At 35.7% G+C, this 144,179-nt stretch overlaps 2 protein-coding genes and 1 pseudogene across 13 annotated transcripts; 1 reads left to right on the forward strand and 2 right to left on the reverse strand.

Annotated features, from left to right (window-relative positions):
- Positions 1 to 9,699: 9,699 nt before the first annotated feature.
- Positions 9,700 to 33,945, reverse strand: LOC111148317 (gypsy retrotransposon integrase 1). Of its 2 annotated transcripts, XM_022504818.1 has the most exons (8): positions 33,886 to 33,945; positions 24,236 to 24,381; positions 22,195 to 22,388; positions 20,177 to 20,482; positions 15,000 to 15,191; positions 14,725 to 14,901; positions 13,767 to 14,052; positions 9,712 to 10,396 (listed from the first exon to the last, which is right to left on the reverse strand). In XM_022504818.1, the coding sequence occupies exons 2-8, from the start codon at positions 24,372 to 24,374 to the stop codon at positions 10,122 to 10,124; spliced, it is 1,569 nt and encodes a 522-aa protein (XP_022360526.1). In that variant the 5' UTR covers positions 24,375 to 24,381; positions 33,886 to 33,945; the 3' UTR covers positions 9,712 to 10,121. The 2 variants fall into 2 exon arrangements, with proteins under 2 accessions (XP_022360525.1, XP_022360526.1); XM_022504817.1 differs by lacking the exon at positions 33,886 to 33,945 and having other exon boundaries at positions 9,700 to 10,396; positions 24,236 to 24,475.
- A 116-nt stretch (positions 33,946 to 34,061) lies between these two features.
- Positions 34,062 to 112,476, forward strand: LOC111148222 (diphosphoinositol pentakisphosphate kinase 2). Of its 11 annotated transcripts, XM_022504683.1 has the most exons (33): positions 34,481 to 34,925; positions 39,087 to 39,448; positions 44,763 to 44,958; positions 47,679 to 47,769; positions 49,005 to 49,090; positions 50,774 to 50,928; positions 52,188 to 52,289; positions 53,461 to 53,622; positions 55,142 to 55,263; positions 57,465 to 57,566; positions 58,704 to 58,790; positions 59,510 to 59,585; positions 59,667 to 59,776; positions 60,478 to 60,563; positions 62,912 to 63,037; positions 63,180 to 63,301; positions 63,572 to 63,754; positions 71,960 to 72,101; positions 72,872 to 73,095; positions 79,353 to 79,480; positions 80,221 to 80,332; positions 85,252 to 85,317; positions 85,816 to 85,923; positions 86,016 to 86,132; positions 88,838 to 89,005; positions 91,552 to 91,725; positions 93,026 to 93,098; positions 94,661 to 94,780; positions 95,669 to 95,731; positions 97,564 to 97,623; positions 99,232 to 99,372; positions 103,326 to 103,451; positions 110,754 to 112,476. In XM_022504683.1, exons 2-33 carry the CDS (start codon positions 39,335 to 39,337, stop codon positions 110,864 to 110,866), a joined length of 3,855 nt encoding a protein of 1,284 aa, XP_022360391.1. In that variant the 5' UTR covers positions 34,481 to 34,925; positions 39,087 to 39,334; the 3' UTR covers positions 110,867 to 112,476. The 11 variants fall into 11 exon arrangements, with proteins under 11 accessions (XP_022360397.1, XP_022360399.1, XP_022360391.1 ...); XM_022504685.1 differs by lacking the exons at positions 85,252 to 85,317; positions 97,564 to 97,623 and having other exon boundaries at positions 34,483 to 34,925; positions 63,183 to 63,301; positions 80,221 to 80,335; XM_022504684.1 differs by lacking the exons at positions 85,252 to 85,317; positions 97,564 to 97,623 and having other exon boundaries at positions 34,546 to 34,925; positions 80,221 to 80,335.
- Positions 106,870 to 107,294, reverse strand: LOC111148223 (annotated as a pseudogene).
- Positions 112,477 to 144,179: the final 31,703 nt, after the last annotated feature.

Consider the following 144,179-nt stretch of genomic DNA (forward strand, 5'->3'; position numbering starts at 1 on the left):
TGGAATGCTCTTCCACTAGGTATACACATGGCTCCTTTTCTCATTCTATTCAGAATTTGTCATCTTCTCCTGTTAAGTTGATTTTTCTGCTCCCTATTATGTTTCTGATTTCATCCATGCTTTCTTTTTATGTAGCTTTAACCTACTCATTTTCATTGCATTTAGCATTCTACTGTACAAATATGTCACAATTTATCAATTCTATTGATGGAAATCTATGATGTTTCCCATGTTTTGTTATTATGAAAAAAATCCTCTTATAAACATTCTTGAACATAGCTCCTGGTGCAAAATTGCTGCATTATAGGCTTGCTGCATCTTCAGCTTTGCTTTGCTACATAAAGCTAAACTATTTTTCCAAAATAGTTGTATCAGTTGATACACTCACCAACTATGTATAACTGTATTATCTGCTCTACATCCTTGCTGATATTTTTAATTATTCCCAATATGGTAGTTTTTAAATTGTCTTTAATAATGGTTTTGATCTGCATTTTTTTCTGGCTATTAATGAGGTTGAGCATCTTTTAGTATGTTGATTGACTGTATCAGGATTCCAACAGGGAACAAATGACAAGTTAGATAATCAAAGGAACTAAGTACAAAGATGTACACGGAGTGTAGGAGAACCCAATCTGTCCCCAATAGTGTTGTTTCCACCCTAAACCCAAAAGGACAAGAAGAGGAAAATGTTACTGAAAACCTAGAATAGTCTTACAAAGCAGGAAACTTTGGTTAAAAGAAATAGCTAGAGTGAGGAAGGGATCAAGGAGAATATCTCAACTTCATTCTCCTCCCTCCTTCTGGTCTATTGTCAGGAAGCTCCATTGGCTAAATCCAACTGGAAGTCAAAGGGAATGGGAACTCTGCCAATGCCAGGATCCTGGACAGAGCACAGGAGAAGAATGTAAAGTTGGTATGTAGGGGCAAACAAAAGATATTTGTAGGTGCTATTCATGTTCACTTTTCTCTCCTATGAAGTACTTGTTCAAGACTTTTGCATTGGGTTATCTTTTTCATATTGATTTATATGGACAATAATTTCTATTGCAAATGACTAGTTTTTCTCATAATCCTTAGGAATTTTCTTTTTTCTTGCCCTAATATATTGGCTAGAGCACCTAATACAATAGCAGTGACACCTATCTTGTTCATGATCTTAAGGAGAATACTTTCAATGTTTTCCTCATTAAGTATAAAGCTTACTATAGGATTTTTTCTTAATAACATATACTGTATCAGGATAGGGAAATGCTCTTTTGAGTTTGCCAAGAGTTTCCTGTTGCTCTTGTTGTTTTAAATTTCAAATGGATGTTAATATTCAGCAAATTTTTTTTCCTGCATCTACGAGATCCAGGGTCTAAAAACTAGTGTCCTCAAAAGCCAAATCCTTCCCACATTTTTAAAAAATAAAGCTTTATTGGAAAACAGCCACACATACTTCTTTAGTACACATGGCTGCTTTCACACTACAGGCAAAAATGTGTAGTTCTATGGCCAGCAAAGCTAAAAATATTTACTATCTAGTTAGCCTTTGGCACAGGTTTGACAACTAGATGATTATACAAGTTTCCTTTCTACTTCTGATCTTTTTGTTTAGCTGGCTATTCTCAGAGTGAACACCCCAAATCCACTCCTTGTTATTTACTGCTCTATTGCCCACAAGGCTTATTTTTACTGCTTACATCCTGAAGCTTCTTTGCCACTCACTTTTCCTGGAGGCTGACAAATGAAAGGAAATAGGGAGCCCTCGTTGGTCACAGTACTGACCAGAGGTTCTGGCAGTAGACACATTCTTCTATGGCTACAAATACTAATGGTTAAACCCTCTTCCATAACTCCATCTCTCACTAAGCATTTCCTCTTCTTGCCCTTTCATTCCTAGAGGTTTCTGGCTCCTACTGGTCATCAAAGGGATGTCCAACTATCCCTTACCGGTTCCATTAATCCTTCTTTAAACTGTTCCTTAAATTTCCTTCAGTTATAACTATTTTTTGTGTTTCATCTCTTTCTTGCCGTGTCCCTTAGAAATGTAGCCATTAATTATACAAATGCTTTTCTAACACTAAATCAACCTTTAATTTTTGGGATCTACTATTCAACTGCTCATAATGCGTATTGTTATAGGTCACTGTATTCAGCTTGTTTTTTATTCTTTTACGTCTTTGTATTTGTATTTATTTTTATTTTTAAAATTTTATTTTATTTAATCAATTAATTAACATGTAGTATATTATTAATTTCAGAGGTAGAGTTCAGTGTTTTATCAGTTGCCATATTTGTATTTATGGGAGAATCACTTGTTATTTTCCTTTTTCATTCTGTCCTTTTCAGATTTTATTATTACAATTATGCCACCCTCATGTCAAGACTGAAGGAGTATTCTGTTTCTAGACTGAATAGTTTGTGTAAGATGTAATACTATGTGTTCTTTAAATTTTGTTATGTTTGGTAAAATCATCTGGCTTATTATTTCTTTTTGAATCACTTTGTCAGTTAAATTTTTTTTAGAATTTCCATTTTAATGTTTCAAGTTTATTGAAACAAAGTTGTAATATCTTCTTTCAAATATATGTCTCATATCAGGTCCTGACCCGTTTAACCTCACAGTATTGTTTATTCATAAATTCCCTAGGTTTATATTTTCATAGTAGAATTGCTAAATTTTGCCTCAGTTCATGTCATTATATGTTCATTTTCTATTCCATTAATTTCCATTACTCTCATGATTTCAATCATTCCATTTTCTTTAGGCTTATTCACTTGTTCTGTTTAGATCACATTAAATTACATTAACTCATTACTTTATAACCCTTTTTTTTTCCAATATAAGCACATAAGTCATAAATTTTCCTCTAAGGACAATTTGAGCTGCATTCTACAAATTTTAAACAGCTTAACTGAGATATAATTCACACAGCATATAATTTACCCAGTTAAAGTGAATACCATAACAGTTTTTGGCATATTATATTACTCACTTTATGGTAAATTATAGTAAAATATATATAATATATAAGGTGCCATTTTAACCACTTGAAATTTACCATTCATTGACATTAATTGCGTTCACAGTGCTGTGCAACCATCACCACTGTCTATTTCCAGCATGTTTTCATCACTTCAAACAGTAACTTTGTAATCAATAACCATTAACTCTCTTTCCCACTCCCCTTGGCCCTAGTAACTACTAATCTACTGTCTCTATAAATTTGCCTATTCTTAAATTTCTTCAAGTGAAATCATACTATATTTGTCCTTTTTGTTTGGCTTATTTCATTTAGAATAATGCCTTCAACAGTCAATGACATAGCATTATTCAGAACTTCATTCCTTTTGATGGTTAAATAATATTCCATTGTATGTATATACTGCATTTTGTTTATCCATTCACTTGCTGATGGACACTTGTGCTGTTTCCACCTTTTGGCCATTGTGAATAATGCTGCAATAAACATTGGTGTTCAAATATCTCTTCCAGTCCCAGCTTTTAGTTCCTTTGTGTACACACCCAGGAGTGAAATTACTGGTATGTACGTAATTTTATCTCTTTGAAGAACAGCCAAACTCTTTCCCTTATTGACTGAACCATTTTACAGTCCTATCAGCAATGTACAAGGGTTCTAATTTGTCTACATTCTCATCAATACTTGCTACTTTCCATTAAAAAATAAGTGCAGCCGTTCTAGATGTGTAGTGGTATCTCATTGTGGTTTTGATTTGCTTTTCCCCAAGTACTAGAGATACTGAGCATATTTTCCTGTGTTTTCTGGCCATTTGTAGATCTTCTTTGGAGAAATGTGTAATTGAGTCCTCTGCACATTTTTTTTTAAGGTTTTATTTATTTGACAGAGAGAGAGAGTGCACAAACGGGGAGTGACAGGCAGAGGGAGAGGGAGAGGGAGAAGGAGGCTCCCTGCTGATCAGAGAGCCCAGTGTGTGGGCTTAATGCAGGGCTAGATCCCGGGATGCTGGGATCATGACCTGAGAGTTTTTATTCTTTTTAATTTTTTTTTTAAATTATGAGTTTTTAATATATATTTTTTCTGCACTTTAGGTTTTATTTTGTTTTGTTTTGTTACATTACATAAATAGAAGCCGTTACCTCTTCAAACTGTATTAATTACCTCAGGTAATATTAGTGATTATTAAACATAGTTGGGTATGGCTTAACAGAGGTCTGACTCTAAGTATTATCCTGAAAGCCTAGGCAGATTTGCCACTGATTTACTTCTAGCTATGACCAAGTCACATAAACCATCACTACTATCATTTTATCACTGTTTACCACATAAAATTGATAAAATGAAAAAAAAAATATATATATATATTTGTAAGGATGAAATTCTAAATAAATAGAACAAAACCCAGAACAAAACACTGCTCAGAAGCTCAGAGACTATAGATTTTATATTATGATGCAATAGAAAAATGTGGTATTGGAGAAAGAAAACCATTCCATCACATCTTTTTCTCTCCATCACTATATGAAAGTGGTACAGGGGAAGGATTAAAGTCAGACCTCCTTTCCTTTAGTTTCTCCTGATTCTCCACTTCAATTCCTGAGACTTTCAGAACAGACGCTTCATTGGGATAGAGGGGAGAAGAAGGAAGTTGTCATTGGCTATCTGGTCTCCTCCAGCTGCCCACCAGCCCAAGGAACTGGCTCTCCTGTGTGCTCCTCACAGGACCTTCAAAGTCTGAACAGTGAGGTGGTCAGATACGGCAAATCCCCTGGGCCCAGTGCCACTTAACTTCTAAACAAGTTGTGGGTGGGTGCACAAAGGAAGTAGCATTAATGGGCATAAGGAAGAAAGGCGGTGAGGAGAACATTGAAGGATTGATTAGAGGAAGCAAAAGAGTCATTTTGCCTGGGCCTCACACTCAGGGCAAGCTACCAGTTTAGGTACTTTTTAATTTGATGGCACTGAATTGATCTTTGCCTGCTTAACATTAATTGTTAACACTGCACAAGGCTAGCATTTCCCACTGAATAATAAATGCACTTGTAGAAAATAAAAGTTTGAAATAAGTTTGCTTTCTAAATGCTTAATTTCTTTTTTTAATTACTACTTATACTGGTTAGAAACTCCCACTGGAAGTGGCCCAGCCCTTTTTAGGCATGTGAACAAAACACTGTTAAAACTTTCTATATAGTCAAATATAAGCAGAGGAGAATAATTACTTCTTTTTCAAGGCTTAACGTAGGGATCCAAACAAAACGTCTGTGCAAAAGGCTACCAATGAGATTTTAAGATTGAATGTAAGTAATGTATTCATTAAGAACTGTAGGTACTGGGGCGCCTGGGTGGCTCAGTGGATTAGGCCACTGCCTTCGGCTCGGGCCATGGTCTCAGGGTCCTGGAATCGAGGCCCGCATCGGGCTCCCTGCTCGGCAGGGAGCCTGCTTCCCTCTCTCTCTCTCTCTGCCTGCCTCTCTGCCTGCTTGTGATCTCTCTCTGTCAAAGAAATAAAATAAATAAAATCTTAAAAAAAAACAACTGTAGGTACTACTTTACTATCCAATTGGAACGTAAGCTCTAGGAGTGTAGGGATTTTTGTTTCCCAATATAACCTCAGTGCCAGAACAGTACTTGGAGCAGAGCAAGCATTTGATATATATCTTTTTTGAGTGTATGAATGAATCCCATAGCTAAATATGTAATAAGTTTTCTTTTATAAATCTCAGTGAGTTACTTTTTTTAGACAGTCACATAAGAAAATTTTACACTGTAAATATTAATAATGATATTTAAAAATAACTTTTCAAGCCAAGATATTATTCTCATTTAAAATATATTTCTCTTTTATTGTAGCTCAGGATCTCCATTTTCTACTATATCATGTTTTTAAGTTTTCCTAAAAATACCACAAGGTGGCATACCAAACCTCGTAGAGACATTTCTGGAATTCTGTCAAGATTTTATTATAGACTCACAGAAAAACCACCCTGAAATCCAGGCAAGAGGGATTTGCTTGAGGGCTAGGATCTGTTCCACTCTAGCATATGTCTCTCCCTACAGGGTGAGAAGACCACAGAGCCCAGGGACATGCCCCTCCTCACTTGGAGAACCTCTTCCAAGGCCTTCCTGGTCCATCCCAGAAGGGCAGGTGAAGCTGGAGAGCACATACCAAAGGTCAGGACTACTCAAGCAGTGCATCTGCAGGAGCTAGGGTGGGTTGTCCTTGGGAGAAGATGGCACTGGGACAGAGGGCTCTCTGAGTCCATCTCTCCCTGTTTTGCCACGCATTAGTGCAGGGCTTGAAGAGTCCAAGAATTCTGGGAACCGTAAGAAGGCATGTTTGTCAAGGTAGGAACTGTTTGTTAGTGTGATTTGTAACTTCTGAATATTTAGGTAAATGGTATGTGGACCTCCATTTTCACTGACAGGGCCCTGCAAACATTAGAGACAAGACTGTGTGTATACATAATTTGTTGATTGTTGTGTGTGTATATTTGCTTACTTATAATCTGTACTTGGAATTCCTACCTTAGAATCCCAAGATTTCAATAACAAAATCAGTAGCTTATTTGGATAGCTTGTATTGGCTATCAGGATTTAAAAATTATTCATCAAAATGGCCTACAATAGAATTTGTAAACAAAGGTAAGTACGGCAGCTATGATAGTTCTCTATCACTATTTCGGTTTTTCTCCTTCCAGGAATATAGGAGGACTGTATGTAACCTATCCTTTGATGTTAGGTGTGGCTATGTGGCATTTATTTTAAATTCTGGTTTAGACTCTTTTTTTTTTTTTTTTTTTTTGGTTTAGACTCTTTATAATTTTATTGAGATGTAACTCTCATAAAATTCACCCTTTTATAGTGTACAATTCAGTAGATTTTAGTATTTTCAGTTATGCAACTAACATCACTAACTTTAATCCTTTTGTACCATTGCCACCTGTACCTGTTAGCAGAGTATGACCAGATTTGACCACTGCAATTTGAGTAGGAAGGTTGTATATAACGTGACAGCGAGTCTTTTCCAGAGCTAGTGCTGGGTTCGCCACCTTGTCCCCTTGCCATGGTGGCTGGTGTATTCCACAGGTGAGGCTCTATCAGCCTGCATTTTGGAGAATACAAATGGAACCAAACCATTAAGAATGTGGCTAAGAGGGACGCCTGGGTGGCTCAGTTGGTTGAGCTGTTGCCTTCGGCTCGGGTCGTGGTCCCGGGATTCTGGGATTGAGTCCCACATCGGGACTTTTTAGTATCCTTGCTCAGTGGGGAGCCTGCTTCTCTCTCTTCCTTTGCCTGCCACTCTGCCTGCTTGTGTGCTCTCTGACAAATAAATAAATAAAATCTTAAAAAAAAAAAAAAAAGAATGTGGCTAAGAAATAAAAGTTTCATTATGTTTAGTCACTAAGAGTCTATCATGATCCATGCACACAGGATAAAGATCTGTTTCATCAGAAACTACTTGAAGCAGAATTTTTTAACAGTGCTTAGAAATTGTAATTATAAAGTGACTCATTACTAATCACCCCCTTATGAGACAGAGGCTGATTTTGAATGAGATGACTATTGAAGGAAAGTTACTTCATTTGAGCTAAGGACACTTAACCAATTATATTTACCACAGAGGGTCCAATATGACTCCATCATGAACTTTGATCCGTTGGTGGGAACATGACGGGTATCACTATTTGGGACAACTATGCTTTAAGGTTTCTTTCTAGAATCCTACCTGGAATTTACTTGGTCTATGGTATAAGATAAAGCTCCAGATTGGTATTTTTTTTCCTCCAATTGTTTACCCTCTAGCCTATATTAAACATAATCTTTCTTCTTAAATGAGTAATTGCAGTATCTCAGGTCTCCATTTTCGGTATCCTATCACTATTCAGTATGGTTGATACATAAAATGTGAGATATTCTATAGATCTTAGCTATGTTCTATTCATTAATAATACTACCAGCATAGCTTAGGTTCCCATTACTCATCATCACTGCAAAATCGTTATCAATGACGAATGCCCATTCTTTTCTTCTCTCTTCCTCTAACGCACTAGCTGCCAGATTAAACTTCCTAAAATCATGACACTTCCCTACACAAAAACCTTCAACAGAGTCTCCTGGCTGGCTCAGTTGGAGGAGCATTCGACTCTCTTCATTTGGTGTACTGAGTTTAATTTAAGCTTTGTGTTGTGTGTAGAGCTTACATTAAACAAAACAAAACAAGAAGTAAAAAACCAACCCAAAATCCAAATACAAACCTTAAAAAATCCTCAGAAAATTAATAAAAAAAAAAGGGGGTGCCTGGGTGGCTCAGTGGGTTAAGGCCTCTGCCTTCAGCTTGGGTCATGATCCCAGAGTCCTGGGATCGAACCCCGCATCGGGCTCTCTGCTCAGCGGGGAGCCCGCTTCCTCCTCTCTCTCTGCCTGACTCTCTGCCTACTTGTGATCTCTGTCAAATTAATAAATAAAATCTTTAAAAAAAAAAAAAGGCAGCTAGGTATTGTATTACTTTGCTAGGGCTGCCAAAACAAAGTACCACAAACTTGGTTGCTTATAATAAAGGTTATTTATTGCCTCACCAGTTCTGGAAGCTACAAATCTGAGATAAAGATGTTGACAGGGATGATTCCTTCTGAGGGCTGTAGGAAGAATCTGTTCTATGCCTCTTCCTTAGTTCTGGGTGAGTTAATGGTAATCTTTGGCAATCCTTGGCTTATAGAAGAGTCACTCACATCCCCGCCTTCTTCTTCAGATGGCGCTATCCTTGAGTCTATGCCTAAACTTCTTCCTTTTATAAGGACATCAGTCATATTAGATTAAGACCTCATTCTACTGCAATATGACCTCATCTTAACTAATGTTTACATCTGCAATAACTCTATTTCCAAATGAAGTTACATTCTGAAGTACTAGAGTACAGGACTTCAACACAGGAATTTGGAGGTACACAACTCAATCCTTAACAGTATTCGAAGCCCTCCACTAGCTTTCCTAGTTCCCTTTTCAGCTTTATTTTCCCATAACTTAGTATGTCACCTTATACCTGAGGCACTGCAGACAACAAAAAGCTTTCTGTGAATCACTACAATACTTGTTCTGTCTCTGTTCATTTTTCTTCCTCTAATTCTTTGGACCTTCTCATCACATCCTGTGCATTCTTCAAGGTCAAACTCAAATGATCCTTCTAATCCTTCTAAGCATAAACCTAAGTTTTCTATCTAGAAATAACTTCTCCCTTTTTTGACTCCCCAGGTGTATTATTTGTACTTCTCTAATGGAATTTAGCATGTAATTTGTAACTTGTGTTATACATGGCTTATATTGGCCTATAATCCTTACCAGACTGTAAGCCTCTTATGAAGATAAGACACACATCTAACTCATCCTTTAATTTTCTCACAGTATTCTTCAAAGTGCTTTCTAACAAATACTTGTTGAATAAAGTTATAAATATCATAGAGCTTATAGTTTGAAACCTCTGATACTATTTTATCATTAGTATTTACTTAAAACTGGCAGAAAAAATTTTATTAATGGGTACTTTTGACTTTAATATGTTTTATGGAAATGCACAAATGTTTTCAAACCAATATATAGATTCAGATGCAAATTCTGAGCCTAAAAGGTGAAATTATCAATATCCTGTAAGAGCCCATTAAACAACTCTAAATTCTTTCCTACAATATTATTTTTGAAAGTTCCAATGACACAGAAACAAACTTCACTTAATTCACTGTTACAGTTGAATAAATATTTATTAAGCCCATTCTAGGTAGTTCAAACTTATTTTTTAAAGGGGAGAAATAATCCAAAAAAAATTTTAAGCTGAAAACATGGTACCAATACCAGAGAAAGATCTGACAGTCTTGAACTGGAATTTAGTTTCCTTCGTAAGAAGCAATCATACTTTGCTTATTCTATTCTCATAAGAAAAAGTGGGTTTCATATATTATATGCCTCCTTTGCCTTTATATATATGTACTAACACTTAAACATGACACAAGTTTAGATAAATTAACAGTTATAAAATAAACCTTCAGGATTTAGTCATTCAGAGAATGGCAAGACACTTCTTTACAACTTTTTTTAAGTGGAAAAGATAAAGATTCAAGGAGTTATACTTTTTAAACAAGCACTTTACGTGAATTTTGGTATTTACTAACTTAAATACTCAAGGACTTGGTTTGAAGAGTCCAACAGACTGAAAGTCTGCTTTTCAAGAGTACAATGATCTTCTATCAATGGAGAGATTTTGGCATTTCTAAACTCTAACAGTTCACGATCTTTGTTTGATGTGAGTAATTCATTATCAACTACGCCAATAGTTGCATCTTCTACCAGAATATTTGCTTGGTATGCTCCAACTGGAATTTCAGGCAATCCAATGTAGTCATGATCTGCCACGACTGAACCTTGTAAGAGATAAAGACTGTCTAAAAGAAGAAACATCGTAAGTTCACCTTTTAGAATTACAAGTAAACATCATTTAAAAATTAAACAGTGTTAAATGAGGACGAAATCCCAAGTAATAAAAATTAACTATAAGATTAACTTCTGGTGGGTTCTCCTATCTGCTAAATAAATATACAGGTCAAAGGGTGAATAAAATCAGACATACATTTGACATTTCATATATATAGAATTCGGGAAAGAGCAAAGATTTTAAAAGAGCTAACTTTTCCCGTTCTCTTGATCTGTCTTTGGCAGGTATGTGTGATGTGGTAGAAGTGGCTGAAGATTACAAGCAAAGTTATAAAACTCTGCTTTTGATGATAGGCTTTACATACTTTTGCAAGGCACCTCTGAGTCAATTAATTTGAGAGATTTTCCAAGTTTTACCCCACCAACTCTTATTCATGCAAAAGTAGTAATTAGATTGAAAAAGATGGTAAGATATACATACTACGATGAAAACAAAAGCATGGATAAATAAAGAACTAAGATTTGTTTTGTTTCATGAATGCAGACCATAAATGTGGGAGAGAGAATAATGGGCCCCTAAAGATGTTAATGTACTAAAACTCCCTGGAATCTGTAAATGCATTACCTTACATGATAAAGGAGAATTAGAGAAGTGATGGAATTAAGGTTGATAACCAGCTGACCCGAAAGTAGGGAGATTATCCTGCATTATCCAGGTGGGCCCAAGGACAAGGGTCCTTAACTGTGGAACGGGGAAGGAGAGAGAAGTCTGCAGTAACTGATGTGGGGAGGACTCAACCTGTTATTGCTGGCTTTGAAGACAGAGGCAAGAGACCACAAGCCAAGCAGTGTGGGCAGCCCCTAAAAGGTGGAAAAGGCAAAGAAATAGATTCTTTTTGGGGCCTCCAGGAAAGAACACAGCCCCAGCAATGCCTGATTCTAGCTCCTGATTTTTTGGAATTCTAAGCTATAGAACTGTAGGATGTATTTTAAACCATTAAATTTATGATATTTTGCTACGGTATCAATAGGAAACTTATGAAATATGAAAACCATCTCAGAAACTGTGAAGGGCAATCAGCAGATGGAAATCTATCAAAACTCCTTCCCAAAACAAAACAATAAAACTACTCAAAATCTATATTGGGTAGAATAATGAGTCAGTAATATTTTCCTTTTCAGAGGGGAACATTATGATTACAAAGATAGAATGGTATGTCCTAAAACTTACTAAAATAATTAGTCTTGAAAAAGTACCTGGCATTGGACTGGACAAAATGACATATGCCTGCTTGAAATAGCAGAGAGAAATACTGTAGACCTAGTACTGAATGTGCTCCCTCTACATTCTGTTCTAGATAAGAATGGATAAGTAGTTGGCAACAGAAGCTTATCTGCTTTGGAGAGTGAGTCTTTAACACAGCTACAAGATATCCCAGCTGGTAGTAGCAATGACAAGTACAGACAGACAAATTCATAGTTCTTTTGGCTATACCACTTCCAAATTTATGTCAAATGAAAGAGTAGGATTTAAGACATTCAAAGGCATCTAGTTTGCTTTACATTCAGTTCAAAGACTCTTTCAAATCAGCTTTTGAGGTAAAGATTTTCAGGACAATATGTGATACTGAAGAAAAAGATGGCAGAAATCACATTTATTTTGAATTTCTACAAAGAAAAGAAACACAAAATAAGGAACAAATAGTAATCAAGAACCAGATTCCAGGATGGCCAGATCACACTTCCTTTGGTTAACAAGAAAAAACAATTTTACCCATCTCAGTTTCTTATATGTACACTAGTACTAATATTGTAATTTCCTTTATACTACTGGAAGAAATATCTGCGCAGAATTCAAGCATGAGGGAAAATTAGACGGCCTCTGTTTAGAAACCGTTCTACTCAATTGGATTCTGAAATATGCAGCAGTAGCAAAATGTTTGGCCTCCTTTCTGAGAAAGTCTTTGGCAAGAGCAAACTGCAAAACATTGAAGCAGATCCTGATATAGCAACATTTAAAATGTAAATTTTGTATTAAGTAAGGAAGGCTAACACATTAGAAGGCAGTGAGTCCTGAATGCTGAGGTTAGGGAGAAAATCTTGCTAGAAAGGAAAGGATAACATGTATCTATATAATCTTTTTTTTTTTTTTTTCCCTACTTAACTTACATAAGGCAGAAATCATAAAGGGCAGCTCAGTACTGAGAAGAAGAACAAGGAATGAAAGTGCTGATAGTCCAACAAAGAGAACACAGGTGCTGTGAGCTTTCAGAATTACAGCAGTCCAAGGTAAGTTTATTAATATAGCAAACAGGCTGTCACAAGGAGAAGGAAAGGTACTAAGAGTTTTTAACTTGCAAGTTTTGATACTGATCAGAAGCAAAGTTGAGCTATTTACTGAGCAACCCCCTTGGGGGGGGCTTTATCCTAAAACAATAAGATAAGCTTAAATACTGTTATTTTTCTTATAATATTCACTTACGCCTATTAAATAACTCAGTTGTTTAATAATGTACTAAATTCACCTTCCATTAATTGTTACTCATATTTAAGGGATATCAATGCTTTATTTTTCTTTATAGGAAAAATTAGCTGGCTGAGGTACCAATTCACTTCCTCTCAGTTAACTGCCCCAGAGAAACTCTAGGGAGTGGTTACAATAGGACAAAATAAAACAGTCTCCATCAAATGGGATTTAATCTGAAAGCCATAGCAAAATGTAATTTGTCTCTTAATCTCTGAAAGAAAGGGTTAACAAAATCAGGATATCCTTCTGACTGTTCAAAACCACATCTGGGGTCAAGTTCAACCTTGTTCAGGCTATCACCTCTTCTTAAAGCACCTTACTTACAGCATTTTGATTACACCCAACCTTACAGCCTCCCCTGCATCTATCATGACCTGACTATGGCATAACTTATAAAAATTAATCACTTTTTTTAAAGTTCCTTAGTATATTTATCTCAAAACAGGATTCTGGATAGTATGTTTGGTTTTGGCATCATTTATCTTAGTTGATATTTTCTCATGTTAAACCAAGACACAAAGTGACAAAACATTGTGAAAGTGAAAATTGAGAAGACGTAATTCTTCCTTCTGTGAAACAGGTCTAGTATCTCCTACGTGAACCATGGGTAAATGTGTGAAAAGTACACTAGAAATCAGAATAAGATCTCTTACAAGCCTGACAGTTTCAGAAGAGTTATTCTAATAAAAGAGAATACCTGAGATCTAAAACTATACCACATCTTATAAAAATGAGAAGGGAAAAGAAAACCTAACTGAGAGAAGGGGTTTGGGCTGGGTTGGGGGTGGATTCTTATATTAACTTCCGTCCTCATTCACAGGAAGTAAAAATGTAAAGAATTGACAGATGCTTACCTTGTTCACTGGACTCTCTTACATAGGGCTTAAGATGGGACATTTTGATAGGTCTTTTAAGTCTAGTCCCAGTGTTGTCTCTCAGAACAGCACATCCACTTTCTGTAATATAGTCTATGACACAAGGACCAACCCATTCAGACTGGAACCGACCATCCTTCCACCAATTTTTCCTTTGTCTTAAAACTTCATGACCCACTTTCAAATGAAATGGATTTAATTGCTTTGGTTTCTTTTTAACAATGATCTTGCTTTTATTTAGTTCATCAGGATTGCTGTTCTCCAACTACAAGAGCAAAATAAAACAGAAGACAAAGGGATGAAAGAGCTGTAGTTTCTTGAAGGTAAATGTAGATAACAAGATGGTCACTGCTAATACAAAGCAGACATGAATCCCATTTATTTTATTTTATTTTTTAAAGATTTTGTTTATTTATTTGACAAAGAGAGACAAGTGAGAGAAGGAACACAAGCAAGGGGAGTGGGGGAGGGAGAAGCAGGTTCCCCACTGAACAGGGAGCCAATGCAGGGCTCGATCCCAGTTCCCTGGGATCATGACCTGAGCCGAAGGCAGATGTTTAATGACTGAGCCACCCAGATGCCCCACCATTTAATTCATAAAGTCATATTTCAAAACCAGTATCATTACCCCAACTTTACAAAGAAGTTAAACAGATAGGTTAAGTAATCTGCCCAAATCAAACAACTGGAAAGCAACAAGACCGGAATATGAATTCAGCTCTACTGGATTCCAAAGAACAAAGTTTTCCCATTACTGCCTCTCAAAATTTTATTGCTAATAAGCATACTGCGTAATCAAGACAAAAGCAGAATATAACAGAAAACAAAATCTGGCTTAATATATCATATGTATACCATATGTGTGTGTGCATGCTGAAATTTTTTAAATTACTTCATGAATTTTTAGACTATAGAGTTTTCTATTAAATAGAATCACCTGTCTTGCTGAAGTTGTCTTATTCTCCATTATTTTATCAGCTTCTTTAATTGCACCTAGAATTTTGGCAAACATACTCGTATCATCACCATCCACTTCATGAAGAGCATCTGAAGTCTCAGGCATATAAGGATTGCGATTAAACATTTGAAAATATGGTGTATTTTTAGGAGGCTCCTATTTTAAGGAAAACGGACAAGGATTTGTAATAAAATATTTAAGTAGCCAAACAACAGTCATAACTCAAAAGTACAGAATCATAAAAAGACACATACCAAGTGAGTTACATTGAACGCAAATGAAATGGCTGATAGGTGATCATCCCAGTTGTTTGGGTGGTCAGCACAGTGTTTAGAAAGAAATGCTTTGATTGTGCTAGGTGTACTTTCAGTTGGATTAATGGTTTGGGAGGTATGAGAAATTACAATTTGCTTTGTGCCGAACAATCCACACAATTCAACATTGATCTGAAAAATATACAAAACAAAGTTGACTTTAAAATTCGTATTTTACTTTTCCCTTGACTGAATGGTTTCAAAAGAATCTGAATCTTGCCATTTTCACTGAACCATACCCACTCTAAATAAAAACATACATACTGTATTTAAAATAGCAGTTACCATTTAGTGAGTCCTTACCATCTACTGGTAAATACACTAGATGCTTTACATGACTGTCATTATACCTTACAACAATCATGAGTTCTCATTAACCCCCTTTTAAATATAAGAAGTTTTGGGAGGCTAAGTGCCTTGCCAAACATACATGTACAGCAAGGAAATGGAAGTACAGAATTTAACACTAACTCTGAGTTCATATAACATTTTAATTCAGCAGACAATTTTTCAAACAAACACGATCACAAATCTAGTTAATAGTTACGTGACTTTGGCAAGTAACTAAACTTCTGTGTACTCAGTTTCCTCATCTGTAAAATGAGGAAAATGCTACCCAGGACCCTTTTGAGAATTATATGAGTACATGTTTGTAAAGTACCTAAAACAGTTATTGCCAAGTATTAAGCACTTTATAACTTGTAATGTTACTATTATTGTTGTGGATTTATTATCTGCAGAGCCAAAAAAAAGTCAAAATGAGTTTAGAAAACTTCTAACAATAAGCAGTAAAATAAGAGTAAAATAATCTATTTTTCCTACCTTATGCCTCAGAATATTTTTTCTTATTATTTTTAATTGGGTAAACTTTTGGTTAATAAACTTGTCTTTTAAAAGATTGTACTCTTGTTGCCTAATTGTAAGAAGACAAGTAGTACCACAGTAACAAAAGAGGTAAAGCTAGTAAAAAAAGCACCAAAACCAAAATCACATTTCCCATGCTTCCTTGTAAGGAAGGAATAGTCATGTGATATAGTTTTGGTAAAAAAGATGTAAGTGGGAAGTTACTGGGCTTTTAAAAGTTGTTGGGTAGACTCAGCTGCTACTAGGTATTTTTGTCTATTGTCCTCTCCATTCTTTCTGTCTGAAATACAGATTTTTGTGGCATGGCCTCTGGCAGCCATATTGTGAACCTAAGACTGAGAGTCACATCTCAAAGATGGTAGAAGAGAAAACTAGAAGTATGGGTTCCCAAAGACATTCAGGTTACCCTTCCAACCCTGGACCATCTGGCCTTCTTTTACTTTTTGGAGTTTATATATTAGGCACAAGAGGAGTTCTCTCACTTGCAGGTAATACATTTCCTAGCTGGTATTTGTACTAATTTAGGCTACCTCCTTTTAATCTTTTTTTTTTTTTTAAGATTCATTTATTTATTTGAGAGAAAGCATGAGTTGGTGGGGGGGAGGAGGAAGCGGAGGAAGAGGGAGAGAATCCCAAGTGGACTCCACATTCTGAGTGCAGAACCTGATACTGGACTAATCCCATGACCATGAGATCAAGACCTGAATGAAACCAAGAGTGGGATGCTTAACTGACTGTGCCACCCAGGCACTCCTCCTTTTAATCTTTTAATTCAAGAGTAGTTAAAAAGATATCCTAGGGGAAAAAAAAAAAATCCTAGAGGGGCGCCTGGCTGGCTCAGTAGATAGAACATGCAACTCTTGATCTTTCGGTTATAAGTTCAAGCCCCACATTGGGTGTAGAGATTACTCAAAAATAAAATCTTTAAAAACAAAAAAGAGAGAGGGAGAGAAATCTCAGAGAATTGGTGTCATTTGGGTCAGCCTCAATCTGAGGTCATAATCAATAGTTTTAAATGACTGAGCTCTGGAAGAGGGTCAAACCACTTCTTAGTTTCAAGAGGCTGTTGCCTAGGAATGATCCAGTGAATTCATTTGTGGGATGCCAGCCTGATATCCTAACCCCAGAGCCTTTTTTCTCCCATCAAACCAGACATTCTATTAGTTGTTACAATTTTGGTTTCCCATAGACATATTTTTAAAATCAAAGAAGTAGATTTTCCTTTGGAAAGTGTATTTTCTTTCCTTCAGAGATTTATAAAAAGTTCATGCACTTTATTGAAACATCTGTATTTTCATCCAATTGTGTGTGTAATACACACACACTGTATGCATCCACAGTGTAATATTCTAATCTTATTTCAACACTTTAGCAGTGTTTGGTATGTGTTTGCTGACAAAAGAAACCATTTCATTTTATCACCATTATGCTAATATTTAAGCCATTTAAGCTAATATTCAAGCCAAAAAGAACATATTTTCTCAATCTTCAGTGATTTTTAGTTTTTTGCTATTAAACTTTACAAAAGAGGCTTATAAACATTTATTGCTACCTTTGTTAAAATTTCCAAAGACCTGGATTATCACATGACTTTAAACATAACCAGAAAAAGTGGTGACTCATAATAGCTTCATACGGTCATTATTTTTATCTCTGAGCACTTTATGCACTAAGGGTGAAGCTTTTCATTAGATATGGTGGAAGCAAATCAGTATTTCAAATCAGTTTCTTGATATTTTGAACTTAGGTGAGGTGACCCATTTCCTATCATATTTGTTTTCACCTCATTAATATGTCTATAAAAGAACTAGTATCAGAAGTTAAGTAGAAGTGTCAGCTCTATCATTTGCTTACGGCTGACAGGTGACTACAGTGTTGTATTATCTTGTTTTCACTGTAAGAAACTTAAGCCACCTGGCTATTCTATGAGGAGTAGTTTGGTGGAAACTAGATGATATTCAGAAACGCAACTACTACTGAAAACCAAGAATGAGCAAGGAAACTAATGAAGACCTCTTACATGTTGTGGATTCTTATTCTTTTCTCAAGATAACTTCATATATCATGTGTGATATACAATCATCTGCCTTCTTTTTTTTGTTTTTAAAGATTTTATTTATTTAATATAGAGATACACAGTGAGAGAAGGAACACAAGCAGGAGGACTGGAAGAGGGAGAAGCAGACTTCCCGCCGAACAGGGAGCCCGATGCCAGGCTCAATCCCAGGACCCTGGGATCATGACCTGAGCCGAAGTCAGATGCTTAACGACAGAGCCACCCAGGAGCCCCCAATCATCTGCCTTCTTACATGTTGTGGATTCTTACTCTTTTCTCAAGATAACTTTATATAACATGTGTGATGAACAACCACCTGCCTTGTTGATCTGGGATGCTCTTAATCATCTATACATACCATTAGCAAAACTTCTTTTCTTTCTTATTTATTAGGTAAAAAAGAAATATAAGCAGAACTTCTAACATTGTTTATCCTATAAACTGGATTGTTTTATATGCCTTATTTTGACCATTGCTCTGTCAGTCAAGGCAGGCAAGATTATCTGATAGTCAACAGAACACATTCAAGTCTCAGCTTTAATGCAACAATTTTACTGCTTGCTCTTATGAACCTGGCTATATATCAGAATGTCTCTTCATGGCAGTTATTCTTGACTATATGCCTTAGCAGTCCTAGATGAGAGAGATCCCACCACCCTATAATGTAATAACTGGAATGTTCAGTCAATTCCCTAGAGAAAAAGTAAGTATTATTACTATTTTTGTTTTTTAGGTAAGTTAAAATGGTCTTAATTTTTAATATTCATTCCTATTTAATTTGAACACTTTTCCACATTTGTTATTCATTTATTTTTTTTACAGATTTGTCTGAGAGAGAGAGAAGGAACGTGCACACTTGCGGATGCTTGGGAGCTGAAGGGAGCAATAAAAAGAGGGACAAGCAGACTCCATGCTGACTGCAGAGCCAATATGGGGCTCAAACCCAGGACCCTGAGATCATGACCTGAGCAAAATTAAGAGCCAAACACTTAACCAACTGGACCACCCAGGGCTAGGAACGGGATTTGGGGTGGGTTTCCACCATTCCCTAATTGATACAGGTGGCTCACAGCACTTAAACTATACAAACAAGGTGGTTTATGCTGAACACCATTTTTCCTTTAGAATCTAGAATTTTGGTACAAGCCAGGCAGTGGGCACCTTCGTGACTAGCTACCAAAAAAAAAAATCCTAGGCACTGAGGGGCACCTATGTGGCTGTTGGTTAAGCATCTGCCTTTGGCTCAGGTCATAATCTCGGGGTCCTGGGATTGAGCCCCACATTGGGTTCTCTGCTCAGTGAGGAGTCTGCTTCTCCATCTTACTCTCCCTCTCTCTCTTTCTCTCTCAAATAATAATTAAAAAAAAAAAAAAAGATTAACCTTCAAAAAAAAAGTCCTAGGCACTGTGTCTCTAATGAGCTTCCCTGGTAGCACATGTTACATGTGCTTGCTTTAATTCCTTGTTGACAGAATTAAATATGTCTGGCTGTAATTTTTGTTTATATCAGTACTCTGTTTAATTATGAAAATTTTAAAATATGCCTTAAGTGTCATAGTCACTATTCCTTTTTTAGAATTTTCATATATATTCTTGCCTGCATATTCTTTCAAGTTAACTTTAATCTGTAAAAAGGTGAGGGCAAGCAATAAGTTCCCTCCTTATTAGTGCTGATTAGAAATTAATTATATAAATTACTGTGATTTGGGAAAAATCAATACCTTTCAATATTGAATATTCTCATTCATAAACATGATATATTGTCAACTCTCCCTCTATATGTCAATCATATAATTTTTTTTAACGATTTTATTTTTAAGTAATCTCTACACCTGATGTGGGTCTTGAACTTGCAACCCTTGAGATCAGGAGTCATATGCTCTATCCACTGAGCCAGCCAGGGACCCCCAATCATGGAATTTTTAAGTTAGAAGTAAACAAGGATTATTTGGTCCAGTTTCCTCATTTTAGCTTTAGGAAACCTAAAGACAGATTTATAATTACTTACTTGCACAATCAATACAAAAATCCTGGTCTCTTAAATGCCAGTCCAGCTACCTTTGTGCTATGCAATATTAAACTTCAATTATCTGTACCAATTTATATAAACTTCCTAAGAACCCTATAATGCACAGGTGTGCGTGGCACTGAACGTTTAGTAAAATATGCTCTTAGACCTAACTAATTATTTGTCTTACCTCATGAATGAACTCTTCTCTTTGGTCCATTATTATTTTCTGAGGTGGTCCATATAAGAAAAATATATTGATAATAGCTTTAGAAATTTCTGATGCTGAAACATCACAGAGAGGCAAAATCACAACCCATTTTGTGAACAAATCTGTCATGATTATAGTATAAACATGACTTCTGTTGCTTGCATGAAATGGGCCCATCAGATCAACAGTAACTATACTCCATGGATTTTCCACCTTCAGAAGGTGCTGTTTCGGTGCTAGAATAACTGTATTTTTTGCCACTTGGCAATGCTGACAAGCATATACCTATAAAACAGGCACACAATAAGAAATACAGATGTTTATATAGTCAACATAATAAAAGCAGTCTTATAAGTATGAAGTTTTTATTAAAATGGCTAATAGTTACTCTCTGTTTTGAAGGAGAAACCGTTAGACTATTCTCAGAATAGAATAAAACCTTCTGTTCAGAATGATAAGCAAGTAATTACTTGCTATTACAATCCAGTGACTACTTTAAGGGGTCTTATTAACATGGAACATCACTCTAGTTTACATTCAACAAATATTTTTTATGTAAATAAATCTTAAAACAAATTTCTTATATCAAATTTGTTATATTTTTAAGTCAGTATCTGAATATACAATAATTTCTATAAGCAAGAGATTTTTGATCTATTCCAATGGTATTTACTAAAACATAATTTTATTCAAAAAATACTTAGAGATGCCAGAAATTCCTCAAGATCCCAGGAAAATAGAAAGAACAAAAACAAAGCCCATGCTGCCATGGAGCTTTTAATGTGAGTGGGATGAGAACTGATTAACATATGGATGGTGCCAATGCTCAGCATATTTCTAGAATTCCATTTTGGAAACCACTTTCAGAACAACTTGTGAACAAAATTTTATAAACTCTCTTTGCATAGTTACTTTTAATCAGAAGTTTTATTGTCCAAATTATATACTAGCTTTCATCATAAATAACCTCTATTTCTAAAAACCATATCCATTCTCAAATGATAAAGATCTGACAAAGATCAAAGAAATGTGTGGCAGGTTCTAAAAGCAAATATAAATACCGAGGTCTACCTGCATAGACAACAAACTGATATTACAAACAATATTTAAACGTTGCTTTAATTCTTTACACCTGAAGTGACAATCTTCTGATGTACTATTATAATTATTAAAAGGATCTCACACAGACACCAAGTCATATAGAGTACACTAGAAGGAGTAGGGATCAGATGACCTACCAGTAAAAACACCAGAATTCCTAGATGAATATACTTTAAGAAGCTGAAAGGTTGTAATAAGTTATAAAGTTACAAAACTCAGACTAATGTCATCATTTTTACAACTTGATTTCGACTTTAGTTGGTTTTGGGTCTCTGCCATATTTGACATTTTCTACATCAAGATGAGATATGCACAAAAGATGAGAGCACACACTGGACCTGACTTACGAACAGATTCTCCTCTTGAGAAGAGATTAAATGATGGCCATCAAAGAGGTAATCATTTAGTCAAAGGAATTTCACCCCCATTTGAATTCTGCCAATATAAAAGAGTTCAATGATGAAAATCTGGTTCTAAATAATCTATTTTAATATGCTATTTTTCAAAATTTTAAATACTGTTTTAGTTCAAATTATGCTTTAGTGATTCTAAAGGAGAATTTGAAAACCTGATTTCTTTTTTTTTTTTTGAGGGGGGGTATGGAGGGGAAGAGGGAGAGAGAGAATCTTAAGCAGGTTTCATGCCCAGTGCAGAGCCTGAAGTGGGGCTGTCTCACAACCCTGAGATCATGACCTCAGGTGAAATCAAGAGCCAGGCACCCTGAAGGAGAATTTTGATGGGAAATAAAATTCCTTTTAAATGTTTTTGTACAAACACTACCCATAGAAAAAGTACTTAACAAGAGGTAATCTCCAGAGTAAATCTGAAGCAATAATGAATTCTGGATATCTACTACAAAGATATTATTTAAAATATTCTTAATATATAAGCCATACCCACTGTTTGACATCATTGGTCACAGAAGTCCAATAATAATTGGATTCCACTAGAGTAAGGGTTCTGGATATACCATGATGAGCTCCAGTGTCATTTTCATGGCATTCTCTTAGGACTTTCTTTTTTTCTTCTTCTGAAACAATTACCAAACGGTTTTGTTTTCTGTCTTTTCCAACATAAAACAGCTTTTTTTCTGGAATAAATAATAACAAAAAGATACTATTGCAATTTTTAGAGATCAATATACTTTAAGATAATCTAATCATGGCCTTATCATCAAACCATTACGGTTTTTAAAAATCTTTTTCGCTCTAAGATAGAATACTTATTTGTAATGAATGCATACATACAACCTGAAAAGTTCTCAGCTGTTATGTTTGCTTGTTATGTAGGAGGATCACTAGTTGCTATACTTTTGTAGCTATCCATACCAGTGGAGCTAGTTTGTTCACCAACACATGTGATAACAACAGGAGTATGAAATTATCTTTTTATGGGAGTACTCAAACTGGAAAAATACTTGCAGGCACCCCTTAAAAATGGCATGAATTAGCAGATGAATTATGTATAGACTAGCAACTTCTGGAACAGAATTTTCCAAAATAGTATTTCAACATAACTTACATTTTTGTAAGCAATCACGCTGTTAAGTTTTTCTAGATTTGAACAGGAGGTGGGATGTGCAAAGCAGGAAAGCAAGAGAACCTTTATCCTTAAGATAGTTCTCTGCTCTCCTCTGGAGGGTGCCTGGGAAGAATCCATAGCTGGAAAGCAATTGAGGTGGGGAAAGAATCACTCTCTCTCTCCAGTGTGGATGAGGTAGTTATTTATACTCCAAAATACAGCACTAAGTTACTAGTGTTTAATTAAGCAAATGCTGAGTGAAACATTCCTTCCTTGAATTAGAAGGTAAGCAACCTAAGGGCAGGAACCTTATCTACCTTATTCATCCCTGTATTATCCCTAAGGCCTAAAATGTGATTGACACACAGTAGGAACTTGGTAAACATTTGCTGCATAAATGTTTAAATAAATAAATGAATGAATGAATCATAACTTTACTAAGAGCTAAGAGGTGTACTTATGAAGTATAAAGGAGTTATAGGACCGGGTATACACAGAGATATGAGGAAGTATTTATATATTATTTTAAAGTCCCCTGATTTTGTACCTAGAGGAAAAACTTCCATTAGTTAATAGCACCAACATTCATTTAGTCCTCTGGCAACCTAACTTCTGGCTTATTTCATTGCAAACGTCTCTTCCCTTTGAAGGAAGAGGAGAAAGAAGGAAAAATTACCATAATCTTTCAACATAAATTTTCTACTGCATTTCAAATATTTAATCCATTCAGGGGGATTAGGTATCCAAAAATGAATGTGATCCTGAAAATATCTGATGGCAGAGGGGCCACAGAAATAAATACAGTAAAAAGTCAATATTTTCATATCAGCATCAAATAAGCTCTTCATCGACAGTGACATAAGTGCTAGAAAATGCCATTAAAGTAGGAATTACCTGAGGACAAAAGCATGAGATGTTAATTTAAGTGAGTGTTTTAATTTTTTTTGCCATGGTTATCATTTTCTATGATTTAAAATGTCCTTTTCATGCTTACTGGTATTCAGTTAGCTTCACTGGAATTTTTATTTTGCTTTTGACTGAGTGTCATCATCAATTGCGCTGGTAATTGCTGAGCAACAACCAGTTACTGCATATAAAATTCTCTGAATTCCACAAAGTACACATGGAAAATCATCTATATTAACTCTACACTTAAGATTTGGGGCATACATGTTACCTTTGTTTCTTTTCTTTTTCTTTCTTTCTTTCTTTTTTAGAGACAGAGAGAAAGAGAGTGTGTATGAGCGGGGGTGAGGTGACAGGGAGGGGTAGAGGGAGAGAGAATCTTAAAGAGGCTCCACACCCAGCACAGAGCCCCACATCGGGCTCCACCTCAGGACCCTGAGATCATGACCTGAGTCAAAATCAAGAGTCGGATGCTTAACCAACTCAGCCATCCAGGTGCTCCAGTGTTACCTTTGAAGATAAATTTTTTTGCTGCTCTTCTTATGCCACTTCTTTCACTTGGTAGTGTAGTTGGATGATATTCACCAGTTCGTTTATAATATGCAATCTGTTTAAGATGAAGGTCACCATTTTTTCCACTACGGACCATGATGAACCTAGGTAAAGGTATTTAAAGATATAATTTGAATGGTAAGTTCATTCAGTTGCTATTTTGGTTCACGCTTCTGTCACATTTCTGCTTACATATGAATTGAACATTCCCGGAATATTATCTGTGATAGAGATAAATATAGCACAGAAAAGGAACTGTGTGGTGTATACGAACTAAAATATGCAAAAGCTATTTTTGAGATACATCATAACACATTATCTTATCTCCTTCCATGTGAAAAGAAATGCTGAAAATTTTCCACATACTGGGAAAAAACAAAATAAATGATTACACTTCAAAAAGTTTTGCTTCAAGTCTCTCACTACCATCAATCGAAATCTTACTTACATAGAATGGTTCTGTTGTATGACATTTAAATACATGATAGGTTATAAAGGGGAGAAATGTTTTTTTTTTCCTTCTAAATATATTCATGGTCATTAAAAAAAAAAAAAGTCCACTCAAGTAATTTATGAAAACGATCTATTTTGAAAATGTTTAAATGATAAACGACAGAGAAGATATTTAGTTATGCCAGATCTCAGATCTTCTGAACTACATATAAGCTGCTTTTTCTTGAACAGAACTGATTTTTGGTCCTGTACATACTTTATCTATGTTATAAAGAAAACTCTGGCTGTACCGGCAAAAACAAAACAAAATAAAATTTGTCTATTTTAGACCATAAATTATATGGGAAACCATTAAGTTAAAAAAAAAAAAAGCCCCTTTCATATTTTTAGGTGAAAGAAACTATTCTATGCAGATTATTCTGTTTGCCACCACTCCCACCCTTCCAGATCAATCTTTTGGCCTCTCTTTCCCTGCTACTGTGCCCTAAGAGACTGACCCTTGGAAACTACACTTACAGTTTTCTGATTAGGCTTGCTCAGTGGGAGGTGCCACGAGGCAGATCAGAATGCAGAAGTGGTCAGGATATTTATTTATTGGTTTAGGCTGCAACCCTCTGCAACTACTGCTCCTGTAGAGTAGCCCATCTTCCATGTTTCTAATTCTCACTGCAAGTCTATAAAACCATTTCTTCTTTTCGCTAACGCAGGAGCACTAGTCCATCATTATACCCTGCTGTTACTAATCTCAGGGTACCAAGTGGATTTCTTCGACCCTGTTCTTTGGTCTTTAAATAGAAGCTTCATTAAATTTTCTTCAAATTTCCAGGAGAATGTATCTTCTGTTTCTTTTTTTTTTCCCCAGATTTTATTTATTTGAGAGAGAGAGAGAGAGTGAGAGAGAGCATGAGCAGGGCGGGTAGGGATGGAGAAGGAGAAGCAGGCTCCCTGCCTAGCAGGGAGCCCAACATATGGTTGGATCCCAGGAGCCTGGGATCATGACCTAAGGCAGACACTTAAGGACTGAGCCACCCAGGTGCCCCATCCCCCATCTTCTGTTTCCTACTAGGACTATAACACAAAAGCTTAAAATTTTTAATTCTGAAAACAATATTGATATTTTCTGATTACTAGAAGATCTAGTGATGAGTCTACAAGAGTATTACTGCAGAAAGAATGTTAGAATAAAAAAGAAGAGACTGTGCCCAGGAACCTATGGCTTTAACAGTCTATTAAGTCTCTTCTCCTATGATATAGCACTTTCTACATTCAATAACCATCTTTCTGATGTTTTCATAACTTCCACTGAGGATATCAGTACATTTATAATATCTCTTAGTCTTGGGTTAGCATAAAGTGTAAGCTATTTTATGGTCTATATAAAAATTTCTTCAACAGGACACAAAAAAACACTATTCTTAGTTAGGAGAAAAAAATTATAACAAATTGTACTTCACTGAAATCACAACCCATTCAAGAGACATCTTTAAGGAAAGGAAAAGGCAGACTGGCAGAAGATATCTTTAATATGTATATCTAACAAGGGACTCATACTCAGCATATATAAACAACTACAAATCAAAAAGAAATGGATAAAAACCCAACTCAAAAAATGAAAGTAAAATCTTGTACAGCACTTTAAAAAAGAAGATATCCAAATGGTTAATAAGCAAGTGAAAATGTGCTCAACATCATTACTCCAAAATATCAAAAGGGGTAAAATTAAAAACACAGACAATGCCACCTAATAAGAACAGGTAACAAATGAAACACTTATACATGATGGGAGTGCAAAATGCTACAGCTACCTTGGAAAATTGAATCTTCTAACTTGTGTACAGTAAGGACTTGACAAATCTACTTTTGGATTTATACCCCAGTGAAATGAATACATGACTATCAAAAGATGTGTAAGAAAATGTTCATAGACTTTTTGTAGTCATAATAACCCCTATTTGGAAATAGTAAAGGCATGGAGAGATTTTACTATGTATATACTTAGCCCTTGTCCTGTGGCTCTGTTTTCAAGTTCCATCATGCTCTAAATCTTAGTTCTTTTCAAACTCTCTTCGGTGAAGTACCCATCCCCCCTGACCCCTACCACCAACTCCATCTGTCAAAGAAGACCTCTTGATGCCTTTACTTTAATGTCATCCTCACTACAGTTTTTCCCCTGCCGAATGATTCTGTGGCAAACTTCCACTCTTCATCAATTTTCATTTTAGGGAAACTGGTCAATCAAGTAGGGAATACAGACTATGCTGATCTACCTATCCATTTGCCTGCCTGTCACTCTAGCTCTGTATTAAACCTCCTCAACTCTTAAACCAACAAGCAAAAATCATTTATCCTATTTTCAACTCCAGGGTACACTGACACAAGCTCTTCCATGTCCAAGGGAGAGAAAGAACTGCCCTGTCTCATTTTATTTCTTAAAGATTTTATCTTTAAGTAATCTCTACATCCAACATGGGACTCAAACCCACAACTCTCAGATCAAAAGCCACATGCTCTGCTCACAGATTCAGCTAGGCATCCCTGCCATTTCTCATTTTAGATTAAATCTAAAATGATTTAGGGTCTATATTCTATAAAATATATGACCAACCCCAAATTATGGTTTTCTATGAGTGGCTTTTGGAATCAACAATATTCTAAATCATCTAAGAGAGAACCTTGAAACATCCCATCCTAGCCAGCTGCTGAGCATGGTATCTGGAAGAAGACATGATTTATACAAATAAGATAAAATCCTTTAGTGCCTTCCTTTCAGAGATCAGTAAAGGTTGCAAAACCTGAAGGACCTTACAAAGAAAAGGGAAGAAGCATTTTCAGGCCTATTAAAAAGCCTCCAGGAGCAAAACCAAACTCACACACCTTATGAGAAAATACAGGTCCCATAACACAGAGGGATATGGGTAATTGTAACTGGTAGAAAAAAAAAACTGGCTATTGGACAACATGAATGTCTCCATAAATTACAGTGATGTCCATTATTTTCCCCTTATACTGAAAAACTTCTACCTTTTAAGTTTCCCCAACTGTCCCCTACAATTCTCCAGGGTGTCTTAGTCCACTTGGGTTGCTCTAACAATATACCATAGACTGGGTGTCTTATTAACAACAAACATTTATTTCTCACAGTTCTAGAGGCTGAAAAGTCTAAGCACAAGCTGGCAGATTCAGTGTCTGGTAAAAGCTTGCTTCTTGCTTCATAGATTACCTCTTTGCTTTGTCTTCACATAACCAAAGGTGCTGGGGAGCTCTCTGACATCACTTTTAAAAGAGCACTAATCCCAGGGTGTCTGGGTGGCTCTGTCGGTTAAGTGCCAACTCTTGATCTCAGCTAAGGTCTTGATCTCAGGGCTATGAGTTCAAGCCTTGCACTGGGCTCCACACTGGGCATGGAGACTACTTAAAACAACAACAGCAGCAGCAGCAAAAATGAAGGGCACTAATTCCATTCTTGAGGGCTCCATCCTCATGTCCTAATCACGTTTCAAAGGCATTATCTCCTAATACCATCACACTGGTGGTTAGGATTTCAACATACAGATTTGCAGGAGCGGGGGTATGGGGGAGAGAACACACAAACATCCAGAAAATCTTTTCTCTAATTACTCAATATAAGATAAAGCCCTCAGTACATTCAAGCATCTGTGCTATTGGATACTCCTGGCTGTCCTATCTAAAATACATGAACAAAGATTCATGTTCAGAAAGTCTATTCACTAAAATTAACCTTTCCACTTTCAAACCCTTAACTTTTGAAGAACTGAAAATACATCAAAATAGAAGAATTTTTGCTCCTCTGAGCAAGCGCATAGTACAAAAGTTCAAGGAATAGAAGAAATCAATAAACAAAATTTTGAAAACTGAGTTCTCTGAGGTTTTTGGCTTTGTTGTTTGTTTGTCTGTTGTCAACATTAAGGTAGAGTGGACTCTTCTAATGGTGGAAGACATAAAAATCAGAAAATTTCCACATATTTTTGTATTTCAAAAGTGTGTTATATAAGGGTTGGCTGTCTTAGTAAAGAAAAGAACACTTAAAGGGGTGATTATTTGTTTGACAGTTACCTTGAAACTTGAAAACTATTCATTGTCCTAAGCGTATTTTTATCTTCCAAATGAATTATTAGATAGAGTAGACACTATTAAAGACTGCCGTTGGCCATCTCCACTGCTTACTGACAGTCTGAACTATTTAGCCAAGCCTCTACAACCTGGCACAAAACAAGCTCACAGTGTCTCCTCTCGTCTTCTTTACATACCTTTGCCCACATCCCAACCACTCTCTGTACCTTGGCTTATGTCACCATTTTCCCCGTGAATGGTTTATCCTTCCAATTTTATCTGAATAAATCTTTTTTTTTTTAAAGATTTTATTTATTAGAGAGAGAGAAAAAAGCAGACTTCCCACTGAGCAGGAAGCCCAGCTTGGGCGTGATCCCAAGACTCAACTATCATGACCTGAGTCCAGGGCAGATGCTTAACCAACTGAGCCACATAGGTGCCCCTACCTGATTAAGTCTTAACCATTTTTCAAAATAAATCTCTAGCACCTCGCTGAAGCAAGCCTTTCATGATGTCTGAATCTGAAGCGATCTCAACCTCTCCTGACCTTTGTACCACTATAGAACTTCCTATGTTTTACTCACTACTGCAGTTGTCAGGCCTTTCATCCATGTAACTTTTTATTTGTTCATTCATTTACCAAGTCCTTAAATCCTTATATGAACTAGGTTATGGGAATACAAAGATAAATAATAAAAAACCAAAAACCTTTTGTTCTTTTATTTTTTTTTAAGATTTATTTACTTATTTATTTCAGAGAGAGAGAGAGCGAGAGGAGAGAGAAGTTGAGCAGGAGCAGGGGGAAGGGGCAGAGGGAGAGAATCTCAAGCAGAAACCACCTCAGCACGAAGCTCATTGCAGGGGTTTGATCTCATGACTCTGAGATCATGACCTGAGCTGAAATCAAGAGTCAGATGCTTAATTAACTGCACTACCCATGTGCCCCAAAAAACGTTTGTTCTTTTAAAGGCAATGTTAAGAAAGTGAAAAGAAGAGTAACAGCTGGGAGAAAATATTTGCAGTATACAAATATAATAAAAAACTTGTATTCAGAACTTATAAATAACTCTTATTTCTTTCAAATTTTCATTTAAATTCTAGTTAGTTAACATATATGGTAAATTTGGTTTCAGGTGTAGAATTTAGTAGTTCATCACTATATATAACACCCAGTGCTCATCACAAGTGCCCTCCTTAATACCCATCACTCACCCTCCTCCCTCCATCAACCCTCAGTTTGTTCTCTATAGTTAAGAGTCTCTTACGGTTTGCTTCTCTCTCTTTTTTTTCTTTCCCTATGTTCATCTGTTTTGTTTCTTAGATTCCACATATAAGTGAAATATGGTATTTGTCTTTTTCTGACTTATTTTGCCTTGTATAAATCTCTAGCTCCATCCTCATCATTGCAAAGAATTTGTAAAGAATCCTTAAATCTCAATAAGGTACAAACAATCCAACTTAGAAAATGGGCAAAAGATTTGAACAGACCTTTCATCAAAGAAAATATGACTTGCGAATAAACACACGAAAATATGCTCAACACAATTAGACATTTAAAAAAACAAATAAAGTTAAAATACTGCTATACATCTATCAAAATGGCCAAAAAAGAAAAGAAAAGAAAAAAGAAAACTAACAATACTAAGTACTACCAAGGATACAGAACATCACTGGTGAGAATACAAAAATGGTACAAACATGCTGGCAAACAGTTTTAACTCAAGAGAAATTAAAGTATATGTCCATACAAATGTGTATGGGACTGTTTCTAGAAGCTTTATTCCTAACAGCTGAAATCTGAAGACAAACCAAATGTTCAGCAACTGGTGAGTGGATAAATAAATCATGGTAGATCCATATGGTGAAATACTACTCAGCACTGATAATGAACGAACTAAAAAGATACTTAATAGGGATAAATCTAAAAACCATGTTTTTATGCTAAATGAAAAAAGTCAGACACAAAAGGCTACATACTATATGCTATTATTTAAATGACATCTGAAAAAACTACAGGGGCAAGGAATAATTTTTTTTAATTAAAGGAGAATTTTTGGGCGCCTGGGTGGCTCAGTGGGTTAAGCCTCTGCCTTTGGCTCAGGTCATGATCTCAGGGTCTTGGGATTGAGGCCCACATCAGGCTCTCTGCTCAGTGGGGAGCCTGCTTCCCCCTCTCTCTCTGCCTGCCTCTCTGCCTACTTGTGACCTCTCTCTCTCTGTCAAATAAATAAAAAAAATATTTTTTTAAAAAAGAATTTTTTAATGAACTACAAAGGCAATTTTTAAGAATTGCAAACATTTATACAATGCTTTACTGTGATGATCCTCACAACATCCTATGAAGTAGGCACTAGCTGTATATCCACTTTATAGATAAGAAAATAGAGTTTCAGAGAGATTATCCAATTTGCTCAAAGCAACACAGTGAGTGGGGGCACTGACATCTGACCCTTGTTTTCTGTTGTTTCAAATTTTGTTGGCTTTTTTCCCCCTGCTATGCGAATAACTTCATTACTGTCAATCTCAGATTTCATAATACTTGGTTCAGGCCTCTTCTAGTGAAGTTGTAAAATTATTTTGTAATTAATAATTCAGATTACATATGAAAAGTGACAAAAGTCTTATTAATTTTTTTTTTTAAAGATTTTATTTATTTATTTGTCAGAGAGAGAGGAGCGAGAGTGAGCACAGGCAGACAGAGTGGCAGGCAGAGGCAGAGGGAGAAGCAGGCTCCCTGCCAAGCAAGGAGCCCGATGTGGGACTCGATCCCAGGCTACCGGGATCATGACCCGAGCTGAAGGCAGCTGCTTAACCAACTGAGCCACCCAGGCGTCCCAAGTCTTATTAATTTTTAATGTTTATATCATTTCACATAGTTTGGGACACAGTGGACATTCACGTATTTGTGAATGAGCAAAGAATTATTTGCCATTCCTCATAGGAAAGATAGCAGTGAATTAAAAAAAAAAGAGCACATGTTCCAAACGTAATTGTTATTTCACTTAGGAAAACACTACTTCTCTTACATATATATGGCAACATAAGTAGGGTGTGTCTACGAAGTCATGGCTTTTAGGAGTCAAAATTTGTGGTGTATGAGCTACCTAAGCTTCAGTAATCACATATGAAAAAAGAAAATAATACTTATTCCTCCTTTTTCATAAATACCAGATCAGTGAGATTAAGGATTTGCAAAGTCCCTTGCAAATGGTAATTCAATATATAATTATTGTTAAAATATTTATCATTCATCTCAAACTGTTCAAAGTAATAGAAAACTCTTTTCTCAAAACCTTTATCTACAAGGAAAAAGATTTAAAATCTCGTTTTCACTAATGGTGATTAATGTTTAACGGTAATGTTTACGGGTTTTGTTTTTTTTTTTTTTTTTTTTTTTGACAGAGATCACAAGTAGGCAGAGAGGCAGGCAGAGAGAGAGGAGGAAGCAGGCTCCCCGCTGAGCAGAGAGCCGGAAGCGGGGCTGATCCCAGGACCCTGGGATCGTGACCCGAGCCGAAGGCAGAGGCTTTAACCCACTGAGCCACCCAGGTGCCCCTAAAGTTTATGTTTTAATGTTAACAAGGAAAGCCAGAAGACTGAAGAGTTGCAAACTTTGTAATAATTATAGTCTAATGTGGTTCACAAGCTTAAATACATAAGAAAAATCAGTTCATAAAAATGAAAATCATCTAAATAGGTTAAAATTTGCTGCTAATATTTGGCATTTATATACAGAAATAATACAGGCTTTAAGCTGTAAGAGTAGAACAAACATAAATCAAGTAGTTTCCTATATCCAAATATTAAACAGAAGTATCATTTACAAGGGAGAATTAAGTGGTTTAAGTTATAAAAATAAGTATTAAGCCTTCTTTAAATAGTCCTTATTTTTAAGAATTTGTGTTAAATAAGTACTTGTGTATTAAAATATGTAGGGATGACAAAAGGAGGTGAAGGTCGCTGATGACAAGTTCTAATTTTGCAAGAAGAACTGTCAGGGTCAAATTTGGTTGAGCTTTAACGCTAGGTCCCTAGGACAACGTCAAATAAAATCAATAAGTAGTTGCGTAAATATTTGTTACTTAATTCCTTTAATTTTATCTTGCGTATGCAAAAAGTAAGGCAGTTAAGTATCACTTTAAATAAGAATTGGACAAAACCCATCAAGGGCAACAACTTAAGTCTCCAAAGAGTTGTCACATGCATGTGTTCCAGCTTAAAAACTTAAATTTTGCAATATTTCAACATATTCAATATATTAACTTGTGATCAGAATTTTTACTTCTGATTTAGTCTAATCTTTGAGAAAAAGAGGAACACAATTTTTTGGTAATGTCTAAGAATGGGAAAACTAATGACACCAGAACACTTCTAATCTGCTTCACTTCAACCTACAAATTCGTTTAACCAAAATGCCTTCACTTCCAGAAGCAAACACATAAAGTCACGTGTGATACATGAATTTACATTTTGAACACAATTTCTCTACTCTGGCCCAGAAACGCTCATTTGAGGAAAACCCACACTGAGGTAGTGTTCTTTTCCTTACTACCGGACAAGATTCTCCCCCGAACTCGCGATTTTCCCCGCCAAAGGTAATTTTAATTTGGGAGCAAGAGGGCAATATTCCAGATCAAACGACAACGATGGTAAAGTCAAGTGGGGAGAATTCTTCCGAGTCCGCCAACTGCGGCGGTCAACCTGCTCGCGGTCTCGGACGCTACTTTAACTATCGGAGAGCATTTCCAGCGAGTTTGAATGGCTCGTTAATCAATTCTGAAGGGCAAGGTCCAGCTAAGCTTAACCTGATCAGCCAAACGATCTGAAGCAAAACTCGGTCCCACAGACGAAGCACCACCCCCACGCCCGACTACAGAACTCGCCCCTTTTCAATTCAGCTGGCGCGGGACACCGCAACGCCCAAGCAAGGCCCTCTCTCCCCAAGAGCGCCTGCGCAATCCCCGCGGTCAATTAAACCCGTCCTTAAACTAGTCGATGCAAATGGTTTCGAAATTACTCTCAGGTGATGCCTCACTTTAAAAAAACCACTACCTCTAACAAAGCATACCGGAACGACCACTCACCGAAAGTGGTCCTAAACACAAACGACAGGATTTAAGCTTCCTCTCGCGACTTATCTGGTGCTGCCGGAAACGGAACTACCGTGCCTTTAAGAGGGGTGTGCTTATGGGGGCCGGGCAGGCCGTTTGGCACTTGCCGGAAAGCGTTCCGCCCGGTGAGGTTTCTGTGTGAGACCCGAGGCGGGCGGGGAGAGGCGTGACCGAGATAAGGGAGGTGGTGTAGTGCTTTGCAGTACCTCTGTGTGGCCCTTCAGCTCCTACTGTAGAGAGGAGACCTGCGTCCAAGCTAACAGGTGGAGTCTTTTGCCATCCACTTGCCTTCTTCTGTCTCTGGGATTAAAGGGGAAGCCGAAAGCTGGGAAGGGCGCGGCTATCTTCTGCAGCTTGCGTGGCTGCTGCTGCGGTAGCAGGTGAGGACTCAGCCCCGAGGAGAACCGAGGTGCCGAGCTCGGTCACCCGAGGCCGCTGCTGGGCAGTTAGTTGCTTTGTCTTCTGCGCTTTGTGGAGCTTAGACACGCGCTCTTCCCAGGGGCGTGTGCCAGAGCGAAAGGCGGCGTGGGCGCGGAGGCGTGACACTCCAGCCCCGAGGGTCTTTTCGCGTCTTATTTTCTTCTCCTCCTCCGTTGCCTCCCTTCTGTATTCCTTGGGCTTGAGAGACCCGACATTTCAGAAGAAACCGAAGGAAACTGCCGAGCGTCCGTGGCTGGTACTCCAGGCTGTGGGCTCGCTCCTCCAAAGCAGGCAGCCTCGAGTCTGGGGACTGATGTGGGTAGCGACGGCTATTTTTATTTTCCTTCCTCAGTCTTGACCCCTCTTCTCCTCGCCGCCTGCACCCCCCACCCCGACTTGAGAAGAACAGAAAGGCCCTTGCGTTGCAGCTTTTCCAGAGTAAAAACGGAGACGGCAGGTCACTGCCTCACCTAATCAGTTCGAGTGTGCTGCACCTCGCGCGCTTCGAGGGAGAAGGACCGAGGGTGGGGACCACAGGATCGCATGGACTAGGTTCTGGACGACTTCTGGGAGTTGGCGACCTTTGGATTCCTGTGGGTGATACTTGTTTTGCTTCAGTGTGCTGGAAGCCTTAGATGGGGAAGTATAGGAGGAAGCTTGGCTGGCTTTAGTACCCAGCATCCTTGTCCTAGCCTGGGATAGGGTTTTGTTTTGCTATTGAAAAGGCTTCAGTGAAAAATACGGTTTTTATTTCAGGCAGTTGCCAGTAACTGAATTCTTTTTTCTTTTTTTAAGATTTTATTTGACAGAGATCACAAGTAGGCAGAAAGACAGGCAGAGAGAGAGGGGGAAGCAGGCTCCCTGCTGAGCAGAGAGCTAGTCGCAGGGGACGCAGGGCTGGATCCCAGGACCCTGGGATCATGACCTGAGCCGAAGGCAGAGGCTTTTAACCCAGTGAGCCACCCAGGCGCCCCAGTAACTGAATTCTTAATTGTGCCAAGTGCTTTACGTATTTTCTCATATACTTCTCTCAACAATTCCATGAGTTATATTAGAGTATTATTATCACTTTACTGGTATAAGTTCTGAGGCTTAGAGAGGCCACTTAACTTGTCCTAACTAAAACCACTTTTGTTACCAGTAAACATTTAAACTTATTATTAAATGTGTATTAGAAACCACATTTATTAGATTCCAAAATCTGTATTCTTAATTATACTACTTTTTTTTTTTTTTGAAGATTTTATTTATTTTCTGACAGAGATCACAAGTAGGCAGAGAAGCAGGCAGAGAGAGAGGAGGAAGCAGGCTCCCTGTGGAGCAGAGAGCCCCATGCAAAGAGCCCCACGCGGGGGCTCGATCCCAGGACCCTGGGACCAGGATCCAAGCTGAAGGCAGAGGCTGCAACCCACTGAGCCACCCAGGCACCCCATATACTACTGTTGTCTTACCATTATGCTTCTTTGCTTCCAGTTTCTTCACTAATATTTTCAGTGGTTGAAAGTATTCATTAAAAAAAAAGTATTCATAAAAAAGAATTCAATATGCCTATTTATGTGTCTGATGAAATGATCTCTGTCCTCATGCAGCTTCCATATTGTGAGGCAGAAATAAATAGTTTAGAAACCAAAAGACTAACTGCAGCATGTGTTTTTTGAAAGCAGACGACTAAGCTAATGTGCAGAACCTTCAGAGTTGCATGGTCAGATCTTGCTATTTTAGGTTTTAAACTTGTATGACTTTTGTGGTGGTTGTGGTGAGGTTATTACACTTAACAGTTGGTGGGACGTTTATTGATCACCCACATAAGTGCTCTGCACCAGTTAAGTACTAGGAATATACAAGAATAAGGTCCTTGTTCTCTAAAAGCACCGGCACAGCTACATATACATAGTATTAAGAACTATTAATTTCCTAAGTGGAAATGATAATTGGTTATTAGGAGGATGTCCTTATTTTTAGGAGATGCATACTGAAGGATATAGAAATGAAGTAAATTGATGTCTATAACTTTCAAATGATAGAGCAAGTATATGTGTATATAAATTGAAAGTAAATATGGTGAAATGTTAGCAATTGTTGGAGTCTAGCGGTAAGTATATGAATGTATGTGTGTAGTGAACCATTCTCTCAACTTTTCTGAATATTTCAGATCTTTCACCATAAAAATTTGTGGAGGAAAAACGTTAACTCTAATGCAAACAGGTAATTGGAGAGATACCTCTCAAATGCTGTGGATCGTGGAGGATGGGAAAGATGCTGACGTGTATTTAGGGGTTGGCAGAAGCAGGACAGTTGTCAGAAAAGCATTTGTTGAAGACTTTGCAGTTGTTTATTCAAGGAGGAATTGGAACTTTCAAGGGCAATAGTGAATTATAAGTAGAAGGAGAGACAGGCTCAGCAAAAAGATAGTGTATGAATGTTTGAAGAAGGAAAAAAAAATCAATGTGAGGGTTTTGTGAAACTTGGCATGGGCTTTCTTGTATACACTTCTAAATGATGCTTGGCTGCTTTGGCCAGCATGCAGAAGCCTATTTAATAACCTATTATGTAGCTGCAGTAATAGCGCCTTGGAACTGGAGCTACCATTTACAACAGTGCTTGCATTGGAAACTGCTTTTAGGGTTTCAGGAAAATCAGGCTTTTCAAGAAAGGTGGGTTTATGAATACTAGGGAGGACTGATGCTTGATCAGTGGTATCATTTTAAAAATTAAGCAGCTTTGACCGAGGTATATCTGTGAAGGAGAGGAGTGTTTTTTCCAGGCAGTAGTGTTCGTGATAGTCTCAAGCAGTGTGGTAAGACTGGAAAACATGTCATGAAGTCTCCAGTGTCGGCTGCAGCAGCAAAAAGGAGTTTCTGTGGCTTCATTACGTGGGTGCTAAGTAGGTACCTTCTAAACTGAATTGTTTGTATTTGTTCTGAGCCAGTAAAGATAGGTAAGGAATCTAGGTCTTTTTTTTTTCTTTTAGATTTTATTTATTTATTTGACAGACAGAGATCACAAGTAGGCAGAGAGGAAGGCAGGCAGAGAGAGAGGAGGAAGCAGGCTCCCTGCTGAGCAGAGAGCCCGATGCGGGATCCTGGGATTCCAGGACCCTGGGATCATGACCTGAGCCGAAGGCAGAGGCTTTAACCCACTGAGCCACCCAGGTGCCCCAATCTAGGTTTTAATTATAAGAGCCAGCAAGATAAATAAATAGCTAACATTTACTAAATGCTTACCTTGTGCTAATTGCCATTGTATCTTCATTTTCATTTAATTTGCATAATAATTAATGAGATTTACCCTGTTTTACAGATGGTGGCTGGAGTTTCAGTAACTTAGTTAAGGACACAGATCTAAGGACAACTTAATTAAGTTAACAACTTAACTAAGTTAAGGACAGTTATCAGCAAAAGCTATCTAACCCAGTTTTGTCAAAGTCTAGAGCAGTGCGTCCCAATGTGTGATTTCCAGGCCAGCAGCATGAGCATCACGTTGGAATTTTTAGAGTATTGGGTCCTACTTTGAGACTTTTTTTTAGTTTAATATTTTAACAAGCCCTCTGGTGATTCTGATATGTGAAGTTTGAGAACCACTTCTTTGAGTGTGGATACTTAATAGCATGGTAGTTTCCAATATAAAAATCAGAGTTGAGCAGTATTTGGTATTCATGAGCAAGTATTTTACTTTAATTTTTTAATCACCAGCTGTTTCAAATTTTGTAACCCTGTGCAATTTTAATTTAAAGTTGCATAAAGTGAAGCCTGGCTAGGTACACTACGGTTTTAATATTTAATAGGGAGTCACCAATTAAACTAGAATTAGATCTTTAGGAAAAAGGGTTTTGGGTTTAGGCTTTGTGGTTCTAATATATAATCCAACTTCTAAGAATATTTGATCAAATAATTTACTATATTACCAATAAGCAAATGAATTATTTGATATGTGGTTTCATCTTGGTAGGTTATTAGTTTTAATATGACCAAGGAACAGTAATACAAACAGCTTTGGTAAAGATGTTTTGAGATATCACTGTTATATGAGAGTTCTTAAACTGATGTTCATGAGCATCAGTTTATATAGAAAAGCTTGGATGTCAGTCACATAAAATTTTTTGCAGAATTTATTACACATGTACATGTTTTTCTGAGGAGAAGATCTGTAGGTTTTTTTAGGCTAGCCAAGGAATTTCTGACTTTTAAAAGTTTAAGAACTGCTGTTATAATGAAATCTTGTTTTTATTCTAATTTTATTTTGTTGATATATTTTTTTTGAGACTAGAATGCGAAACGGTTTTTATTCCCTGAACTTTCTAGTTAGTCTTTTAAAATTGGTTTAATCAAATTTCAGATTGATTTATAGATGTCAGTGGGTTTTAAACCCATATTACACTTTATGGTTTTTTTTTTTCCATTCTATTCAGGTATTCTTAAGTGCATTGCAGAAGTATTTAGCTTTTAATGGAATTTTGTTATAATTTGAATAATTTTCTCATTTGTTAGATATTTTTGGACATGAAGAATTTAGTGTGTATTTTTGTTATTGTTACTTTGTTATTTTGTTACTGTCCTTTTATTTTGAATCAGTTTGTCAAATTGCTAAAATGTAGGTTATTGAAGATTAGAGCTTAATTTTTTATATTTTATGGAAGCAAATGTCATTTCATTTGAAGGTATGCATGAAGTTACTGATTAGGATTTTACAAGTGTCATTTACATGAATATTTTTGAAGTACAGTCTCCAAAATTAATTTTTTTATTGCATTTTAGGTAGAAAGATTACTGCATCAACTCACTGAAGTAATAACCTCACTCTTTGTCTTTTAAACTTCATCAACAATGAAGCAATGATATCTGAGAACAGAAGAACATTTGCCAACTAACTGTCATCACAATTTCAAGTGATTGTATAAGCAGAAACAAGCTGTGACAGAGCTCTGTCAGCTAGTTTAGATAGAATGGTTTATTTAGAAGCAGTTTTAGTATAGTGCTTTATATCTGTATCAAATGAAATAAAAATGAGTGAGGCCCCCAGATTCTTTGTTGGGCCTGAAGATACAGAAATAAACTCAGGAAATTACCGACATTTCTTCCACCATACAGATGAAGATGAGGAGGAAGAAGATGAGTCTGTAAGTTGTTTTTTTGGTGAGAGAAGACCAGTACAATATAGGCTTCTTACTAATCACTGTCAGGGTGAATTAATCGTATCTAAATCGTGAAGACATTTTTGCACATAGAAATTTGTTGGAAATCTTCTGCACTGAAAAAGCATATTATATTTCACTAGTAACATTATTGAATCTATGGTACGGCAAGAAATCCATTAGGGGTCAGACTTCTAAGTTGTTTAATGATGCTAATTTTAGTGTCTTTCACGATATGTTCACTGATATGCCTAGCATAACACAGGATTCAGTTGAAAACGTGGCAAGGAGAGAATAATCAGGGCCATAAACCAAAAGGGTTTCTTGTATACAGAAGTACCTAAAAAGTACATGAAGATAAAGAAATAAGTTGAAGGAGATAATTTTAAAGGTACTAAAGAAGGACTTAGCCAGCTTCTTTAAATTTGTCATGTTGTCAATAAAAGTGGTGGTTGACCCAAAGATAGCCTTATATATTAACTCTTCAGAAGTCTGTAACTGTGTGACTAGATGGAGAGGCTACCTCGAGTATCCGGAGAGGTATATAGGAACATGAGTCTTGTTTTCTTTTTGATCTGATCTACCAGGATGTATAGCTGTACTGAATCTTTGGGAATAACACACATTTATTATGTTCATTTTACTATAGTTACGTTAGCTCAACATTTTTCTTTTTTTTTTTTGCCATTTTATTTTATTTTTTACTAACATATAATGTGTTGTCTGTTTCAGGGGTACAGGTCTGTGATTCATCAGTCTTACACAATTCACAGTGCTCACCATAGCACAATGGAATACTATAGAGCCATAAAAAATGAAATTTGCCATTTGCAATGACATGGATGAAACTACAGGGGATTATGCTAAGCAAAATAAGTCAGTCAGAGAAAGACAATTTTCATATGATCTCATTGATATGAGGAATTCGAGAAGCAAGACAGAGGATCATAGGGGAAGGGAGGGAAAAATGAAATAAGTTGAAACCAGAGAGGGAGACAAATCATAAGAGACTCTTAATCTCAGGAAACAAACTGAGGGCTGTTGGAGGGGAGGGGAGTGGGAGGGATGAGGGGATAGGGTAGTTGGGTGGTGTGCTATGGTGAGAGCTCAACATTTTTCTTACTTGTTTTCCCTTTAGAAGTAGATTGCTTCACCGTGAAAACTGATTTAAGATACAACCTTACGTTTGTTTTTTCTTATATTTCCAGTTGAAAAGATAATTTTTTAAAAGATTTATTTATTTATTTGAGAGACACAGAGAGAGAGTGGGGAGGGACAGAAGGAGAGTGAGAGAGTGTCCCAAGCCGACTCCATGCTGAGCGCAGAGACCGAAACAGGGCTTGATCTCAGGACTCTGACCGAAACCAGGAGTATGTCTCTTAACCAACTGCACCATGCAGGCGCCCTTATAATTTTGTTTTCAAATCAAAACCCGTTATACTTTGTAAGAGTAGAAGAAAACCCAAAAAACAAAAATAGCTATTGGATGACTCTTTGCATCCATTTTCATCAACCATTTTCACAGTGTTGTAACACGTCTGAAATGCCAATGAGACTGTCATTCACTTAAAACCTATTCCACCCCCACCTTACCCCAGAAAAAAATGATTTTCAGGCTTCTCTTACCAGCAAAATATTTTGTCATCTAAAGTGTTATGCAGAAATCCAATGAATAAAAGATATTTTTTTCTGTCTGCCTTAAGCTAGAAAGTACTATTGACTCAGCCTCTGCTAGCCTACCCCTTTTCGCCTGAGTTCTTCTGAGTTCATCTGTGAACATCACTGACAGATCAAGTCCATTTCTTACAAATATTGTCTGTCCCTTATATCTAGAACTGTACTAGTCTCTCCTCCCTTCTACCTTTTATGTTTAAACAATATCAATTTTTTTTCACATATTAGTCAATGTTGTACTATGCCTCTTCGCTCTTGTATGTATTTCTTCATCTCTGTGAAATGCCCCCCCCCACTTTTTTTTTTTAGATTTTATTTATTTATTTGACAGAGAGAAAGATCACAGGCAGAGAGAGAGGGGGAAGCAGGCTCCCCACCGAGCAGAGAGCCCCATGCGGGGCCCGATCTCAGGACCCTGAGATCATGACCCGAGCCAAAGGCAGAGGCTCAACCAACTGAGCCACCCAGCTGCCCCTGAAATGCCGTTTTCTGAGGGGTACCTTATGAATTGTTTTTCATTCTTCAAAACCTTGCTCATATTCCCTATACATCCTTCCCCTTCTCCTTGTAGATTTGAATACTTCTTCCTCAGTACTTTTTTTTTTTTTTTAAGATTTTATTTACTTGAGAGAGAGAGAGCACACACAAGCAGGGGGAGGGGTGGAGGGAGAGGGAGAAGCAGACTTCTTGCTGAGCCTGACATGGCGCTCTATTCTAGGACCCTCTGGGATCATGACCTGAGCCAAAGGCAGTCGCTTAACTGACTGAGCCACCTTGGTGCCCCCACAGTACTATTTCTGTACCTTGACATATATACTTGTATTCCACGTAGCATAAAGTACTACATTATTACTGTGATCTGTTCAATTCGTAGCACTTTGAGGATAGGTAGTTTCTGTTTATCTAACTTTAGCATTTAGTGTAATTCTTAGAATATTGGTACTAATTAAATTGAGTTTACATTTATGGTGCATAGTTGACACTTTTGAGAAACTTGATTTGGTTCATTTGGCCTGCAGATTGATAAAATAATTTGTTTCAGATCATTCTCCTATTTTTAAGATTAAAGGAAAGAATTTCAGAAAAATAAAATAAAGGTATGAATTTCATTTTAGACATTAAATCTATCAAAATAACTTAAATCTGTTTTAAAGTTATTTTCATGCTTCCAAGGTTCTACCTAATAGGAAAATCCTATAATTTTGCCTTAATAATGCAGGTTTATTTGTGCATTTTAAACTTGGAAGTTTCTAGATCATTTTAACTAATGAATAGATACTAAATAGATCTGTAATAAATAAAATTTAACTTAGTAGCCTTTTTGTAAATTGTAGAACAATAGGGAATGTTAGGTTGAGTGCTTTTTTTTTACTGAAGTATAATGGACATAATAGTTTCATGTGTACAACATGGTGATTCTGCAATTATATACATTATAAAATGCTCATCATGATAAATATAGTCACCATCTGCCACCAAACAAAGTTACTGTTATTGACTGTATTCCCTCTGCTATATTTTTTCATCTCCACAATTTTATAACTAAAAGTCTGTACCTCTTAATCCCCTTCGCCATTTTTACCCATCCCACCTACCCCCTTCCCTCTGGCAGCCACCAGTCTGTTTTCTGTATTTGAGTCTATTAGTTTTTTTTGTTTGTTTTGGTTTTTAGATTTCACATGTTAAGTGAAATCATAGGGTATTTGTCATTCTGACCGACTTATTTCACTTAGCATAATACCCTGTAGGTCCATCCATGTTGTTGTGAGTAACAAGAATTTTTTTCTTTTTTATGGCTGACTAATATATCTACTATACCTTCCTTATCCATTCATTTATTGAGGGACACTTAGATTGCTTCCATATCTTGGCTTTTGTAAATAAGGATGCACTCAGCATATCTTTTTGAATTAGTGTTTTTGTTTTCTTGGTAATACCCAGAAGTAGAATTAATGGGTCATATGGCATTTTAATTAATTAATTAATTAATTAATATTAATTTAATCAGTATTTATTTAACCAATAATGATTAATTATATACTGTCACTATTAATTATTAAACCAATATTATATAATAATTTAATAACAGTTTTAATTTTTTTAGGGACTTCCATACTATCTTCCACAGTGGCCATACCATTTTACATTCCCAGCAACAGTACAGGATAGCACTTGCTATTTTTTGTCTTTTTGATACTAGCCATTCTTACTGGTGTGAGGTGATAGATATCTCATTGTGGTTTTGATTTGCATTTTCCTGATGATTAGTGATTTTGAGCATCTTTTCATGAATCTTTTGCCCATCTGTATGTCTTCCTTGGAGAACTGTCTGTTAAGGTCCTCTGCCCATTTTTTAATTGCATTATTGGATTTTTTTGGTATTGAGTTGTATGAGTTCTTCATATATTTTAAAAATTGACCCCTTAAAAAAATAAAAATAAATAAAAATTGACACCTTAATGGATATATCATTTGCAAATATATTTTGTTGGTGGGGAATTATTCATTAGGAGCATCATAAGCTATATAGAGTCTTTTAATCGGGAAAGAATTGAATAACGGTACATAAAAGTGGATGATCAAGGGGGAAAAACAGCAAATCCCAGGGAGATTAGGATTTACAGTCAAATTCAATACTAGTTTAATCTCTAAATTTCATGAATTAGAAGAGGGAATGAAGAAATCTAATTTTAGATATAAGAAGAATAGTAATTTAAATCTGATGTTACCCAATTTTATTTTTAGATTTACAATAAGAGAAAGGCTAGTAAAACACTTTCGAGCTCAGATTACAATATTATGTGAAACATAAAATATGGACGAGGGAAAACTAAAAAAAAAAAAAAGAAACTGGGCACAGCTTTATTTATTTGATAAAACTCTTCATTACTTGAATGCAAAGATCTCAGAATGAATCTTGAGTAATTTTGTAAACCTCTGAGTTACTTAAAGGTATTTCTATATCCTGTATATCCTGGGTTTTTTTTTTTTTTTTTTTTTTTTTTTGTTTTAGGACGAACTGTGGCCTTTGAGCTATAGCAAGGGCATTAGGATATGAGCAATACCATTAAACAGGAATATTTAGTATGAAGATTGGAGTTCAAAGACATTGACACCTCTGTTAGCAATTTGGCTTTTTCCAAAATTTTCTTCCAAGTTGTTGACCAACTCCTATTCAAGCTCAAACTACAAAAATAGTTTAACACTATATAATACAGCTTTATAGTCAGAATATCTTATTTTAGGCAAGAAAATGTTTCATCCCACTCTCATTGGTCTTTTTACTTGGATTAGATAGGTTTTGGCCCTCATTTTTCCCTTCTTGTTGTGGCAAAGGTAAATAAGTACTAGAAATAGTTAAGGAAGGAGTATTTTTTAAGTTTAAAATCAGAACAAAAATAGTAACAATGTCCTGAAAGTGAAAGTTTTCCAGACTTTTGTATTATTTTCTATTATTTGTTATTTATTATAACAAAAATTTAATTTTAAAAAATGCCTTTTTGGTTAATGTATCATTTGTATTGATAACATCCTGCATCTACTTCTGAAAAAGATTTAATATAGCTCTACTTTGGAGTTTGTATTAAGTCAACTTGATTTTGTTGTTGTTTTCTCTATGTTTTAGCCACCAGAAAGACAGATTGTGGTTGGAATATGTTCCATGGCAAAGAAATCCAAATCCAAACCAATGAAGGAAATTCTTGAACGGATCTCCTTGTTTAAATATATCACAGTAGTAGTATTTGAAGAAGATGTTATTTTGAATGAACCAGTAGAAAACTGGCCTTTATGTGATTGTCTTATTTCGTTCCATTCTAAAGGTATTAAAGAATGGGGTGGGAACTCCCTTTATCGTCTTATAATAAACCTAATACATATTAATTGTAGAATATTAGATAAAACAGGAAAATAAAATTAAATTCACCCATCTCACAGATCAGTGATGTTAATATTTTTATGTATTTCTTTTCAGGCATTTTTTTCTCTGTGTATTTTTCTAAACAAATTTACTGTGGTTGTGTATATGTCATTTTATATTTAAGTTTTTCATTAGTTATATCAAGAAGTTTTTTCCCCCTCTATTACATTCTTCAAAGACCAAATTTTTTTTTAAAAGATTTTATTTATTTATTTGACAGACAAAGATCAGAGGTAGGCAGAGAGGCAGTCAGAGAGAGAGAAAGGAGGAAACAGGCTCCCCGCGGAGCAGAGAGCCCGATGCGGGTCTCGATCCCAGGACTCTGGGATCATGACCTGAGCAGAAGGCAGAGGCTTTAACCCACTGAGCCACGCAGGTACCCCAAAGACCTAATTTTTAATGACATCATAGGGTGTCATCATGAGATTGTCCTATGACATAGTTAACTATTATCTTAACAGTTAGTCTCCAGTTTTCACTATTAGAAATATGGTTGTTATGAACTCTTTTAATGCATATCTTTGTTGGAGCTACTCTAAGTTACTTAGAATAAATTCTCGAATTATTGGATATTTTTAGCCATATGCTTTTGCCATACAGAAAATGATCTATCTTTCCACATATATATATTCATATTTTATTTCTAAAGAGCTTAATGTTTGAATTTTCAATTTTACTTGGTTTTTCTATGAATCAAACAAGTATTAATTAAACTTAAGTATTACTTGATGGCGAATTATGTCTTCATAGTAAAACCCACAAATCAAAATTATTAGTGAATATTTGAAAGTTTGTAACCCAAGAATCTGTGAATTAAGTGAATTTCTAAGAACTATAATTTAAAAGATGCATGCTCAATATAAATGTATTCATATTAAATCACTTTGTTACCAAAACACGTAATCTCCAGCTATGTTAAAGTTTTACTTTAGTTAGGTGTTCAAGAAATTTCTCCTTCAGCAAGAAGGAGATGGAACATGGTTGAGATTTTTTGTGCTCCTATATCCTATAGACAAGCCAAGGTCCTGGTCTTTATAAATTGAAGTCCTTTACTTCAGAGAATCTTAAAATTGGCTTATCCTTCAGGGTAAGGTGGTCTTCCCTTACTACCACATGGTTTTTACTACCATTTTCCTACCTTTCTTATTTGTTTTTGCCTGTAAAAACTAGCTGCTATCTAAGGTCATATCCCATATACTGTCTCTTGGTAAGGAAAAAGTTCCTCTTTAACAGCAGTAACAGAACCAGGAAACTGTTACAGCGGTTCCTATACGCTGAATTCTGTTAAGATGCTTTAAATCATAGACACTGAGCTATCCTGATGACAAGTGATGAATTCTTCTCAGTCTTTACAAAACGAGAAGGGTTTGTAGTTTGTGGAAGTTATTCTTGGTACATTAAATTTTAAAAGCCAAGAGGAATTTAGGAATGTTTTTTTAAACTGACCATAGTTGTTTGTTTAGTTTTGTTAACTTCAGTATGCCTTTGTACTTACTTCCCCTCCAGCTGTTCTGATAATAGTACAAAATACAGTGTCTTCACAGTAATACGGTAGTACCCAAGGTTAAATTCTAAAGTTATGCATGCTTACTGATTTTTACGCTTTTCCATAGATAAGATATTCACAAAATATTGTCACTTAAGGAATATTAAATATTTATTGGGAGCCTACTCTGTCAGGGACTATACTGTTTTATATATACTCCTTTATTGAATTCCTCAAAAACTCTACTAGATAAGACTGGTATAATACCCATTTACAGCTGAGAATCAGGGGCTTAGCGATGTTAAATAAACTTACCCAGGATCACAAAGCTAATGAAAGATGGAGCCAGGATTTTGAACCCTGTTTTATTAGACTTTGTGGTATACTGCCACACCATCTCTTCATAATATGTATTGACGGATAAAATTGGAGACTTTTAGTGTCAATACAGAGAGAGCAGTATAATTATTAAATGCTTTAGATTTTTTTTGGACCTCTTACTATATCTGCCATTTGGTTTGTTTTCCATGTAATTAGTAGTTTTATCAAAGTCTAGAAATTTTAGGGAATTAATTTCTAATACCTTAACAGTGACCTAGTAACAGCAAGTATGATTCTATGCATAAATTTTATATTTAGAGCATATCTATTGTATGTGAATTAACTTTTGTTTTTGCTGTTTTTAAAAGGTGCATAAGTTCTTTGAATTCTTGGCAATTTATATGTATAAATATCAAACTAAAGTGAGAAGAAGTTATACTTGTTTTTTTTTAAACACCAAGTAATTGTGATACACTTAATTATATTTAGATTTCTCTTTTGTATATGAAGTAATCTTAACTTGTTATTAGGTGACTTTGAATAATCAGGCATTGACTAACATGTCAGTGCTCTCTATTTGGCTATATAGCCACTGGCTTGTTATGCCTTATCAATAAAATTAACTAGGAAAAAATAAGACTTATTATTAATACATGTCAAGTTTTATGTGTTTTTCCATGTGTTGTATGGAAAGCAATTATATGCATAATTAAATTTACCTTTTATGGGAAGTGATACAGAATCAAATTGATAAAATTATAGATGTCAACTTATCTTGAGATTATACGGAATATGTTAATAATATGTGTTCTTAGGATTTCCACTGGACAAAGCAGTTGCCTATGCAAAACTCAGGAATCCATTTGTAATCAATGACTTGAATATGCAGTATCTCATACAAGATAGGTGAGTGATGGAGATGGCTGAACTAAGGGAAGGAAAAATAACATTTATTTAATGTCTACTGTAAGCTGACATCAGGTGTTTTCATATATATTAACTTGTGGTATCCTCTAAATAATACTTAGAAATAGGAATTTATACCCAGTTTTATAGATGAAGAAACTTGAGACTCAGGGAGATGAATAAATTTGCCCAGAGTCACAAGTAGTTCAGTCAATAGTGGAACAAGAACTTAAACTAGGTTTGTTTAATTTCCAGAGCCTACCAAACCATTGAAAATTTAGTTTAAATTTGAAATTATGAACAGTTTCTCTGTCATTTGACTGAAGATGAAATTAGGGTTGTACTCATTGAACTAGACTTTTTTTTTTAATGGAATAGTGCAACTGTTTTGAAAAATATCTCATGATATATCTTAGCATTCATTTTACAGGCTGAAAGCATGGATTTCTAAGAAAAACTGTAGAATACAAATATATTTATTTATTTTGTTTGAGTGATGTTTCACTCTGATAGCTACCGTATAATTTCACCAATATTTAGTTTTCTTTTGTGTTAGGATTATTGTATGAGATTATATGTGTGAAAATGCATTATAAAGTTTAAGGCCCTATAGTTTTCTGGTTTTGTTATTTTTTCTGTTCTTCTAAATAGTACAATATCTAACATTTTAAAACATTTTCCCTAGATTTACATATTAATACATGCTTCTATGTTATAAATATATACATAAATATGTAAATGTATATTTATTTTAAGAAATTTGGAAAATAAAAGCATAAAGAAAGGCATTTAACCCTACTACTGTCTATCATATTTTTTCATGTAGAAAGAAATACATACATCCACTCACATTTTACAAAATGAGGGTCACTTTTCTTTTAAAATACTATGAACATTTTTCCCATGTCATTAAATATTCTTTGAGTATAAAGTTTTTAATAGATAATATGCTGTCATGCCATATCACAACTTAGCATTTAACCATTTCTTTTTATACATTTTTATTCCCACTTTTAAATATTAATGTTTTAATATGTCACATAAAGTATTGTGCATACATTTTTGCTCTATTGTGGCTGAATATTTCCTTAGAAATGTTTAATATTTTTAAATGATTTGTTTATTTAAAAAATAAGAAGACTTGATATCCATGCCTTTTTAATTAATACAATAGTAATAATGTACTCTTCAAATAGAGCAATAAAATTTAAAAAAATGTTTTCCTTTTTCTTCAGAAGAGAAGTATATAGTATTCTTCAAGCTGAAGGTATTTTACTTCCTCGTTATGCAATTTTGAACCGTGACCCAAATAATCCCAAAGGTAAGAACATGAGATTTTGAGCAAGCTACCTTTTGTCATTCAACATACTTTTGAGTTATTTCCTTTCTAATTAAGTAGAAGGAATTCAGAGAACTCATACTATTCTATTTACTTTTTTTTAATGAGCATTATGTTCAGTTAAAGTGTGCCACTATAAGCTAAAAGGCCCGCTAATAATTTAAGAGTTATACATCCTACTTTTCTTTGTTCTACATTTAACATATATCTGGGAATCATAAAGAATTTTTGAATTACATGCTTAATAAATTTGTATTGATTACGGGTGATCGGTAATCAGGTGATTTATCTGTGGTTGTTGAATTCAGGATTAGAAACTTCATGCTAAGATACCATAATTTCTGATGACTGGGATTCAGAAATATCACTACTTATTAATATCCTAAAGCTTTGCTTCATTTTTCTGGTTATCTAAAACATAGCATGTAAGTTATATGTAACATTCTAAAAAGCCAAGGTAAATGTTTATCTGCTTTAAGAGTTAATATTCTGACAAGGGTATTTTGGGGAATTTTGATGATTTTATTGTACTCTAAAGCAACTTCTGTTAAAAAACTAGATATAGCATTTATTATCAGTAACAGAGACCTTCTCTCATTTGTCTAGAGCGAAAAATTAACTTCCTGATTGGATTGCTTGCTTACTTTATATAGGTTACTTTAATAACTTAAATAATTTCATGTTTTGTGGTATCTGCGATACAAATAATTCCATATAATTTTCAGAAGATGATAGCAATCTAGAAAGATTTCTCAGTCTTTCTTGTTGTCATCATTTCATATCTAATATTGAATTCTGTGGGATGATAAGGTAAAATGTCAGGTTCATAAGATTTTGAAGAATAAGTGTAGTTTTTAATGTCAGATCATAAATCTTGGTGTATATTTTTGCATAAATATTATTTTAAAGATGATTTATTTTTTTAGAGAGAGAGAGGTTAGGGGAGGGGCAGTGTAGAGAATCTTTTTTTTTTTTTTAAGATTTTATTTATTTGACAGAGAGAGATCACAAGTAGAGAGAGAGAGAGAGAGAGAGAGAGAGAGGAAGAAGCAGGCTGCCTGCCTAGCAGAGAGCCTGATGTGGGACTTGATCCCAGGACCCTGAGATCATGACCTGAGCTGAAGGCAGAGGCTTAACCCACTGAGCCACCCAGGCAGCCCAGTGTAGAGAATCTTTTTTTTTAAAAATTTTTTTTTAAAGACTTTATTTATTTGACAGATAGAGATCACAGTAGGCAGAGAGGCAGGCAGAGAGAGAGAGAGGAGGACGCAGGCTCCCTGCCGAGCAGAGAGCCCGATGCGGGGCTCGATCCCAGAACCCTGAGATCATGACCTAGAGCCGAAGGCAGAGGCTTAACCCACTGAGCCACCCAGGTGCCCCCAGTGTAGAGAATCTTGAAGCAGACTTCCTGCTTAGTGTGGAGCCAAGACTGAGCTCCATCTTCAGACCCATGAGATCATGACCTGAGCTGAAACCAAAAGTGGGACACTTAACCAACTTAACCATCCAGGCACTTCTACATGACTTTTTAATTAAAATAAAATCATACGTTATCCACAGTTACTTTTCTTTGTAAACTCTATTCTAGTAAAAACTGTAACAATAATGTTAAATGTAGCTAATATACAATATTTAATTTTTCCTGCTGTTATGTTTGATTTTTAGAATGCAATCTCATTGAAGGGGAAGATCATGTAGAAGTAAATGGTGAAGTTTTTCAAAAGCCATTTGTAGAAAAGCCGGTCAGTGCAGAGGATCACAATGTTTACATTTACTATCCCACGTCTGCAGGTGGTGGAAGTCAAAGACTTTTTCGAAAGGTAAGCCTTTGTTATCCTAGGGGATACTGTTATTCATACTTCATAGAAATTATACTAAAAGTAACCAAGTATTCAGTAGAATTAAGATTAAATAAAAATGTACCATTCAGGCATAAATTCAAACATATCCTTCTTTGTTAGAAAAGCAAGATGTTATTTTAGTTATTTAATGTTGTTTATGCAAAATTTCTATGTACAAAATACCAAGAAAATTACTTGATTTTCTTTCTATCTTCCATTTATGTATCTGGCATATGAGAAATACAAGCAAAGATCAGTAGTTTGTAAGAAAAATGGCCTCCAAGATAGATAATTCATAGACACAGGTAATATCAATAACATTTACATTCATGAAAGTGTGCTCAAAACTGTACCCATAATAAAGTAAATGCAAATGAAGTCTAAAAGGTAATGACATTTAATTACTTTTTTGATTGGCAAAAAATCAAAAAGATCGAGATAGTTGCAAAACAGGCATAAGCCCAAATGTTGTTAGCAGAAATGTACATTAATATAGCCTTTTTCCTCTCAGCAACATAATTTAACAGTGTATTAAAATCAAAGATGCACGTATACTTATAAGCAATTATGGAAATACAGAGTATAACACAGTGAGGTACTATTTTATATCCATTAGAGTGGCAAATACTAAGTTTAACCATACCGATTATAGATGAGGATGTAGAGCAGTGGGAACTCACATACATTGCTAGAAGACTCTAAATTGTTAAAATAGTTCATAAAATATTTTAGTATTATCTTTGTAAGTTGAATATGAGCACCTAGTAATTCTATCACCTAGTAATTCTACTTGTAGTATGTACCTTAGAAATGCCCTTGCACCTGGGACACTTACAAGAATATTGAAAGCAACACTCTTCTACTGGCTAAAGCTTAGAAAACAACCTAAATATTCATTAATAAAATGAATGAATTATGGTGTACCTATACAGTGGAAAATTCTGTGGTGGAAAAAGTGAACAAAAGAGATGCATGCAAGAACATGCAAGAACATGATTGAATCTTAGGAGCATTATTCTTACTGTTCATTGTATTCTTATGCTACTTAACTTACATATAAGTTACATTACATCAGAAAATAATGCACTGTCAACTCTATAGTAAGTGTTGTGAAATATTTGTTCACCAATAAAAGTTTTTGGAAATATCTAAGATGAAAATAGATGATAAAGAGGTTATATTATAAAAATGAGATGAATAACTTAGCTTTTATATTTGTGGACATCTTTTGTTTTCAGATTGGCAGTAGAAGTAGTGTTTATTCCCCAGAAAGCAATGTACGAAAAACAGGCTCGTATATATATGAAGAGTTTATGCCTACAGATGGTACTGATGTAAAGGTAGGATTGATTACAGTATATTTTAATTTTGCCTTTAGTTTACCAGTAATACAGAAAAAGAGATTACCCCAAGGATAGACTCTATTCTGGATCCCTTTCTTTTTATGACTGACTAGGGGTTCTTTATCTATTTTGTATTATGAATGCCTTTGGCAGTCTGAAGCCTGTGGACCCTTGTTTTAGAATCATGTTCTTTGATGCCCAAAACAAGATTGCCAGGGAGACAGTTTTTTTTGAAATGTAGTTATAAAAATATTTAAAAACCAACTTTGTGATACAATAATATGTGTGCTTCTTTAAAAGGACATTAAATAATAAAATATAGTGGGTTAAGGGTCTAATAGCCACTAGTTTCTAAGCACTGATTAGTGTAAATGATGCTCTGAGATCTGTGACAACTGTAGTGTAATATAACAATGTGTTTGAAATTTCCTTGGGTGACAGATAAGGTCTTAATTGCTTTACCTTCAACTAATCTCTGTCTAATGAGAGTATCTTTTTTTCTAAGGTATAAACCTGATCGTGAACCTCTCCTTTAAAATTCTCTTATGGATTTTGTTGACCGTAGGGTAATGATCAGATTCATAAGGGTGGCATACAGAATATTTCCCAGTCTGTTCTATGAACCTTATTTCTTACTGTATAAATGACGCCAAATAACTTACTCTTGCCTTAATACATTGTGCTTTTTAATGCTTCTGGCCTCTGTGTTTACTACCTTTACTTAGGGTGCTATTCCCTTTCTTGTCTGCCTTTCAGCGTATGCTGCCCCTCACCACCACCACCACAATCTTTCTTTTGGCTATTACTTCCTTCTATAACGTTTTTATAATTATTTGTACTTCTCCTTTGGTTAAGCTAAAAAAAATTAGGGAAAGATCACATCCTATACAACCTTGTGTTCCCTCATACCGCTCAGTATAATCATTCTCTGTAGAGAACAGAACTTCATGTTACCAGTTTTGCCATGTAATTAATTATTTATAATCTTTTCCAGTGTATTGAAAATTTTGGCATGTGAAATAGAAAGAAGTGTGAAAAGAACAGTCTGGAGACTGAAGTATTTTTTATTGATTTTTTTTCTTTTGATTTGTTGTCTTGCTTTTTAAAATTTAATACATTTTATATAATATATACATTTTTAATGTGTATATTTTAACATTTATTAAAGGTTTATACAGTGGGTCCAGATTATGCACATGCTGAAGCTCGAAAATCTCCAGCACTTGATGGCAAGGTGGAACGAGACAGTGAGGGAAAAGAAGTTAGATACCCTGTTATTCTTAATGCACGAGAGAAATTAATTGCCTGGAAAGTCTGCCTTGCTTTTAAGGTAAGATGTTTTACAGGCCACATAGACCCTTGTAAAAGAAATTCTAATTTTCTCTCTTGAGTAAAAGAAATGTTACATGGGCATTTAATAGGAGAAATCAGCTCAGAAGATTAAAAATGATATATTTGAACTGTTTATGTACTTCTCAGGAGATTCTTATAGTGCCATTAATAAAAATATACAGTAAATGAAGGCCTTTGTTTTTCTGTATTCTTTCTGTTATATAAAAGGGAATTTTGCCTATTTGTTCAGAAATTAAAGTTTGATGGACTTAACTAAAGCAGTAGCATTAACCAGTGTTTAGAGATATTGTTTAACATGGTAAAAACAACTGGTTAAAAGTACTATTTACTCAGAATTGATAAATGCTTGCTTTGTTGAATAAAAAAGGTCCTTAGCAGTCTTCTAGCTTTGGCAATACATCCTTTAGCCCATTTATAGTATATGTTAAAATGTGTTCATGAAAGCAAATACGAATACATTTCTTAAAGAAAACTTTTTATTTCTAGCATTTGACTAATTCCCTCAGTCTATATCATTAGGCTTCCAATAATGTATGTTAAAGATTTAAACCGAGGTAGTACAATCTGATCTTTTAAAGGATAAACTTTACCTTTTGAAGTCTTGTCTTGGGTATATAATGTAAAGACTAGTGTATTACTAGTGTATTAAATAATCCTTTACATCTTAATATATTGAAGTCACTTTTGTGAAAGGAATATTTGTCTATAAATACATTTTAATAGCTTTATATAAATTGTTTTAATTTTGTAATACCAGGATTCCAAAAGACATGACTTAAAATCCCATTATACTGGTATGTGATAATTTGAATATAAGATGCAGAAGATAGAAAATTTCAGGAGCCTGAGCAGGAGACTTGCAACTGTTTTCTTCTCCCGAATAAAAGAAATGTATTTCAGGTGCTCACAAGGATATAGTTGTCAGGGTGTAAAATATTCAGAGGGCAGAGCACCTGGCTGGCTCAGTTAGTAGAGCCTGCAACTTTTGATTTCGGGGTTTGAGTTTGAACCCCCCCACTGGGTGGGGTTCAAATAAAATCTTGTTAAAAAAAAAAAAAGATTCATAGGGGTAATTGGATGTTTCCTCTGGGACATATCTTCGAAACTGTTTTCCTTTATGCATTTTTGGATTAAAGCAGTAGAATTTCTACTATGACAAAATTTAACAAAGCCTTGAAAAACGTTTACTCTTGTTTTTTAATTAAGTGCTACTTGAAGAACATCTTATAGTATGTTATTTTTTGGCCTCTCTTATCTCTTACACATTTTGGTTCTATATTTATTTCATGGGGGAACTCAAATGGTCATATGGAGTGTTTTATATATTTTCAGAGTACTCAGGTTAGAGATGGGTAATTTCATTTATTACTTACTATGAAATCAACTAATAATCAGTAGTAAATTTTTAGGCATTTATAAAGTTTGATATGTTGTAAGACTGAAAAACTGTGGATCCTAATTCAAATCTAACTTTAAACATAATTTATTTTAAATAGCAAACAGTTTGTGGTTTTGATTTGTTACGGGCCAATGGACAGTCCTATGTCTGTGATGTCAATGGCTTCAGTTTTGTGAAAAATTCCATGAAGTATTATGATGATTGTGCAAAAATACTTGGGTAAGAATTTTTCTTTACATTTCTCCTCTTTACCTTTGTTACAGCTAATGCATACTAGCTATTCAGAAACCAAATAATTGCAAACATCAAATGATCAGGGTCCTGAAAGCACTCTAGAATAAAAATCAATGTTCATAAAATGACATTCCCCAAAGAACTATACCAAATCCTGAGTTATACTTTGGATTATCAAAGGCAGAGTAATTTATGGCCAGTATAGATGATGGCTTAAAGATACTTTAACTTAAAGATTTAGAAGTGCTATGCAGTGATTTTTTTTTTTTTAAGATTTTTTTTTTTTTTTAATTTGACAGAGAGAGAGATCACAAGTAGGCAGAGAGGCAGGCAGAGAGAGAGAGGGGGAAGCGGGCTCCCCGCTGAGCAGAGAGCCCGATGTGGGGCTCCATCCCAGGACACTGGGATCATGAGCTGAGCTGAAGGCAGAGGCTTAACCCACTGAGCCACCCAGGCGCCCCATGCAGTGATTATTACAGCTAATTTATTAGGTTACTTTGTTTTGCAAGTTTTTGGTATATGATTACAGTTGAAAAGGTTTCATTTTCTTACTTGAAGGTATAAAATGAATATTCATGAAATAAGTAAGTGGATTAGAATAGAAATATTTGGAATTCAGACTTCTTTTGAATGATACTGTTTCTATCATTACATGTCACTTAAAGATAATCTCATGAGATTATCAAGTGAACCCAAAAGAAATTACTACATGTAGAAATGCGATTTTTATTTTCTTTGAACTATTTTCTTATACCTTGATTTAGAAGATTCACAAGACATATTTTTAAACCATTTCAAAGTATATATGGCAAAGGCTTAAGAAACTTACATTTTAAAATGTATTGTCATAATTATCATATGATCTCTCTGATATGAGGAATTTGAGAGGCAGGACAAGGGGGTCCTGGGGGGAAGGGAGAGAAAAAAATGAAACACGATGGGACTGGGGAGGGAGACAAACCATAAGAGCCTGTTAATTTCAGGAAACAAACTGAGGGTTGCTGGGGGGTGGGATAGGGTGGCTGTGTTATGGACATTGGGGAGGATATGTGCTATGGTGAGTGCTGTGAATTTTTTAAGACTGATGACTCAACAGACCTGTACCCCTGAAGCGAATAATACATTGTATGTTAATAAAAATAAATTAAAAAAATGTATTGTCGTAATTGGAGTTTGCTTTTATAATATATTTTAAAGATTGGAGAGCTGACCCTTAAGGTGAAATTTGGGGGAGCTTACTAAATTTTAGCATGAATGCTGAATTGAAACAAAACAAAAAATGTTTTATAATTACTTAACATGTAATTATAAAATTATTGTTAACCCTATTAGTAAAATATAATGGATATTTGTTTAAAAAGAGCCATGGTATGTAGAGTAATTTCAAAAGTGATTAACTGGTAAGAAAGGACCCTTGGGGCACCTGTGTGGCTCAGTTGTTTGAGCTTCCGATTCTTGGTTTTGGCCCAGGTCAGTTCTCAGGGTCCTAGGATTGAGCTCCATGTAGGGCTCCATCCTCAGTGGGGAGCCTGTTGGGGAGTCTCTCCTCCCTCTGCCCCTCCCCACCTTCTTTCACACACTTTAAATAAATAAATAAATAAAATCTTAAAAAAAAAAAAAAAAAGAAAGAAATGACCTGTGGCCATAAAGAAGAGACAATCTTTGTTTTCAGAATTTATCTTTGAGTGGATATAATGCAGTTATAGTGATTTATTTAACTCCAGTGTGGTTTATACTTTGAAACTAGTGTAAATAATAAATAATTCCAATTTTTTTTTTAAAGATTTTATTTATTTGACAGAGAGAGAGACAGCAAAAGAGGGAACACAAGCAGTGGGAGTGGGAGAGGGAGAAGCAGGCTTCTTGCTGAGCAGAGAGCCCGAAGCGAGGCTCGATCCTAGTATCCTGAGATCATGACCTGAGCAGAAGGCAGATGCTTAATAACTGAGCCACCCAGGCGCCCCAGTAATTCCAAATTTATAGCGTTTCTTCAGTGTGTTCTAATGTACCAGTTTAGAACTGCTAATCTTTGTTTTAATCAGGATTGATTCTTTGAGTTACTTTTTATGTGCTATAATCACAGAATCACTAGTTTGACCTTTTATGATTCTGTATTATTAGTCATTAAATACTGAGTTTTGTCTTAAAATGAACTAATTTCTAGTGTTTTTTTTTTGGTATCAAAGCAATATTGTAATGAGAGAGCTTGCTCCACAATTTCATATCCCCTGGTCAATACCCTTAGAAGCTGAAGATATCCCAATTGTACCAACTACATCTGGAACTATGTAAGTTTGAATATTTTCTTTTAGTAATTCGTGTGGTTTTGTATATCGGTCTCTGCTGTTACAATAGAGATTAAATTTCTGATGGTTATTGGACACTTTGCTGTGTATGTTTTCATATGATTCACTTGGCAGATGGAGAAATAGATTATATGCTTTTGCAGGGTCCACCTAGACTAAAAATCTTTTATATTGTTAAAAATAAAATTCTGTGGGGAAAAAAATTCTGAAAAATGCTTAGATAATTATAGAACTATTGAATTAAGTCAAAGAAATAAATGAGGTGCCAACAGGTATGTCACTTAAAGGTTCATAGTTGATGGTTTTACAACTTCTGAGTGTGTACAGAAAAAATACACAGGTATGTCTTGAAGTAAATTAATTAGGACAATATTGCCAGGGTGTCTCATAACATTCTCCTAGTGAAAATTACTGCTTGAAACTCACCTGCTACTCAGGTGAGTTGACCAAATGCTTCATATTCACAGCTTAGACATTTACATTAGCATGTTAAAAATTCTGAGAAGTCTTGGTTGGGTGGGGGGGCAAAAAAATATTTATAATGTTTTTAAACCAGTATTCTCAAACTATTTAGCATAACATTTTTTTAGGTAACTTATTAAAATCCTGCAGGGTTGTATTCTGTGGCTTCAGTTCGGCACACTCTAAAGTACCCCTAGCATTCTTTCTAAGACTGTATTATCTTCTAGTAATTTGAGTTTGAAATACCTGTTCTGTTCTTACAAGGGCAAAATAAATATAGCAGCTATAAAGTAAAGCTTTATTTTGCTTTGTTTTAATGAAATCTCAGTCTATAACGATCTATGCTACAGAACAAGTATTTCATGAAGTTCCAGGATTGCCATTCGTTTACTTTTATCCCAGTGTGAGCATAACCATCTCTAGAGAGGAAGCTAATATAAAGCTTCATATTACTCCCCCTCCAGCTTCTAAAAATCTTAAGATTGAATATGATAAAATCAACTGGTTGTTACAAATACTGTTCTTCTTAGGAAAGCTCTCAAATAAATGTAAAAGGTAGCTCTAAACAAATAATGAGCTGTTGTATTAGTCTGAATTATTTAACAGAAAACTTTGTTAGAAAATTGAAAACATTTTTTTTTTTTTTTTAAATTTTAGGATGGAACTTAGATGTGTCATAGCTGTGATACGTCATGGGGATCGAACACCAAAACAAAAAATGAAAATGGAAGTGAGGCATCAAAAGTATGTTTTAGGAGGAATAATTTAAGATTTCTGATAGGTGATTACCTGATTTGATTAACACATATTATAGAAAATCTGTTTCCCCATTTCTTGGCCATTAATTTAAACTGCTGGATGCAGTGAAAATCCATGTAAAATAACTGTGTGTATCAGCATCTGAAAATTATGTTAATATCCATCAATTATCATCCATCTGGTCTGACTTTTGTTTACTGCTGGAAAGGCATAAACATCCTAAGGTGTTCTGTTTAATCTTGGTTTGTTACTCTCTTCATTGGTTTCTATGAGTCTTTAACCTCTCAACCTTCTAGAAGAATATTAGTAGAATGGAAGTTTATCTTATTTCTCTTCAGTATTTGATTTGGAAATAATAAAATTTGAAAACTTGAGCCAATAAATATGTGTTGAAACATTTTTGATATGTATGGGTATGCAGTCACTTCAGAGAATGTAATACTTAGTATTACAATCATATACTCAGTTTCCATCATGAGAAAACTTTTTAAAATAATCTAGTGATTGTTAGTTTGATGTGCTCAGGAGAATAGTAAGTTTTATTGCCCATAGTGGAGGAGCAACCTTCTATAGTGAAAGAGAACACACAGTATTTGAAATCCATAGACCTGAGTCCCATATCTTCATTATAAGTGGTTTGTGTAAGTATATGGTATTAATACTAATTATTGCAAAGGACTAACTGTGCTGTCTTTTTTTATAAGATTTTTTGATCTTTTTGAAAAGTGTGATGGATACAAATCGGGGAAATTAAAACTCAAAAAGCCAAAACAATTACAGGCAAGTGCATTTTATTTCTTGTTGGTTTTAAATTGTTAATGGCAATGTTACATAAAAATTCAGTTCTTTATTATTTTATAGGAAGTGCTGGACATTGCCCGACAACTTCTTATGGAGCTGGGGCAAAATAATGATTCTGAAATTGAAGAAAACAAGTCAAAACTTGAACAACTTAAGACTGTATTAGAAATGTGAGAATCTTTCTGAAACCCTTAACTTTGATAATTACTTGCTGTGTTCTTTTTTTTAATGTATGAGTTTGTTAAGTTTCCTTTACAGTTTAATCTTTTTGTAATTTATTGCTGAAGCTGAAGAGAAATTAGTGAAGGTCTAGTGAGATTTTTATTTGTACCAGTGAGAAAATAGATGGTTGTTTTGAAGGTTATTATTTTAGTTTTACTTTTCATTTTGATGAGAAGAATTTGGATATTTTGTGAAGTACTACTTAGGATGAAAGCCAAATTGCTAACATGACCACTGATTAAATGTTGTTTAATTAAAAAACAATTTTGAGCTCTTTTAGTCAAGTGAAATTGATAACACCGGTATGCCTATTGTAAGCTTTACATATTTGACCACTTAGAATCTTATTTCGTTTAGATACCCATACATTTATTTTTTTATATTTCTATACTTCTTCATCTCTTCAAAATTGTCTGAGTTTTGTAGAGAAGCTTTTTTGTATTTTCATTTTTAATGTGATTAAAATGAATAACTATTTTATGGAGATTTTCTGGTAGGATATGTTAGAGAATTCAGCAATTAATTACGAATAGAAAGGCACATTAATATGTAGATTTAGTTTTTCTCTAGACGAGTTTAATTTTTCTTTAGGAGATTGCATTGAATACTTACTAAATGTTACTTGTTTTGCTTGTCGTTTGTTTTTCAGGTATGGCCATTTTTCTGGAATAAATCGTAAAGTCCAATTAACTTATCTCCCTCATGGTTGTCCTAAAACATCTAGTGAAGAAGAAGGTATATCACTATTAATGTCTATTGTGTTTTAATTATGTGTAGGGACTTAACTACTCATTTGACTACCTTCGGGCCCTCTTGAGTGTAATAATTTAGGGACTGACATACTGAATAAAGGAAAAAATAAAGTAGAGTTTTGTTAACTTTCCCTCACTATATTTTAAGTAAAGGATAGATTTTATTCTTGATCCTTTAAGGATAGATTTTATTGTTTTGGAAACTGCTTCGGACTTCCTTTTTACTCTGGGATTGTTTCAGAAAGTTTATTTATGACTACATGTTACTTAATGGATCCCTTTCTTCCTCTTTTCGTAAAAGAGGACAGAGTATACAGGAAGAAAGCTCAAAAAGTACAAGAAAACTAAAAAAGTACATAATGAAGATGTTTCTGATATAGCTGTTTTCCTCCACTGAAAAAGAATAAGCATTTAAAGAAGGTCAGTCTCTAAAAGCAGTCAGCGTAAGACTCCATAAATTCATTTACCTTTTAAAAGAAAAATGGGCAGGGGTTAGAAAAGCCATTTCATAGAGGAGTATAGATGCCCAGTAAAATAATGATAATAATAGTAGTAACTACTTTTGCCTATCACACTAGCAAAGTGTTTTCTTATTCTTTGTCAAATCAGTGATAAAGGATATTAATGAGAAAACAGTGTGAGTATATTTCAGTCTATTGATTGGAGTATAAATTGACATAACTCTTTGAAAAGTTATTTTGGCAGTATATATTAGAAACTTCAGAAAATGTTCATATGCGTTGATCTTAATTCTACTTAGAAGAATCTTAGGCGCCTGGGTGGCTTGGTTGGTTAAGCAACTGCCTTTGGCTCAACTCATGATTCCAGAGTGTCTGGATCAAGTCTTGCCTCAGGTTCCCAGCTCCACAGGGAGTCGGCTTCTTCCTCTGACCTTCTGTCTCATGCTCTCTCTCTCAAATAAATAAATAAAATCTTGGGGAAAAATAAGAAGAATCGATCCCAAGGAAGTGGTTAGATATTCAGGGAAAGATTGATCTTTGGGAATATTCTCAGTGTCATTATTTATAGTAGCATAAATTGAAGTAATGATTATCTTAAATGAAAGCACAAGTTTGATTATGTTGATCTTTAATAAATTTATTTTTAAAATTTGACATGTTGCTGTTTTGTCACACTTGTGATTAATAGCAATACAGATTAATTTCTGTTATTGTTTGTGATAAAAAAATTCAGTAAATAACTGTGATTGAAAAAGTCTGTTAATTAATTTTCCTTCCATAAATTAATATTGGCCTATGTAATAAACACAACTACTATCTAATCCCAAGACAAAGGTTGATTTCTATCACTTTTAATGAGTCAACATTAAGTTTTTTAGCACTTCTATTGCTTATTTTTATTTTTAAAATTTATTTATTTTAATTAATTTATTTTTTTAAAAGACTTCATTCATTTATTTGAGAGAGACAGAGAAAGTGTAAGAGCAGGGGTGTGGCAGAGGGAGAGGAAGAAGCAGGCTCTCCACTAAGCAAAGAGCCCAACGAGGGGCCTAGATCCCAGAACCCTGGGATCATGACCTGAGCTGAAGGCGGATGCCAGACTGACTGAGCCACCGAGGTGCCCCCTATTGCTTATTTTAAAATTACCTTTGTTTCTGTAGCCCAATACAAATCTTAGGACATGATAAAGAGCAGATGAATTAAGTATAGAAACTCATTTGCTTGTGGAACTTCCCCCAATATCTGAGAAAAATCTTTGGTAAGGAACATAAAGAGATTGTACAATTCCAAATTTAAAAAATTGCTCTTGGCTACATTTTATTATATATATCATTCATAAACTTAAATTATAATAAATTTTAGGTTTTCTCATCTCATGTCTTCCTAAAATTATGCAGATCATTAATTTCTCATCATAAAAATGTATGTATCTTCACTTCAGGTAGCATTACCTTTTATGTGAGACTTTTGATATAAAGATAAGATCTTGATCCTGTGGTCAGGGAGCTCTTAATCTAACATCGCTAGCACAACTAAATTAAATATATTGGGCAAATCTTATTGGTGTCCTGTCACTATGATAGCAGGGAAGGTAGAAGCAATACTTCTTTCAGAAAACTGAGAAAGAGCCTTCTTCGTAAAGTATGGAAGAGATTTTGAAATTTGAGTAAGATTTTAACTGAAGGAGCAAAGAGTGTTCCTGAAAGAAACAAAAGCCTACAGATAGGTATGTTCAAAGGAACAAGATAATTTAGATAAAAGTTATATTTCACTGCAGAAGAGAGAACAAAGAAAAAATTAATCTTGATAATATGTCTCTTTAAAAGAAACAAACTTGACATTTGCCTCCATCCATTCACATGTGTCTTAGACAGCCGAAGAGAAGAACCATCCTTACTTTTGGTTCTAAAATGGGGAGGAGAACTAACTCCTGCCGGCAGGGTCCAGGCTGAAGAACTTGGAAGAGCTTTCAGGTGTATGTATCCTGGAGGTCAAGGTAAATCTTGTCGTTTCTTTAATTTGGTTATATCTATGCATTATGTTGTCAAATCTTCACTTATTTTGTGATGTTTCTAAATATTTGTAGAAATATAGTGAGACAAAAATATAGCTTAAGTGATTTGAGTATTTATTTTCAGGAGATTATGCAGGATTTCCTGGTTGTGGTTTACTTAGATTACATAGTACCTATCGACATGACCTCAAAATATATGCCTCTGATGAGGGACGAGTACAGATGACTGCAGCTGCTTTTGCAAAGGTATAAATGTTTTTTAGAATTACTAGGAATGTCATCTAATATTACATTTTAAAAGATTTTTGCTAAGGCAATGTTTAAAAATTCTAAATTTGAAATTTCAAACTCAGGCCCTGAAATGGTGATGGGCTATATTATTAACAGTTTATTTATTGCACATAGTTAGCCTATGCCTTGTGAAATTCAGCATGTAACAAAATAATTACTAAAATGCTTTCTATTAATTTGTATACTAATTTTAAAATCTGTATTGGCTTTATTCAATATGTTTAGGGGCTCTTAGCTCTAGAAGGAGAGCTTACACCCATTCTTGTTCAGATGGTAAAAAGTGCAAATATGAATGGTCTTTTGGATAGTGACAGTGACTCTTTGAGCAGTTGTCAGCAACGTGTGAAAGCAAGACTTCATGAAATACTTCAGAAAGATAGAGATTTTACAGCTGAAGACTATGAAAAGGTGGGTCTAAACAAACTCTTTTACATTGTGAAATATCATGCATGTACAGAAAAGTATATAAAACATAAACTTAGAGCCTGTTGTATTAGAAAGCAAATACTCATATAGCCACCATCCAGAAACAGAAATAGAACATTGGGACACCTCTGACCCCTGTGTGCCCCTCCTCAATTGTAGCTCCTTCCCAATCTCCTAGAAATAATTACTATCCTTACTTTCTATTGCTCTTTTTTAAAGTCTTCTCATATCAAGAAACTTACTTGGATAAGTATGTATCCCTAATTGCTATGGTCTCAGTTTTGGCTGTTTTCTAAGCTTCATACAATAGAGTAGGTTTTCTTTTATGTTTGGCTTCTTTTGCTCAATACCGTGTTTATGACGTTCATCCATATTTTTGAGAATTTCCACGGTTAACCAGTAATCGCTTCTATGTAGTATTTTATTTTAGGGATTGGCAAACTTTTTCTGTGAGAGACCAGATAGTAAATTTTAGGCTTTGTGGGTCACTTTGGTCTCTTGTTGCATATTCTTTTTGTTTTTTAACCCCCTTTAAAAAATGTAAAAACCGTTCTTTGCTCATGGGCTATGCCACAGGCCACATTTGGCCTGTAGGCCGTAGTTTGATGACCCGTGTTTTATTCTATGAGTATACTATAATTTATATATACTTTGTATCATCGTTACAGTCTTGTGCTCTTATGATTAATACTGCTGAGACGGTCATTGTGCATCTCCTAGTGCATATGAGCATACATTCTCTTGGTGTATTCTAAGATTGGAATTGTTGTGACCCACCATAAGCTTCTGTTTCAATATTAGTAGATAATGTCAAACTGTTTTCCAAAGCCATTATTGAGCCAATTTACGCTTCCACCAGAAGTCCATGAAAATAATCATTATTCTACATAGTCTCTATTCTTGGTATTCTCAGACTATTCAGTTTTGACTGTTCTGAAGGTGGATGTGTAATAGTAGCTCAGTGTGGTTTTAGTATCTTTTGATCATTTAGCTATCCTTTCCTGAGGCCTTCTCTTCAAGTCTCTTGTCCTTTTTTCTACTGCTTGTCTGTTTTTTTCTTAGTGAGTGGTAGAAGTTCTTAAGTTATTTTGAATATGAGCTCTTTTTTATATGTATTCTAAATCCTACCACCTACTCTGAGACTTTATGATATTTTTCAATAAGCAGACGTTCTCATTTTTCATGAATTCCAAGTTTAATTTTTTCCTTTATGGTCAGTCCATTTTTTTAGTGTAGTCTAGTATCTTTTTTTTTTTTTAATTATTGAGGTATAATGACACACATTGTTTCATTAGTATCAGGTATACAACACATAATTAGTTGATTAGTTGATTAGTGATTAGACAGACAAGAGTGTATGTTGTGCCATGCTCTCCACAAGTGTAGCCACCATCTGTCACCGTACAACACTATTAAAATACCATTGACTATATTCCCTGTGCTCTGCTGTTTTTCCCCATGACTTGCTCATTCAATAACTGGATGCTGGTATCTCCCATTCCCCTTTGTGGTCAGTGCATTTTAATGTATTGCTTCTAATATCTTTTTCTAATTAGAGGTCATAAAATAGTCTTATGTATGACCTTCTGTAAGATTTACTGTTTTGCCCTTCACATTTATCTATAAACTGGCTAAAATTGACGTTTCAGTGTGCTATAGGATGTCGAAATTGATTTTTACCCAGCTGTTTATACATCCCAGATACTTCAGCACCACATCCTGAAAGACTATCCTTTCCCCTCTACTTTGTGGTACCATCTTTATAATATATATACATGATTTTTTTCTATACTATATTCTTTTCTTGATCTCCCAAGTACTACAAGGTCCCTTCTTCAAGTTTTTTTTTTGGCTTTTCTTGCATTTCCATGTAAATTTAAAAATAACCTGTCAAAAATCCTGTTGCAGTATTGGTTTACATGGATCACATCTGTAGTTTCTGAAAATGTATTTCTTTTAATATATTTTTAATGCTGTTGTAAATAGTACCTCTAAAAATTTTATTTTCTGTTGTTACGTAAAAATAGCTAATGTTGACTTTGTATGCATCAACCTTATTGAACTCATTTATTACTTGAATAATTTATTGGTAGATTTTTCTTTATCCTTTAAAAGCATATAGGGTTTTTTCTTCCTTTCTGATTTTATTTATTTTTTTTTCTTATCTTCAGTAACTAGCTTATAAACAGTATTAAATAGAAATGGTATATCTTGTCCATGTTCTCAAAGATAGCTTTTAACACTTGTCCATTAAATATGTTTTCTATAGATTTTTTTTTTTTAAGATTTTATTTATTTATTTGACAGAGAGAGAGATATCACAAGTGGGCAGAGAGAGAGAGGGAGAAGCAGGCTCCCTGCTGAGCAGAGAGCCCGATGTGGGGCTCGATCCCAGGACCATGGGATCATGACCTGAGCCGAAGGCAGAGGCTTTAACCCACTGAGCCACCCAGGCGCCCCTATGTTTTCTATAGATTTTTAAATAGCTATTCTTTTTCAAAATAAGGAAATTCCATTTTGTTCCTGTTTTGTTAAATGAAAAGTTGGTGAATTTTATCATTATTTCCTTTTTATCTCTTGTATTGTTTGATTTTGGGGGGATATCAAAGCTATCGTGGTTCTTAGAATAAACTCAACTTTTATATGTATATGTGTATGTATGTATTTTGTTATTGTTGTTGTTAATATATATCCCTAGTTTGGGTTTGCTATTTTTGGGTAAGAGTTTTACATCTGTGTTCAAGTTAGACTGACCTTCACATTTTTGTTCTTATGTCTTGGTCTGCTTTCAATATTAGAATTATGTTAATCCCCTAAAATTTGTTAGGGTGTCCTATTTTGTGGAAAGAGTTTGTGTACATATCTTTAATTAAATATTTGGTAAAATTTACTAGTAAACCCTATGGAGATTTTCTTTGTGGGAAATCATGTAATCATTGTAATTATGGATTCCAGAGTACTTACTAATTTTCAGTTAGTATATTTTGTGTCAGTATTAAATTACATTCTTATTTATCATATTTATTTATCATATCCTTTTAAAATTCTTTGTGATGTCTGCAGGATCTGTAGAGATGTCCTTTTCTGTTTCATAACATTGTACTGTCTTTTTTCTCTTGATCAGTTGGACTGGTTGATATACTTTACTAGTCCTTTCAAAGAAATATCTTTGATTTTTTGGTCCTCTTTATTATGTACTTGTTTTCCATTTGATTAATTTTTGTTTAATATTATATTCCTTCTATTTCCATAAACTCATTTCACTAGCTGTGTGCTTATTAACTCATGAATGTTCAGTCTTTTCTAAAATACAGACTTTAGGCTATAAATTTCTCTTTATTACTGCATGCATAAATTTTGAGGTTTGTGTGGTTTGGGATATTTTCTAATTTCCTTTGATTTTTCTTCTTTGATCATAGATTATTCAGAGGGTTTTGTTTTTTTGTTTGTTTTTCAAAATTTCCAAACCTATGGCATTTTGAGTTAAACTTTATACCATTTTAGTAAAAACAAGAATTCTTCCTGAATTTTTTTGTTTTTTTTTTGTTGTTGTTGTGTGTGAACATTTCCCTAACTGTGGATTTTCCTTGTCTTTGTAGTTTTCTTAATCTTTGCTTTACATATTTGATGACATGTTGTTGGACAGACACAAATTTAGAAATGATATATCTCCACCAGTACTTTTTGCATCAACATTTGAGGTTAATATAAGCAACAACAGTTTTTCCCCTCTTACTTGGTCTTGCATTGTGTATCTTTTTTATCTTTTTACTTTAAGTCTTTGTGAAATTATGTTTTTTTTAAATTACGTTTTTAGATATATCTATTGTAATCAGCATATAGCTGGATTTTTAAAAATGTATTATGAAAATATTTAGGGCATTTTTATTTACAATATAAATTACTGGCAAATTTAGATGTGAATCCACTATATTTTCAAGGGCTTTACATTTATACTGCCTTAATTTTTCTCTCTTCCTTTGTTGAAATTGGTACTTTTTACTTACTTATTTCTGTTAGCTTAAAAATTATATTTGATTTTATTTTTTGTTTTGTCATTACCCCAGAGATAACAGTAGGCTTCTATGACTTCTTTTTTTTTTTTTTTTTTAAGATTTTATTTATTTATTTGACAGAGAGATCACAAGTAGACAGAGAGGCAGGCAGAGAAAGAGGAAGAAGCAGGCTCCCTGCCGAACAGAGAGCCTGATGTGGGGCTCCATCCCAGGATCCTGAGATCATGACCTGAGCTGAAGGCAGATGCTTAACCCATTGAGCCACCTAGGTGCCCTGCTTCTATGACTTCTTAAAGTCAAATGTTTACATACATGGTGCTCTTACTCTGGACAATGCACAGATTCTAGAAAAATACTATGCAAACGTTAACTTGCATAATAATCATCTGAAGTCTTATTAAAAATGCATATTCTTATTCATCCTATCTGGGATGGAGACTACGATTCAGCTTTCTAATAAGCTTCCAGTTCGTGTCAGTGCCTACTCCTTAGACCATACATTTAGCAGCAAGCCTTAAAATCCTTGTAACATTTGCCTACCTGTAACTTTTATGCTCTTAATATTGTTTAATTTTGTGTATTTTAAACTGTACAATGTCATTTTGTTACTCTTTTATGCAAGGAGTTTTTATTTAAATTTATCCATTAATTTGCCCTTTTTTGGGTTTTTTGTTTTGTTTTGTTATGTTTTGTTTTAGTAGGCTCCATGCTCGGTGTGCAGGGGCTTGAACTTAAGACCCTGAGATCAAGAACAGAGCTGAAATTGAGTTGCGGGCTTAACTGACTGAGCCACCCAGGCGCCTCTCATTTGCCCTTTAAATGACCTTTTATTCTTTTGGAAGTCCATAGTTTCCATTTAAGACCATTTTCCCTCTGTCTGAACAACTGTATTCTGTTAGTATCAGTCTACTGGTGGTGAATTCTTTTCTGTTGGAAGATGTTTTTATTCCAACTTTACTATTTTTTTTTTTTTTCTAAAGGGGAGGGTAAGGGAAGGGCAGAGGAAGAGGAAGAATCCTAAGCAGGCTCCATGCCCAGCAGCAGGGTCTGACGTGAGGCTCAATCTCGCAACCCTGAGATCATGACCTGAGCCGAAATCAAGAGTTGAATGCTTAACCAGCTGAGGCACTCAGGCGCCCCTCAACTTGACTATATAGGATATTTTCACTGGGTGTAGAGTTCCAGGATAACATTTATTTTCTTTCATTGCACTGAAGATACTGTTAGACCATCTTGTAGCTTCTAGCATTTCCCTTACGAAGTCAGTTGATGATCTTACTGTTATTATACCTTTGAAGATAATCTTTTTAAAAATTAATTAATTAATTAATTTTTTAAAAAAAATTCTTCAGTAACTCCTTCTGGCCACTTTTAACATTTTTGCCTTTGATTTTCAGCAGTTATTTTGTTACATGTTTAGATGTAGATTGCTTTTTTTTTTTTTAAGATTTTTTAAAAAATTTTTATTTATTTGACAGAGATCAGAGGTAGGCAAAGAGGCAGGCAGAGTGAGAAGGAAAAGCAGGCTCCCCGCTGAGCAGAGAGCCAGATGTAGGGCTTAGTCCCAGGACCCTGAGATCATGACCGGAGCTGAAGGCAGAGGCTTTAACCCACTGAGCCACCCAGGCGCCCCTAGATTTTTTTTTTTTTTTTTTTTTTAACTTATCCTGCTAGTAGTCGATTAGGATTCTTGTATCTGTGGCTTCAGTTTTGGGAAGTTGTTTTTCTGGTTTTGATTTTTGTGTTTTAATGTAGCATTTCTTACCTTCTTCTGGGTCTCTAAATACATGTTTGTTAGAAATTTCTCTTCTCTTATCCTTTAAAAAAAGTTTTTTTTCATCCTTCGGTCTCTATGCTTTATTATGGATAAAATTTTCTCACCAGTCTTCCAATTTACTAATTGGAAGTTAGTATTTGGCTGTATTTTATGTGCTTTTAATTTAGCCAGCGTATTTTTCAATTCTAAAATTTCTTTTTGCTATTTTAATATTGAATTTGTCATTTTTCAGTCATTTGCAGTTTTTTAGTTTTAGTGTTTTCTTTTATCTTTTTGAACACAGGAAGTTTCCTCATTTTTCAGGTGTTTAATTTTTTACTCTTTGTTTTCTTTCTTAATTCCAATATAGTTAACAGTGTTTTATTAGTTTCAGGTTTACAATATAGAGATTCAACCATTCTACACATTACTCAGTACTCCTCATGATTAAGTGTCATCTTAGTTCCCATCACTATTTCACCCATCTTCCACCTACCTCCCCTGTGGTAACCATCAATTTGTTCTCTTCAGTTAAGAGTGGTTGTTTTGGTTGTACCTTTTTTCTTCATTTGTTTTGTTTCTTAAATTCTTAAATTCACATAGGAGTGAAATCATATGGTGTTTGTCTTTCTCTGACTTATTTCACTTAACACTATACTCCTTAGATCTATCCATGTTGCAAATGGCAAGATCTTATTCTTTTTCATGTTGAATAATATTCGTGTGTGTGTGTGTGTGTGTGTGTGTGTGTGTGTTTGTACACACCACACCTTTATCTGGTCATCTATATGTATACACTTGGACTGCTTCCATTATTTGGCTATTTTAAATAATGCTGTGGTAGACATAAGGTGCATGTATCTTTACAAATTAGTGTTTTCCTCATTTTTTTAGTTTTTAATAAATCTAATACCTAGAGTCTCTTTGGTTCTGTTTCTATTGTGTATTATGCTTATTGGCATTTATACTGTCCTGTTTTCTTTTGTGCCTGAGTATCTTGAGTAATGGATGCATATTTGTTTGTGGAAATAAAGTTAGCTTAAGATTATATTATCATCTTCCTATATGGCTTTCTTAATTTGTTCCTGCCATTTACCTGTCGGTACAACAATCTAGGATTGCCTTAGTCCAATTTCAGAACAGATCTTTTCAGAGCCAATAGTTGACTTGAACCTAGTCTGCATTTTGTTCATGGATTGGTTTGCTTCTGATTCATCTTTACTTTTTCAAACCTTAAATGTGTAGTTTGCCAGAGTTCTACTTTTGGGAACACTATACTTCACTTTGGTCGCCTTAACCTAATAAGACTATTAAACCTCTATTCTACCTCTCTGCTATCTATTCAGACTCAATAAATGTCTCTGGTACAAAAATAGACCTAAATGCCAGGATCATTCTCTGGATCTCTGACCTATGAGTTCGGCTGCCACAATTTCTTACCATGCTATTTCTCAGGTACCTTAAAGCAGAAATACAGAAGTTAGCCCAGAATCTTACTTTTCTTCAATGGTTGGATTGATCCAAACTAACTAGTTTATAATAAAAAGAAGTGAAATTCAATTTACATACTTTAAAGAAACTTTCTTAATGATAAAATAACTTGCCATGCTAAATATCAAAACTAATTTGAAACTGTGTTGTCACTAACGGATTTTGTTGACTTAGGAAAATCTCATCACAATAGCATTAGCATGTTCATTAAGAGGACAAGCTCTATAGCCAGACCACCTGCTTTTTTTCTCTCACTCTTTTTTTTTTAAAAGATTTATTTATTTATTTATTTGACAGACAGAGATCACAAGTAGTCAGAGAGGCAGGCAGAGAGAGGGGGGGAAGCAGGTTCCCTGCCGAGCAGAGAGCCCGATGCAGGCTCAATCCCAGGATCCTGGGATCATGACCCGAGCTGAAGGCAGAGGCTTTAACCCACTGAGCCACCCAGGCGCCGATTTTTCTCTCACTCTTGACCTACTATTGGTTTGATCTTAGGCATGTCATGTAACCTCTGTTAAAAAACTCATCTGGAAGAAAGATAATGATAGTGATGGAGTCTTAGGGTTATTGCATGTAAATATATGCAATATATTACATTATATATACATTATATATAATACATTATATTAAAACCATCCTGAGTCAACAATTTGTCACTGTAAGTTAGAATAAAATTTCATTGTAAGTTAGAGTACTTCTGCTAAATTTTCTCTGTGAGTAATCTTATGATAACTAATCTTTACTATTTTTTTGACATAAAATTCTGAAATTTTTACTTCCTTCTTGATCTTATTACTATATTTTGGGGGGTCATCTTAATTTATGATATAGAATTATTCTCCAGCTATTGGAAAATTTTGTGTATTATTCTCTTGGATAATTAAGCATAACTAGATGTAAAATTTTTACTGTCTTCATTTGTAGCTTACTCCATCTGGAAGCATTTCTCTAATTAAATCAATGCATTTAATTAAAAATCCTGTTAAGACCTGTGATAAAGTTTATTCCTTGATACAAAGTTTGACTTCTCAAATCCGACATCGAATGGAAGATCCCAAATCATCAGGTAAATATTACGTATTCCTTGGGACATGAAACAAATGAAAATTATTATCCAGTTAAATAAACATTTTAAAACAAGATACATCAATCTTAAATTAAGCCTCATACTGTTCTAGGTCTGAGTGAACATACATCCAGCAAAAGAATAATAGCTAGGTTACAGTTTCTTTTCTCTATGATAACATGAAAAAAATAATAAAATATTATTGTTTGATTAATCCCATAGCACTGTCATATAGTTAAGCGGCAGGTAGGCAGCTTATCAGAAACAAACATGGGAAGATGATCTGGGCTGTAACTCTGATATTAACTTTGTTATAACTTGAGCAACTTTGAAATCTAGAATTCTTCCTGTAAAAATAAATCCTTTGAACTGTTTAATTTCCAAGGTTCCTTTCTGCTAAAGAGTGTCTATTCTGTTGTTAGTTCTGTGAATCTAGTAAGAAAGAATGGTACTTAAAATTTAGAATTGTAAATAGTCTTAAAGAGGTCTGTTATAATTGTTCTTTTTCTTCTGATTATTGAAGTGTGTAACATAAAGGTCTTTTCTTTAACCCAAGTCCTAAGCCAATTATTTATTCTTTGAAAGTCTACAAAATAAATGCTTGCAAATGGTATATAACTATGATAACATTCCCTACTCTTTTAATAGTTTTACCTCTGACACTAAAAAAAGTTTCTAATTATCAACTTTTAAAAGTTTCTAAATATCAACATTTTAGTATATTCCCTTAATCTAAGTTTAATAATACTAAATCCGTTATGTTGTTTTAGATATTCAGCTTTACCACAGTGAAACATTAGAGCTTATGCTACGTAGATGGTCCAAGTTGGAGAAGGACTTTAAGACAAAGAATGGAAGATATGACATTAGTAAAATCCCTGACATATATGACTGTATAAAATATGATGTCCAGCATAATGGTTCCTTGAAATTAGAAAATACAATGGAATTATACAGGCTTTCGAAAGCATTAGCAGATATTGTTATCCCTCAGGTAAGTAAATCTAGAAATCAGTTTTCTTAGAGTGTTCTTTAGATTCTTTTAAAAAATTTCTGTCACTGGAAAAAAGATAGTTGGTTTTTATCTCTCTATAAAATCCATAACTTTTAAAAGGAAAGTTAAGTAATTATGGACTTATATTTTAAGCTTTTTATTGTATTAAATCATTACTTGATTTTCTAATAATTTAATTACAGTGATAGTTTAGTAGTTTAATTACTACTTATTATGCAATAAAAAAGTTTTCTTTTTTTCTTTTTCAAAATACTTGCACATAAATTAAAAAGACTTGCAAAATTTACATTGGGCCATAACTACCTTTTTCTCCCACTCCCCACATACTTCCATATTATGTACTATATGCAAGTATTTTGAAAAAAAATAAAAAATATGTGCAAGTAGTTTGAAAAAAAAGAATTTTTTTTGAGAGAACGGGGGAGGGGCAGAGGGAGAGAGAATCTTAAGCAAGCTTCACACCTAATGCAGCGCTTGACATGGGGCTCCATCTCATGACCCTGAGATCATGACCCGAGCAAAAATCAAGAGTTCACGCTTAATCGCCACCCAGGTGCCCCTTGAAAAAAATATTTGGAGGTCAAGGTGTAAGTTATTATTGGAAGGGTGCAAGTCATGGGTCCTTTCATTTATAGAAGAATAAAAATAAAGGTGTAATCAGAATTCAAATAATTGAAATGTAATTAGGCAGAGAATCAGATTGATAATAAAGAGGCAAATGACAAGACAAGTGAGATACAGAACATGATAATGGAAAATGGTTCCAGATTCCCTGAGCTGAAATCCAGAGTCAGACCCCTGACTGAGTCACCCTGGTACTCCTAAATTCTTCTTAAATTTGGGACCTGTTTTCTACTCAATGACAAAAGATTATTTGGATATTATAAAGAAGAGATTGGAGTAGATCAGATATTCCACCTATGAACCAAAGTTAAATAGAAGGAAAAAATGGGATACCTGAAAAATAATGAAGATGCTGAACAAAAGTACCCTTACTTAAAAATACATATGAAAATGGTTAAAATAGTATCAGTGTCCCTTAATTTTCACAGAAAGTTCAGGAAGAACTACAAACTTAAAAAACTGGGAATTCAGACAGTACACAACTGTGTACTGTATTTGTGTACCTGCTAAAGATTAGCTTATTCTTTCAGCCTGAGAGAACACTGCTTACTTGTTTGGTCAGATGTATAATATAGACAATCTTCAGTATATTGTATGATCCAGTGATGTGCAAAATGAATTCTTAAAAAAGAAGATAAAAATACGTCACATATCAAGAATGTATCTTTGGGCCTTTTAGGAAACTTAAAGTTTGACTTCGCAAACAAGGATTTGTTATCTGACGATCTGTTTTACTAAATGGAAGAGAGTTTTTATTCTGCAAAAGAGAAATTTAGGGGCACCTGGATGGCTCAGTCTTTGAAGCGTCCAGCTCTGGATTTAACTCAGGTCATGCTCTCGGGGTTCTGGGATCAAGTTCTGTGTTGGACTCTTGGATCCGTCAGTGGGGAGTCGACTTGTCTCCTCCCCTTGCCCCTCCCTGCAGGCATATGTTCTCTCTCTCTCTCTTTGTTTTTTTTTTTTTTTTTTTTTTTTAACATTTTATTTATTTATTTGAGAGAAGAGAGAGACAGTGAGAGAGAGCATGAGCGAGGAGAAGGTCAGAGGGAGAAGCAGACTCCCCGTGGAGCTGGGAGCCTGATGCAGGACTCGATCCCGGGACTCCAGGATCATGACCTGAGCTGAAGGCAGTCGCTTAACCAACTGAGCCACCCAGGCGCCCTCTCTCTCTCTTTGAAACAGATTTAAAAATCTTAAAAAAAAAATGCAAAAGAGAAATTTAATTTTACAGAATAAAGAGTTTTATGACAGGTAAGATGTTTTAAGATTATCATCAGAGTGAACACACTAAATTCTGCATAACTCAGTTTTAGCTGCAATGTATAGACAGTCATTGAGCTAACACTGGTTTGATTATAACTGAAGTTACTGAGTCAAAGTCATCTTTGTTTTGAAATTCAAGAAAGAAAGTTGATTCAAATTTCTATTAACTATTCCAAGAATGATTGCCGGCTTGTTTTGTTTTATTTTAAAAGATTTTATTTATTTGAGAGAAAGAGAGCACATGAGCAAGGGGGGAGAGACAGAAGGAAAGGAAGAAACATACTCCCCACTAAGCAGGGAGCCCAAGGTGGGGCTCAATCCTAGGACCCTGAGATCATGACCTGAGCTGAAAGCAGAAGCTTAACTGAATGAGCCACCCAGGCGCCCCGGAATGGTTGCTGTTGATTCTGCTAACCATATAATTAGTTTGCACTGGAAGTTTTCATTGTTTTGGATTGCTTTGACATTAGTCCAGGCTCAGTGCGTATTAGTTATACTCATTTTGTCAGTGAAGATTACTTAAAAGTATGCTTTTTAACAGGTAAACTGTTAATATAAGGCAGTCTTAAATATTTAGGGTGGCTATATGCATTCTTCAGAGTAGGCTTTCAGTATATCTAAACTTAGCACCTCAGTGGCTAACTACACAAATGATTTGTTAGCATAATCATGTCTATTTTGTTACATGATTTATGTAACCTCATGTCTCTCAGTTCTGTATACTAAACATTCTAGAATTGGGCATGAAAGGCTGGTTTCTCAGAGTTGGGCTTAAAAAGACACTCAAGTGTTAATAGGGTTTTAGATGTTAATTTCTCCTATGTATCTATGTATTTCAGGTGTATTGCTTAAATCACTGAAGAAACTTCTTACCATCTCCTTGTAGCTTAAATATTTATAATGAATTTTTCAAAGTACTAAGAATCAGTGAAAATGAGAATGGGTTGGGGATTTAAAGCATCATATATATCTTTTAAAATAATTTGTCATGCTCAACTGTCCTCAGTGTTTATTACAGTAACTGCCTTTGGATGCAGTTAGGTTAGATCTCAGCAGTCTGAGGATTTACTTGAAGACATCTCCAAAATTTCTTTCTTGGATAAATTACTTACCCAAATCTTTGGATTGTTCAGACAACATTTTGCCCAAGTATACAAGAATCTGTTTTATTTTTGATAAATTTATAATTACATTTTGAAAAAGTTATAACTTTAAAAGCAGAGGTTTTTTTAGTATGCTTTTCTGTAGTTCTGAGATTATAACTTGAGTAGAGGACAGCTTTGGGTTTACCTCCCTAACTTTTTGGTTTGATATTCCTTATTGTGGCAGAAACTTGGGATTTCTTCTTTTTTAATGGAGTATTGAATTCAGTCCAGTAAATATTATTTTGCTTTGTTAGCCTTCCTAAATCCACAACTATGGACAAAATGCATGCATTTCCAGTCGCTTAACAAACTAAAAGTTATTAATGTATTTATGGTAATTATGATGAAACTGTAGTTTATAATGGAAAGAAAATGAAAATTTTGCCTACTTAATTCTCAAGGAAATAAAGACTATTTCAAGCTTAGAGACTTGATGATTCAGTCAAATAACGTAGAATTTTGACTAGTTTAGAATATGCTAATTTAGATTGAGAATATCACTATCTGCAAGAAGAATGGGTATATGCACTGTTATACCTCAAAGTGTTATGCCTCTAAAAATGTATTTCTGTGCTTACATTGAATTAATTCTTTTTTTTTTTTAAGATTTTATTTATTTATTTGACAGAGAGAGAGATCACAAGTAGGCAGAGAGTCAGGCAGAGAGAGAGGGGGAAGCAGGCTCTCTGCTCAGCAGGGATGCTGAGGCAGATGCAGGGCTTGATCCCAGGACCCTGAGATCATTACCTGAGCTGAAGGCAGCGGCTTAATCCACTGAGCCACCCAGGCGCCCCTGAATTGATTAATACTTAAATCTACACTGTGTGAATTATGTAATTCTAATCATAACTAAGCTTATATATAATACAGTTTATTACTTTTATTTATTTTAAATTAAACTAATTTAATTATTATTAAATATTTTTCTTTTGATAGAATTAACTTTCCACTTTTTAACAATCTCAATTTTCATCAAATAGAGGCTCTGTCTTAAAAATGATGCTTAAAAATAGTCATGATGTTATGGCAGTAGATAAGAACCTCTTAAGATTAAATTTGGTATTAAGGTTCTCTTAACTGGGATCACATTTATGAATGTTTGAAGACAATTTGTTTAGTTATTTATGGATTATGAAGTAGAGAGAATTGTTTATAATAGCATTTACCATATAAAGTCCATTGATACTCTCATTAAATATAACCACATAATAAGCTTTCAGATAGCCTCATCTGGTATTTTAATTAGTTCTATCTATGGCAGAAATGTTGTAATTACACACAAGAACTGGGATATCTAACAATTAATTATTTGATCCTACTTGGTGGTGGCAGATGAACAAAACATGTATGTGTGTTAAAGGGAATAATTTCTTTATTACAAAATTAATATGTGTGTAAAATTAGAAAATGTAGAAGTCACTGTGATATTATCAACTAGAGGAAAACATTTTAATGTGTTAGAAAATTCTTAAAGGATTTTTCTCTTAAATTCACAAAGCTACAATTTTTCTCATACTTATAACAAACGTATTCTTTGCACAAATGGAACCAGAAAAAGCATACTCTTTTACTACCTGATTTTTTCCCCTTCACTTAGCACCAAGAACTTCTTTCCATATCATTAAAGCTATATGTACATCATCATTTCTAATGGGTAATGGTATGATAATTACTTATTTAACCAATTTTTCGTATTTGGGAATCTGGACTCTTCATTTCTTTCACTCTCTTTTCACATGTCTTTACTTATACTCAAGACTGTTTTTGTAGCTGCAGAAATCTTTTACTAGTTTTTTTCCAGGTAAACACAGTGTGAAAGCATCTGTCTCTTCATACCTTGCTAACAACACAAAAAAATTTCACCTAATGATTTTTAGTTCCAGTATTTTCCTTTTATTTACACATATACAGTTACATATATATCTTTTTTACATACTCCATTCACAGTCATCTATGTTGGCAAGACTGTTGAACCAACCAAGTTTTAGTTTATGATAAAGGGACCCAAGAAGTTTCTATTTTCATGGGCCTTTCATCTGTAATCAGTCAGCCTTTTCTTTACTTGACAGTTCTCAGTTTTATTATCCATATAGAGTTTTTGCTATTTGGGAAGTATCTGATAGCAGGAAGTAGTCTTTATACAAATTTTTTTTTTAAGGTTTTATTTATTTATTTGACAGAGAGAGATCACAAGTAGACGGAGAGGCGGGCAGAGAGAGAGAGAGAGAGAGAGAGAGAGGGAAGCAGGCTCCCTGCTGAGCAGAGAGCCTGAAGAGCCTGATGCGGGACTCGATCCCAGGACCCTGAGATCATGACCTGAGCCAAAGGCAGCGGCTTAATTCACTGAGCCACCCAGGTGCCCCAGGAAGTAGTCTTTAAATTCAGGTTATCTTAGAATAAACTTGGAGAGAGAGGGTATGCCTGTCTATTCCCCCTCCTCTCTGCACTCTCCTTTCTGTCTCTGTCCCTCCCTTTCCACTTTCGGCTTTTCTTCCTCTCCCTCTTTTCCATCTACACACATATCACAGCTTTTTCTCTTTATACATCAGGTCATTTTCTAACCTGTTTCTTTGAACTGTAATTTTTATTAGAATTATTATGATGATTATGTTTTCTTAACACTTCATATTGTAAAACCTCATTGTAAGTTTGATTAACTCATAATTATTATTGAAGTCATTAAATATGATGATTACATTACATTTTTTTGCTCACCACTTTCAAAGCATTAGCCAAAGACTTTTAAGTGATTTGTTAGCCTTTTTAATCTTTGGCATTTGAATAAACAAAATCTCATGGTTTCATTTGTATTTCTTTTCATAGGTTTATTGACTGTTTTTCTGTGCTCTAGTGTTTGTGTCCTTAGTCCGTCTTTCTTTTAGGATTGTTTCTACATTTAAAACCTTATGATTTAGTCGAACTACTGTCAATTAAGATTAAATTCATTCATTCATCCTCCCCTCTTGAGAAATTACTTGCTTTTTCCATTCTACAAAAAAAAGTCTTTCCAATTATACTTAGAAGTTTTAGGATGGTATACTTGCAGTTGCAAAAAATGTAAACTCAGAAATTTGTAATGTTCAAAAAAAGAAGCTTAATAAAGGTGTTTGTCTCTTACCTCGGATGTTTTAAATAAGCAGTGCCTTTGCTAGAGTGCTTTGTCATTATACCCTTTTTCTAATAATGATATTATTTTCTGCTCAGGAATATGGTATAACTAAAGCTGAAAAACTGGAGATTGCCAAAGGCTACTGTACTCCTCTAGTTAGAAAAATTCGCTCAGACCTCCAGAGGACACAAGATGATGACACTGTAAATAAACTCCACCCTGTGTAAGAGACTGTACTGGTATTGTAAATCTATAGGCACCTGTTTTTGCATATTCAAATCTAATGTTCCTATGAAGAAATCAGGAATGTGTTACTTAGTGCACTGTGGAAAGAAGGATTACCAAGGTGTTGCTAACGTTTAACTTCCAACCAAGGTTCTTTAGGGGTCCAAACTGAGGAAGAACTGAGATGAAAGGGGACATGTGTCATCTTTTGTATGGGATCATCAGTGTGTACATTCAGCAGGATAAATATCTGTGAGCTTCTTTAGGGTTATGACCTTTGTCATTTTTATTAGAGGAGCTAAAATGACCTATTTACAGTGAATTTGACTAATATTAATTCTTTTTTTTTTTTTTTTAAGATTTTATTTATTTGACAGAGATTGCAGGCAGGTGGAGAGGCAGGCAGAGAGAGAGGAGGAAGCAGGCTCAAGAGGAGCTTGATCCTGAGACCATGACCTGGGCTGAAGGCAGAGGCTTTAACCCACTGAGCCACCCAGGCGCCCCAAACTAATATTAATTCTTTTTTGGCTAATCTCAGAGATCCCAGTTAGTTCTAGTTAATCTTCATGTTAGAGGAATATCTATATAGATAACTCCTCAGTTGTGGTTGGAAGAGGGATAGATTTACTCATTATAGTTTTTTACTTCTAGTAAGATTAAATTCCATTACAAAATAATTTCAGTACTTAATGTTTGACCAGATGGTTATGTTCTAACATTGTCTGCTACTAACTTTAGGTATTCCAGAGGTGTTCTGTCTCCTGAACGTCATGTCCGTACCAGGTTATATTTTACCAGTGAAAGTCATGTACATTCTTTGCTCTCTATTCTTCGCTATGGTGCCTTATGCAATGTAAGTAGAATAAGCTATTCCAATCTACCAAGTATGGTTTCTTGAACTCATAATCAAATCACTAGTACCACTTTTTACTGTGCAATTTCAGTAATTGGTCATTTGCCATCATTTGTCAAAGGTACCAAGCACTGTGCTAGATGTTGGGGATAAAGACATGTTCTCTTCCCTTTGGAGAAGTTTAAGCAAACAATTGCATAAAATATTTTAGGTAATGTTATAGGCTGGTGGTAATTAGATAAAAAGAACCTGATGAATTTGAGTTATTTAGGGAGTAGAAAGAACTTAGTGTTTGGTTGGCTATTGTGCCTCTCATCTCTTGTTAGTAGTGAGTCATACCAAAATTTGGCTTAATACAGCCACTCTTACTTTTATCTCCCACAGTTTAAAGGATTGACTGTGATATACTCAGGCAGTTTCACTTTGGGTCTCTGATGAGGTTGCAGTTAGACAGTGGCAGGGGCTTGAATCAACTTAAAGGTTTCCTCTCACATCTTGTGCTTGATGCTGTATGTCAGCTAGAACTTCAGCTGGGATTGTCGACTAGAATACCTATACCTGACCTCTCCGTGTGACCTGCCTGCTTCCTCAAAACATGGTAGCTGAGTTCCAAGATTGAGTTTCGTATTGGAACAAGGTGCACGTGCAAGACTTTTTTATGATGTAGCTTATGCAGTAACATACTGTCACTTCTACTGACCTGAATTGGTTGAGGCAGTCATAGAGGTTCATCCAAATTCAAGGGTTGGGGAAATAGATCTACATTACCATATGCATGGAGTGTCACTGTCACATTGTAAGGTGAGTACTTGGGATTAGATACATTTGGTGACCATCTTTGGAAAATAGGATCCATCACAATCTGTCTGTTGAATACACAATCCATGTTTCTCCTATTTACAAAATTCACTTAATCTCTCATACAATATTACCTGTCTTATTTTATTACATCATAAACTTGACATCCCAGGTTTCTTCACCTAAGTCAAGTCCAGATATAGATGGGGTTCCTTGGACACAACTCCCGAATGCTCAAGAGCATTTGATCTTAATTCAAAGACCTATGAACTGAAGAGACCAATTATCTATCCTTCAAATACCCAACATACAGGGGTGGGTTAGGCATTAGGCATAAGATAACTGCTGTAGATGAACTTTTCAAAAGAGGATAAAACAGAAGGTGCATTGTAGTTACTGGTCCATAGCAATTTAGCGAAGCTCCCCAGGCCCATGTTGCCCGTTCTTTATTTAAGGCTCTGTCGTACTGCCAAGAAGTTGTTTTCAGTGGCTCATGGCTTCATAATTTGGGTTCTTGATTGCTTCATCTGCGTCATCCTTCCTTTAAAATAAAAAGTAGCTCATGTTTGCAGTTGACTAGTTTTCTTCAACCTGCTTCCTGCCCAGAGAAGTTTGGGGTTCCAAAGGTATGTTTATTTTTAGCTCAGGTGGTATAATTTAAAAAAACAAAACAAAATGGAATAATTTAGAATATACTATATTAAACACGTCAAACCTAAAGATCTCTTAAGGATAGCCCTTCCTACCTTGGGTTCCCTATGTGGTTACTAAGGGATGGCACTCAGCGATCCTTGTTGCTTAATACTGAGCGTGTGAGAGACATACTCCTAGGATCCCGAGAAAGTGCGTTTCTTTGGAAGATATGTGAAGCACCTCATTACAGCTTTTGGAGGTCTTAGCAAGTGTTTTTATAATCGCACTACGTTATAGCAGTCTTGTGTTTCCTTTCTTCTCAAAAGTTTGTTAATTACAGCATCATTTGGTACCTGAAAATGCTGTGAATGAGAAACAGTTTTATTTTTGGACCCAGCAAGCTTCTTTATAATAGACAATTTACTTGTAGCTTATCTCTCTCCTAGTCTATCACAGGTAGTGAGAAGAATCTTGGTGACATGTTTAGCACTTGTCCTAAAAGTCTCCAAAACTAGTTCATTAGAAATACTTCTTATTTATTTTCCACTGTCTACAGGCTAGTGTTTTCTATACTTTATGCCACTACATAGCAGTTCATTTTCCTGTAGTTTCCAGTAACATTTTTCTTACCTTTATATAATCCCTCACCAACAACCTCCTCCAGCCTGTTAGGCTTTCACTAACACTCTCCTCAGGACCCTTCCAGTGCTCGCACATATGGAGAGTGAGAAAGAAGAGAGAATCAAGAAAGATTCCCATATCTCTAATGTAGGTAATTTGGTAGATGATCCTACCATTCACTGATAAAAGTAACACTTGGGAGGAAGATCAGGTCTTCAGAAGGAAAAGTAATGAGTTTAGGTTTAGACAGCTTGAGTATGTTCATATGTGAGGATAGAGGTTTGGGTTAAATGTGCAGAGTTAGGAAGCCAATATACAAATGACAGCTAAGGTGGTAGCTAGTAATAAGGTTCCCAGGGAGTTTGTATTTGAAATGATAAAACGACATTGTAGGGATTGGCAGTGAAAGTGATAATGTACAAACGAGACTTAGAAATTTTAATATATTGTTTCTCAGTACACCCAAACTATAGATTACCTAGAAACAATTTCACTCTATTATATTTTCTATAACAGAGATATATTTTCAAAATACATCTCTAAAATTGCAAAAAATAAGAATTTTCCTTCAATTTTCTCTGAGTATTGGTGTACACATCCATACACATCTGTTAACAAAGTGGTTCTTAAAAGAAAATTCAGTTTTGTTTTACCTTTTTAATAAAGGACATTTAGATATATAATGAAGATTTGTTAGTCTCTCTCTCTTTTAATGTTTTATTTATTTATTTATTTATTTGACAGACATCACAAGTAGGCAGAGAGGCAGGCAGAGAGAGAGGGAGGAAGCAGGCTCCCTGCTGAGCAGAGAGCCCGATGCGGAGCTCGATCCGAGGACCCTGGGATCATGACCTGAACCGAAGGCAGAGGCTTTAACCCACTGAGCCACCCAGGCGCCCTTGTTAGTCTCTTGATTCTTAATTTTATTATTAGCCTTGATGAATAGTTAATATTAAAGTTATCCTAAAATTATTGGTCCTCTGTTCTCATCAAATTTTCTCATTCCTATGTTCTTCCCTCTTATTTCAGTTTCTTCTTTGTCCCACTAAGGAATAGCAAAGTGACAGCCCTTGCATGCATATATGCATTATTGAACTTTGATAAAAGAAATTGTAAAAAAAAAAATGATGCTTAATTAGCAAGTAAGGAACTTAATTTATCCAGTAGTAATGATGGAATTGTTTGTTTTGGGGGAGGAGAACTATGTCTCCTATGTGGTTCCTTTTTGACTCTTACACTTATTTAGAAGGTGGAAGAAGCATGGAAGATACAGGAGCCAATAGGATAAGCCTGTGGAGCATTTTAGTGAGCAGTGGATGAAATGGCAACAGATAGGTTTGGGAGCCAGTGCCTTGATGATCCTAAGGGGATTGGGAAAGCATTTTTAAGCAGGGAAGTAAATGGCTTTGGTTGCTGTGTGGACAGCAGATAGTCTGGAGTACATGTGAGAAAACCAGTTTGGAAGCTCTCTCGCAGTGACCTGAAGAAAGGTATAACTTGGACTAGGGTAGTGGTAGTAGAATTAGAGCTTGTTGAGTATATATTGCATTCAGCTACATTTTTGAAACAAAAGCTGAACAGCTCCATCCTTTTAAAAATCTGCTTCCAGGATTTCAAAAAAATTATTTTTCATGTTAGTAAATACATGTAGGATCTTTAATATCATTATGATGTCCCATTTTCTAATATAAAAAATTAATTTATTTGAACTGTAATTCATTATTGAAGTTCATGTCACCTTTATAAGGCCCTATAAGAGGTATCTTAAAACCTTGTTCAGTCTCTCCCCACTTGAAATTTTTGATTTTTTTCAGTGTGAACTGGGTAAAATCTAGCTCTCCATAATGGATTTTTTTCAAAAGATGTTTGTTAAGGAAACATGATTGTAAGTAAGATTTCAGGGAATGTATTTAATAAGACTTAATTTAAAAAAGATATTTTATAGATTCTTGCATGTTAATTGTGTTCAGGAAGATGCTACTAAATATTATTTAATTTCATATGTTCATTAGACTAGACCTAGGAGAATCTATAACTGAAACACTGAATTAGATATTATTAAATGGTGTTTTCATTAATAATATAGGATCACAAACTCTAATATATCTTTTTACCTACTGAAAATTTTTAGTATTTAATTTAAATCCATTATTTATAGTAACTCACATTTAGTGAAACTCAAATGCTATGCTAATATTCTCCCTTACCAATTTTGAAAAAAACGCAGATACATCTTTGCATATATTCCTACCACAAATACACAAGCAGACACGTGCAAACAAACATGGATTCAGTTTTTTCCTCTGGAATGTTGTTTAGGTTGGGAGTAGCTTCCCTAATGGCTTTGCATTAGAGCATTTAGAGGTGTGGATATCCATTTATTAAAATGATGCTAAGTACACATGGAAGAATACAAATTATATGATGTATATTTAATTTTACTTTTCTAGAAACTTCAAAAGGGGAATGCTTCCTCAGAGATGTGTAATGTCTAAATTTGAAAAGGAATACATGCTGGTTTGGGATTTTGTTTTTTTTTTAAATAAGTGATCAACATGTGGTCTTGTAAGTTTAGGCTTTTGTGTGTCAAATTTCATTTTTTAAAACCTCAGAAATCTTCTAAAGTCCAAAATATTGTATACTCTTACTGTATGCAAAAAATTGTTATATGCATTTATTTCTAAAGTTTATGACATATGAAATGAAGGAAAGTTATCTATGATGTAGACCCTGTTGTGCATTGACTGTAGACTTTGTACTTTGAGTAGTTTTGCCTTTTCAGATAGAATTTTCTACTTCGAATGCTTGTAGTACATTTTCTCTAGGATTTCTTTCAGTTCTCATGCTATATGATTATATGTTTAAATACCAATGATTACCTAAATGAAGATGGAGGAGTGATGAAAGAGATGATAAGATTAATCGAACTTGTAAATATACCACCTCCTGCTGATTATTTTAAATACTACTGCAGTATAATGAGGCATATTTACTGATAAGCACGGATTACATACATTGACTCTATAATACTGGGAAAAATAGCTCTACTCTTATAGTATTCTGTTTATGAAGGGTGATTCCAAACTTTGGAAATTAAGTTTAACAACTCGCTGCCCCTTACTAAGCCTCAAAATACAATGTGCTTTTGTATTTCAGAGATTTTTATTTTTACTTTCTAGAAGCTATTTAAAAAGTTACCATTAGACTTTCTATTACTGCTGATAAGAGATTCTTAAAATACTTTAGCTAAACATAAGTAATTTATCAAGACTTAAGTATAGTTGAGTTATTTTGAAAGGTTGAGCATATACGTATTTACCTTGTTTGTGTGGTATCACTCAGGATTAAACAAACTACCATAATGAAAATAAAGTCACTTTCAAGTAAAGTGGTATGAGAAAAATGCTTACTATATACCTTTTGTTCAGGAATCAAAGGATGAACAGTGGAAACGAGCTATGGATTACTTAAATGTTGTCAATGAACTCAATTACATGACTCAGATTGTGATCATGCTTTATGAGGATCCTAACAAGGTAACAAGAGTTCTTGATTTGTATGTTATTATCAGAGGTAAATAAGTAGACTGTAGTTTTTCATTTTGGAAATGTTCTATAATATTTTTTAGGATCTTTCCTCGGAGGAACGCTTTCATGTTGAATTACATTTTAGTCCAGGAGCTAAAGGATGTGAAGAAGACAAAAATTTACCATCTGGCTATGGATATAGACCAGCTTCAAGAGAGGTAATAAAGATGAAACTCGCAATGTTTGGTTACTCTAGTTCTAGATTTCCATAAGATTCCTGTAAGAATTTCCTGTTAATATATTTCAATTCTTACCTCAACTACCAAGTAGCAAGATGATATAAATTTATTTATGTATGATTTGGGCAGACAACATTTCTAAGCATACTAGACTTTTATATTTTATTTAGATTTTTTGTATTTTTAAGACCAGTATTTAGAATGCTTAACTATAGTTTTGGTTGTTGTATTACTTGAGGTCTAGTGCATGGTAAACACTGTGCTAATGAGCACTTGGTACAAATTATTGTTGTTTTAATCCTTACACTAACCTTACAAAGTTAAATATGTATTCAATTTAAAACTTATCACTAAATTATAATTCATATTGATAAATCATACACTTATGATTTAGCTTAATGATGTATTACAGAATGAACACAATTACAAAATAGCCAGGCAGGTTATACATAGCATATTATCATCATTTCCGAAAATCCCCTGGTAGCCCCTCTCCCTATCCAACCTCTCTTTCTTCTCCTCAAAGATACCTACTGTTATGAACTTTAGCACCATGTTTGAATTATGCCTATTTTTGAATTTTTTATAAATCGCAAAATATACACTTTTGGGGGAGCGTGAGTGGGTTTGGCTTCTTTCTTTCATTATGTTTATGAAATATATCTGTTCTCTTCTTCATTTTTACATGGATTACATGGCAATAATAAAGATAAATAAATATAGTGCAATGTGTTCATCTCTTCTACTTTGATCATTTATTTGTTTCCAGTTCAAGCTATGAAGTTGCTTCCATGAACATTTTTGTACAAGTCTTTTGGTGAACATATGTACACATTTCTTTTGGATATACATCGAGGAGTAAAATTGCTAGGTCATAGGGTATATATGTTCAAGTTTAAGAAATACAATCAAATAGTTTTCTAAAGATACTGCCATACCCTTGTCAGCACTTGGTATGGTCATTGTTTTTAATGTAGCTATTTTGAAGGCTATACAGTGATATCTTGTCATGGTTTAATTTTACATTATCCTCATGACCAGTAAGGATTAGCAATTTTCATATGTTTATTGGCCATTTGGATATGTTTTTTATGAAGAACTACTGGCTTAGAACAGCATGGTGTTGAATAGAAGTGTTGCTATTAAACACTTCACTCACAGTGCCCATGGGTGGCTCAGTCAGTTAAGCATCTGATTCTTGATTTCAGCTCAGGTCATGAGCTTAAGGTTGTGAGAGTGAGCCCAAGTCCGGCTCTAGGCTGGTTGTGGAGGCTGCTTAAGATTCTCTCTTTGCCCCTCTCCCCCAAAAAATAAAATAAAAAAATAAATGCTTCTTTATTCTCAAACTAAAGTAAAAAGTAATGTTCCAAAGAGAACTTTTTGGGATTTTGGTCGAGATTACATAAATTCTGCAGATCAATTTTGAGGGCAATAAACTTACATTAGTAGATCCTCTAGTCCAAGGAGTTGATATAGCTCTGAATTTATTTAGCTGTTTTTGTATCTTTTTTGTAAAATTAAGGGTTTTTATGTCTTGTATCTTCTTTGTCACATTAATTCCTTGTTCTTTATATTTTTATGCTATCATACATGGTTTATTTAAATTTCATTTTGTTTGTTTTAGTGAATAGTAAATTTTAACTCAGTTGTGTATGAAAATTTTATAACAGTCTTATTAACATGCTGTTATTAATTCTAATAATTTATCCATGATAATATATATAAATATATATATAATATATATAAAATAGATCATATCTACTTTCTATAGATATGATCATATCTATGAATGATGACAAATGTCCAATATGGTGTTGAGTAGATTTAATAATGGTGGCCACACTAATATTTCAATGATTTATTAACTGTGATGATTGTTATCAAGATTTTAGATATCTCTTAACCAGTTAAAGAAGTTCTTTATTTCCTATACTCCTTAGTTTGATGATGGATTTTATGTACTTGTGCCTGACTTCTTTTGACTAATGTTATGTTTGTGAGATTTGTTGAATGTAATTGTATTTAGTTTTAGTATGTTCATTGCTATTGCTTTAAAACATGTGTTACTATATGTATGACTATGCCCCAAGTTACCCTTTCTATTACAGATAGATATTTGGTGTAAGTTGTTTTTAATTTATCTTTTATCTGGGACTCTATTTTATTCATCTGTGTCCTGACGCATGGTACACACCCAGTAAATATTTAGTAAGTCATCATATGATTATTTATGCAATCATCACATGTGTTGGGACTATCTGGAACATAATTTAAATATTCTGAAATTTATAAATTAAAATGCTGTTTTAGTTTGTGCTTATGCTGATGATATTCCCGTATGATAAAACTGATCTCTGTTCTTTACTACTGTTACTTATTATTATTTCTTATTTATGTTGACATTTGATGAAATATAATTAAACAGTTGGTTTTGTGTGGCACTTTGTATTGTCACTTATTGTTTAATTTTTCCATTGTGTATTTCTTAAAGTCAGGAACTCTGTCATCTGTCTTATGATATCCAGATTAATATTAGGCTGTTGTAAAAACTCAGTTAATACTGATTCATTTGAATCAGCAAACTTATATATGTGCCTCAACTAACTTCACCAGCTGGTGGTTGAATTTATCATAAGAGACACTTGCTTTATCTGAATTTTGTATGTTGTATTCTTTGCTCACAGAATGAAGGCAGGAGATCTTTTAAAATTGATAATGATGATGAACCACATACTTCTAAAAAAGATGAGACTGATCGTGCTGTGATACTGTTCAAACCTATGGTATCAGAGCCAATTCATATACACAGGAAGTCTCCACTTCCAAGATCTAGGAAGATTCCTACAAATGAAGTAAGTATATGTGTCAGAGCATGTTTTTCATAAAACAAACTAACTATATTTTAATAAAACAGAAAAGAAAATACAGCTTTAATTATGGAGCTTGGGAACCTAACAGATTTTTAATTGTTAACTTTGCCTCTTTCTCTAATATTTTAAAAATAGAGAGGCCGTTAAAAAAGAGAAAAAGCTTTAAGAATCTGGAGCTTTATGTATTGTTTTCCTAACAAAGTTGAGTAGACATAGTAAAATAAGACCTTTCTAAAAACTCATCTATTTTTTTCTTCTGTCACGTTAGATTATTCTAATAGAGAACTTTTTTAAAAGTCTGATTTAATAGGCAGAGAATAATTTTCGCCTGAAAGTAGAGAGGAACTACCAGAAATGCCTTGACAACAACTGATTCCAATGACACTGTAAATTAAGTATGAAATTCTAAGTTGTTAGCCTGGTTGCACAAATCAGTATAGGAATTTGAAAATTTGAGGAGATAGTTGAAAATGTTACCTTTTGTATTAAGGTCTATAATTAAATAAGGCTAATTCTTATATTCTCTAATAGAATGACATTTAAATAACTACTAAAATAAGATTTAACAGGAAAGCTGAACAGTTGGAATGTAGCTTGTTAAGTAAATCTTTGACATCACTATGCATTTTTTATAATTCAAAAACCTTTATTTTGGGTTATCTATATTCCCTATAGGTTGATTCTCCCAGCACTGATTGAGATTAGTGCTTATAAATGTTTTCTAAATGCTCAAGTGAAAGTACGGAGCAAGATTTTAAGATAGAAACCACCTTCAACTTTTTTTTTTTTTTTTTAAAGATTTTATTTATTTATTTGACAGACAAGAGATCACAGGCAGAGGGGCAGGCAGAGAGAGAGAGAGAGGAGAAAGCAGGCTCCCCGCGGAGCAGAGAGCCCGATGCGGGGCTCGATCCCAGGACCCTGGGATCATGACCTGAGCCGAAGGCAGAGGCTTTAACCCACTGAGCCACCCAGAAGCCCCCCACCTTCAACTTTTAAGTTAGAAAAATATCTTTGTTGATATTGACATATGCCAAGTCATGAGAGTTAAATATAACATTTAACTAGCAGTTGGTGAGTAAGAACATAAATAACAACAAAACAGAATTATGCTCATTTCTGTTGCCCCAAATTATACAAACAGGAGTGCTTCATGATTCTCAAATTTCAAATAAAATAATTTGACAATTATGTATAGGAAAAACATCCATCAATAAGTAGATTGTGGTAATTTTATAATGGAAATTGTATACTACTTAGGGTTTCTGTAGGGATTGTGATATTTTAAGTTAATTATTAAAGACAATGACTAAGAGCTGTAGAATTTGGGACTGTGTTCTAGTATAGCTTAATTTAAAAATAAGAAACCTGGGACTATGTTCAGGTATCTTTAATTTCAGAAAATTGGAAAATGACATATTAATATAACTTAAACATCTGTGTGAGGGCAGTGATTTTGATGTTGTTGAACAAAGCAATCTGCACATTAATCAGATTGTTCAAAATTTTACCATTAAACCTTCTGTACTCCAGAAAGCTTGTAACACTGATAAAGCCAAATGTGTTGTGAATCTTCATTTTGCAACACATTTGTATTTGTAAAATCTTCAACAGAATCACTGCCCTTTGTTAATCTTAAGACGCAGAGCACATTTATAAACCTTTTTTCTCATAAATACTTAAATAATTGCTTTCAAGAGATTATTTCTATGCCATGCTAAACTTTTACTTCCATAAGGTAAATTATTCAAGTAAAACCTTGAAGACTTTTTCCAGCGTCCACCATCTCCATGGATATCAGAAGTTTGTACTTCCAAAAGACACACAGAGAAAAAGACTATTCTCTTCATTTTGTGCAAGTAGATTTTACTCTGTCCTCACTGTCTGAAACCTGAACATGCAAACATGTAAATGATGATGTTTGCTGCATGTTTTGCTTACTGAACTCTATAAATAATCTTTGGAGGGGGTAAACAAAATAGCTTGAAAGTGGAAACAAGTGCAATTTGAATCCATTTTACCTCTCTTTTTTAAAGTGTCTGGCAGATAGATTTTCTTTTTTACATCATATACATTGAAACTTCTGTAACCCTTTGCACAATTCTTTAGTGCTTTGGGCTAGAAGGTTACCCAGTATAGCACAGAATGTCTTGAATATTTAAAATTAAGCAGAATACTTTTATACTTTAAAAGTTGCTAAGACAGAAAATTGTTAAATCTTTCCAGTTTTAAGAGAAAAGTGACAACTATTAAGCAGTATAAATATTTCGTATTTTGAAGATAAGGTAATTCCTCTAATTGTTATCACATACAATTAGATTTCTAACTCTTTCCCATGGATTTCTCAAATATTTGAAATATTTGGCTCCCAAATTACTGTTTAATAGTTTTTTTTAAAAAAATTGATAAATGCGAACAAACTGTATTTTTTTTTCTTTCTGATCATTTGGCTCTGTTGTATCTAACTTTGCATGCTCTGCTTTTTTTTTTTTTTTTTTTTTTTTCTTTGCCCCCTTTCTCACTTCCAGGAAGAGAGCCCCCTGAGTGTGTCTAGCCCAGAGGGTACTGGTACCTGGCTGCATTATACCAGTGGTGTGGGTACTGGGCGTCGAAGACGCAGATCAGGGGAACAAATCACTTCTTCCCCTGTCTCCCCCAAATCATTGGCTTTCACATCCAGTATTTTTGGCTCATGGCAACAGGTTTTTAAACTTTACTTCATTAAACATTTCCTACCCGCATTCAGAGCAACAAACAGCTGTCTTTGAGGACATCTAATCCCTTATATTTAACATCAGAGTAAATCCTTCTGTATTTTAATTTTCCGTTCATTTAAAAATAAGCTTGTGATACCTGACAATATTTGAGAGAAAGAAACCTCTTACATTGCATGCGTTTAGGATTTTTATTGGGAGGATTTTAAATATCCAGGATTTAAAAATTAATCAATAAATTTTATATTCCTGGAACTTTAGTGTGTTAATAAAAAATTTTAAAAAGGAAAGAAGTCTTTTTTGGCATAGTTGTCCTTCAAAACATTCAGAAACAAAATTACGTAATTTGATGGTAAGAAAATTTAATGACCTCCCCCCCATAATTGAAAAATTAGATTCCATTTGGAATTTGCTGAGAGTATGAACATTTTTTAAACTATCAAAATTTACGTGGTCCTGTGTTAATTAGCAGGGTATACCTAATATTAATTATTCTCTCCCTCACTATTCCATTATCTGGAAGTATCTAAAGGATACATACAGTGTGGGGTTTTTTTGAGTTGTATAATATTTTAATGCTCTCTTTATATGAAGATGCAATATATAGGTACCCATTAGTAATATGGGCCAAAATAAAAGGACTTCAGAAGGACTTTCTGTGATGACATTTGGAAATTTAAAATAATAGAATTTTTTTGCCTTTTTTTTTTTTTTTTTTTTTTTTTGCTTTAAGAATGGAAGGTCTGCTGTTACACATGACTTTCCCAAGAATTTCAGCAACTTCCTTTTGGAAATATAATGCATTTGATTATAGGAAAAGGGATTATGGTATCCGTTAAGGCTGTGAATATTTAAAGGTTACTCTGATAAAGCCCGTGCATGGATCAGTAATTGTATGGTGACCTCAACAGTCTCTGTCTGTCTTTTCTTTTGTTTGTGATTGTTTTTCCCCCCTTCAAATACAGGAGCTGTGTAAGAGTGGGCATTTGGCTTCTTTTAAGAGTGAAATTATATCAATCTATTAATTGTTTCTTTTCATCTGTCTTGTTTCATACATGATATTTCATTCTGAATGCCTGCTTCGCACCACTTCATTGCAAGGACTTCATATGAAATGGACTCCCTTCAGAAGGGGATCTTGCATGATCTTTCATGTTTTATGTATTTCTACTAATATTTATCATACAGCTTATTAACCTTTGTCTGTCTGGAACAGGCTTCAAATGAAGTATGGACTTTTTAAATGATTTTACTGTTTTACCTCATTTATTTTGCTTTCCTTGTACAGGTTGTATCTGAAAATGCTAATTACCTGCGAACACCAAGAACTCTTGTGGAACAGAAGCAGAACCCTACTGTAGGTATGTGGTCTAAAGGGAAATTATATTCCAAACCTTCTTCAATTCCCTCTTTTGCACATATGTAAAACTTCAGTGATGAAAGCATGACCAAATGCTATGCTTTAGTTTTAATTTAACACATACTAATTAAAAAATATTGTACGACTCAAAGTATACAGTAAAGTTTCAATAAAATGAACGAGGAATAGCATTTAATTTGATTTATAACTGTTTTGACTGCCTGCAGTGTGGAACTACTTAGTCCAGTTGCCAATGCTAGTTTTTAATCTTGTATTCTATAAATTAAAACCCCAAAATGTTTTAATTTATGAAGGAAACTTCATTTTTCCCAGTTGATAAAATTGTATATATGCTATTGCAAACAAAAAAGAACCTTCTACTAAAAAGAAAAAGAAACTTCTTTTCTGATTAAAAAAAAATTTTAAGTGGGGAGTGTTTTAAACCCTTTCTCGGTGTATTGATTTTCCTTTTGATTATCTCCTAAGGAAAACCAAAGCAAAACTAATGCATAAGTGCAGTTGTTATTCATTATTGACCTATGGAACGTAACTAGTTCTTTGCAAATAGAGTTGCAAAGCAACATTGAAAAGGACCTTTCTAAACTTACTAGTTTTAAGCTCATTGTTGGTGAACGATATGAGGTAATGGCATAGTATTTTCTCTATAAATAGTTGTCTAAATAGGCTTAATAAAGCATGAATAAGGTTCAACTTTTATGTACTTTGATCTACATACTAAGTATATGAACTGTTTGTTGATGACTATTTACTTGAGGATCTTCTTTAGTTAATTACACACAGCTAATGTTGATAGCTTCTAATATTCCCACATTATCTTACTTTATGTATCATAATGTATTTGATAGAAATTTTTTTAAACTTTACCAAGTGGTGAAAGTTTTCCTTGGGTATAAAGATCTTTGCTACAAATTAAACATCAGTTTATACTGGCTATGTTTTATTTGCTAATAATGTGTTTCATGGGGTCTTATTAATTAAGATCTGAAGTCATTTAAGTATTAGAAACTTAAGGTGATTTAGTCCTGGATGACCTACAAGGAATTGTTCTCACATGGTCTTCTCACAGATTAATAATTTGCTTTATTTTGTAACATATACTGATAATTCTTAACTCAGGGATATCAGAAAAGATTCTTCATTTATAGACATACATTAAAAAATACTGATCTGTTATGACTAGATTTGTGCTAGGAGAGGTTTTTTATATGAACTGCTCATGCAAACTGACAGAATCCCTTATCAACCTAAATTAATTCCTGTGGTAGTATTTTTAGTACTTTTAATATGTATATGTCTAGTTATGGTATAGGTATATTATTTTCCTCAAAGGCAACATTTTATCCAGTGTTAAATATCTTCATTTGTACATATGATAAATGGTGGTGGTGATTATATTAAAGTTGACATTACAAGTGAATTGTGAGTCTATTGAAGGCACTGCCAGATAAGTGTGGTAAGAGCCATGTTATTGCATGCTGCATGAATTCCCATTGTGAATGGAAGAACACCCGTTGTGTATGTATTTTCTCTAACTCCCATCAGGGTCTCACTGTGCGGGCCTGTTTAGCACCTCGGTGCTCGGGGGTTCTTCAAGCGCACCTAACCTACAGGATTATGCTCGTACTCATCGTAAAAAGCTGACTTCTTCTGGCTGCATAGATGGTATGTGCACATATGCACACACAGATTCATATGCACACCCACGCACACACCCATAAACATGCAGTACTTCTCGAAGGCAAGCCTAAGTCCACTGACTGATTCAACTGGAATCATAGCTCCCTTTGATGACACCTAGCACCTAAATGACAATCACCGCTTTCTTGTCCATAGCTTGGATCCGTGTTTCATCAGAGTTAATTGTAGTTAGACACACAGTACTTATTCATTGACTAGTTTGTTGAAATGTGAAATTTAGAACTGCATCATATATATGTATTGGTCTTATGGACAGTAAGTAAGCCATATTATAAAGAATAAGTCTTTCTCTGATCTTTTTAAACTTTTGTTCATTGTTATCCCTCATTTTACTTACTGACAGTGATCTAAATGAAATAAAGTAAACATAATGTTTATAAGTAGAAGAAAATATTTTGGCAATACTTTTATAAAATAAACATAGGATGAGAATATTTTAGAATCCCTAGTTGGAGAGCCTCACTCTTGTTAAAATATCTTAAGTGTTAATATTCAGATTGTCTTTTGAGGCTCGTGGAAGCTCGTGCCTGTTAATAGGAATGTTTATTAGCCCTTTCAGGATTAACTTTATTTAAAATGTTTTCTCATATATTCACAAATTTACTTAAGTCAGTAAAACATAGATTTACCAGAATTGCTGGCTCATCCCGCTTTTCTTTCTTTTGTATATTTCATTAAACACTTTGCCTCTATCATCAAGCCATTTTAATTTTAACCAGTACCCTCTCTCATTCCCTTCTGCATGTCACCTAATTCTAACCTTCTTATATATTTGTTTTTTCCCTCTTTTTTTAAGTGTTCTTCTTTTGGTAGCTGTTATGAATTTCAGGTACCTGTTTTTCTCTTTCTCAGACGCCACACGCGGTTCTGCTGTTAAAAGGTTTTCTATCTCATTTGCTCGACACCCAACCAATGGTACGTTTTGCTTTTATTTTAAAAGATATTCCCCTGCTTCATCCTTTTTTATTTTTCTTTTATTTCAAACTGTGGGGTATACAGTATCATTCATTTCTCCATTCTTAATTTCAGTTGGCATATAATTCCAACTTACTCACCTGAAGCATTGATACTGTCTAGCTCCCCTTTTCAGCTGTAATTTACATAATCACTTAACATCACTCATCAAACTTTTAAATGACCACGATGATGATGAGTTTTAATACTAAATTAGCACCTAAAAATCCCTTCTAATTTCTCAAGTGATCAGTCTACACAAATTTTAAAAATACAATTCATATTCTGTTTTCTTTTTCTTAATCATTTTAATTTTTTTCCCTAATTTGTTTTCTGATCACGTGATTGTTTTATTTAGTTACTTAATAGAAATACAGAGACACACTTGTCAAATAGCCAAATGAGATGTGTCTTTGAAAAGTTCTTGGGAACTAGGAGATGCAGATTTCACTGTGTAACATCATTTATCTGTGGCTCTTTGTCTAAAGCAAAACTCCGTTTGGTCTGGAGCAGTCTGAAAACTTCATCTAGCCCTCACTTTGTTCTCATATGGCAATATGGTTTGCTCTGGTGAAGCAATCAGTTTTGGTGTTTTTTGCTTTTTGTTTTTTGTTTTTTTTTTGGTACCACTGTTTTTTGCTAAAATTTGGAGAACTCACGATAGGAAGAAGACTAAGCTGAAAATCTAGAAAGCTAATTCAATACAATTCCATTTCTGAGGCTAACAATAAAGTGTTTCGTGCCCATTGTTGATAAACTGAATCCTTGCACTACTACTGCTTTCTTACACAGAGCTTGTTCTTCTGGGACAAAAGGGATTATTTACTGATCATTTTAAATAACTGAGGATCAAAGAATTTAAAGGAAAACATACATATTTTTGCTTTTCTTCGGAATGAAGTTGCTTTGATCCCCTGGAATTTTTTTTTTTTTTTTCTTTTTAACTGCAAATAAATCTTTCAAAAACTCGAGTCAGGTCTTTCAAAAACTTCTATGAAACAAAAGGGTTAAACACAGCTTATAGTTACTCTTGCCTGTCCGGATCCTTTTAACAGCACACTTAAGTAACAGTGCACTCCTGGAGGTGGAGTAAGAAGATCTCATCCTCAAACAAGAGAAAATTTGGCCTTAAAGCCTAATGTGCTTTCCCTCCCTTGTAGCTCTTTAAATGCTACTTTCTGAAGAAAAAGATCCTTATTTGATACAGCTGCAGCTTCTAAAGAACCCACATGCGTAAGAACCTCTTAGAAGAAAAACCGAAGTCACAAGAAACACAGAAGTCACAAAATCCTAAGAAGAGACATTGCAGGTTTAAGACTGACTGTAGTTTTTGTGCAGACTGCTTATGTATTTATTAGCCAGTATTGCAAGTTTTTTTTATAGGAGGAATCTGTGTTTACTGAAGCTTTAAAAAAAAGTTTGTGAAATTTAGCAGAAACTAGAGTAACTTTGTATTCCTTTGGCCGAGACTTTGGCTAAGATCCACACATGTGGGTTATCCACATGTGTGACTTAATGCATGTAAAATGAATTCCTTTCAACTCTAGAAATGTTTCTTTCGGGTTTTCAAGATTCTTTTTTTTTTTTGGTTTTCTTTTTTATACTGTGTTGTCTTATCTGTCCTATGAATTGTCATTTGACTCTTTTCACTTTTTATTTCCCCTCACTTTTATGTTCTTTCCATCTTAATACATATCATGGACTTACCCCTCCCTTCATCTTTAGTTCAAGGAACATGGTGAAACAAGTATCTTCTGACAGTGCTTTACCTTATTTTCTGGGCCTCTGTGCAGAACACCTACACCTCTATAGGTGCTGGTCCGTTTCCTCTGTGGAATGTCTAGGCTCCAGTGGTATGTTTTCATAGCTTCTAAACATGACAGCAGGGTGGCTTTTTAAATTGCTGCGCTAACCCTTTCCTTGTGCATTAAATGCAAAGTTTACTAAAGATAAGTGGGGAAATATGTCACCAGAGGAACTTACTGTATTGTTATTTGCCTGTTAGGAAATCTAACAGGCAAATGCAAGGAAGTAGTTGTTACAAAACACTTACAAAACATTCTGAGGAGAGGAGGAAAAAAAGCACATTGTTAAGTTTCGTGTAATGCCAAGAAAGGGTTTGCGTGTATTTGCATGTATCCTCTACTTTAAAAAACATAATACTTGTGCAAACCTAAATTTTTTAGTGCTTAATTTAGGTGCTTTAACTGCTGTTACGGTATTCTGTTTTGTTTTGTTTTTGAGTATATGTAATGTTACGTCATGCTTTGGTTTGCACCTGAAAAATCAAACAAACCGGTTTTATAAACCTTTTTGTTATTTTCATAGGAAGACTCGATTCTCTTTTAACCATACTTTCCCTACTTCAGCCAAGACTTAGGCAGTTCTCGGGTCACTCTTTCCTCCCCAAATTAAGTAAACAATCAGCCAAGTAAAATGAGCACATGCCTATTGAAGCGGAGAGTTTTGCAGTCTATTTGAGTTTGATTTTTAATTTTTATTTAATCATATTAGCCTTTATAGAAAATCTTAATCTAAGTGTTAAAAGTATTTCCTTTGGAGGAAAATTAGTTCGAATTTTGCAAAGAATAGCTGCAGAGGGACCTATTATTTCAGTTGTATATGAAAGCAATTTTAAAAGCCATTCGGTTGAATAAAGTTTAAATGAACAGGCTATTCATATAAAAAACAAATAACCTATATCCTACTTATTTTTAAAAAACTGTATTTAAGCATTTTTATTTCACTGATGGTATTAATAATATATATGTGCATGATTTGTTTCATGGAATTTTTGTATTTCTGTGCCATTGTTGAATGCAAACATGTCTGTATTTTGTATTGCTTTTTACTTGGCTTGACTTTACTCGACTAGCAATTTCAACAATAGCATTATTGAGTTAATTCAAAAAGGTAGGTAAATGTTTTAAAATTTCATTTTCAGCATAAATGAATGAATGTTGTTTACAGGTCACACTAGAGAGTCATTGGCCTTGGTATGACTAGAAGAGCTAATTTAAATCACTCTTCACAAGTAATTACAACATAATTATTCTTCAGTAAGAGGTTAATTTTAGCATTCTGGCATCAGGGACACATCATGGCATCAACTTACTCACCTTTCAAGTAGACCTGAAATTTTAAAGTAAAAACTGAAACAATATAATGTTTTCTGCTTCTCCCCACCCCCAGGTTTTAAGTATCATTCTCAGATTTTACCAAAATATAGAATGAAATTGTGTGCATGCTATACTATGTGATTACATTTGAAATGAAATCTTTGTCACATCTTGTTCCAATCCCATATCGCATAGCATCTGGCGTCATGACTTCAGAGATCTCATGTGTTTGCATGTGATATATTGGAAAGACCTAACCCGCATAGTTCTAAGCAGTCGTTGTCTTCCTTCATATGTAATGATTTTTTTAAATATCCAAATTTTTTTCTTTCTTTTTTTCAGGCTTTGAATTGTATTCCATGGTGCCATCTATTTGTCCTCTAGAAACTCTTCACAATGCCCTGTCTTTAAAGCAGGTGGATGAATTTCTTGCTTCCATTGCTTCTCCATCAAGTGAAGTTCCAAGGAAGACCCCTGAAATTTGTAGGAAAATTATTATTTTATTATTATTATTATTATTATATCATTTTGTGGCAGTAGATATTATCTGAATATAAAAAGAAATATAATAACAAACTCAAGTAGTGGTAGTGAATAGAATTTTAGGAGAAAAGGGGGTATACCGGAAGATTATTTGGAATTCTTTAGCATAATTACTATGCAGTGTGGTGCTTTTCGTGACTCCTCCCAAAAATCTTTCTCCTTCCAGAAAGGAAAAAGAAAAAAATCTAAGATCCAGCAATAGGGGTGCCTGGGTGGCTCAGTGGGTTAAGCCTCTGCCTTCAGCTCAGGTCATGATCCCAGGGTCTTGGGATCGAGCCCCGCATAGGGCTCTCTGCTCAGCAGGGAGCCTGCTTCCTCCTCTCTCTCTGCCTGCTTCTCTGCCTACTTGTGATCTCTGTCAAATAAATAAATAAATATTAAAAAAAAAAATAAGACCCAGCAATAGAAGTCAATAGTATAGAGTCATGGTCTTTTTTTTTTTTTTTCACATCCTTATCGTGTGTCATTTTATAATAAGCTTTTTTAAAAATTACAAAATATCATTTGTCATTAACCTACACAGGCACACATGCCCATCCCCACAACACCTTTGATTAGTCATACTGACCGAGAAGGCACTCTTGACTAAAGAGAACAGATTAGGACAGAAGGGTTTTCAAGTTACATTCTTCAGAAAATATTCTGAAAACGTTCATTCATTGTATGGAGAAAAGGGATTGATGGCTCAGGAAGGTTTGGAAACTGTTTATTATATTCCCCCTCCCTTTAGAGAGATAGAGTTACATTTGTGTAGAAATAGCTAAGATTCTTCTGTCAGGAAAGCTGTATACCTAGATTTTCCAAAACTTATTTTTTGTAAAAACACATTTTTGGTGACACATTCTTTAGCACTGTTGTAAGGGACATCATTTTGGGAAACCTGTAGAGCTACCTTTTTGGTGTGAGAAGTCAGTTGACTGCTGTCATTCTGAGCTCTATAGGATCCGTCAGCATGTTGGAACTTCTAGTTTAAGAAGCATACAGTTTGGGGAGAGCATGCTCTGCTCTGTTAAGAATCTTGCTGGGGTTAATCATATCTTTGGAAAGTCACAGACTTTCAATGTATACCTTTCTCCTTTTCATAAGTTGCATACTGTAAATCTGTTTCTCTGAAGAATGAAGCGGGAGGACTTGGAATGAAAGCCACTTTCATGTGTTGCTGGGTTCTCTTCTCTGGCTACCACACTGTATTATTCTAGAGAGTTCTGTTCACATTGTATTCTGTCTGAGTGGTGCCCCCTGCATTTCTGCAATATAGTGGGCTTCCCTTTTCTTCCATTTCCGGTAGTAGAGGTCAACATTGAATCATTAATGATAATGGAGAGATATCAGGGCATTCTAAAATACTTTTAGAAATGGTTTTAGGAAGTAGGTTTTAATTTCAGAGTTTTCATATGAATTTTTCTGATTCTGGGAACTAATAATACTGCAAATGAAATAACTTCTCCAAGCTCCGTGAAATCAAAGTTAGGAAAACAAAGCATGTTCAGATGCCTTTCTTCTCTGTTAGCTGATAGAATGGACAGTGCTTTTCCTCAGATTGCAGTAGAGAACCTGAATGAATTCTCATTTACCCTTTACCCTCTTTATTCTTGATGTTTCACTTCTTCCCTGGGCTAAGGATTTATGATCTTAAAATAGAGATGAAAGAAAGATTCTGATTATTAAATTAGAACTTAGGATAGATATCAATGCTATTTAGACTTTAGAAGATTTTCAGTGAATGACTTAAGGAAAATAGCAATAATGACTTCTGGGTTTTTTTGGAAAGAGAATTGTGGAATATTTACAAAAGGATCATCTTTGAAGGTACATTCATTTCTGTGATGCTGTTATATTATGTTGGCTTTATTTCTGGGGTTAGTGAATTCAGTTCATCAGAGTATATTATTGAGGTATATTAATGAAAAGAAGGATATCAAATTCCTTTTCCAGTTCAGATTAGCTCTTCTCTGTATCATGGATACAAGTTGTACCCCAACCTGTAGCTCTCTTAAAATTTCCTGCCGTTGCTTACTAAGGGAACTAGAGGAGAACGTAAATACAGTTAACACAGTTCATAGAATTGGATAAACCTTAGAGTCCATCTGGTTCTTTGGTCTTCAGTCTGTATTCCCAAGAGCTTTTGGAAATTCTATGAGGACAATGATGCTGAATGGTTAGGCCTTATGTCTTGCATGGCTGCTTCAACCAGAGTATCTCTTTTCATCCATTTTGTTTAAGATTTCATTTGGGAAAAATTTACTGTTTAAAGAAAAAAACTTAGAATACCATTGAGGAAATCAAGCAGTTAGTGGTCAAGCAAGACTAAAACCCAGGTCTTCTAAAGTATATGGTTTTTTCATTCTTTTTGAATAGTAAAGAAAATAGATGCCAATTAAAATAAAAGTTATCTGACTGACTTTTTTTATTTAGTATTTTATACTGTAACTGCAGAATTAATAGTAATCACAGTATATTTACATTACTTATACTTAATTCCCTGAACTGTCAAGGAATTTGTATCATGATGTAGACTATATTGATTTTGTGCTGTTTATAATAAAGAAGCTGACATTGTTAATCCTCTGTCACTCAGAAAGTCATTTTCCTCACTTAGGACAAATTTAATTTTGGGCTAACTAGTAGATAGCTTAAAATGGGACACTAACCCATGATGGGGAGGAGGTGTGGAAATGCTAATTGGATAAGTTAAAGAAGGAAGTTAACAGGATGAAAATATGCAAGCGGGAAAGAGCTTGGTAGCAATGTAGTGCTTTACATAGTACTTTAAGGATTTTTTCTTCATTTGTGTATTATGTCATTAATGACTACGTGGAGCTTCCACCAGTGGGATTTATATTCATTCAGTGTAGATAGATATCAGCCATCTAAGGCACACTTGGTGTAATTGGCCCACATATTTTTCAGAGACATGCTGTTTATTGCTATCAGGTCCTCCCCCCCAAAATCACAAAAACAGGCAAATCTGTATTTTGTTAACTCTCTGCCTCCTTTTGGTTGGGAACTCAGAAGCTCATCCCAGTAGCTAACCACCTCTGGCCTATCCTTCCCCAGAGAAGCTTATACTTAAGAATTATCCCTACTTTTCCTTTTTACACCTCTTAATTGCCCCACCTTGATTAGAAAGAAAAAAAAATCTTTAAAATTCCCTTGCATTAAGATAAATCTCAATTAGGTAATAGAGGAAGACAATTTGATTTATTACTTATAATCATATTAATTTATTCTTAACCAGAATAGTTTAATAGACCATAGTGTTCATGAATTAACTATCCCTTAATCTCCACCTCATATTTTTAAGGGAAAACAATTTGGCACCCTGTCTTTTTTTTTTAATCAGGCAATAAAAGTGTCATAAGCTCTCCGCCATCCCTTAAGAATCTGAGTTTCTATCAGGGCAGGATAAAATTATGTCTTTCGCTCTATTCTTGTTGGCACACCTTTAAAGATTTTTATTTATTTATTTGAGAGAGAGACAGTGAGAGAGAACGTGAGAGAGGAGTAGGTCAGAGGGAGAAGCAGACTCCCCATGGAGCTGGGAGCCCTGTGTGGGACTTGATCCCAGTACTCCAGGACCATGACCGGAGCTGAAGGCAGCCGCCCAACCAACTGAGTCACCCAGATGCCCCTTGGCATACCTTTAGTAAATACTGTTAAATGCTTATTATTTACAGTAGAAACAAAACATCTATTTGGCTAAGAGCATGAGAGAACTTTTTATAGGAAAGATGATTTTGCTGAATTTACTCTCTAAACCTTACGTTGTTTATTTTTTCCTGTAATGTGTATTCATAAGTCCACTAAATATGTCATTAGAAACTTCTAAAATGTAAAGACTTGGCAGGAAATTACTGAACTGCCATATCTGTTGTGTTTTTTTTTTCTTTCAGCCTCTGCAGCTTCACGTTCCAGTCCAGTAATGAGAAGAAAAATAACTTTAAATACTTATACACCTGCAAAGATCCTCCCAACACCACCAGCTACCTTAAAGGGTATGAAAGCAAGCAGCAAGCCAGGTTAGGACTACTTGTGAATTTATGGATTCTGTATAGCAATCAGAGGAGTAAAAATAGCTTGCTTTTTGAGTTTAAAATCTATTTTTACGAAAGATCATTACAATTCCTAGAGTTAAAAACTGTTACGGTAGTCCATTGATGTATTTGTATTTTTTTTCTCTTTTGGCTCTCCCACCCCTGTATCTGTTAATAAAAATTATTTCATACTTAACATGTTTCTGCAAACTAACTTATGAACTTTTTGCTTTTCTTTTGAGCCTAGGCATTATTTTAGTCCTTTTATATGAAATTTTTTTGTCTTCCTTTACAGTGGCTTAATTTTCCATTCTCAGTCTAATGGTAAGAATACCAAATTCAACTATCTTTTATCAACTTTTTTCTGTTTGTTTCCTTTTGTGTGTGTGTGTGTGTGTGTGTGTGTGTGTTTTAAGATTTTATTTTTTTAAGTAATGTACTCAAGCTGGGGCTTGAACTCACAACCCCAGGATCAAGAGTCATGCTCTACCAACTGACCCAGCCAAGTGCCCCAACTTTTTTCTGTTTTTAGTTTTGGGCATATTTGATTGTGTGGTTGAGCCTTCCTGAAACTGTATCTTATTCTGACTTCCACAGTGTACTCTGTCTTGGTGTTCTTTACCTTTATCTGATTCTTCTACTCTTCTTGTTTGAGGGTCCTTCTTCCTACTTTCCTATACTAAATAAGGACATTCAGCTGTTCTTTTTTTCTTAACCTATACTTCTTTTCTTCAGAGAATTCTAGGCAGCTCTGAGTTTTTGACTGTATCCTCACTGGAAATCTCTTAATTCTTTGCCTCATGTTAGTGCGCTCAAATATTCTTTTGGTTAACAGTTCATGCTTGGGAGTGGGAGGAACCTAGATTAAAATCTCAACTCTACTACTTGTTAGCTGTATGATCTTGGGTATGTTACTTAACTTCCCTGATTCTTGGTTTCATAGTCATAACATCAAGGTAATAGTGCCTCTTAAAGGTTGGCAGAAATGAATCCAATAATATTATAAAGTACTTGACACACGCAGTAAACACTCACTAAATGTTAGCTGCTGTTATTGTCACAGTGTTGCAAACTGTTCTCTTCACTTCCCCCCAAATAAATCCCTGTGATACTCAAGTCATTTTTCTTCTTCTAAAATGTTCTCCCATTACTTCCCACTCTTGAAGACCCAATCCAGCCCCCTCCACTGGTGATATTTCTAGGATTACCAAGACAAGAGCTCTGATGACACTCCGCTACTGACTTGATATTTATACCTAATTATAGCTTTGTCAGATTATCAGGCTTTAATAAGTTAAAGACAATATCTTAAATATATTTAAACTTAGTACATTCTAAATAATCAGAATATGCAGGTATAGACAACTGAAATCTTAAATATAATCTTAAATATAAAACTTAATATCTGAGTATCTTAAATATAAATTATGGTATATTCCATATATAACTCAAAGCTAACATTTATATAGTTTTTTATGCTACAAAGAGCTTTTTTACTCTTATATTTCTAAACATGGCCCATGGCCATGCCATTATGGATGAAAAGTTACAGAGAGGTTGTGACTTACTCCTGTTCATATAACTGTTAATTGGTAGGCCTCGGACCTGAATACTCTTTGAATCATGGTACATTGTTGTTCTCTATATATTAGACACATAATAAATGCATTATTTCATAAGCATTTTTAAATAATGATGAAATGGTATTGTATTTGACTTTCCAAATAGAAACCACTAAAAGTCAATCTTGCATTTCTGGGATAAACCTTACTTGGTCATGATGAATAATTTATTTATATGTTGCTGAATTCACTTTGACTTTGATGATTTGGGCACCTGCATTTGTGAAAGATAGTGACTGGTCTGTAGTTGGGTTTTTTGTTTGTTTTCTTTGTTTTTGTAATATCTTTTAGATTTTGGTATCAGATTGATTCTGGCTTCATGAAATGATTTGGGTAGTATTTCTTCCTCTTTCTATTTTCTGAATGAGTTTTTGTAAGATGGGTATTTCTTAAATTTTGATAGAATTAATTTTCTGTTTCATTTTAGTGATGGCTTTGATAACTTGTAGTTTTCAAGGAATTTGTTCATTTTATCTAAGTTGTCAACTTTCTTGTTACTTTATTATCCTTTAATGAATGTGGTAATAACTTCTATAATTCATGATACTGATAATTTGTGTTGTGGTTTTTTTTTTTTTCTCTATTACCCTTACTAGGGAATTATCCATTCTGTTGGTGTTTTCAAAGAGCTAGATTTTAGCTGTTTGTTTTATATTTCATTGATTTCCACTCTTTAATATTTTCTTCCTTCTACTTATTTTATATTTATTTTCTATTTCTAGTTTCTAAATCACTTTTTGTGAGACATTTCTTCTCTTACTATATAAACATTTAAAGCTGTAAATTTCCCTCTTTTAGCTACACCTCACAAAAGTTAAATTTTATTTTCATTCTCAATTAAAAATATTTTCTAATTTACATTGTGATTTATTCTTTGAGTCATGGAGTATTTAGAAACATATTGGTTAATTTCTAAATATTTGGGGGGTGGGGATTTGATCTTGTTACTAATTCCTTGTTTCATTGCATTGCAATTACAAAACATATGCTGTTTTGTAACATACACGGATTGCAGTCTTTTAAATGTGAAACTTTTTTATGGCTTACCATTTGGACTTGGTACATCTTAAATGTATCAAGAGCACTAGAAAAGAAATTTGATTCCATAGTTCAGTAATGTAATGTTCTATCAGTACCCATTAGGTCAGAATTGCTGATAATCGTATTCAGATCTTCTGTGTCTTTACCATTTTGAGGGGTGGGAACAGGTGCATAGGAGGAAAGTTTCTCACTGTTGTATCAATTGCTTAGAGAGCAATTTTCACTCAACTGTGGAATTGTCTTTTTCTACCTTTAATTCAGTCAGTTTTTATTCTGTGCTTTGAAGCTTTTTTATTATGTACATACATATTTGATATGACTTCCTAATGTATTGACTCATTTCTCATCATGAAATTTCCCTCTGATTCCTAGTAATGGTTTGTCTTCAAGTTTATTTAATCTGTTGTGAATTTTGCTACTTCACATTTCTCATGCTTGCTGTATGCATGGAGTATTTTACAAATAGTCTGTGTCTTCATTTTTTTTTTTTTTTAGTAGAATCTTTTTATTCAGAAAATAAAACCCAAAAAAACAAAAAAAGTTTTCCAACCATACACAGGAGGGGTTTGGGTAGGGGGGGTGTCTGTCCATCTAGCCCCAGCCCCCAGCCCATGTGGTTTTGGCAGCAATAAGGGGTGTGGGGTAATGGCCCCCAAAATAAAAATGGTGTTATCTGTATGTCTGGGAAGGAGAGGGGTACAAAAGCCGTGGTGAGTGGTGGGGGGCAAGGACGGATGAGGTCAGTACTGGGAACAACGCAGGTGGGAGGCCACTTCCATAGCATTTCTTGTTGATCATACCACCATGGACACATTCTTTGCCCATCAGCAGAACTAGCGTCTTGGCAGTCATGGTGACAGTGATGTTGAAAGTGGGGGCTCCACTGGTGCTCTTGGTACGAAGATGCATGGTAAATTCCCCGTCCTGCAGCAGTGAGTCCCAGATAACAGGACGTTTCTGGCCTCCAGGTGTCAGCCCGTTCACGAAAAAACTTGACCAGTCTTTGCCAACCAGGACACCAACCTCAGCTGGCATGATGCTGATGAAGGTTTTCCGAGGGACCTCGGCCCAGACGGAGGGCAAGGTCCTTATAGGCCACGATGGCCGCGTCCTGACAGGTCTCGTCCACCATGAGGTTGTAGATGTAGGTGTTTCACCCGGCCATGGCTCTGCTGCTGGGGCTGCTCTGGGCGTTGCTGCTGCTGGGCCTCCGGCTGACATGTGAGGGTAGGCAGAGAGCTCGGGGCGCGCTGACCTCCAGACCTCGACTCTGCTCTCTGCTGTGTCCTTGTATTTAAGAAATTTTGTTGTTGTTGTTGTAGGCAACATACATTTGGCTTTTTAAAAAAGCCCATTCTAACAATATAGTTGAAATGTTTATAATTCATTAACATTGTAATTATTGATATGGTTGGGTTAGATCTACTATTTTATTATATTTTCTGTTTATATATTCTGATTGCTATTCTTTTATTCTTTTTTGCCTTGTTTTGTATTAATTTAGTATTTTTTAGTATTTTATTTTAACTTATCTATTAACTTTCTAGCTTTATCTTTTTGAATTATTCTTTTATTGGCAGCTGTAAATACGCATCTCTCACTTTTCATGGTCTACTTAGAGATAATTTTATACTCAAAATGTGCGAAGTGTTGCAACTATAGGTTCGTTTACCTTCCTCTCCTCTCATCCTTAACACATAGTTATCTATGTGTGTTACTTCCACATATATTATAAAGGCTATAATATAGTGTTGGAATATTTGTTTTAAGTAGTCATATATGTATTTTAAAGAAATTAAGAAGAGAAAAAAAGTCTTTTATTTATCCACACGTTAGCCATATCAGTTTTTATTCCTTTTTCTAAGTCTTTGTTTCCATCTGGTTTTGCTTTCAACCTGAATCTTTTTAGCATTTCTTATACTGCAGATCTGTTTCTGTATTTGAAAAAGTCTTTATTTCACCTTTATTCCTGGAAAGTAGTTTTGCTGGATAGACAATTCTAGGAAGAAAGTGTTTTGTTTGTTCGTTTGTTGTTGTTACTGTTTTCAGCATTTAAAAGGTGGTGTTCCCATTTTCTGGTTCCTATTGTTTCTGATAAGAAGTATTTGCTAATTTGAATTGTTCCAGTGTATGCTGTGGATTGATGAATTATTTTTTTTCTGCCTGCTTTGAGTATTTTACCTTTATCTTTGACAAAGTCTCAGCAGTTTGACTATGGCAAGCCTGCCCAGGACTTTTTTTTTTTTTTTAAAGATTTTATTTATTTATTTGACAGACAGAGATCACAAGTAGGCAGAGAGTCAGGCAGAGAGAGAGGGGGAAGCAGGCTCCCTGCAGAGCAGAGAGCCCCATGCGGGGCTCGATCCCAGGACCCTGGGAATCATGACCCGAGCCGAAGGCATTTAACCCACTGAGCCACCCAGGCACCCCTTTTTTTTTTTTTTTTAATAATTTGGATTGATGTTCACTTTTTCCTCTCCATTCTGCTGTTAACCTATCTCATAGATTATTATTTCAGATATTTATTTATTCTTTAGTTTTAGACACTTTTTGATTCTTCTAATTTTTTTCTCTTCGGCGATTTCCTATATTCCTATATTCTTATTCATTATAAGCAACCTTTTCCTTTGTTCTTGAGTATAGTTAAAGTGCTTGCTTTAAAATTCTTGCGTAACTGGGACGCCTGGGTGGCTCAGTGGGTTAAGCCACTGCCTTCGGCTCGGGTCATGATCCTGGGGTCCTGGGATCGAGTCCCGCATCGGGCTCCTTGCTCGGCAGGGAGCCTGCTTCCTCCTCTCTCTCTGCCTGCCTCTCTGCCTGCTTGTGTGTACTCTCTCTCTCTGACAAATAAATAAAATCTTTAAAAAAAAAAAAAAAAATTCTTGCGTAACTAACTGCTCTGGCTGATCTCGGGATTGGTCTCTATCAATTTATCCATTCTCAAGAAGAAAGATGTTTTCCTGTTTCTTCATACATTGAGGAATTTTGGATTGTGTCCTAGACATTATGAATGAGATGTATAAACTCCAGACTGTTATTTTTGTTATGTTTCTCACAAGACTATTGAGTTGTTTGGGTTCTTGTAAAGCAAAGAGTTAACCTTGACGGAACTCAGATTGCAAAACTGTGTCCCTTGAAGTCATTGGCAGCTAACATTTCACTTCATTTCTTTTAGCCTCAGCTGGATGACTTGGAGCTTACCCTGCTCATGCCATAAATATGATCAGGGTTTATACAAAGAATGGGGGGCTTTCCCTTTCTGAGATCACCCACCTGACTTCCAGCAGCTGTAGTTGTTCCAGTACTTATCTTCTGGTTCTTAATGCTAAGAATGAGTTTTATGTTGGAGTTTTAGTCAGTGCACATGGTTCAGACTAGATACTCTGGATACTGTCCTCAGGCCAAAAGCTTTTTTTTTTTCTTTTCTTTCTTTTTTTTTTTTGAGAGCGACAGCTTGTGAGCCATGAGCTAGGGGCTGGGCACGGTGGGGTGGGGGGGTGCTGGGAGGGTGGGGAACAAACAGGCAAAAGGAGAGGGAGAGAGAGAATCCCAAGCAGGCTCCACACCCAGAGCAGAGCCCAACGTGGTCACAACCTTGAGATCATGACCTGAGCTGAAATCAAGAGTCAGGCATTCAACTGACTGAGGCACCCAGGCACCCCATTTTTTTTTAAGGCCAGAAGCTTTTTCAAAAATATATGTGTGTTGGGGGGACTCAGCACTTCTTCCAAGTGTTGATTTTTTCCATTGTATGCCTGCTTTTGTTTACTCTGCAGGGTCTTCAAATAGTTGTTTTTTATATTTTGTCTTGAGTTTATACTTGTTATCTGCAGAAGAATTGGTGTTACAGAAGCTTCCCATCTGGACCGGAAGTATAATCTGGCTTAGAATAATTTTTTAGTAACTCATTAGGGCTTGATTTTCGTTTGGATATAGAAGGATGAATTCTAAATCAAGAATGTCTGTAGTTTTCTAACCTTCAGATTTTTATTTTTTTGTACAAGATTTTATTTATTTATTTGACAAAGAGCACACAAGCAGGGGGAGGGGAGGGAGAAGCGGGCTTCCCACTGAGCAGGGAGGACCCTGAGATCATGACCTGAACTCGAGTCAGATGCTTAACCAACTGAGCCACCCAGGCACCCCATCTTCAGGCTTTTTAAATAGTGATGACATAAAAGATAGAGTAGAAAATAGATGTTTTTAGGGATATGATGAGTTTTAAACATACTAAGTTTATGTTTCCTGTCAGTTACCTATACAGAGATTTCTATTGGAATATACAGGATATACAAATCTTGAAGTAAGGGAAAAGATCTGGGACCAGAGTGTACATTTGAAGATCATTAGCACAATAGATAGTAGTTAAAAATGATGAATAAATTAGTTTTCTAGGAAGAATGTAGAGTGAAAAGAGAAATTTTTTGTGAACATGGCCCATTGAAATTACTTTTTTGTATTAGTGTTGAATTCTAAAAAGTTAAAAGGTTAAAAATGCTCTGTTGAATGTTTATAATGTTTCATTTACATCACAATTATGAAGTAATTATTTTATCACTTAGCAGTATTATTTGAACATGAATTCTTGTGAAAATCTAAGCAATAGTTTTCTTTTTTTGTATAGCTACCAGCGGACCTTCTAATGCAGTTGTTCCTAATACCTCATCTCGAAAAAAGAATATAACTAACAAAACAGAAATGCATGAACACAAAAAGACCACTGGGAAAAAGAAATGAAATCTTAGCAGAAGCTGGAACTCCTTAAATATATAAAAGTCATATGTTCAATAGAAAAGGACACATAATAAACCTTGACTGAAAACTGTCAAAGCAAGTAGCTTATGTTTCTCTTATACATCTCTGAATTCATTTTAGAATATGTTAAATCTAGAGAATTCTTTGTATATATTCAGGTAAGGAACTTTTCTCATGATCTTGAAATGTTTAAGACAATGTTTATTAACATTTTATGAGTACCAAAAGTTATAGCAAGGTAGGTCTGTCATTCTTAATGTTATGTTTACGGTGTACCTTTGGTAAAGACAAGGACAGAAAAGCCCAGATAGCTTGTACCAGTGTCACACCAATAATGCTGTTTACTTAAGAATCTGTGAGGTGACCTCTATATCCACTTTCATTTTCATGGGATTTTATCTTAGCTGTAAAAACCTGTAGCTTGGGTTAGAATTTGACAGTCAGGATTACTGATGCAGATTTTTTTAAGTGTATTTCCAAAGAGATTTCATTGACCATTTAGATTAGAAACATTTTCTCCCAATTGTTAGAATTACATATATGCTGCAATATTTAATAACTGGAGTATTAACATATGGGTTATTTTTTCAATCTGTGCTTTGAGTTTTTTTATTATATGTTATTTAAAATATTACATATACAGCTGGAATAACTACACCTTTATGCACATAAATTTCTTATATTAATTTGTAGAAAATATTTTCTTTATATATTTCCTTACCATAAGGTGCTTTTGCTCATCAGGAAAATTTTGCTTCGTGTGTTGGGAAGAAAGACATCTTTAGATTTTTTTTTAAAGAGATATAGTTGACAAGTTTATAAATGTTACACTTATTTTCAAAGTTCTTTTTAGATCTAAGGAAATCAGTTCAAAAATGGGTATCATCAATGTGAGAAAAATGTCTGAATTCTGTAGTTGGTAGATATTATCTATAGCACCTCTTTTTAGCATTTCTACTCTTATCTCTAGTGTATTAGTTGATCTCACTAAGAAAGCTTAAAGATAGAACATTTGAAATAAATGCTCTTTTCAAATGATTAGATTTTGAAAGGAAATTGAGATCATTGTTTTGTGATTTCATCTATGATGTGAAAAAATATTTATTATCCTTGGTGCTTTTTCCCCCCTAATGCACAAATAATTATAAACCACTTGAAATGACTTAAACTGTAAACCAAACAGTACAACCTGATAAGAATTCCATGCATTGCCAGTCAGGTCACTTAAATTGCTAAAGCTTTAGTTTGAAGCTTATGTTCAGGAAATTACTGAATTCTCATATGAACACAACTATTAAAATTTTTCAGGAGACTCTCCTAACTCTAGGTCATCATCTAAGAATTGACTTTTAGAAAATAAGCATATTATGTGTTAGTTTTAAAAGTACCAGATACAGGAGTCACAAATATATATAATTATACAAGTTTATATACTTCACTTGAATGTAATTGTATTATGTGGAGACATGTCTTGTAAACAGTTGAATGTACCTAAGCTTTCTGTATGTGAAAATGTTAATGTGCTCAGTGTGGGAGTAAGAAACTCCTTTTATTTTTTAAGTGGAACTGAATTAAAATATTTTACTTCAGTATCAGAGTGACTTAAATGACAAATTATTTTTTATTCCTGTTCTTTATCTTTCCTTTTAGCTTTCAAAATAGAAGTAAATGAAGAAAACTATTTGATTATTAAACAGTGCTATCTTAGTTGTGAAATAAAACTTGCTGTTGGCCATACACATTGCAATATATTTCCTAGAAATTAACTAGAAGAGTTCAGCATAGCTCACTTTTTCCATTGTTATACAAGAACTGTGATTTGACTGTAGTCACTAAACTCAGTAATATTTTTGTATAGACTGGACAGTCTTATTTCAAAGAATCTTTTAATCCTTTTCTGAAGCAACAAAAAGGCTTATACATAAGAGCAAGAAATGATAGTTACCCCTATTTAGTGGAAGTTGGACGGAACCATCTGTTTCTCAAGTGATTCTGTCCCTGGAAGGTATATTTTTCGTTTGTTTTAAATACTGGAAGATACTGCTTGCGACCTAGTCCTCCGCCTGGCAAAGAGATGAGAAGGCGCTGCCCGAGCAACTGCCCAGCCATTCTGGGGTTTTGATCTTAGAGTACGTTATTCATTCTTCCCATCCTTAACCATACATCTGAACTCAGACTTAACTTTGCCCTTGAAGTTGTGCTGGTGGCTTTTGCTGCCCTGGTTGTATTGAGGTCTCATAGCCCATCCTCAACAGGAAATATTCGGGGTGGGGGGTTATTCCCCAACCTCAGGTTAAGGAGCAAAATGTGCTGAACAGCTGTTCTCGTGTTTCCTTTGAGCAGGAAATGGAGGCAGAAGAAAAACAGTAAAGGGACAGAGAACTTGTAACAGTGTGCTTAGTGTATACATGGAGCAAAAGGGCAATAGATGGCCACGGAGAGAGACAAGTTGAATGTACACTTCTTCAAGAAATACTTCATTAAAACTCTTTAGACAAGACAGAAGTCTGTTTCGAACAGTAGTACCCAGATTTCCCTCCAGGTTTTCTGGCTCTGCTCTGCATGTCCACTATTACCTAGTTTCATGCCAGTTTGAACTAAGATCTTACCTTTTTGTCTGGTTTTCATCCTTGACGAAAAGTCCTCAGTATTTTCTTTTGCTCTTATCAAAGTTTGCTTTCCATATAGTGTTCATTAATATTACATCATTTTATCCTTGACTTACCTGGACAGTGTAGACTGCCTGTATTCTTCTTAGTCAAGTAGGGATCATTTCTGCAGTGGCTCAGCACCTCCATCTCTAGCCTCTCTCCAGTTTTCATAAACTGTGCCTAGAGCTGTCACCACTAGCAGCTTCTTACCCAGGGGAACAATTTTTATATTTCTTCTGAAGGAGTCACTTGTCATAAGGAGTCCAAGTAGAAACAGCTCTCCCTTTGTACAGAATAATGAGTACCACACTATTGCCATGTGACGTTTTCTTTATATGGGTCAATTGTTTTGAAGGTCTACTCTATTTTCAGAGAACGGAGAACTATATAAGATCTATTATTTTATATGTAAATTATATTTTGATTAAATATATCATTTAGATTTTCTGTAACCTTTTCATTTGGTCCATGTGCTTAGGCATAACTTGAGACAAAGGTAAATGAAAGTTTTCACTTAGGGGTTTTCTCCTTTTATTGTCAGTTTTTATTTTTTTTCTCTGTTGTATGTGGCTGTGTTTTCCATTGCATATGAATTCAGGACTGGTAGATCTCCAATGTGGGTATAACCTTTATCATTACAACAAAATCTTTTGTTGTTGTTGTTGTTTCCCTGGATGCTTTTGTCCTATAATTTAAAATGTCTGATATTAATATTATGACTGAAGTTTTCATTTAGCTTGCATTTGCTTGATTACACCTTTATTCATCCCTGTATTTTTTGTATTTTTGTCAGTTTTTTCAAGTTTTTTAAAATAGTATATGGTGAGTTTTGCTTTGTGATTCAATTTTAGGATTCCTCTTATTTCATATATTAGTGTAGTCTATTCATATGTAATATACCTTTGCTTTTAGGTTAATGCTTTCTACTTTTATTGCTTTTGTTATTTTGTTTATCTTTTTGTAAAAGAATACTTATCACTCCAAGTAAGAAAAACTCCAGTTGAAACTTAAAATCATAAGGAAATTTAGAACACATTTCTGCAAGTCCACAGGTGGGAGGTGGGTTCTAGCCACAGTCTTCTCAGTCCATACTGCCTTCAAGGACCCACCTTTTCTCCCTCACTCCTATAGCACTGTACAAGCTTTATCCCAAAGTTGTTTTACCTCATGTTCACAAAATGGCTGCCCATGGCAGTTAGGGTTTTATGCTCCCTTGTTCATGCCTAACACAACAAAAATTGAAAATTCTCTTACCCATGGAATAGTAAGTCTTTCATTTCCATGTGATTGGGCCAACTTATTTGGTCATCTATCCGTTCCTGGATGAGTAACATTCTCTAGGAGAGTTCTATGGGCTTGTTGGCTCTGAAGCTGGTGATAGGGTCAAGTTCCCCCAAAAGCCTCAGCATTGTAGATAGTTTGGACCAATTAATGCTTTATTGTGGAAGGCTGTTCTGTTCCTAGTCGGTGTTTAGCAATATTCCTATGCTAGGCTGCAAGAGTTGAAGTAGTCAATTAATACAATGAGCCAAAATGAAAATAATGATCAAGTCTCTGTTTACTTACCGTGATAATATAAGCAAGAGGCCCAAAAGAAAAGTAGTATTGGCTCTTCACTGTTCTTCCTTCCCTCCTGCCCCACCCCCCACTGAATGGCACTGGGTAGGGATCAATCACATGACACGCAGTGTGGATGGAGGAAATAGTCTCACTGCTGAGGAGCACTGAGCAGAAGATCCCTGCCATTTTAAGAACCCAGGGACAGGAAGGGGAGAGAAAGAAAGGCCAGAAGTGGAAAAAACAGAGAGGAGAAGTGTATGTTGATCAAGACCTCTCTCCGCAGTAAGAAGGTCTCAGTGAAGACGCCCGAACATTGCCATGGCCAAGGTCCCTCTGAGAAGGAGGCCTCTGGATGGAGGTGCCAGGGCTGGGAAGGCAGATATGAATATGAGCATGGTGGCCATTGGTGGCCTGAGTCCTTGACTACAGCTCCCTTCAAAGACTGTGTGGGGAGGACAGCTTTCTGTCATAAAGCCAATGTAAAGGCTTTTGTAATTGCCTATGATAAGGCCTGAAAGATCATAGGATTTTGGCCTGAAGCTGTTCTGCTGGTCTCTAACCTAAATGCCAGTAACTCCCCCTAAAAGAGAGTCAAAAATGTCTCTAGATATTGTCAAAATGTCCCCTGGAGAAGCAGAAACACTCTGGGTTAAGAATCCCTCCTTTGAGCACATGATTATGTGAAGAAAAGATGGACATATGACCAAAATTTGGGTTCTGTTAGGGATGAGGGGTGGAAGGATGAATAAAGGATAAGTAATCAGCAGTACACATTGTACACTGCATTTTGTATTATCCATATTTGCTCTAGTTTCCTTTGTTCCCCTAGTGGTTTTCTTCTTAACTGTAATTTGATTTATGTATTTCATTTTTTAGATGCTATTGACTCCCTGCTATGAACAATGTCCAATCAGTATACTTTTTTTCTGCCTTCCCTCTAGAGCAGTTTTAGTTGACTGTTTTATTTCTTTGGTTTTCCTTGTGTTTAGCTTTATACCTATAAATATTTTATGGCTTTATTACATGCTTATCAATTTAAATGCCACATTTTGAAGCCCTGATTAATCAAGATGAAACCATTTCTACCTTATCCCTTTTGGCCTTCTCTCAGTTTCACTTCTCCCTTTTGTACTTCCTCTGGTATGGCATTTGTTTTGGGATGACTTTTTTGCTTTTCCATTTCTTTCCTGAACTCTGTTAACTCCTATCGCATTTCCTTCGGTTGTGTTGCTATGTGGTTTCTGATCACCTGTATCTCTAGATTAACTTCTGGTTTCCTTCAGTTGAATTATGACAGTATATTTGGTCATATATTTCACATGCTCAGTAGATCAATTTTTTTCTGTTGAATAGTTTTCTCAACAATTTTTTAAAAAGATTTTATTTATTTATTTGAGAGAGAGTGAAAATGAGAGTGAACACAAGTAGGATCAAGGGCAGAGGGGGAAGAGACTCCCCACTGAGCAGGAAGCCCAATGCAGGACTCGATCCTGGAACTCAGGGACTCAATTCTCGGACTCCTGGCTCATGACCTGAGCCGAAGGCAGACGCTTAACTGCCTGAGCCACCCAGGCACCCCTGTATCAACAATGGTTTTACCTGCTATTATTTCTCCTGTTCCTGTCATTTTCTTGGAGTGTTTGTGCGAGTAACAGGTGGGTTCATTTTCATTCATCACTCATCTTGAAATAAGTTTCTTTCTAGCTCACCTATTTGGTATACACCCATATAGTGGGTAATGCAGCATTTTGAACAAACAGCTCTTCCTGGGTATTCAGGAAGCTACTTATGACAGGATTGTGGCTCTGCGAGAGCTGTTTTAGCCTTTTATTCTCTCCAGCAAACAATAATTGACAACTGCAGAGCTACTCCCTCTTGGAGTCTCTTTCCTCCACTCTAGTCTCATCCACAGACAGCTTCTTGTAAGTGACATGTCCGTATCTCCTCCTTTGGCTTTGCCTCACTTGCTACTCTGTGGTCCCAGGCCGTATCCAGAAAACCCCTCATTGCTGGTTCCCACTGCATTTCCATTGTCTCAGACAAGAAGTTGGTTTTGCCCCTCAGATAATGTCCACTATTTTGGAGTCTTTTTGTCTGATGACTTTGAGGTCTGGAGTAGAGATATCCTCTCCAGGCATCTTCCTGTTAGATCTGTCTTCATTTGACAGCTCTTTTCATTGGTTGTATCTGAAGTTACAACTGTTTTCCTGTTTTGTTGAAGACAGTTTATATCTCTGTTTTATATTTAGGGATAATCATTTTTATTGAGAAATGATTTCTCCATTTTCAAATGAGGAATCACTTCTCTTTTGGTTACTATCCTTTGACAAGAAGGAAGAGGAGAAGGAAGAAGTAAAGGAGAAGCTCCTGTTTTATAACACAGTTAATATTTTTTTAAAGATTTTATTTATTTAATGACAGAGAGAGAGACACAGTGAGACAGGGAACATAAGCAGGGAGAGTGAGAGAAGGAGAAGCAGGCTTTCCGCCAAGCAGGGAGCCTGATGCGGGGCTCGATCCCAGGACCCTGAGATCATAACCTGAGCTGAAGCCAGATGCTTAATGACTGAGCCACCCAGGCGCCCCCAAACAGTTAATATTTTTAAATGAAGTTAGTAATGCCAGTTGTGTCTTAAGTCCAATATTGTCAGTATCGAATGAAATAGTAATTTGGTAAACTGCAACAGCAAGAACAAATTTGAAGGATTATTTGTATTCTTTTGTTGTAATAGAGTTGTGAATAGTCCAAATGTCAACCAGGGCTCTGTTTTCAATTGCATTTCAGCATTTTTGCAGTCAAGGATGTTCTAGACAGTTCCAATACTCATTTATGGTTGCTTTTGTTGCCACGGGAACAGCCTGCCTAGTAACAATCTGACCAAAAAAAAAAAGTTATTTTAGCATCTTTTTCATTTATAAAATCTTTAAAATAAGACAATACATTCCATCTTAAAGCAGGGTTTGGGGAAAAAAAAAAAACCCACAGTATTTAACAAAACAAAATGAAGTCTGCCCTCCCACCCATCCATCTCCTGTCGTGTGTGGTTTGAATGACACAATTGGGTGACCCTGGTGAGATAATGGATGTATGGTTTAGGTACCCATTTTAAAGCCCTTACAAGGATGTATCTCAATGAAGAAAGTGGGCTACTTATTTATCATGCTATGTAATGTGCTTCATGAGTGCTTGATATATAAAGGATAATTTTTTTTAAAAAAGGAAAAAACCAATATGCTTTCTGAAAGTATTTTGCTACTTTAAAAAACTAGATTTTTCTCAAACTAGTCAATAGAACAGAATGCTTAGTATTAAAGGTGGATGGATGGATAGATGGGAAGTGAAGGGAAAAGAAAATAAAGGATCAGAATAAGGTTGGGGCGGGAAGAGATTGCTCGTAGGGGAAGATAGGAAAGGCAAACAAGGACGACTTCATAAATGTGCCTAGGGTGGTGTTGAGTGAGAAGCTTTAGGTGAGGCAGAGAGAATGAAAGACATAGGATCTACTATTGTGTTGTCAAAACATTGCTGATATGAAGAAATTGGAAGCCAGATAATCAAAGACTGTCTTTCACTATATGTAGAAAGGCTAATTTGTCCAATAGGAAAAGTGAGACCTAGGAGTCCCAAATGTTATAATTCACGATAGTTTTGTATAACTGATTCTTCTTTGGTCGTTTGGAAATCTTTTTGAAAGTTTCTAATATGCCACATCTACCTCCTTTTTGAACACTAATTTAGGTAGATAGCGTAACTAAAATAAGTGTTAGTGGTACTGATATCCATCACTCCTCCTTCTTGCTTTCCAGTGGCTCTTTCAAGGAATTTACTGTTAATGCAATTGATGCTACAAAACTTGTAATTACAATTTTAGAATTATCTACTCGAGAATATTTACTAACTTTGGTTTATTACCCAGAGTGCATTTAGTTCTAGATATTGCTTAGTATTGTAAATGCAAACTGTATTTTATATTAGCCTAAACAGTATGGAATATAGTTAGAGAAATGTTTTTGTAGCAAGAAAAAGAAAAAAATTATACCTAGTTTATTGGTAATGTAGTACGATAGATTGTGTTAAAGCAGATGACTAATAGGAAATCTTTGTACATAATACGTTCTATATTTCTGCTGCATGTGCATTATACCTTGTTTGCTTGTTTTAATGAACATCTGTAGTTATTCTGTAGAACATTTATCTGGGTTCTCAGCTCTCTTTACAGTCTCTGACCTGATTCTAAGAAAGTTCTTTACCTTGTTACTTTCTGCCCTCTATTCTGACCAATGTTGCAATGATGAATAAGTATCTTTCTTCCTGCTTGAGAAACAGTAGACCTGATATCATTTTATTATAACATGATTATAACTCATTTTAACAACAACAAAAAATTATCCCTAAAAACTAGTTACCCTGTAGGGATCAGATGATCTCATATTACTGGGTTGGGCCAGAAGGCTACTACATAAGCAGGAAAGTTGGTTGCTAAGTAAGGGGTGGGAATTTGGGAGGAATTTATCTGCTCAAAATCGTACCTACTTGCTAGATACAGTGTCTGAAATGTCAACAGTGGGGATCATATGGGGAAAATCATTAAGAAAGCTCAATGAACTCCCTGCCAAACACATAGATAGCCCCTTTTAAAATGCAAATACCCTTGGAAGGCTTACATCATTAATCTGGCCATTAACCCCATAATCTATCAACTGCTTTTCTCACAATCATCTGAGAAAGGCATTCCTTCAACAAATGTGTGCTGGATGCTGACTATAAACCCATTACTGTGCTAAGCCCTGGTGTTATGAAAAGACCTGTTAGCATTCTTTGAGAAATTTACTGTCTTTTGGGGACCAAGTGCTTTAAAGCTATCACAGAGACCATGGCAAAATGAATAATTAAAAATTCTGGATAAAATATTTATTTTGAAAATGCATGTAACAGCTCAAAAACAAGAAACTAAACCAAAAGGTATTGGAAACAAAAGAAAGCAGTGTCTAAATCAAGCTTGAAGTCTTTTTGTCTAAGGGATTCAAAGGGTACCTCAACCTTGATTTTTCAGGGATAGTTTATTTGATCAGCATGAGCTATATAGCTAAGGGTACTCTTGAAGAAGTGTGATAGGATTGAGGTGTTAGACTACATGCATGGCAAGTTGCTGGAGGTGGGCTCCATTCATAGAAGAGAGCAGGAAAGACTCCATGCTGTGTGAACCAGAATTGTAAAATCTTACACCTACTCATTGTCTGGAAAAGTCTTGTAAGTCCAGAGAAAGAAGCAAATGCTGAAACACATCACTGGGATACTTTCATAGTCCAGGGCACACACAGGGAACTCCCCACCAAAGAAAATCACACTGAAAAGGAGCTCACCATAAAAAACAACTTGCAATTCCCATGAGAAAACCACAGCAGACATTTGGCATCCTAGGAGAATTTTTTTCTGAGGAAGTAGGTGGTGGTGTGTTATTGTGGCATGAAAGGATCAGAATAAGGTTGGGGCGGGAAGAGATTGCTCGTAGGGGAAGATAGGAAAGGCAAACAAGGACGACTTCATAAATGTGCCTAGGGTGGTGTTGAGTGAGAAGCTTTAATTTAGGAGGCTTAAAGAATTTTGTTGACATTGGAGTCTAAACTACCGGAGACAGGGATGGTTTCCATGTTAATACAATCTCAGAGTGTGTGCTCTGAACTGGTAGTCTGTAAATTGTAATAGCTTTTCAAAACAAGTGATGTCAAGCTAATATGAAGTTCAAAAAAACTTAAGTCATTTTTATTCCATCAACCTGGTAAGACTGTTCTCATTTTGTCATGGTCTCTTCCAGTTACTGTTCTTAGATGTCTTTACATACGTCTAATTATTGTGCCACAAACAGAAAATTTTGTTTTTCCTAGGTTCTTTACTCCATGGCATGACATTTTCCCGTGACTCATAGTGTTTATCATGGTCATAACTATCACTTTAAAATTCTATCATTTCATTTAAAATGTTTTATAAGTTTTATTAAATTAATATGTTTATATTAGGTCAAGTTACTAAAATGAAAAAAAGTGCTTCACTTTCCTTCCTTTTTTTTTTTTTTTGACCTCTACCCATCCCTACCCCAAGCTTATTTTCTAAATGCATCTCCTTACGTGTTTTCCAGCTCTTTCTTCAGAGACTCACCTCTACATTTCTATATAATAATCTTACACAACTGTGTTTTGATGTATCCATTTTAGATATTATCTATTGACTTCTCGTTATGGTAAGTAAGAATTTAACTTTCTAAATTCTGCTTTTCCTTTCTACTCTCTAACAAGGTTGTTAAATCATTAATCAGGGCCTACAGTATGAGTGGGTGTGTAAATACTGCTTATTGCTGAGCAAAGTAGTATGCTCGTTCCCTTTCTTGTAAAATACTTGTTTCTTCTTGAAACTTTCATCGGTTTCCATTCAGTGGATGTATTGTGAGTTCTTTAAATTCTCTAATGAATACGTAAAGTGGAGTTGGGTATTATTTTCAACAACCAGGTAACTACTTAGTTCCATGTTTTGCCCCTGAATAGCTCCTTCATGTTTCTTGTCAGTAGGATGACTCTAGAAGTTGGACACACAAAACTAGACCCCCCCCCTCTCCACAAAAAAGTGACAGATACTCAGAAGTCAATCCAATGACATCTTACCATACCTAACAGTTTTGTGGTCCTACCAGTCAGGAAAAATTTGAAGTGAATGAAAGATTCATGAAGTTCAGTTTTTTTTTTTTTTTTTTTAAGATTTTATTTATTTATCTGAGAGAGAGAGAGAGAGAGAGAGAGAGAGAAAGTGAGAGAGATCATGAGCAGGGAGAAGGTCAGAGGGAGAGCAGACTCCCCACGGAGCTGGGAGCTCAATGAGGGACTTGATCCCCGGACTCTGGGACCATGACCTGAGCCAAAGGCAGTTGCTCAACCAACTGAGCCACCCAGGCACCCCATGAAGTTCAGTTTTTAAAGTTACACAGGGGGATATTTATACTTGAAGAAGGGCCAACGAAATTCAAAATCTAATCAAGTCACATAGCCAGTTATATAAAGGTGACCAACTTAAAGACTTCTTTGAGTAGACAGAAAAATTAGGTGATGTGTATTTACAGTCTAAGAGATGCAGGCTACGTAAAAGCCTCTTCCTCCTTAAGGTCATAGCATACTTAGTACAGCAGCAATATACTGTGCTCTGTAAGTCCCATCAAAGTTGAAGGCAAGAATACCATCCCAGGCTAGTCCAAGGTCTTCTTGGAATAGAAAGAAACTTTGGACATGCTAACAGGTGGCCACAAAAATGGGATGGTAACTTCAATATTTTGTGGGTGGGTAAGAGTTTTTTCCTTAGTGGGAAAGAACCATTTATCTTTTAACATTGGGAAGACTTCAAATTAAGTAGAGGAGTAGTTAAGGAATCAAATTTAAAGTTTTTTTTGTCTTAAAGAAAGTGATTTTTTTGTGTTAATCTCTGCAGTTTTGAGGTTTATGTAATTGTAGTATTTAAGAAAACTTGGTTAATGGGAGTTAACAAATCAGCCTTGTGATGCGAACTGTAAGGTGTGTAATTGATTTAACAATTGATTTTGATTTTAAGTTGAAATCTAACTTACCAAATCTATAAGAATTTATAAATTCTTGGAATATTTGTCACACACTTGAAGTATTTAAAATGCAATTTAAAAAGCCTACACAAGTGTCATGAACAAAGCTACTCAATGGGACTGAATATTAATAAAAGGATCCCTCAAAAGTGATTTCATTTATGAATTTATTATTTATTATTTATTTATTATTATGAATTTATTTCTTTATTTATAAATTTATGAATACCATCTGTTATCTTTTTTTTCATACTGTTATCTTTAAGTCAACTTAAGTGCTTAAAATCAACTTTGAATTTATAAGTTTATTAAATAGAGCATTTTAAAAACCAAAGTGCTCTCTGAAAAACCTTTTTTGTACTCCCAGGCTGACCTTTATGGCATTACAGAACTCAAATTAACAGAGTGCCCTGCTTTGTGCGTAATTCTGGGCCCCTTCTCCCTGAGCCTGCCTCCTCTGCTTTCTTGTGTTAGCTTTCTGTTTCCCACATTTCACCCATGTCCTCCCCTGAATCACATGGCCACAAAGTCACACTCAGAGAAGCATTTGGCATTCTGCTAGGGAGGAGAAAGGGTGAATATAGAGGGCTGGGTGAGAAGCAGATGTTGAGAAAAGCACTGGTGTCCGTACACAGCCTTTCTCCCAAACCCCATGCCATCCTTGTCTTCCACTGAACCATATGCCCCCAGCCCTTCCGGGCTTCCTGGATTGACTGGTTTGCTTCACTTTCATGTCCCATCTGCAGTGCCTGGCAGTTGCCTCTGCCCTTTAAACCCAGTAATACAATGTGGTGTGCTCTCTACTTTCCATACATCTGTTGACACCTCTCATCTGATGTTCTTGTCATTCGTACTCACTTTATGGTTTGTTATTTTTTAATCTCTCCTTTCTTGTCATTTTAGAGTGGTTGGGGACGGAAACTTAGATACATTTCAAGAGTTCAACTTTCATTAAGAGGAAATCTCATTTTCACAATAGGTAAATAGTCTATTAGATCATCTACCATAATGTGTTTAAATGTTTGTTATTATAGAGACCTTAAATTCCTTTTTTTTTCTTCTGTATCAGCTTTTTTTTTTTTCCTGATAAATTATTCCCTTGCAATGAATTATGAGAGGTGGAATTATGGGCTGGAAAATTAGAAAGTGATACAATGTGGGGTAGTAGAAAAGTGGGGATTTTGATATACAGTTCAACTCCTAATTCCACTCATTCCTATCTGTGTGATAAACAATTTACTTTTTTGATCCACCCGAGCCTCAGTACCCAAAATTCAGATTAAGACAGAATCTTCATTCCAAAAATCAAAATACTCTGCAAAGTAAATCAAGTAAATAAAATCTAAAATAACTAAATGTGGCTTAAAAAATAAAAGGTAAAATAGTCTCCTTGGTGTTAATATCCTGCTACATAACCTCCTTAACAAATTTAATTCCATTATTTACCATTTTCCTTTCTTAAGAAATCTCTAGGTTTGACAATTTCTATGCATCAAATCACTTCTAAGTTTTATCAAACTGTCCACACGCTCCAGGCTTTCTAGGGCAGGCATCTGACGGTTGAACAGTTTTTTGCACCTAATTAGAGCTTTGCAAATGGTATAATAATAAAAACAAGTTCTTTTCTCTAATAGCGTTTTGCAATTCATTAAAAAGTTATTATACCTTCCTAGAATCTTGCCAGCTTTTAGAAATTGACTAAGTACGATCAGGAGGATAGTTTCTTTGCCTCATTGTCCTACTTGCATTACTAAGAAGTTGATTGCCCACACTGCACAGAATAGATTTGTAACTTTTCTGTTTCTGTTTTCACTTTGAAGAGAACAGTTTACTACAGAATTTTTTCAAATTGAAGCCTGCCTGAAATTGAAGCCTGCCCCGTTCTTGGTTCTTACTTTATTCTTCTCAGACTATAGATGAGACATTAAATATTTCCCTGAGTATACATTCCACTTTCAACCAACACCTTTATTAAAAAGAAAAGCAGAAGTGAAATCAGAGTAAATGGGGTAGTCATTAGAACATCAGAACGGATTCTTTTTTTTTTAAGATTTTATTTATTTACTTGACAGAGATCACAAGTAGGCAGAGAGGCAGGCCGAGAGAGAGAGAGAGAGAGAGAGAGAGAGAGAGAAGGAAGCAGGCTCCCCGTTGAGCAGAGAGCCCAATGTGGGGCTCGATCCCAGGACACTGGGATCATGACCTGAGCCGAAGGCAGAGGCTTTAACCCACCAAGCCCCCCAAATCAAAACGGATTTTAAAATCACTTACATATTCCTGAATGTTTCACATATTGCCAGAAATAAAATACACAATTTTAAGAATGCTAAGTCTATATATTATTCAAATGATTTGAAGAGAACAGAAGTTCTAGTCAAGTAACTCAACTACAGTCCTTTGATTTGAATGAGACGTATTCTTTTCAACATCATCACGAATTATTTTGCCAAGTTCTTTAAAGAGCCTGGGGAGGTGAGCAGAACATGTCTGATTATTCTTACTTGATAGATAAGGAAATTGACATCCAGAAAGTTTGCCAGAGGAAACACAGTGGGCCAGTTGACATAGATGGAAAAGGGATTCAGGTGCCCCAACTCCTGGGCATTTTCGTCTCCCCGAACCATCTCCTGATGACCAGCTCTCTCACTGTGTAGTACTTTGATTTGCTAACCTTGCTCAGTGGCTGAAGTTCTCAGGGATTATCATTTGGTGTTTGTAATTCATTATGCAGTTACTGAAAAAATGTTTTTCACATCAGAAGCATTTGCACAGAAATTCTGGTATCTTGACAGGGTTTCAGGAGTCTTTATTCAAGAAATAAAGCTCAATCTTGTCTTTTATTTATTCAGCCTCTATCTCAACTCTGACCGCAGTATGGTTACAGGAAGAGAATGGGTGAAAAACCTGGGAGATCTGTCTGTCTCAGCCCTGACCTCCATGACTGCGTCTCCTGGTCACCCTCCTCTAACCTTCATTGCTTCATAGGTAAAACTCAGGATGATATCTACTACTACTGCTTCCCCAAGCTTTTTGTGATAAGCAATGCTTAAATGATACATGGGATAATGCTTGGTAGACTGTAAAGCAGACCACCAAGGGAAGATACTGTTATTTCCTCAATACCACAGAACAGGGGAAGAGATACCTCTTAGTTTCATGGAAGAGAGAAAGTGGGAGGCCATTTAAAAGACATTTCAGGGGCGCCTGGGTGGCTCAGTCAGTTAAACGTCTGCCTTCGGCTCAGGTCATGATCCCCAAGGTCCTGGGATCAAGCCCCACATCCCGCTCCCTGCTCAGCGGGAAGCCTGCTTCTCTCTCCCTCTGCCGCTCCTCCTGCTTGTGCGCTCTCTCTCTGTCTCTCTCTCTCTGTCAAATAAATAAACAAAATCGTAAAAAAGAAAAAAGATAAAAGACATTTCAGCCTTAGCTGTTAGGATTTATTTGCTTGAACGATACAAGTTGACCTTTAGTAAAAATTTCTGCCATGAAAGCGATACAAGGATGGCAGTTTACAGTAGGCTGGGCGTCTCTTTACAAAGTACAAAAGTACAACAGTTAGAGCTAGATTAACATTCCAGTCTCTAGGGATGACAGTAATAGGGAGCAATCTGTAGGATTAAATCCACGTTCACTATAATTCGGAAGTTGACGAGTTGTTTTCAAACTTTCTGGCTAATGGATTTTCAAATCCTCCTATCTTAAGTAAACAGTATTTTTTGAAAGAGCAATAATTTTGTAAAATGTGTGTATATCTGTGTACATGGAGGTACTCATGTAGGCAAGAACTAAGCGTGGTATAATACCTGTCTAGATGTAAGTTTCCTGTTTCAGTTTGGCAGAGAGAGAGGGGAACAGAGTCTGCCAGCTTAATACAGGTTGTATCTGTGGTTGTTCAAACGTCTCAGTGCTTTAGTTGCCCTGAAGATAAACACCCGTGCATCCATTTCTACCTACTCTGCCTGACTTTGAAAATTCCTTTACTGTGGAGTTCTGAGATAAGAAATTTGGATCGCTAAGTAGGTGAATAAGAGAGAATAGCAGGGAGGGAGAAAAAGAAAATGAATTGATTTTTAAGTCAAAAAGCACCAAAGAAAATAATCGTTTATTTTTTTCAATTTCAAGACAACTTATTTTCTAATATATTTGAACACTCTCTAATAATATTATTGGCCCTTTAAGAAAATTACATTTGTGACTTGGTCAAGTCATTAAGTGATGATGTTCAAAAGTCCCTTAAGCGTATAGCGGTTTTGCAAATGGTCTTTCTGCATCAGAATAACCACAAGCTCTGCCACTTATTAGTAGAAAAATGGGCTTAATTTTTCAATTTTCTGATAAGCAATTGTTTATGATTAATAAAACCAATGTGAGAAATTAATGTAATTTTTCTCCATTAAACATTTTTTTTTTTGACAGTGGATTGCACTACCTGTCTTACAAAAAAGTTTAGAAATGGTTCTTACTTCCATGGCATTTATAACATAGTAAATCTCTTTGACCAAGACCTAAAAAACAAAAGCATTCTCTTATTTTTGTTCTTTTGTGACTATTCTCTTGCTCAGATCTTTGCTAGACTGATCCAAAAGATAGCTTGTCCACATGGTAGAACTAGGCCTTTTTGGTATGCTGTTCATTTAACACTGGACAGTTATTAATGCAGGTCCTCTGGATGTTATTAGCAATTATTTGGGGGAAGAAGTTCAATGATTAATTAAATCTACAAATAAGCTTAGATGAAACAAAGTCAAATGAGCTTCATTAATGCAGGAATCCTTCACAGCCTTTAAAAATGATTACAAGTTTGTGATTCTTCCACTGGAGAGTTTAATAGACAATGTTTTCCAAAAGCTTTTGACCTTAAACTTCTTTTCTCGTGAAGGCCTCTCTTGGGAAAGAAAGGTAATTTAGAAGTTGACATTAGCATGGATATTAGGAAAGCCTTTAAAATGGTCTGGCTCTGGATTAGAATCAGACAGAGTTCTAGTCCTAGCTCAGCTACTTATTAACTATGTCCCTGGACATGTCACAAAAAAAACTTTCTAGATCCCGACTTTCACATCTGTAAATGAGAGTAAAATACTTCAAATTGTAATTAAGAGAATTAACAACAACAAACCCCTGTAAAAGTGCCCTGTAAAAAGTGTGAAAGTGCCCTGTAAACTGAAAGGCATTTTAAAGATAAAAGCATCACAGAAAAAAAAAATGGATATAGCATTAAAAGTTGGTCTCACTAAGAATGTTTGACCTACTCATTTTTTAAAATGTGCTGACATTAGATCAACGATATGTAATAATCAGATTTCCTGATTCCACAAAGGAGAGTTGCTCTCTTCCAAACCATGCAGGTAGTGAAGTATTAACTTAGGGAGAAATAACTATAAGCCAATGAGGCAAACATTTCCAGGTGGGTCATTATTTTATAACAATTTCACATGTGAATTCTTGCATCATGCTTATTGAACTCGAGATTATAGATGTTAAAGAGTAAGCCTCCTTATGGTTGATGAAATACCAGACTATAACTTTTCTCACTCGGATTGGCAGTGAAATACTCAGAAATGAGGAAAAGAAAATTATGTGAGTAAATGACAGGACGTTTTTGAGTTTCCGCCTAGCATCACCTAGATGGCTAGTGGAGAGCATAATAACCCCACGGAAGGTCAAAAAGAAGGTTGGACAAGAGCGAGGAGGCAGAGGGCCAAAGATATCTGGCAGTACCGAAACAGAATGAAATTGGTTCTCCTCTACTAGAGAAGAATGACAGTGTAGTAAAAGAGTGAGGTTTAGAGTTAGCTAGCCTGGGATCAAGTCCTGGTCCTGCCAGTCTATAAGTCATCTGTAAAATAGGTATACAGGGGTACCTGGGTGGTTGAGTCAGTGGAGGGTCAGACTCTTGGTTTCAGCTCAGGTCATGACCTCAGAGTTTTGAGATTGAGCCCCGCGTCTAGCTCTGGGCTCGTCACCAAGTTGTCTTAAGATTCTTTTCCCTTCCCTCGCCCTCTGCCCCTACTCCCACTTGGGTGCTCATAAATTAAAAAAAAAAAAATTGTGTGTGTGTGTTTTTTTTAAATACAAATAGTACCTATTTCACAGGTTTGTTGTGAAGAGTAAATGAGTTAGCATGATGCAAAAGGTATGTAATGTTAGACCTGTAATTCGTATATTCAACACCAGATGGCAGTGTGACCCTCCAAGGTCAGGTTGCCGGGTAATCTGACAGATGAGCCGGCGAGAATGTCTGAAATACGGGGTAACCAAATTCTGGAAGAGTTCTCTGAAAATAAGATGAATTTAAAGGCCTTATGCAAATACTTCCATATAAGTTATATATATATATATATATATATATATATATATATATATAAGATCTTTTAAGAAAAGAAAAGCTTAAGTAAAATACCTCTGCTTACCATGAGTTGCTTTCTGTCGCTAATTATTCCAGCCATGGTTCCCTGGTTTACTAGGTGAATAAGCTTGGACAAGTTACTCACCTTTTCTAAGCCCCAGTTTTCTTATCTGTAAAATAATACATGCATTTTAAAATTTTGTTGCGCCACTGTGTGTTAGACATTGTTCTAGGAGCTGTGGATATACACGTATTAAAAGGACAGAAATCCTTGCCTGTGTGATGCTCTCTCCAGTACCTAGAATCTAATGAATAATCAGAGAACTGCTATCATTTAAAATCAGACACTGGCTGTATACCAGGTTGTTAGAGCGAGACTCTTCACTTCCGTTTTCACTGAATCCCCAAAAGTCTAGAACTAAATTGTAGTTTCAAAGTATCTCTGCAGATTCAAGGGGCCACTGATACAGTACCTACACAAAGAGTTGTCAACCACTGCAACCCTCAGCTTAGTACCTCCCTTGGGCATGTAAGAGAGCTTGGGTGGGTCGAAAGAAAGAACTGTTTTTATTTTTTTATTTTTATTTTTTTTAAATATTTTATTTATTTATTAGACAGAGATCACAAGTAGGTAGAGAGGCAGGCAGAAAGAGAGGGGGAAGCAGGCTCCCCGCTGAGGGGTTCAATCCCAGAACCCTGGGATCATGACCTGAGCTGAAGGCAGACACTTAACTTACTGAGCCCCCAGGCATCCCTCTACTGGGCATTTTTATTTATTTATTTTATTAAAGTTTTTTTTTTTTTAAGATTTTTAAATTTATTTATTTGACAGAGATCACAAGTAGGCAGAGAGGCAGGCAGAGAGAGAGGAAGGGAAGCAGGTTTCCTGCTGAGCAGAGAGCCCGATGCTGGGCTCCATCCCAGGACCCTGGGATTATGACCTGAGCTGAAGGCAGAGGCTTTAACCCACTGAGCCACCCAGGTGCCCCATAAACTGTTTTTTTTTTTTTTTTAAAGATTTTATTGATTTATTTGACAGAAAGAGATCACAAGTAGGCAGAGCAGCAGGTAGAGGGTGGAGGGGGGAAGCAGGCTCCCTGCTGAGCAGAGAGCCCGCTGCAGGACTCTATCCCAGGACCCTGAGATCATGACCTGAGCTGAAGGCAGAGAGGCTTTAACCCACTGAGCCACCCAGGCATCCCACAAGAACTGTTTTTAAAGAGAATGTATTTGGAGACGGTTCCCCACCACAGTGGAGAGTAGGTAACATTCCTTCTCACCCCCATGAGAAAGGGACCTTCAGGAGAAGCCCTGGGGGAAGCCTGACAGGAGTCTCCTGGAGTTGGAGCACATCAAGGTCCTGTGAGAGGCTGTGGCTGCTTAGCCCTGAGGTGGCAGAGCTGAGGGAGGGGAGCTGAACTGCATGCAAAGCACATGTCTATTGCTGACTGGCCAAAAAGCAGGAATGCTTCTCATGGGCAAGATGTGAACTCCAACGATGGCAGAATCCCTATCTGGAAAGACTATCTCATAGAACTGTTAAAAGATAACCCGAGGCACATTGCAATTTTCACGAGTTTGTTTGAGCAAGCATGGATTGTTCTGAAGCAGTGCTAGGAGCACTCCGCAGACAAGAGGTGGGGAAAAGGCTTGCATAGAGCAGACCTGGAAGGAAAGCAAGGGAATGATTCTAGTGGCTGTAGCTTAAGTGGTTGCCTTACTTAGGAACAAGCAGTTGGCTGTCTGTGATTGGTTGTTCTTCAATTTCATTTTCCTCGAGGGAGTGTGCTTATAGGAACTGACTCAGACTTAGGTTTCCGCTTGCTAATATAGGCTACCGTGACATTAAAGGCACCTCAGTCTCCTGGCTTCCCTTGTTTAATTACTTGAACACCACAAAGGCCACCAAGTGGATGACCAGGACAGGAAGGAGGAAGCATGATGACCACTTGGGGCAAGGCATGGTGAGCCTCATGGTGTGAGCACACCAGCGACAGTGTCTTCGAGGAGCTCCACCTAGAAGGAATCCCGGCTGGCGGCCCACCAGCCCAGGAGCCCCAGGGGCCGTATCTGTGCCACTTGTCCCTTACTTCTCCCACCCTCGCCACACCTCTGAAGTGAGGACAGGAGGAGTTGCCCACACTGGGACAAGGAGGGAGCTGGGAGAAAGTTTGGAACAGTAGTTATTACACTGCACTGAACATTTTCATTATTAAAATGAGAATATTCTTGCATCCAGAAGGGATTCGAGGATGTATGTTTTTGTTAAGATCCTAACAATGATTGTAGCTGCCTGACATTTCAACTGGGGATGGGAAAATACTTAGCTCTTTGAGTTGAGTAGAAGTGGATTTAACTACGTGAGTGCCTCACGTAGTAAATATTTTCAGTTTTCATCACTGTCCATATTATCAGTCTGTATAACTTGTTGGACTTTAAGTTGGATGACTCTCACACTGGAGATGGGATGTATGTGGCCAAGGACGCCCAAATGCTGTTCTGTGAAGAGCGGGCCAAGCAGAACTTATAGCACTGTTTCGTTCCTTCACCATCCGTCCACACCTCAGGCTGGCTCTGTTCTCGAGCGCCCAAAAGGAGGGGGGAAAGTCTCTTACCTGAATGTCTGGTTCATATTTTCCAGTCTTTGGCACATAGTCCTTATGAGCTGTCCAGTAAGGCTCTGTAGTACCCCCGCCCCCCCCCAGGGAAACAAAGTCAGAGCTACTCATCTTGAGATCAGCTCCTGCCATGCAGTGAGCCCTCCATAAAAATTTGTAGAATGAGCACCGGCCTGAAGGCTTGTGGCAAGGTGAGCGGGGTTTCAATCACTTTGGTGATTTTGATGATGAACCCATCTGGTCACCAAGGCAAAATGGCGTGACTTGAATGGTGTCTTCAGAAACAGTTCTTTCTCACAAGACCGTGGGGGGATTTTCACCACGGAGTATCACTACTTTCACGAAAGACGGGCGGTATTTTTCAGAGTGGTGTTCTGCCAAATTTTCCAGCAGTTAATAGGAATGGAGAGAGAAAATTAAAGTTTCCACCAGGCAAATAAGCTTGAGAAATGCTACATACTTTGTCTTCCCCACCAAGACATACACATCAACCTATTATAGAGCCCTCAAAATGGTACATCAGTTTTGCTAAACCAAGCATATTTACTGACTTTTTAGGCGCTCAGAACACCATTTCCTTTTCTCTTAGCACATTTGTTAACATCCTTTGGACCACTCTTCTTTGTCGCACCATTCTGGATGCATGGCATTGAGGCATTATCTCTATAAAGGCCCTCTGAAAAGGAACAGCGTGTAAATAAATTGGTGTGGATTATCCCCAGCCATGATTCTGGAATGGAGAAAGCAGGACTGCAAGGATGCAGGATCCACGGGGCCGGGTAGCTTTGGAGGAGGGGATAGAAGATAAAGGGTTGAAAACCACTATAGCCAGAAGACTGGGAGGTCAAAAGGGAGCAGGAGCCCAGTGGAGAAATGCAGTGTGTTTCCCAATTCTGTGTATGGCAAGAGATAGAAATAGTACTTCATGTTGCTCTGGGGGACAAGAGATTCATCAGATTCTCAAAATAATTGTAAGGGAGGTCCCATTATTATCGTGTTCATTTCATGGATGAGAGAACTGAGGCTCAAGATACTAGCTTGCTCAAGGGCTGGGACTCGAGTCCAGATCCTGTCTTCAGAGTCCGTGCCTAATCTCTGCTCTGTGTAGCCTTTGTGAATCCATAAAGTCAAATGGGACACTGCTGGAGGGGATCCCAAAAATCATCTAATAATACAAAAAACAACTGCAAATATAAAGGGAAACACCCCCTCTTCTAGGTCCTCTGAAATGGGAGGAAGTTCTCCACTTTAATCAAAACTGACTGACATTAATGTTTACTCCTGTAACTTCTTGATATGACCTTTCATTTGCCCGGAATGAAACTAAAATTGATGTGAGGGAGAGCGTTCCAGGTAAAACAACTTATGTGATAAAACTTGTTACCTCAGCAATGTTGCCCGAGGGGCAGACTTACAGTTTTCCTGGGAGATGTTAGGCAGAAGGTCCTGATGCCATTTCATGCACCATTTAATCAGGTTTTTCTGGAGAAAGAGGGAGAGACGGAAAGCTCTATTTTTCTTTTTAAAAAATATAACTCCTATTTTAGTATAAAAGCACCTCATTCTCACTATAGACAACTTTGAAGTAACATAAATTATAATTAAGAAAATAAAAACTGTGCATAATTTTACTACCCAAAGACAACTGCTTTGATGTATTTACTTCGATTCGTTTTTTTCCTGTGCTGAATATATATGTGTGTGTTCCACATAATTATGGTCATTCTGAATCCATTTTGGATCTTACACATTTTATTTAACATTATGTTGCGAACATTTTTGCACTTCTCAAAAAATCTTTTTAATGTTTGTTTTGTCTGTCATGTTGCTTTAACTTTATTTTTATGTTTTGGTGCCATGTCCTGTGTTCTTTGTCTTTCAACATAAGGAATATGGTTCTTTTGCTTTTGTCTTCTGTGGTGATTTATACAGTTTTCACTTCTTACTTGTACTTGCATCGAACAAACAGATCTCTAATTACTCAAGTCAAGATTGAAACTGAGTTTTTTTCCTTAGCCCATGGATGGGAAACTTTCTGTGTTTCTGTTGCCTCACACCTGTCCTCTTCCACTTCTTGATCTTTGCTAGCATCATTTGGAGTTTAAACTATTGTCTAATATTTAATAAATTAAAATAGATTTAATTTATATTTAATATTATATTGTATATATTTATATTTTAAGTACTTATTGTATCTGCATATTCAAATATATCTTTAAAGATGATTTGTTAACATTTATAATTCTTGAGACTATATTTATAATGATTTTTTCTTTTTTACTTTGTAATTCAGAAATAATTTCAGACTTTCAAACTATTGCAAGAACAAAAAGATGTATAAACATTTTTGGAAGTACAAGCACTCCTAGATAAGATTTGAAAAAGATCTCAATATATACTTGAGCAAAGAAATGTAAAGATGGCAAAAAGCATACAAAAATTCAAAAAAATTACCAGTCATTAAGGAAAAGTAAATTAAACCTGCAATGAGATACTACTACACCTGTGTTAAAATGAATAAAATTAAAAATACCGATTGTACTAAGTGTTGACAAGGAAGCAGAACCACCGGAGCCCTCAACCACTGCTTGTGAGAATATAAAGTGATATGACCGCTTTGGAAAAGAGCTTGACAGCTGTGTTAAAAAATCACACATATACATATCATAGGACCCAGTCATTCCACTCCTAGATATCTACCCACAATTAATGAAAGCATGTACACAAATATGTACACAAATTCTTGAACCTGAATATTCATAGCAGCTTCATCTTTATGTCTACAAACAAGTGAATGAATAAACAAATTGTGGTATATCCATACCATGGAATACTATTCAGCATTAAAATAGAACAAAGTATAGATACATGAAGCAACGGAAATGAGTCTCCATATAATTGTGATGTGTGTAAGAAGCCAGGCAAAAAAAGAATCCACACTGTATCATTCCTTGTAAGTAACTTGTTAGAATATGAAAACAAATCTAGTGCCAGAGCAGATCACTGGCTGCCCGGGTTGGGGCTGGGGATTGGGGTGGACAGGATGGTGATACAGATCACTGTGGAAGAAAGGATGACAAAGGCATGAGGCAACCCTGTACTGATGGATATCTTCATTATCCTGATTGTTGCAATGGCTTCATAAGTGTGTGTACATGTCAGTACCTATCAAATTGTACTTTTTAAGTAAGTGCAGTTTGTTTTAATTATACTCTAATCTGTAAAAATTCATAACAGACACCATTATTTTATGTATATCTGGTACTGTTTTCTGGCTCTTTATAAAAAAATAGGTATGTAAAAGCATTTAGCACTCAAGTAGGCAGTTATAGGAGAGAATTGGTATAATTTACTTGAAAATAAATCTGTTTTAATATATAATCTTTTCCGTGAAAATGTTTGGTATAGAGTAAAAAGTTTACTTCTAATTGCATATAGAATCATAGTTTCCTTTTGGTATAGTTTCAGACTAAACAAACAGACTAAAAAAAAAAACAATGCTAAAAACAGACTAAAAAAACAATGCAAGAAACAAGTTTTCCCAGCCCATGGAACCCAATAACAAAGCAGCAAAAACAAGAGCTACATCATTTGCCTTGCTCTCTCTCTAAATGCATAGATATAGATACATATACGCACATGTGTCTCTCTATATATTCATACATAATACAGGCTGAGAAGTATACAAATTTAACTCCATCTAAGAGAATTCCATAGATTTTTAGAACTCTATTCATTAGTACCTGAATGTCAGAGATTTCAAAGTCAATTTATTAACAAGATGCCTTAAGCACTGTTGTGTTCAATAGATATTTTTTAAAAGTGAATCAATGAACAACTTTGTTTTTTGAATTGCTTATATATTCATGCAAAAGTTTTAATGAAAATAACTTTCAATATGTTATTTATTTATTTTGTGAGAGAGAATGGGAGCACGTGAGTGAGGAGGGGCAGAGGGAGAGGGAGAGAGATTCTCTAGCAGGTTCCAAGTCCAGTGCAGAGCCTGATGTGGGGCTGGATCACATGACCATGAGAGCATGCCCTGAGCCAAAATCAAAAGTCCGCGGTCCAACCAAATGAGTCACCCAGGCAACCCAACTTTCAACATAGGCTTTAAAGATTTTATTTATATATTTATTTGAGAGAGAAAGAGAGCACAAAAAGGGGGATCAGCAGACGGCTCCCCGCTGAGCTGGGATTCCTGATGCAGAGCTTGGGCCAGACCCTGGGATCATGACCTGAACCAAAGGCAGCTGCTTAACCGATTAAGTCACCCAGGAAACCCCAGAATTTTGTTTTGGTCTTGTAGCCCCAAAAGTTGTTACTATTTATGAAAAAAATTCCTCTTAAATAGCTTCTGATTGAAGATACTAAAAAAAAAAAAAATACTGTTTCCAAAATTATTTTGGCATTGAAGTTAGTATTATTTGTGTAACACTGTTTAGAGACAACTAAAAACAAAGATAATCACTCGACCGTTTAAAGTGGAAAATTAAAAAAAATACTTTCTTTCGTTTACTTTTATATCATTGGAATATCCTCATACTGTTATTACTTAAAAACTCTGGCTTATCAAAGGCCAGAGCTCATTATAGCACCAATACTGTTTTTTAATAGTAAAGTTAAGGTGTTAAGGTATAGGAAAAGGTAGAGAGGGGAGTAATATGAGAAAAGAGAGGTAGAATACTGAAGATTTCTACTGTTAAGTATAAAAGATTATTAAATGTGAATGACACATATGGAATTTCTAAAATCACCATTTGGCCTTGAGCTGATATTTAATTAGCTCATCAATAATTCAATATTTATTAAACTACTATAGTTAAGGAACTATGAGCAACACCATGATAGATGTTTCTTAAAGCTTCAAGAAAGATAGTGCATAAGAAAAGTAGCATATGGCTGGAAAATGAACCTTGGGAAATATCTTTATAAGGGATGTGGGAGAAGTAAATCCTCTGGGAAAAAAACAACAACAACAGAAAAAGAGAATGAAAAAGCTAAATGGTGAATGTGCACATTATGTCATCTTGGAAATGAAGCTTGTATCATAAATACAGTGACACAGCACTGGGGACATGTTGTAGACATTACCAGTGCTCATCAATATCCATTCTCTCTCCTTCCAGGCTTGTGGAAAACAACATACTCCAGCTCCCCTCCCTGCCCCCCGCAGGCAGACGGGGCGATGTGACTGGTTCTAGCCAATGAGCGTTCATTGGCAGTGAGGGCTGGCAGCCTTAGGCACAGAAGAGCCGATTTAAGATGTCCCTTCCCTCCCTTCAAGTGCCACCATATGTTGGCTCAGTGGAACGTCCCTCACCCTGTGTCCTTGAATGACTACATGAGGCAGAGCATTGTTATGGGGACACATAACATGAGAGAGAAATGTTAACTTGTGGGGTGTTTAAGGACTGAGATTCGAGGGCTGATTGTTTTTAAAGCGTGTAGTTAGCTGTTTTGACTGATACAGAAAGCCAGAAGTTAGCACTGCTACCTATCAGAGCAGCCAAGGCCATTTCTGCCAGGCAGATTTTGGTGGGCCTGTGATGGTTTACAAATAGGTAGGATGCTGTCTTAAAGGATTTTATCTTTCTGGATCAGAAAGACAACATCATCATGTGTCTCCAATGAAGAGATTAAAACAAACACGGCCATGATTTTGGTGGTATGTATTGATTCACCATTTCCAATCTCACACCCTTCATATATCTTATCACGGAATACCATTTACATGCCTGAAAGTTCCACATTGCCATTATCTGCACATCGCAATCAAACATCTTACCACCGTGGGCCTCTACGAAATGTTAACAGTTTTTATGAAGCACGGGAGGATGACAAAGGATTGTATATGGAGTTTGAGTGACGTAAGCTTTAATCACCCCTTCCAGTCAAGACATTGTGCCATTAAGTCCCACAAGATCACTCACCCAAGATCAACACCCGTGGCAGTAGAAACACCGGGATAGACATGAAGCTGTCAGAAAGTCCTGGGTGGACTGAGGGCTGTTTTGAACAGTTGTACAAGGACATGATGGTCTTGGTCTAGGGCATTCTCTGCCTTGCCTCAGGGCCATCAATGGTGCCAGGATCCAGCCCCATGTAGGTAGTGTCAGGTATAAAATCTTGGCGGTCCAAATACTGGTTAGGAGTTCCCAAAAAAGCAGGTGGGGATTGGTAGCTCTTGGATGGTCACTTCTCTTCTTCTGCCTCCTCACCCAAACCTCCAGGACGGGTGACACAAACTAAGATGTTTCTCTGGTGCCCGTGGGTCTCCATCTTTGGACTCACACCTCTCTCCTACCCTGTAAACAATCCAAGGGCATCAGGTCAGAGCTAGACCGGAGTTTGACCCTTGCCCTTCCCCCATATATGTTGTTGGACAGAGCAATGAGTACTCCAGTTGGAATATTAACTGATAGGTTAAATTGAGGAGATATCTGAGGAGGGAAGTTTTGGGGTGTGTGTGTGTGTTTTAAAGAAAACAGCGAACTAGATTACAGAGTCCATCAAGAGAGTAAGTTTTACAAGTGATGGGACAAGGATTCAAAAGAGGCCCTGTAAATACAACTCAAATGGATTAGGAACATTATTACCAAAATGAAATGATAATAAGAAAATGTAAAAAGAAACAGGTGGAAATATTATGTGTAAGAAAGCGCAGGAGTTGAAATAAAGAGGCCCGTAGAGGGGATAAAAAGTAGAGTTGGTACAGCTGCCGAATTAGTGGACACACTAGAAATCTGATAGAGGCACTTTCCCAGAGGGAACAGATAATAATGACACAGAAAATGTAAAAGAAAAGTTAACCAGTATGGAGACGATAGGTAGAAAGCCTAACATCTGGATATTAGGAGATCCAGAAACAAAGGGAGGAGTTAATATTTGAAGAAACGATGGAGATCAATTCCCCAGACTGAACGATGAATGCTTTCAGTGAAAAAAAAACTGTAGTGTGACAAACATGAGAAATAAAGAAAAACCCACATTTTGGCGTATTCTATGAAATTTAAGAATACCAAGGACAAAAAAGTTTAGTTAATTCCAGGAAAAGCAAATCAGATACCTCTAAACACTGACAACTCTTCATTTGTGTTGGTTCTGCTATGCCTGTATGTACTGTTCGTAAGAAACGGCTACATTTCTAAACTATCACCTTATCTGCAGTTGAAACAAAATAGCACTGGTTTGCCAAGGCTGATTAGAAAGATAATCCAACAAGGTTTGAGGATATGACTAATTAGTAAAAGAACAAAACAATTTATTCACCATGCCTGGGGAAAATCTATTTTTCCTTGAATAGATGCAGTATTTCCTTTGACTCTTTCGAAGTCCTAAACAATAATCTGAAAAAACATATCACCATGCTAATGACAACTATGAAGAGGCCTATATAAATACTCTAGGGGGATAAAATCATAATAAAAGTAATCTTACCAACCAGAGTGTTTATCATCATTATCATTTTGCAAAGTAATCTGGTTTAGATAGAAGTAGTTCATGTAAATGAGTGTCAGTAATATTATTATAACCAATCAAAAGTTTGTTCTCGCCTCATTTCTTTAGTTCTCCAGTTAAAAATCAACTAAGTTTTGGGGCGCCTGGGTGGCTCAGTAGGTTAAGCCTCTGCCTTTCGGCTCAGGTCATGGTCTCAGGGTCCTGAGATCGAGGCCCGCATTGGGCTCTCTGCTCAGCAGGGAGCCTGCTTCCCACTCTCCCTTTGCCTGCTGCTCTGCCTACTTGTGCTCTCTCTCTCTTTGTCAAATAAATAAATAAAATCTTGTAAAATTTTTTAAAAATCAAGTAAGTTTTAGTAAGACTTACCATTCTCATCATCTTCATCATCACCACTCTCATGTGTAGTAGTAATTTTAACCCTCCCCCCACATATATAAAATGGCAGTCTTGGTTCCAATTACCTTAAGTATTGGGCTTTCCTTGCCACCAATCCCCTTTTACCATGGCTTAAAACATAAAATGCCCAGTTTTTTGCTTGTTTTTTTTTGCCAGATCATTTACAAAATGCCCCTTCCTTCCTTGCTCCCCTCAATATTTATTGAGTACTCATTTATTGTGTACTAGACTGGATGATGGTGATAAAAGAGAAAAAGAAAAGCTTTGGTCCCTGACCTAGACCTTCCATAAGATTACAAGACTGGTGAGCAATTGCTCCCTGCCCAACAGTTCAGTGTTGACTATCCTGGGGAGAAGGGGATTGGAGGATAGAATCTGGACCATGAAGATATTGAAGATATTGATTGTATGTCACCGATGTGCTCCCAGGATATCGGAATGAAGAAAGTTCTCATGCAGGATTTGCAGCAATGGAAAGCAAGAGAAAAAAATATGACTAGAGATATGATTAAGTTAAACTAGTTTCAGTGAAAAGGGGATGATCAACAACTCCTCCGGGAATGTAGGAATGTCTTCTCTCTCAACCCTTCCTCCCTCGCTCCCTCCTTCTCTCTCTCTCTCTCTCTCTCTCTCACACACACACACACACACACATATACACAGACACCCCAGATTTGATTTAAGGACCAACCTTAAGCATGCACAGTGTAATTTTAAGAGCCAACTCTTTCTTTCTGACTCTGATGATTTAGCACAGAAACACAAAAGCTTTCTTTTGCTTGGTAACTATGATCGAGTTAGTGGTATAGCATCCCTGAGATGGCTATGTCATTGAGGAACACAGGAACCAAAGAGCAGTTTTATGGTTTCTGGCTGATGATTCAATAGGAATGGACCTAAGTTTCAAAAGTAATCAATAAAGGAAAAATGAACTGGGGCGGGGGAATCGGAGGGGGAAAGGGACCATGAGAGACTGTGTACTCCAAGAAACAAACTGAGGATTTTAGAGAGGATGGGTTGGCCCAGTGATGGGTGTTAAGGAGGGCACGGATTGCATGGAGCACTAGGTGTTATACATAAACAATGAATCTTGGAACAAGATTCCAAGGTAATTAAAAAAAATAGTGTAATTAAAAAATAAAGAAAAATAAAGTGATAGTGCAAAAATCACAAAGCCTTAGAAGGAAGTCATCATTATCTTACTATTTGCTTATGGTATTTAATATAATAACATGTTGATTAAACTCACCAAATTGTATGAGTGGAGGTACCACCTCCTCAAAAAACCGGAAGCTGTCAGATGTTTAAAAAAGTGTCCGGGGGGTGGGGGAGTGGAGGGGAGGGTTTTTCCAGGTAAATACTTAGATGTTCAAAGGACAGAAAGGGTAACCTGGAGAAGTGGAAATCTAGGCTTGAGAACCGTTTGGAGCTTTTGTCTTCAGGTTGCCCAGGAAAGGTCCAAATGGGCCAACAAGGGGACCTGGACAATCTGACCCGAACCAATGGTGGTATGTGCAGTTCTTACCCAATTTTGAAATAAGTGGGCTTCTAGCATCAAATTGCTTTCTCTACCAAAAAGAAATATCCCTTGAGAATGATTAAGTGAGCTTTCTGCTTCCGATTTGTCTTATAGAACTTTGGATAGTGGGCTTTTCCAGGAAATGGAGAACCTGATCCCTACAGTCAGAAGATTATCAGCTGTAGCACAGGAGGAGAGAACAGAAACTGCACAGTGTTCTGCGAATATTAGTTTATCATTTACAGATACACACCTCTCGACATTTCAAAGCCTTTGTCATGGGCAACAGAAGGTGAGTCCAGTCTCAGAATAAGACTATCTTCTTTGTAAATGAACCTAGAGAGGCAGAGATTAGTGACCATCGAGATCCATTCTGTCCCTGTGAGTCTTCTAGTCATAAATTCTGCTGCATACTTAGGTAGGATGATAGCTTCAATATGGAAATCTCTTAGAATTCCAAGAAGTCCAAGAAATGATCATCACCTTTGCGGTGCACATTAACATATGGGTAACATTCCAGAAACAAGGATATGAAAGTTCTGTGATTTGACTGCCCTTTTGACGACATTAGATTTTGAACAAAGAACTTACTGTATGCAAATTGTACACCAACAAGGGCAGAATACTTGGGAACATGAATGTTAAAGTTACATGCAACTGTGGGGACTTCAAAAGGGCAACTGGAAACTTACAGGAACAGTAAGTATTTATTTTTTTTCTTCATTCTCTATTTATTTATTCTCTACCTACAACGTTTCAGAAACACATCTGACCCATGTGGCTATTGAAACAAAATGGAAAATACAGAGACATCAAGGGAATGTCACTTAGAGATTCATAAATTTGAGGTGACGTACACTAGGTTAATGTCTTTCGAAACCGTGGCTGTCTGTGTCATACTCAATTAAGGCGGACGCTGACGTGAATACAGTGTATTACTGGTGTTAATCTACTGATCTAATAGGAACCAACCTGTTAAAATGGGCTCAGATTGATTTGTTGTCTTATTTAGTTAGATGACTACACAGCTGATAATTCTCTGACATTGAAAGTTTGTTCTTAATGAAACAAACCAAGATAAGAAGGGGAGAGGTGAAGGTGGGGATTGGGGGGTTACTTGTCTTAAAGGTGGTTTCCAGGTTGTGAGAAGGGCTACGTTGTGTCTACTGAGTGTGATCTGCGTGGCAACCTCTTCCCATTTCACCAACTCTTACTTTCTCTTTAAGAGATTTGCAAGGAGGAAGTTCATTTCATACCCATCCCTGAAGCCTCAGCTCCGCAATCTCCAATCTCCGCTGGCAGCTGCTACCAACTACAGCTCCCTAATTTCCCCCCACGCTAGGGAGCTGGCCTGAACTCCACATTCCTGTGGCTGGAAATTCCACACTTTGTTTACTTATTATGTAGTCTAACTCTCCAAAAGCACTAGCAGTCAAGGCTGCATGGGTAAAACAGTTTTCTCTGAAGAGTGAGGAATAATTAAAGAAAATTAATTATAACCAAGGATAAGAACCTTTAATATTATACCGAAGATATATCTGTTGCCCTAGTCCAAGAGAAAAAAAAAAAAAGAGGCAAGCTCAACCCCTGAGAAGTGGTCATTTTAAGATTTTACTTATTTGACAGACAGAGATCACAAGTAGGCAGAGAGGCAGGCAGAGAGAGAGGAGGAAGCAGGCTCCCCGCTGAGCAGAGAGCCCGATGCAGACCTCGATCCCAGAACCCTGGAATCATGACCTCAGCCGAAGGCAGAGGCTTTAACCCACTGAGCCATCCAGGTGCCACCAGAAGGGGTCATTTTAGAGCACACTGTATTTTTGTATTGTTCTTCTGCCGTCTTTTTCCTTGCTGCCAATGTTCTTCCTTCTCTTTTTAGGAAAATCCTACTGCCTCCCCCACAGGGATTTTACCTTGCCCTTATTTCCGTCCCCCTCCTCCAAGGAGTATAATCCAGAAAATGAAATCATCTTCAACCACATTTGCAATGAGATATTCAATCTGGAACAACCTGAAGGAAAGTCCAGGTGTGCTTTGGCACTCAGAAGGTGGAGTTTAAGGCTAAGCTATGCCTATTCATCCTTCCTAGAGGTAACTAAAGAATAACACATACACAGAGACAGAGAGAGACAGAGAAAGAGAGGGCACTGAACAACAGTGTCACAGCAGAAAAGTTTAAATTCATAAAAGGAATAGAGACATTTTCCTAACTGTAATAAGAATATGGGAGGTAATGTGTAAGAGCATCTGTCTTTATCTCCTACCTTCCTTGTTAATTGGGTGAATTTCTTGAGGTCAAGAAAACTCCCCAAAGTCCCATCCACCCGTGAAGATTTCTTTGGTGGTTGGGTTTCTGTTGCTGTGTCTAACCTGGGGCCAGGGAGCCTCCAGTGGGCTGAGTGGATTCATTTCACCAGCACAGGTGCACAGGGCCCCCACGAGGGGCTTCAGTGAAAACAAGCCCTCACAGCCAAAGCAAACGGCAAGGGAGAAGGCAAGGACTTGTCACCTTAATACTTTCCTTACCACTACTGAAGAGTTGCATCCAAAGGAAATGTATCCTTTACTGAGTTAAAGGGATCTGCCTCTTGAACTTTGCAAACTGGAAGGAGTGAATGCACCAAGACCTAGCCGTCATTCTGAGACGCTCCCATGGGTATCAGCCTTTGCAGCTCCCTTAGATTTAGGAAACAGCTGCGTGACGCTCCCTTTCTCGCTGCTTCTGTCACAGACTGGGTCCAGACTGGGGAACCAAGGCACCTGCAGGAGGAAGACTTGCTTCTTGCCCACCAGGGAACCACTGGTTTTTACATAAAGTGAACTGTAACGCGGCAAAAAACTGTTGCCTGATAATACTTTTTTTTTTTATTTTTTTTTTTACCTAATATACCCATTCTTGGAAATGTCCCCAATACTACTGTTACAAAGTTCGAGTTGATTTCTTATTCAAGTAAATGGATTTTAGTGGGGATGGAAATTTAAAAAGAAACTCCTGTTTCTTGAGCCCCTCCCGCATGCCAAAGCTAGGGGCCAGTTCTGTGGCTTCATCTTAACCCCGACTCCGCGGTGGGGGGTACCATCCCCCTTGCAAAGTGTTCCATGAAGCAATGCTATCTGAGGGTCAGGCAGGAACTGAACCCCGGTTTGCC

The sequence above is a fragment of the Enhydra lutris genome, unplaced genomic scaffold, assembly GCF_002288905.1.
Source record: "Enhydra lutris kenyoni isolate GAN:26980312 unplaced genomic scaffold, ASM228890v2 scaffoldscaffold19, whole genome shotgun sequence".
NCBI lineage: Eukaryota > Metazoa > Chordata > Mammalia > Carnivora > Mustelidae > Enhydra > Enhydra lutris.

Coding starts and splice junctions, on each gene's coding strand:
- LOC111148317 (XM_022504817.1), bottom strand. CDS start 24,374: ATGGTCCGTAGTGGAAAAAATGGTGACCTTCATCTTAAACAGATTGCA. Junction 14,902..14,999: donor CGTTCAATGTAACTCACTTG/GTATGTGTCTTT, acceptor TCCTTAAAATAG/GAGCCTCCTAAAAATACACC. Junction 14,053..14,724: donor AGACAACTTCAGCAAGACAG/GTGATTCTATTT, acceptor TTGCTCTTGTAG/TTGGAGAACAGCAATCCTGA.
- LOC111148222 (XM_022504683.1), top strand. CDS start 39,335: ATGAGTGAGGCCCCCAGATTCTTTGTTGGGCCTGAAGATACAGAAATA. Junction 72,102..72,871: donor GGAAGATCCCAAATCATCAG/GTAAATATTACG, acceptor ATGTTGTTTTAG/ATATTCAGCTTTACCACAGT. Junction 85,924..86,015: donor TTTATGAGGATCCTAACAAG/GTAACAAGAGTT, acceptor AATATTTTTTAG/GATCTTTCCTCGGAGGAACG.